This window comes from Suncus etruscus, chromosome X, assembly GCF_024139225.1.
Source record: "Suncus etruscus isolate mSunEtr1 chromosome X, mSunEtr1.pri.cur, whole genome shotgun sequence".
In the NCBI taxonomy this organism is placed as follows: domain Eukaryota; kingdom Metazoa; phylum Chordata; class Mammalia; order Eulipotyphla; family Soricidae; genus Suncus; species Suncus etruscus.
This window is the reverse complement of record NC_064868.1, coordinates 62,173,847-62,318,025: the sequence shown is the minus strand read 5'-3', so window position 1 is coordinate 62,318,025 and position 144,179 is coordinate 62,173,847. Positions and strand designations below refer to the sequence as shown.

The 144,179-nt window shown below is 41.6% G+C and overlaps 1 protein-coding gene, 4 non-coding genes and 2 pseudogenes across 5 annotated transcripts; 3 read left to right on the top strand and 4 right to left on the bottom strand.

Annotated features, from left to right (window-relative positions):
• Nucleotides 1-22,951: 22,951 nt before the first annotated feature.
• LOC125999983 (U1 spliceosomal RNA) lies at nucleotides 22,952-23,116 on the bottom strand. The gene has a single exon (XR_007492399.1). It is a non-coding gene; the product is annotated as a U1 spliceosomal RNA (small nuclear RNA).
• A 13,987-nt stretch (nucleotides 23,117-37,103) lies between these two features.
• On the bottom strand, nucleotides 37,104-140,399 carry TAF1 (TATA-box binding protein associated factor 1). The gene is made up of 38 exons (XM_049767136.1): nucleotides 140,254-140,399; nucleotides 139,614-139,728; nucleotides 139,365-139,481; nucleotides 135,301-135,420; nucleotides 133,386-133,627; nucleotides 128,508-128,726; nucleotides 127,665-127,883; nucleotides 126,775-126,982; nucleotides 123,523-123,699; nucleotides 122,942-123,069; nucleotides 122,741-122,848; nucleotides 122,306-122,479; nucleotides 121,526-121,699; nucleotides 120,999-121,103; nucleotides 110,896-111,096; nucleotides 110,413-110,554; nucleotides 109,133-109,263; nucleotides 106,200-106,280; nucleotides 89,362-89,511; nucleotides 89,052-89,171; nucleotides 85,127-85,302; nucleotides 84,216-84,394; nucleotides 77,312-77,525; nucleotides 76,713-76,878; nucleotides 72,433-72,644; nucleotides 69,677-69,785; nucleotides 68,716-68,814; nucleotides 68,283-68,460; nucleotides 65,888-65,955; nucleotides 64,156-64,278; nucleotides 59,613-59,705; nucleotides 59,302-59,386; nucleotides 53,781-53,848; nucleotides 53,397-53,513; nucleotides 47,824-47,949; nucleotides 42,759-42,912; nucleotides 41,130-41,307; nucleotides 37,104-37,464 (listed from the first exon to the last, which is right to left on the bottom strand). Exons 1-38 carry the CDS (start codon nucleotides 140,371-140,373, stop codon nucleotides 37,245-37,247), a joined length of 5,616 nt encoding a protein of 1,871 aa, XP_049623093.1. The 5' UTR covers nucleotides 140,374-140,399; the 3' UTR covers nucleotides 37,104-37,244.
• Nucleotides 40,160-40,350, top strand: LOC126000007 (U2 spliceosomal RNA). The gene has a single exon (XR_007492413.1). It is a non-coding gene; the product is annotated as a U2 spliceosomal RNA (small nuclear RNA).
• Nucleotides 60,479-60,640, bottom strand: LOC125999703 (U1 spliceosomal RNA). Its single transcript, XR_007492183.1, has one exon. It is a non-coding gene; the product is annotated as a U1 spliceosomal RNA (small nuclear RNA).
• LOC126000031 (uncharacterized) lies at nucleotides 98,048-98,175 on the bottom strand (annotated as a pseudogene).
• LOC126000371 (U6 spliceosomal RNA) lies at nucleotides 109,313-109,416 on the top strand. Its single transcript, XR_007492713.1, has one exon. It is a non-coding gene; the product is annotated as a U6 spliceosomal RNA (small nuclear RNA).
• A 3,057-nt stretch (nucleotides 140,400-143,456) lies between the features above and the next one.
• On the top strand, nucleotides 143,457-143,775 carry LOC125999317 (guanine nucleotide-binding protein G(I)/G(S)/G(O) subunit gamma-5-like; annotated as a pseudogene).
• The last annotated feature ends 404 nt before the right edge of the window (nucleotides 143,776-144,179 follow it).

The following is a 144,179-nucleotide window of genomic DNA, read 5'->3' as shown; positions in this document are numbered from 1 at the left end:
GCAAAAGGACTCCTGTATGCATTATATGTTGGGGCACTATGTAAGACCTGTATGCAAATAGGCCAGTGCTACAGCCAATTTCACCTTTTTTCACAATTTCCTAATAAGCCTGTAACCTATAAAGACTTGACTTTATAGGTCAAGTCTTTATAGGGGTCCTGTTTCTTATTCTGTTCCTCAAAAGGTGGTAAAATTGTTTACTCCTTCTATAATTATTGCTAATCAAAGTACTTGTGCAAAATTGGTTAATTGTTCAGGGCACAACAGTACATCTTTAGGATCTATAACTTATTCTAATTATGAGAAAGTTATCTCTAGTAAGGTCATGTTCATCTTCCCTTAGGATGGTTCTTTACTTGTGGGGAATATACTTATAATTATATTCTGAGAAATTTATCTGGGGAGTGCTGTATGTCCTGACTGCTACCTTGTTGGATAAGTATCAATTGGAAAAGGTGTATCAACATATAGGTACTCGCTTAATGCCTCTATCTGAACAATACTCGGATAAGGCGTCTTTCCTATCAGATACAGAAGCTGTTGCTATGATTTTGCCTCTTGTGGGTTTGTTATTTGCACCTATTAATTAAAGGCATTTACAGCATTTGGGATGTAATATGGCAAAGGCCCTGAATGCCACATCCATAGCCATAGCTTTATTAAATCAAGAACAGATGCAGATAAGACAGGTGGTTCACACTGCTATTATTTGCTATTGTTTCATCACCAAGGGTGTGAAAAAATGGAAGAAATTCATTTTTAATATTCATGTTTTAATATTTCTGACAACAGTCAAGAAATTCAGGATAAAGTTGATAAGCTAAAGCAACTGTCTGAAAGAATCAGACTGATCTTTGAAGAAGGTTGGAATCTGTTTAAGTGGCTAACAAGATGAAAGTGGCTCCAGCAATTGTTTCTAGCTGGAGTGCTTTTTTTTTGCTTTGCTCTCCTTTTTGGCCTGTGTTGTATTCCTCTTCTGTATAAAGCCATTTTGTATCGCAAATGCAACTTAGCCATTTCCCTTAATGAACAAAGATTGGCTTCACAAACTTAGACTGCTCTGAAAATTATAAAGGGGGAATATGTTGGGAGCTGCCTGGCCAGCCAGGGACATGCAGAAGGAGCTTCCCTAAGAAAGGGGTCTGGAATGCCAAATGGTGCAGAAGGACATAGCTCTAACTGCAGGTCATAGCTCTCTCTCTCTCTCTCTCTCTTCCTCCCCCTCTGTTCCTGCCCTTATTTGAAGAGCAGAACACTTCAGGAAGGTGTGTAGTGAATACATGATGGCTTTATATGGGATGAAAAAATGTACACATTCGTGGCTTATGTAATCCTAACATATGATCTTTATGTAACCACGTTATAAGATATATATGATCTTATATGATATATATGATCTTAAAACCACGTTATAAGATATATATGATCCTTATGTAACCACGTTATGACTTAAAAGATGAGTTTAGAACAAAATTCACGATCCTTTGCAGACCTCCTTTTTTCTTTTCTTTCAGCCAAATCACTGGTGCCCTTTCTCTCGCTACCTGCAGGACAGGCTTGCGAGAGGTTTGATCCCTGACATCTTCTATGGTCCTCTGAGCACTGCTAGAAGTAATTTCTGAATGCAGAGACAAGAGTAATCCCTGAGAACCGCCGGATGTGATACCAAAACCAAAAAATTGGAAGGAAAAGAAAAACCTCAGGGGGCCAGGGATGTGAGTCAGCAGTAAAGCAACGTATCATGTGTCTGAGGCCCTTGGTTCAACTTCCAGCACATCCAAGAAAAATACAAAAATCCCTTCCCAGGACTCTTGAGATGTGCCAGCCAGCTTGCCTCATGGTTCTATGGTACCCAATGATGGCACCAAACAGCAGTCAGGGGATCACTTGCTCCTGTAGGATTTCCACTGCAAGATCTCCACCAACTCATCTTGGGCTCTTCTTTGAGTACATCTTCACCATATCAAAATGTTGGTTTTCAAAAACACAACAAATCCTCAAAATCTATCCTCATCTGAATTTATTAGCTAATACAGCACATGGATCTCATTCATCCTTTTCTGTATAGCATGATGACTCTCAAGAGCACTTCCATAGCAGCCTTTTCCTATAAAAATATAGTTTGGGGCTGAAAAGAGAAAGGGTAAAGTATTTGCTTTGCACATGAACAACCAAAAAAGTAAAGTTGTTTTCAAGTAGAAGATTGCACAGAAGTGGGACAATGCCATTGTCCATGTACAAATTGAAGTGCAAAATATAATCTGAGGCAGATAATATCTTTGAAGGAGGATCCTGTAGAAGAAAAAAATAACAAGGGGGCCAGAGAGATAGCATAGCAGTAGGGCGTTTGCCTTGCATGAAGCCAACCCAGGATGGATGGTGATTCGAATCCCAGCATCCCATATGGTCCCCAAGCCTGCCAGGAGCAATTTCTGAAAGCAGAGTTAGGAGTAACCCGAGTGCCGTCGGATGTGACCCCAAAACCAAAAAAAAAAAAAAAAAACAGAAAACAAGGTGAATATCTATGAGGTAACTGACTTTTCTATCTTCTAAACAGTACTCTTTCCTAATTCTGGTTCTCACATGAACTACATCCTGTCCATCTGTACTGCTTTAGGACTCAAAGCCCTTCTATCTACCTACTCTATGCTTCCAGTCTCACAGATCTTCTGTCCACCTCCTCCAAGTAGCCTGGCTAAGCAACTGAGTATCTTGGTGAGTAGAGGGAGGGACACACAGATGTTTTTATAGTCCAGAGGTTGAGGGTTCAAAAACCTAACAAAACGTAACAACATTTATTGGCTCTTTTGTGAAGGATAGTTAAAATGAACTGAATTGAATGAGAACATTGAGTTAGGCCATTAATGAGAAGTAACGGTCTTGCTCAGAGAGAATATGGTCTCATTTCTTTGATTTCTTGAGACCACACTAGCCCTGGCACACACTGCTGTGAATCAATATGGCAGAACCACATTCATGAATCAGCTTTTGCATACCTAGCCTGATATAAGACCTTTTCTGTAATTAAATATCATCAAATCTTCTCCTCATGAAATATTCAACAGAAGGGGTCGGAGAGATAGCATGGAGGTAAGGTGTTTGCCTTTCATGCAGAAGGTCATCAGTTCGAATTCTGGCGTCCCATATGGTCTCCCATGCTTGCCAGGAGCAATTTCTGAGCATGGAGCCAGGAATAAACCCTGAGCACTGCTGGGTGTGACCCAAAAACAAAAAACAAAAAACAAAAAACAAAAAAAAAAGAATAAAAAAAATTTAAAAAAATTAAAAAAAAGAAATATTCTGGGGCCGGAGAGATAGCATGGAGGTAAGGCGTTTGCCTTTCATGCAGGAGGTCATCAGTTCGAATCCCGGCGCCCCATATGGTCCCCTGTGCCTGCCAGGAGCAATTTCTGAGCCTGGAGCCAGAAATAACTCCTGAGCACTGCCAGGTGTGACCCAAAAACTACAAAAAAAAAAAAATATTCTTCAACAGAAGCCACATGTTTGCAGTGTCTGTATTTTTGTTTTTGTTTTTTCGGGCCACACCTATTTGATGTTCAGGGGTTACTCCTGGCTAAGCACTCAGACATTGCCCCTGGCTTGGGAGGATCATATGGGATGCCGAGGAATCGAACCACGGTCCTTCTTTGGCTAGCGCTTGCAAGGCAGACACCTTACCTCTAGCGCCACCTCACCAGCCCCATGAATTTGTATTTTGTTTGCAGTGTCTGAATTTGTATTTTGAAAGAATTCAAAGTTAAAATCAGAGTTTCTCCAACTTAGGAAAGAGAAAAAAACCCAAACTCTAAAATTAATTTGATTGAATAATTTGAGTTTACAGACCAATCAAATTGATACTTCAAAAGGCCATCAAAGGAACCAGATAGATAGTAAAGCAGGCAAGGTGTTTTCCTTACATGGCTGATTGAATATGCTTGGACCCCTGGCACCACATATATTTCTCCAAGCCCTGCCAGGATTCATCTCTGAATACAGAACCAGGAGTAAGCCTGAATACCACTGGGTGTGCTCTTTTCCCTCACAGGAGTCAGAGAGATAGCACAGCAGTAGAGTGTTTGCCTTGTACATAGCCAATCCAGGTCAGACAGTGGTTCAAATCCCGGCATCCCATATGGTCTTCTGTGCCTGCCAGGAGCGATTTCTGAGTGCAGTCAGGAGTAACCCTTAAATGCCGTCAGGTGTGAGGCCGGGTGGTGGCGCTAAAGGTAAGGTGCCTGCCTTGCCTGCGCTAGCCTTGGACAGACCACGGTTCGATCCCCCGGTGTCCCATATGGTCTCTCAAGCCAGGAGCAACTTCTGAGCACATAGCCAGGAGTAACCCCTGAGCGTTACCGGGTGTGGCCCAAAAATCAAAAAAAAAAAAATGCCGTCAGGTGTGACCCCCCAAAAAAACAAAAACAAAAATAAATAAAAGATCATCACAAAGAAGAGGACAGAAGGAGGAGAGGAAGGAAAAGAAAAATGAAAAGGATTGAAGGAGTAATAGAATAAGGAGCAAAACAAAAAGGGAAAGAAAAAGTGAAGCAGGGCCCGGAGAGATAGCACAGCGGTGTTTGCCTTGCAAGCAGCCGATCCAGGACCAAAGGTGGTTGGTTCAAATCCCGGTGTCCCATATGGTCCCCCGTGCCTGCCAGGAGCTATTTCTGAGCAGACAGCCAGGAGTAACCCCTGAGCACCGCCGAGTGTGACCCAAAAACCAAAAACCAAAACAAAAAAAAAAAAGAAAAAGTGAAGCAGGGGCCAGGGCAGTGGCACAGCGGTAGGGTGTTTGCCTTGCATGTGGCTGACCTAGGACAGATCAAGGTTTGATCCTCTAGATTCCCATATGGTCACTCAAACCAGGAGCGATTTCTGAGCACACAGCCGGGAGTAACCCCTGAGTGTCACCAAGTGTGGCCCAAAAACAAAAACAAAGAAAGAAAAAAAAAGTGAAGCTGACAGGATTTTGACAAAGGGTTTTCATAACAACGCTAGAATGATACAGAAAAATATGAAGAGGAAAAAGGAAAGAACCAGCCAGCCACCATTACACCACGCTATGCATTAATTTTAAGACAGTTATATAGGGGACAGAGCTGTGGCGCAAATGGTAAGTGTCTTGAAAGTGCTAGCCTAGGATGCTGTTCAGTTCTTCGGTGTCCCATATGGTCCCCCATGCCAGGAGCAATTTCTGAGTGCATACCCTGAGCATCACCGGGTGTGGCCTAAAAACCAAAAGAATAAAATAAAATAAAAGAAAGAAAGAAAGAAAAAACTGTATATAGGGCAGGGAAGATGTTTTATCTCATACTTTACAGAAGAAGAAGGAGGAAGCTGTAAGTGGAAACAAAGGAGTGTAAACAATTGCCTTTGGCAGCAGTATCAGAGCCTCTGTGAAAGTGTGTGGCATGCTTCCAAGTACACAATAGGTCATTGGACAGAGCTGCTTCATGATTCTAAAAGGAGAGCACCATTATGTTTAAGAAATTCCACTTTGGGGGCCGGGCGGTGGCGCTGGAGGTAAGGTGCCTGCCTTGCCTGCGCTAGCCTAGGACGGACCGCGGTTCGATCCCCCGGTGTCCCATATGGTCCCCCAAGAAGCCAGGAGCAACTTATGAGCGCATAGCCAGGAGTAACCCCTGAGTGGCACAGGGTGTGGCCCAAAAACCAAAAAAAAAAAAAAAAAAGAAATTCCACTTTGGGGGGCCGGGTGGTGGCGCTAAAGGTAAGGTGCCTGCCTTGCCTGCGCTAGCCTTGGACGGACCGCGGTTCGATCCCCCGGTGTCCCATATGGTCCCCCAAGCCAGGAGCAACTTCTGAGCACATAGCCAGGAGTAACCCCTGAGCATTACCGGGTGTGGCCCAAAAATCAAAAAAAAAAAATTCCACTTTGAAGAATTTAGTCTGTATTGCCTTTATACAGTCTATTAATAATAAATATTCTTTTTTTTTTTTTTTTTTGGTTTTTGGGCCACACCCTGTGACGCTCAGGGGTTACTCCTGGCTATGCGCTCAGAAGTTGCTCCTGGCTTCTTGGGGGACCATATGGGACGCCGGGGGATCGAACCGCGGTCCATCCTAGGCTAGCGCAGGCAAGGCAGGCACCTTACCTCCAGCGCCACCGCCCGGCCCCAATAATAAATATTCTTTAAATAGATGTTTTCAATAGCACACGTACAAAAGTTTCACTGAAATATTGTTTTGCAAGAGCAAAAAAATGGCACTAACCTAAAAGGTCATCAGTTGGAAACTGGTTCCCACATACTGTATGGTACAGTTAAGCAATGATCCTATGCAAAAGCAACAAGCAGCAGTTCTCCATGGACTAATTTGGAAAGAGCTCCAAGATAAAATCAAGGTGTAAAACACTGCTATACAATATTACGATTAGAGAGATTTGTTATTTTTAGGCCATACTCGGGGTGCTCAGGCTTTACTCCTAGCGGTGTTTGTGGGGCCATATGAAATTTCTCGTATTGAACCTGAGTCAGACTTGTGTAAAACTCTCTGTACTGTTACTCAGGCCCTTGAATGCTTTTTTCTGTAGGATCCTCCCCAGTGGTACTCAAAGATCTGGGGCCACACCTTTGTTATTCAGCCATGCTGCCTGTGTATTGCTGACCCAGCATGGTGGTGCTGGGGGCCACCAGGACTATACTTGGCAATGCTCAAGTGACCATGAAGTGCTGGAAATCAATCTTGCAAATCATATACTCTTGTCCTTTGAAGTATCTCTCTGGCCTCTGTTTGTTGAGCCCCCCTTTCCCTTCTCTTTGCAGATATTACTGTTGTTATAATGGCAGGGGAGGAGTTTGTGTACACCTGCTGCTTGCACACTTGGTGTGGTGCTCACCGTGGGGCAGGAGGGATCTCCACATTTTAGTGGTTATGCTTGCACATGTGATCACCAGGGGGTTGTACTCTTTTAGTTGTAGTAGTTAGGCAGGAGTCACACACTTTATTTAGTTATTAGTTTTGTTGGGGGACCATACATGACAAGGCTCAATACTCAATACTCCAAATACTCCAAAGTCTAATTCAGGAATTACTCCTGGTGGGTCTCAGAGAATGCTGACAATCCCCAACCCTGTGTCATACATTTTAGTTGAGGCACTTACAGACACCTGCCTAAGGTGCTCCTGAGATTGCACTAGACTTCCTAGAGAGCAGAGCCCTCAACTTTGGTCAGCACATAGAAGCAGCAAATGACATTAAACTAATAGCCTCAAACTTGCATGAAGGCAACAGTTGGGTAACCAATCTGCAGACATACACTATCGACATTCCAGACTCCCTCCAGGAAGTAAGAATACAGTTTACTCCATGATGTGTTACCCCCTACTTAGGGGGACACGCACCAGACATGGCTTTTTGCCTTCCTGGGGCAGTGCCTTCCTCCCAAAGAATTAATTGCCAAAAGGCCCGCTCAGCGAAGTCAATCATTTGACCCTTTGCGTGGATTATTGGCGGTAATTCCAACATGGCTGTAACATTACATTTTTCTCTTTATTTGGCCACTATAGAAATCCAGCCTCAGCTTTCCTACAGACAAAGAAATGTCAGTACCAAAACCCGTCAAAAGTTCCCCGCTGACTAGTTTATTTGTGACTCGTATTTCTAGTAACCTGGCACCAGCAGCTTGTTTTTCTGAGTCTAGCTCTATGATGGTAAACAATTATTTCTGTCCCCCTAAAATCTATTTTCCGGCAACTACATAAACATCATAAAAATCTCTGTCTCTCTCCTCCTGGTTTCTTGAAAAACCAAAAACATTTCTAGCTCTTGTTTCACAGTCCTCTAGCAGGGGTCTTTCTCACCTATAGGATAGTCATTTGATATGTAGATTTTAGGTCTGTTTCCCCATTGTACTGCTCTCCTACTCTTTGTTCTCCCTGAAGACACCTCTGCTTATGAGAGCCTGTGATTATAAATGTCATTAGCTGAAAAGTAAATTTGTCTCTCGTCCCTTGGACGTGGGTCCCCATACAATTCATTTTGTGTGGTCTCATTTATTTCATTTTCATATTTCATATTCGTCCACCTTGTGTGCCTGCTTATTCCCAGTGAAAATTATTTAACCCACTAAGGTTTTGCTTAGGGTCGCTAACACATCTGCCGCGGTGATGTTAAGCACTTCAGGGTTGTACACACTGCCACTGTCAAACACTTACTGCCTCCTGGTGAAAGGGGAGATGTTCAACAGGATGACTTCGTTTACTCCCTATCTCTAGTCTTGTTGAATCCAGGTCAGGCAAGCACCCCACCCACTGCACTATTGCTCCAGCCCCTTGTCTCTGGTTTCGATAAGCTACAGATGCTCAGGATTTGAATGGTGCCTCAAGATATTTTAGTGGTAATTCCTAAAACCTGGAAGAAAAAGGGCTTCTGGGGCCCCAGATTGTATTTTGGGATGACACAGTGACCTCACAGGGGGAATAGCACCTGAATATGCAGTAACTGGCGTCTTATTGGCCAGCAGCATGTCTTGAATTTTGAATGTCCTCACTGATGAACACAAAGCTCATATTTCTCTGGATATGCTTCATAATTTCTCTGGTGCAGGGTTTTTTTCCCAGATGCTCTCAGATAGCCTTGCACATCATGGTGTTCTTAACCACCAGCACCACAGCTCACTCTCATAAGAGGACGTCTGTTGAGAGAAACCAACATCATTTTTAATATATTTGTCCATATCCTTTACTATCCTCATCTATCTGTAATGCCAGTTCATTTTATCTAGTCTATCTGGTAAGCATCCACATGAGTGGCTCATTAAAAAAGTCGAAACTTCTGGGCCCGGAGAGATAGCACAGCGGCGTTTGCCTTGCAAGCAGCCAATCCAGGACCAAAGGTGGTTGGTTCGAATCCTGGTGTCCCATATGGTCCCCCGTGCCTGCCAGGAGCTATTTCTGAGCAGACAGCCAGGAGTAACCCCTGAGCACTGCTGGGTGTGGCCCAAAAACCAAAAAAAAAAAAAAAAAACAAAAAAAAAAGAAAAAAAAAGAAACTTCCATTTCCTATTTTGCCTTTCCTCTAAGAACTTTGTTCTCTATTCCATTTCAGTCCCTGCCCCAGAACCACATCCCTTGCCTCATAATTGCCCAGAAAAAAACTTCCCCCCAAATATTTTGAATCATATCCAACATTGCTTAGGAGTGTTACTCTTGACCCCTGGTATAACTGAGAGACTTCACAGTGCTGAGGATTCAAACCAGGATCAGTTGCATGCAAGACAAGTGTCTTATACTCAGTACTATCTCTGTCGGCCCTTATTTCCCAAATCTTAACCCCCAATTCCACACAAAGTTAGAGAAGATGAGACCCGAGGATGTGGCTCAGTTTTAGTACACATACTTTACATGTGTGTGGTCTTCAGTTCAATCTTGCAGCACTAGCAGTCCTTCTATCTTGAGAAAACAGGAGCTACTTGAAAGAATTAGAGAAGGATGTAACCAGAGACATAAAGTATTGGGGTTAAGGCACCAGTCTTGCATGCGACTGACCCTGATTTGATCTCCAGCATTGTAAATGGTCTACCTGAGCACAACTGAGTGTGGCCCAGAAATGAAAAAGAAGAATTAGTGAGTAAATATTCAAAGATCAGCAGAGTCTCTAGTAGTTTGTGTTCCCATCACCAGCAAAGTAGAGAAAACTGTATAATTCTACAGATTTTGCCTCAATAGTGGGGCAAATTTAGCCAAACAATAAAAATATTCTTTGATCCTGGCTTTAAAAAGAAGTTTAAGGTATTCAGTAGGAAACATACCACCTAAGGGTGCTGGAGGACAGGACAGGAAAAAGGCAAAGACTCTTTGTGGAGGAAAGCACTCAACCAGGAGGAGGTGGTGGTGCTGAAAGGTGGCAAAGTGTTATGTATGAAACCCTATCAGCAACTTAGTATAACCCACAGTGCAAAATGTTGAGAAAGATAAAGTAAGTACTTCTCATAGAAGCAGACAAGTGGAATTGAGGCAAATGGGATGGAGGCAATTGGTGAATGAAAGTGGACACTGGTGAAGGGAATTGGTGATGAACCATTAAATGCATTTAATGGATTAAACATTAAATGAAACCCAAACATTAATAATTTTGCAATTTCATGGTGACTAATTTTTTTTAAAAATTTAAATGGGGCTGGAGTGAGAGTACAACTGGTAGAGTGCTTCCAATAAAGGAGTTTAATAGTGAAAAGATAAATAATAAAAGCCTCAAAAAGATCAAATTGATGCCAAGTAATTTCCAGAACAAATCATAAGCAACATGTATAGTAGTATAAATATATCTTACATCCATCAAGGTAAAATTCACAACATTTAGCATCCTTAAAATATATGCACTCAATGGCATAGTATTTGCTTAGTATGCGTGAGAACTTTGATTTAGTTCACAATACCACACGATCCTCTGGCCACCAGTAGAAACAACTCCCCCGTCAGAGCAAGTCTCTCTCTCAGAGCAAGTCTGTTTAAACCCTGGCAGCTGCAAACACGGACACACTCTACAACTGCTGCCATGCCAATGGCCCATCTTCAATAATTTTCCACTAATCTCTGCCAGAGATGCTTAGCCACCAGAAACTTCAAGTATGCCAGTTTTGTCAGAATCAGAATCAGGGTGTTTTGTCTCCCCCTATGCCTCTGTAGTTCCAGAAGTCCCAGCAGCTATGCCCATGAACCACTGCTGTCACAGTGATATGAGTGCATTGGCCCAGCTCCACAGATAATTGAAGTCCTGAGCTGCATGGCCACATCAGCAACACCCCCATAATTTTGTTTATGTATTTATTTTTGTTCCAACATAATTTTAATGCTGACTTTCCAGTAGGAATACACCAAATTAGATATGAAATTATCAGAGAAGTCCAACAAGCAACATTGGAATACTCAACTAGCAATAAACAGTTTAGTAAAACTTCAGACAATGATATAATGACCCCATTGCAAGATATGACAATTTTCACAAATTTTCTTTTGATGAAGTGGGTTTTTGTTCATTTATTTGTTTCTTTTTGCTTTGGGGCCACACTTGGTGTGCTCAGGTCTTACTCCTGGCTCTGCACTCAGGAATTATCCCTGGATGGATCAGGAAACCTTATGGGATACTGGGGATAAAACCTAGTTGGTCATATGCATAACAAGTGCCCTAATGAAGACTTGTTTCAATAATTCTATTACCATTTAGTTGTACTAAGCAATATTAAGCAAATTAGTTGTACCTGGCAAGAGGAGGGCTTTGCTGAGATTGGGAAAATGGGGACAACAGTGGAGGAAATGTTATACTGGTGGTGGGACTGGTGGTAGTACATTGAATGCCAGAAATAACTGTACTATGATCAATTCTATAAACCATAGTTTAAAATAAAAAATTAATATTAGGGCCCGGAGAGATAGCACAGCAGTGTTTGCCTTGCAAGCAGCCGATCCAGGACGTAAGGTGGTTGGTTCGAATCCCGGTGTCCCATATGTCCCCGTGCCTGCCAGGAGCTATTTCTGAGCAGACAGCCAGGAGTAACCCCTGAGCACTGCTGGGTGTGGCCCAAAAACCAAAAAAAAAATTAATATTAAAAAAAGAAACAACCGGGGCCAGCATGGTGGCGCTAGAGGTAAGGTGCCTGCCTTTCCTGTGCTAGCCTAGGACGGACCATGGTTCCGCGGTCCATTCCCCTGATGTCCCATATGGTCCCCCAAGCCAGGAGCGATTTCTGAGCACATAGCCAGGAGTAACCCCACGAGCGTTACCAGGTGTGGCCCAAAAACCAAAAAAAAAAAAAAAAAAAAAAAAGAAACAACCTCCCAACACTGAGTTAGTAACAACCTCTGAGCCCTGAGCTAGGAGTGAACAATAAGTGAGGCCCCAGGACATCCAAAACATATATATGTATATGTGTAAATACACATGTTGGATATACACATGATATACAAATGTTGGCTATAGGTATGTGTATATGTGTGTATAAACATATTCATATATCCAACAAGGTAAAATTATGATGCATGACACCCAAGAAAAACATCTAGCAAAATAATGGCTGATTGTTTTTTGTACCACATCCAGTGGTGTTCAGGGCTTTTTCCTGGCTCTGTGCTCAGGGATCACTCTTGTTAGTAGGGCATATGTCATCCCGGCATCCCATGTTGTCCCCCGAGCCTGCCAGGAGCGATTTCTGAGCATAGAGCCAGGAGTAACCCCTGAGTGCTGCCAGGTCTGACCCAAAAAACAGAACAAACAAACAAACAAAAAAAACCCTGCAAATAAAGTTGAAGAAAGACAAAAATAGCAACAAAATAGGAGTTAGTGACTTCAACATTGCTCTATCTATCTATCGAGAGGGCTCTAGCTCAACAACGAAATAATGGCTTTGAAGGAAGAAATGGAAGAAAAGGGCTTAGTGTACTATTGGGCTTTTCATCCCCCAAAAGCCCAATATATATTTTTCTCCAATGCACATGAGACATTTTCCATGATAGACCACAGGCTAGGTCACAAAACATACCTCCATAAAATCAAGAGGATAAAGATTGTACAATTACCTTCTCAGATCATGATACATTGAAAATAGAAGTGAATTCCAAATAGAAATGGAGAAATGGGCCCGGAGAGATAGCACAGCGGCGTTTGCCTTGCAAGCAGCCGATCCAGGACCAAAGGTGGTTGGTTCGAACCCCGGTGTCCCATATGGTCCCCGTGCCTGCCAGGAGCTATTTCTGAGCAGACAGCTAGGAGTAACCCCTGAGCACTGCTGGGTGTGGCCCAAAAACCAAAAAAAAAAAAAAAAAAGAAATGGAGAAATGACTTTAACACTTGGAAATTAAACAGCTCATTACTGAACAACCATTAGGTCAAAGAAGAAATCAAACAGGAACTCAAAGGATTACTGGAAACGAAAGAGAATGAAGACATGAGCCATCATAATTTGTGGGACACAGCAAAAGCAGTCTTAAGAGAAAAGATGTGCAAGCATTCATCAGCAAGGGTCCAGGACCAGAGAAGACAACACAGTGGTAGGGCATTTGCTTTGCACATGGCCAACCCAGGAAAACCTGGGTTCGATACATATAGGCCCCCAAGCCTGCCATGAGCTATTTCTGAGCACAGAGCCAGGAGTAACCACTGAGCACCACCGGGAATGGCCCAAAAACCAAAAAAAGGGGTCCACATAAATAATTTGACTGCACAGATTAAGAAATTGGAAAATGGGGGCCGGAGAGATAGCATGGAGGTAAGGCATTTGCCTTTCATGTAAAAGGACGGTGGTTTGAATCCCGGCATCCCATATGGTCCCCTGTGCCTGCTAGGGGCAATTTCTGAGCATAGAGCCAGGAGTAACCCCTGAGTGGTGCCGGGTGTGATCCAAAAACCAATAAACAAACAAACAAATTGGAAAATGACCCAAAAAATGAGGTGAAATAAGGCAAGAGAAAGGAAAAAATAAAACTGTTGGATGCCCTCCGTGATACTGTTCCCAAACCTCCTGGCAGATGAAACTCCTGTAGAGATATTGATTCCAGGGGACACCTTTGAGCAATTGTTTCAGGGATTTTCTTTGAGGCTGAGTGCTTTGGAAATGCCACCAACACCAGAGATGAAGGACAGCACAAAGAGAGGTGCCATCGCTCCCCCCCTATAATTAATGATTCCTAATTGGGCTTGACCTTGGGTCATCCCCCCTCCCAGAGAGAGCGCTGGTTAAAGGAGATAATACCTATCAACACTTGCTCCATGAGTCCTTCTAAGCCCTATTTTTTTGCTTAGTTTCTCTTCAGTGCCTCAGTACCCCACCCTGGGTTATGTCCTATTATCCATCAGATATACTATTTCCTCTTTTGGTCCTATATAAGCATTGGTAGAAGGGAATAAACTGTCACTTGTTTTCAGCCTGACCCGTTCTTCTCCTACCATGAGTTGGGGGGAATGTCCTTGGTCCCTGAATGCACTGGGAGAAGGAAGTTGACTCTTACTGAGCAACAGGACTGGCAGAAAAACTTAAAGTTAAAATTAATAAACTGAAAACAGAAAAATAATAAAAGATCAATGAAAGCAAATGTTGGTTCTTTGAAGAAAAATAAAAAGGTTAAAAAACATTAGCAAGACTCACAAAGGAGAGAGTGAGAACCTCAATTAACAAAACAAGAAATGAAGACGATTACAATCGACACTACAGAAATCCAAAGGATAATAAGAAACTACCTCGAGAATCTTTTTTTTTTTTGTGGGGGTGGGGATGTTGGGCTATACCCAGAGATGCTCAAGGTTCTCTCCTGGCTCTGTACTCAAAAATCACTCCTGGCAGGCCTTCCCTCAACTTTGAGAACCTTTATATCACAAAACAAGAAAACCTAGAAGAAATAGATAAATTTTTGGACTCCTATAATCTCCCAAATATGAACTGAGGTGATTTGGAAAACCTGAACAGATATAATATTATTGAGAAAATTAAAACGGTAAACAAGGGCCCGGAGAGATAGCACAGCGGCGTTTGCCTTGCAAGCAGCCGATCCAGGACCAAAGGTGGTTGGTTCGAATCCCGGTGTCCCATATGGTCCCCCGTGCCTGCCAGGAGCTATTTCTGAGCAGACAGCCAGGAGTAACCGCGGAGCACCGCCGGGTGTGACCCAAAAACCAAAAACCAAACAAAAAAAAAAAAGGTAATCAAAAATCTTACCCCCAAAAAAGCCCAGGCTCAGGTGAATTCACTAATGAATTCTTTCTTTTTTAGTGAATTCTTTCAAATCTTTAAAAAGGACCCGCTGCCAATTCTTTTCAAGTCCTTCCAAGAAATTAAGGAGAAACATTCCCAAACATTTCTATAAAGCTAATATCACTTTGATTCCTAAGTAGAGACACCACAAAAATTTACAGAATTAGAGCAGTAAGACAGGGCCAGAGCAATAGGTAATACATTTGCCTTACCAAATGGGTTCAATCCCTGGAGGCAAATATCTTTTTTTTTTTTTGGTTTTTGGGCCACACCTGGCGGTGCTCAGGGGTTACTCCTGGCTGTCTGCTCAGAAATAGCTCCTGGCAGGCACGGGGGACCATATGGGACACCGGGATTCGAACCAACCACCTTTGGTCCTGGATCGGCTGCTTGCAAGGCAAACGCCGCTGTGCTATCTCTCCGGGCCCCAGAGGCAAATATCTTTAATGAACACAAATACAAAGATCCTCAACAAAATACTAGCAAATAGATTCCTACGATTCAAGTAGGATTCATCCCAGGAATGCTAGGGTAGTATAAAGTACACAAATCCATTAATATAATACATATGTTCTAAAATAAAAAATAAAAATCATGTGATCATATCAATAAATGAAGAGAAAGCACTTGACAAGATCCAGCACCCAATCATAATTTAAAAACTCAACAAAATAGGAATTGAAGCAACCTTTCTCAATATAGCAAAAGCCATTTACCATGAGCCCACAGCAAACATTATACTCACTGGGGATAAGACCAGACACAAGACAAGGTTTTGGTTTTTTTGTTGTTTGTTGGTTTGGTTTGAGCAATGCCCAGGGGTTACTCCTGGCTCTGTGCTCAGAACTTGCTCATGGCAGGCACAAGGGACCATATGGGATGCCGAGATTTGAACCACCATATGTCCTGACTTGGCTGCATGCAAAGCAAACACCCTACTGCTGTGCTATCTCTCCATCCCCCAGACACAATTTTATCCACTCTTGCTACTTTTAATCAGTATAATACTGAAAGCTCTTGCCATAGCAATTCTGCAAGAAAAAGATATCAAGTGAATACAGATATATAAGGAAGCTCTCATTATTTACAGATGATATTTAGGAAGCTCTCATTATTTACAGATGATATTTAGAAAATCCTAAAGACTTTATGAAAAAGCTTCTAGAACAACAGAGTTTTGTTTTTGTTTTTTTCTGTTTTTGTTTTTGTTTTTTTGGTTTTTGGGTCACACCCAGCAGCACTCAGGGTTTAGTTACTCCTGGCTCTACGATCAGAAATTGCTCCTGGCAGGCTCGGGGGACCACATGGGATGCCGGGATTCAAACTACTGTCCTTTTGCATGCAAGGCAAACGCCTTATCTCCATGCTATCTCTCCAGCCCCAGAACAATAGATTTGTATAGTATAAAAGAAGGCTACAAAATATTCAATAATCTATGGCTTTCCTATATACAAGTAACAGAATAAAAAGCTTTGAAAAATTCAGTTCTCTCTCTTTTTGTTGTTACTGGGTTTTTTTTTTGGGGGGGGTGAGCCCCACTAAGTGACACTCAGGGCTTACTTCTGGCCTTGTGCTCAAAAATCGCTCCTGGCGGGCCCGGAGAGATAGTACAGCGGCGTTTGCCTTGCAAGCAGCCAATCCAGGACCAAAGGTGGTTGTTTCAAATCCCGGTGTCCCATATGGTCCCCCGTGCCCGCCAGGAGCTATTTCTGAGCAGACAGCCAGGAGAAACCCCTGAGCACCGCCGGGTGTGACCCAAAAACCAAAAAAAAAAAATCGCTCCTGGCTCGGGGGACCATATGGGACGCTGGAGATCAAACTCAGGTCCATCATGGATCATTCACATGCAAGGTAAATGCCTTACCTCTGTGCTATCGCTCTGGCTTCATTAATCACATTCTCAATTGTGTCTCGGGAAATCAAGTACCTTGAAATAAATTTAGCTAAATAGGCGAAAGATCTATGCAAATAAAACTACAAAACACTACTTCAAGAAATAAAAGAGCTGGGGGCCAGAGAGATAGCATGGAGGTAAGGCATTTGCCTTTCATGCAGAAGGTCGGTGGTTCGAATCCAGGCATCCCATATGGTCCCCTGAGCCCGCCAAGAGTGATTTCTGAGCATAGAGCCAGGAATAACCCCTGAGCTCTGCCGGGTGTGACCCAAAAACCAAAAATAAATAAATAAAAGAGAACACAAAATATGGAAATGCAGGTCTCCTGCTCATATATTGAGAGAATTAACATCACTAAAATATAATTACTCCCCAAAACATTGTACACATTTTTAAAAGTAATAGATCAAATACGCCTGAAATTTATATGGAACAATAAACCTCCATTAATATCTAAAGCAATCCGTAGGAAAAAGATAAAAGGCATCACTTTTCCCAACTTCAAATTATACTACAAAGTGGTACTAATTAAAACAGCATGGTATTGTAATAGACATACCCTCAAATCAATGGAACAGACTTTTAAAATTGTGAGACAGATCCTCATATATATTATCAATTAATCTTTGATAAAGGAGCAAGGAATACAAAGTGGAGTAATGAAAGCCTCTTCAACAAGTGATATGACCTCTTGATATGAACACCAAGAACGAAAGTAAAAAAGAAATGAATAAAGACCTTGCTATCAGACCTGATATTATAAGTTACATAGAGGAAAACATAGGAAGAACTCTCCACTGGAGACATTGAAGCTAAAGGCATCTTTAAGGATAAAACACCACTGATTAAACATGTGGAAGCAAAGAAAGTCAAGTGAGACTAAAAGCTTCTGTTCCTCAAATGAAAGAATGATGATGATAAAAAGGCACTCATGCAATGGGAGAAATATTCACCCAATATCCATCTGATAAGGCATTAAAGTCTAAGATATATAAAGCACTTATAAAGCTTGTTTTATTTTTGTGTTTGGGCCACACCCAGTGATGCTCAGGGGTTACTTTCTAGCTTTGCACTCAGGGATCACTCCTGGCAGGATGCTGGGGATTGAATCTGGGTCAGCCACTGCAAGGTAACTTCCCTACCCATTGTGCCCCAATTATAAAGCTTTTTGAGAAAACAATAAAAATAAAAAATGGGAAGAAATGAACAGAAATTTCTTCACAAAAGAAAAATAGATAATCAAAAAGCACATGAAAAATGTTGCACATCATTTATCATCAGGGAGAGGCAAATCAAAATAACAATAAGGTATTATCTCAAACCACAGAGACTGGCACATATCAAAAAGAACAACCAGTGCTGATGCAGATGCAGGGAGAAAGGAACTCTCATTTCTTGCTGGTGGAACTTTAGACTAGCCCAGCCTTTTTGAAAAACAATATGGACAACCCTCAAAGAAACTAGAAGTTGAGCTTCTATTCAACCCAGCAATACCACTACTGGAATATATCCTATAATTCAAAAAACACAATGCAGAAATGACATAAATATGTCATGTATGTGTCACAATATGTCAATTTATTTGTCACATAGCCATAATCTGGAAACAACCCAAGGTCCCAAGAACAGATGAATGGATAAAGAAACCATGGTAAGGGGCTGGGAAGGTGGCGCTAGAGGTAGGGTGTCTGCCCGGCATCCCATATAGTCCCCCCAAGCCAGGGGCGATTTCTGAGTGCATAATCCCTGAGCGTCAAACAGGTGTGGCCCAAAAACAAAAACAAAAAAAAGAAATCATGGTAAGAGACCAGAGTGATAGCACAGTGGGTAGGGCATTTGCCTTGCATGCAGCTGACCTGAATTAGATTCCCCAGATCCCATGTGGTCCCCAAACCTGCCAGGAGTAACAACTATACACTACCAGGTATGGCTCAAAAACAAACAAAAGAATCCATGGTACATCTATACAATGAATATTAAGCAGTTGTTAGGGAAAAATGAAACCATGTTATTTGCTTATATTTGGATAGACATGGAGAGTACCATGTTGAGTAAAATGAGTCAGAGGGAGAGGGTCAGATATAGAATGAACAAATTCACCTGAGGGATATAGAATATAGTATGAAAATACCACAGAAATGATGGGTGAAAAGTGAAGTTATGACAGAGAAGGGGACCACTATGACAGATATGTTTTCACTAGGACAGTGAAAAAGATAATTCTAGACAAGAACTGGGAACTGAAAAGAAGTAAAATAATATACATAATATCCTCTCAATAACAGTATTGCAAACAATGATATCTAAAAGAAAAAAGGGGGGAAAGAGGGAGAACAGAAGTATTTGCCATTGGGACCAGATTGACAGCATAATGGGTAGGTCATTTGCTTTGCATGCAGCCAACGCAAGTTTGATCCTTGGCATCCCATATAGTTTCCCGAGCCTGCCAGGCAAAATTTCTGAGCACAGAACCAGAAGTAACCTTTGTGCGCTGCCAGGTGTAGCCCCCCAAAACAAACAAAGTATTTGCCATAAGGGCAGGCTGGAGGCTGGGAAGAGAGATGTGAGGGTGACTAGGGAAATTAGTGGTGGGAAATGAATACTAGTAATGGAAAGGGTGTTGAAACCTTTTAGGATTGAAACTAAACTATCAACAAGTACTTAACTCTGTATCTCATGGTGATTAAATTTAAAAAAGTAGGGCCCGGAGAGATAGCACAGCGGCCTTTGCCTTGCAAGCAGCCGAGCCAGGACCAAAGGTGGTTGGTTCGAATCCCGGTGTCCCATATGGTCCCCCGTGCCTGCCAGGAGCTATTTCTGAGCAGACAGCCAGGAGTAACCCCTGAGCACCGCCGGGTGTGGCCCAAAAACCAAAAAAAAATAAAAAAATAAAAAAGTAAACCCTGAGCAACACTGGTGTAGCACCCCGATTTTTTTTATTAGGGGACCTCTTTTAAGCAGAAGCCTCATGCCCCAAGCCCAGTACCTTGGAGAGACATGAGTTTGGAAGCAAATGCCATACTGGAAATAGTTCACACATGGTTAATAAATAATAAAAAATAAATAAAATAAAATAAATAAAACTGGTTCAGGAACTCTAATACACAAGTGTTCTGCAACTAAGAAGCATATAGCTCAGTAGAGGAAAGCCGAAAACTCAAGAGTTTTTTCCTGAGACCTGGTGATCTTTATTAGGAACCGTCAGACCACTCCTTGGGTGGAGAACAAGAGGTCTAAAGCACCAATCCAAAAGGTGCTTCATCAATGATGTTTCTGACTAATGAGTAACAAGCATATACTGAATAGGGAGGGACTTGGTTAATTTAACAGAGGACCTTTTTGTGCTTTTTGTAAAGCAGCTATTAAAGCTATTAAAGCTGATTGTAATGATAATCTGGCTGGGTGAGTATTCTTTTTTGGATATTTTTCATCCAACATGCTTGATATTTTTTTTTAGCAGAGATAGCCTCCACCCCATGTACTTTTGAAAAATAATTAAATTTAAGAAGAGATTGCCTAGCCCTGAAGTGCCTGAAGGCATGAAAACCAGATTCCTTTGGGCTACTTTAGCTTTAGGAAATCTCTTAAATTTGGTATTTCCCCCAAAATACATTTCCAGGGTATCCCCACCTATCTCCCTCCAACAAGACCATCAATAGTGCAAGGTTATCCCTGTATCAACACTCAGATAACTTCTATGTATGCAGAGAACTCCTAAAAGATAGATTGGTCCTTTTTCTACTCTGAAGAAGCCTGAGATCTTATTTGAACACTTCTCTCCTCACATCTATGTTTCCTAAAACTATCTTGCTTCACTATTTCACTTTCTCCTGAACATTTTGTTCTGAGCCATTAGGACTGAATTTCCTTTCTTGCAGAGAGCAATTCTTTGTTCTATCCTGGATCTGTGGTTCCTCCAAAAGTTGGGTGGCAGGGATAACTCCCACGTCCCACACAGTGCACAACAAATGGATTTTAGGTGTAATTTGATGGCTGCTTTGTCGGTTTCTTTCTGGTGGAATCTAAGGGCTCATGCTATGTAGGTGCTCAGAGTAGAATTTACCTTCCCAAGGTAGGCATTTTCCTAAGCACTAGTAGTTGAGGTGTGTTGAATAGAAGTAGAAGCACTCTCAAGTCTACCTCGCACCTTCACTTTCCAAGCCACTTCTGTCCAACCATTCTCTTTTGGCCTGCAGATACTGTTTAGAATTACTCTGAATCTTATAATAGTTCCTTTAATGACATTTTTGTTTGTTTGGGGGCCACACCCACTGTGGTCAGGTTTATTCCTGCCTTTGCATTCAGGAATCACCAGTCCTGGAGAGCTCTGGGGTCTATATAGGGTGCTGGAGATCAAAACAGGGTTACGGCCAATGTGGCCCCATGCAAGGGAATTTGCCTTACTTTCTGTACTTCACCACACTTCTTTTTTTTACCTCCCAACTAGTACTCAAGATGACTGGGAGGGCTACAGCGGTAGTACAGCAAGTAATGCATTTACCTTCAGGCAGACAACCCAGAGTTGATCCCTAGCACTGCATGGGGCCTCCTGAGCCTGCCAGGAATGAGCATGGAATCAGGAGTAAGTCTTGAGCACCACCTGGTGTGGTCCCAAAATGAAACAAAAAATAGGTTTGGGAACCCCACCCAAGATTCCTGACCAGCCAAATCAGTTCAACTCAAGTACCTCTAAATGCAGTGCTGCCTGGGCCCTGCAGTATGGGGATACTCAGCAGTCAGGGGACAAAGGAAATTGGAACTGGGTAGGGTGAAGGTGCTATAACTGGTACACTTGTTCCCAGCTCCATCTTTACTGCTCTTTATTAATGGTTTCTGTATCTTGTGCTTCAGCACCTGGATTCATTCCTTGGCTTCTGCCATATGTCTGCTGGGTAATGATTTTTTGGGTTCAACTCATCAGTTGCGTGACATTTTTCATTAGGAAGGGCACACCCTGTGATGCTCAGGGGTTACTCTTGGCTCTGAAATCAGGAATTACTCCTAACAGAACCTGAGGGAATGTAAGATGCTGGGGGTTGCATCCTACTGGCTGTACTATCCCACTTCCCCTTGAGCACTTTAGATTTCTTCCATGTTAAAAGTCTTTCTGGGCTTTTGACTTCATTCAGTAATTTTGTCTTTAGCCTCTACTTCAGTGAATCTGTGGGAGCTAGAGTTGAGGGTCCGGTATTATGAATGCTTGGGTTGCAACCTAGGGCTCATTTTCACTAAGGCATATATAATAGAGACTTTGTAATACACAGCAACACTGTCTCCATGTGTTCACAATAGTCAGTACCTATCCCCAGTCCCATTTCTTCATTCCTTGATTTTGGAAAGCCTCGAGGCTCTCTTTTCTTCACCTCTGTCTGGAATGCTGGTGGTCCCCTCCCTGCCTGGTGTGGATAAGTGACTGGCTACAACTGCTGTCTGGAACTGTCCAGGCAAACCTCCAGCCTCCTTTCCAAGAAGTTTGTGGGTGGATATTCATAAGACTATGGGTGAATTTTTTTAAGTTTTTATTTAATTTATTTAAAGAGCATGTACCATATAGTTGACATAGTTGATAATACATTACAATAAGTGGGACCAAGTATTAAAAAAAGAGAAGCGAAATAAACAAAAGAAGTATAGCAACAAGCAAATATGTGAAAAATATTTTATCTTCAACAGGTCATTAAGTCATTGTCAGGAGATTTAATAAGCTCTTATTGCATATTCTGTTACTTCATTTGTTTCTGAAAATTAGGTGACTTTGTCATCTAAATTGGTGTGTCCATATGGGCATGAGAGTATCAAACAAAAAATGAGTTGTCGCGCAGCAAGCCCAGTCCAGGAATTCCAAGCACTATTGTTGATACCGTGGCTTTTGTTGAGTGTTTTTGGCTGCCAGGTCTTCCAGAAAAAGCAGAGGGAGGGTGTCCAAATTCACTCCTAAAAGTCCTGTTGAAATCAACCCAAATACCAGCATACCTGGAGTTTTGGTCAAATTGGTATCTTTGCAGAGAGTTGCAGAGGAGCGGTGAAGCAGGGCCATAGGCAAAGTGGAGATTGTGGGTGATATGTGCAGCATGCATGACTTCGGTTGGGCAGGGACTTGGCCCACCCTCTCCTGAGATTGCCAGTTTTCAGCTGTGTAGCCACTCACACATTTTTGTGGCTTTGGTTTACACCTCTTTCAAGAATAGAGTGAATCTATAAAAGCAAGATGCTTTTGTGGGCATTATGGGTTAATTTTTAGCTCTACCATTTCTTTTCACTAGCAGAAATACATACTTACAATTCTCCCTGCCCCTCTAGCCTTCGAGCTTGCCCTTGAATACTTTTGTTTCCCATGCCTGCTTCTTTTTCTTTTCCTTCAGGGGAGAGTACGCACATAGTCCCCCACTACCATAAATTACGTAATTGAATTTCCCACATTTGGGGAAATCACAGGGATCAGCAACGCCCGGAGTGCAATGGGTGAGCCTCACCCTGGGGAATCCACCTTCCTGATCATAAACTCGCCCCTGCTTGCTTCTTACTGTTTACATGCCTCTCATGAAAACTCTCCCAGAACTGTTACTGTTACTGTTGCACACTTCTTCTGTGGGGCAGCATGTGGTTTCTATTTCTTTGTCTTTTGGACCCAGTATGACCTCACAAAGGTACCCTTTCCTACTATCTTGACCCTGTCTCTCCACATTATTTTGAAGAGAGTGAATGAAATTTCCTTTGAAAAGGGACATTTATTCTCATAACATCCTATTTCTCCAGAAAACAAAAAAAATTCCTATGTGAGAGGTCCCCTTTCTGAGCACTGATGGGAAGACACTCTGCTTGTAACTGGAAGGTTTGGTTCAACTGCCCCTCTATGGCCAAACAACCAAGAGACACAGTAACATAGAAAAAGGGCTGTACTGGCAACAAGCTAGTGGTCTGGAGGCTTGGAAGATGGAGATTTTGTCCTCAACTTTGTGGCTGCACAATCATAAGAAAGGTTTTTTATATAACAGACAGAATGGGGGCAGAGCAATAGCACAGTGGTTAAGGCATTTGCCTTGCACACAGCTGACTCAGGTTCAAGCCACCACATTTTTTTTTTGGTTTTTGGGTCACACCCGGCGGTGCTCAGGGGTTACTCCTGGCTGTCTGCTCAGAAATAGCTCCTGGCAGGCACAGGGGACGATATGGGACACCGGGATTCGAACCAACCACCTTTGGTCCTGGATCGGCTGCTTGCAAGGCAAACGCCGCTGTGCTATCTCTCCGGGCCCCCAGCCACCACATTTGATGTTTCTCCAAGCCAGGAATAACCCGAGCACTGCTGGGTGTGGCCCCAAAACAAAAAACAGAGAAAGCACAGGGTAGAATATCTTTAGAAACAGTGAGCTACAGACCACTGATGGTCCAGGAATGCTAAATAAATTCCTTTCTTGGGGTGAAGCTATAGTACAGCAGGTTACACTATCCTTGCACTTGTTTGACTCAGGTTCAAACCTCACTCCCCATAAGATGCCCTGAACACTGCCAGAAGTAATACCTGAGCACCAGTGGGTGTGGCCCAAATAACCCCCCAATAAAAATCTCCCTAGGTTGATCCCCAAAGACACTCTATTATCTATAAACCTAAACCAAGAGATTGAGTAACCTAGGCTAAGAAAAACTGTCCCTGCCCACATAGTTGAATTTCTTTTTTGGATCATATCAGGTAGTACTCAGGGGTTACTCCTGCTGGCTTTGCACTCATAAATTATTCCCAGTGGTCTCAGGAAACCATATGGGAAGCTGGGATCAAACCCAGGTCGACCACGTGCAAGGCAAAAGTCCTACCGGCCCTACTATTATTCCAGCCCCACACAACTGACTTTCCTTTGGGCCAATTTCATGTTCAGTTCCATTAGTTATAAAAACAAAAATTTACAATAATTTCTTTTTCCTGTTTATACAGGAGGGGGATTTTTAGGAGGGGAATTGGGTCACACCTGGTGGTATCAGGACACTGCTAAGAAAGCCATGTGGCATCAGGAATCAAACCAGGGTCAGATGCATGTAAGTGTCCTGCCCACGCTACTTTTTCTTTGGCCCCATGTCCTATGTCGTTTTCAGAGATTGTTTCTTTTTTGTTTGGGAGCCACACCTGGCAATTCTAAAGGGTTAATTCCTGGCTTTGCACTCAGGAATTACTCCTTCTTGTTTGTTGTTGTTGTTGTTGTTGTTTTGGTTTTTGGGTCACTCAGGGGTTTCTCCTGGCTTTACGCTCAGAAATCACTCCTGGCAGGCTCGGGGGACCATATGGGATGCCGAAATTCGAACCACCGACCTTCTGCACGCAAGGCAAATGCCCTACCTCCATGCTATCTCTCCGGCCCCACTCGAAGTTTTGGGGTCACAAGCAGTAATGCACAGGGGTTACTCCTGACTCTATTCACTAATCATGTCTGGCTGTGCTTGGGTGACTATATCTGATGCTGGGGATCGAACCCTGGCAAGCTGCATACAAGACAAGCATCTTTCCTGATTTACTATCTCTCTGGCCCTTCAGTTCCTGGTAGTGCTCAGGGGAGTGTATGTGAGGCCCAGGATTAAATAAGGGCTGGCCATGTACAAGGCAAGCACGTACCAGCTGTACCATTGCTTCAGCTGATTTGTTCTAAAAATGTTATAATTCACAAAACATACTTTATAAACCTCTATGTATACGGAATTGTATGTCTTTTTTCTTTTATTTTTTTAGTTTGGTTATGGGCCACCCCCAGCTGTGCTCAGGGCTTACTAGTGGCTCTGCCCTCACTCCTGATGGACTCAGGGGACCATGTGGGATGCCAAGATCAAACCTGGGTCAGTTGCATGAATGGCAAGTGCCTTAACTCCAGCCTCATGTCTTTTCTCTTTTTAATCCTTCTTGTGCCAATTCAATATTGGATCATCCAAAGGAACCAAAGAAAGTGAAAGGGAGAGCCCCCTAAATTTCCCTTATATCAATGTTATCTGTCATATGAAAAGCACATGAAAATTTGGCTAGTGGGAAAAAAGGAGCTTTTAGGCTGGAGAGATATTACAGTGGGTAAGATGCTTGTCTCCTATACAGCTGACCCAGGTTTAATCCCCAGCAAAACATATGATCTCCTAGCACTGCCCGGAGTGATCCTTGAGCAGAGTCAGGAGAAAGCTGGACCAATAAACAACCCAAAAGAGGAGCTTTATTGTCAAAGAGAAGTTGGGAAACATGAGGAAAGGTAGCCTTATAGAAGAATGCTTCCACTTTCTCCACTTTTTGACCTATAGCAAGCCGATAGGTGGGGCGTCTGGAATGACCTTTTGAGAAATAGTAAAATATAAGAAACTGCCTAGCCTGATATAGCCCAAAGACATGAAGTCACCTCGCTTTGAAATGCAAATTCTGAAGTCATTGGAGACTTCAAGGCATCACCCAGATTTAGGAATATAAGTCCCATGAAGAAGTGGTGATGACCGGAGAGATAGCACAGCGGTGTTTGCCTTGCAAGCAGCCGACCAAGGACCAAAAGGTGGTTGGTTCGAATCCCGGTGTCCCATATGGTCCCCCGTGCCTGCCAGGAGCTATTTCTGAGCAGACAGCCAGGAGTAACCCCTGAGCACTGCCGGGTGTGGCCCAAAAACCAAAAAAAAAAAAAAAAAAAAGAAGTGGTGATGAGTTTATGACAGGACCACCAACAGTGCAAGGGTTTCCCTGTGACAATATCTGAATTAATTTTTTTTTTTTGGTTTTTGGGTCACACCCGGCAGTGCTCAGGGGTTATTCCTGGCTCCAGGCTCAGAAATTGCTCCTGGCAGGCACGGGGGACCATATGGGGTGCCGGGATTTGAACCGATGACCTCCTGCATGAAAGGCAAATGCCTTACCTCCATGCTATCTCTCCGGCCCCCTGAATTAATTTTTATGTATGTGGAGAACTCCAGGGCAAGATAGTTTGGAGGTATTGTATATAACCTTTTTTCAAAGCCATTTGAGGCGATTTCCACCCTTGAGCAGTCTTTTTTCTCTCTTGAACATGTAAGTCTCTCTCTGCTTTTTCAACTCTGGAGAATATGTTTTGCTTTTTCTCCCATCATATCTAAGTAAATAAATTTTAGTTTGCTTTGTTTTGGGGCAACACTCGGTGATGCTCAGGGGTTGGTTACACCTAACTCTGTGCTCAGGGATCACTTCTGATAGGCTCTGGAGACCATACGGGATATTGGGGATCAAGCCCAGTTTGGCTGCCTGCAAAGTAAGTGTCCTACTTGCAGTGCTCCAATCCCTTAATAAATTTCTGTCAATAAAACTATTTTGTAAAAATATCAAAATAAAACAAAAACCACTTTGTTTCACTATACCACTTGCTAAAATCCTTTTCCTAGAGGAAAGACAAGGGACCTGGAATATCTGTGCTGAGGTTAGGACTGACTTTCCAGCAGAGAGCAATTCCTCTCTCCAACCTGCGTCCACAGCTCTGAGAGAAATCGAGAGGCAGGGATCATCTCCATGCACAACTTGACGGCTTCCTCGTGGGAGTGGTGCGATGTGAGCATCTGTGCTCTTAGGAGCTCTGAATACAGTGGGATCAGAAGAGGGAGTTCCAGGTGAACTACTTAATTTACTTAGTTTAAATCACATCAACGGGTATACAATCAAAATAATGGGATGGTGGGAGGTGGTGGGAGATAATAGCAGATTGAAAAAAACCCAGACAGGCTCTCTACCTTCCCATCCTCACCTATGCCCAGACTGAAGGTAGAACGAGGTAGGGCTCATAAGCCCTGACAGACTGAAGAACAAGGCAGGGTACAAGGCAGGGTTCTTATGCCCAGTTTTTTAAACTATGTTTATTCTTTTTGGCCACACACAAGAGTTATTCAGGGGTGACTCTTGGCTCTGAATTCAGGAATTATTTCTGGAAGTGCTTGGGGGATAGATAGGATGCAGGGGATTGAACTCTAGTTGGTTGCATGCAGGGCAAGCACCTTAATCACTTTAATATTATTCTGGCCACATGTTTTTCTGTTTTGCATTGTTTTGGGGGGTCACACCTGGGGATGTTCAGGGCTTACTCCAGGCTCTGCATTCAGGAATTACACCTTACAGTGCTTGGGGGCCCATCGTCCATATATAAGACAAACTCCATATCACTGTACTTATCATTCCAGACCCTCCCGGACTTTTTTAAAAATTTTTTTGGTGGGAACACCTATCATTGCTTGGGGCTTATTGTTGGCTCTGTACTCAGGAATCACTCCTGGGGACTATATTGGGTGCTGGAAATAGAATGTGGGTCAGTCACATGTAAGGCAAGTGCCTTCCCCACTGTACCAAATCCCCTCCCTGAATTTATTTTAAATAGCAGTTGTCCAAAATTTAGGATAAATTTACAAAAGTGAGTTATGAAAATAGAAAGTTTTTAATGCATTTACCTTTTCTGTCCTTTATATATACTCTTTTTTTTTTGGTGCCCTCTCTGAGACATACTCTTCTGATAGAAAAACAAGCAAAAAATCCCTGCTACTTTAATGAGTTCAATGGTGATTCAATAATTTTCAAAAATATACTTGCCACTAAACTTTTTCTTTCCTTTCTCTTACATCTTTTTAGTTTTTCTTTCAATTTTCTATTTTTTTAATCATGTTGCTTTTGGTCTTCCTAAAACAAATGTATTATGATCAGTTATGTCAACTATGTGATGCATTTTCTTTAAATAAAAATATTATTAAAAAGTCCCTGCTACCCTCGCCATCTTCATGTCTCATTTATATTTCCTTTCTAGTGCTAATTCTCTAATTGTACTTATTTTCTTCCAGTTTTTCAATACAACATGCTCTTCCCCCTAAAGCATACATATTGGGCTGGAGCAATAGTACAATGAGTAGGGATCTTGCCTTGCATGTGGCAACCTAAGTACCATCTTCTGCATCCCATATGGTTCCCAATGTCTGCCAGCAGTGATCGCTGAACACAAAGCCAGGATTAAGTCCTGAGCACTGCTGGGGGTGACCCCAAAACCAAAAAAACCCCAATCCCTGTCATTATGACATATCATATATTCTAAAATATAACTTGTTTTTATTAGGGCTGGAGCAATAATACAGTAGGTAGGACACTTGCCTTGTATGCAACAGATCTGGTTCAATCTCCAGCATCCATATGGCTCCCTGAGCCCTGCCAGAAGTGATCCCTGAGTGCAGAACCAGGTTAAAGCCCTGACGACCAAGTGTGCTTCCAAAAAAAAAAAAAAAAAAGAAGAAGAAACACTTGGGTCACTTGCTAAATAGAAACCACTAGTATTTTTCTCTGACCCAAGAAGGATAAACTGGGACAGTAGGTTTGGGGGAAACAGGCCAGGCAGTACTCTGAAGGTCCCAAGTCCACTTTGTATAGCACTCAGCCAATCTGGCAGGTAGTTCAGTCCTAGGATCTGAGAACATGGGATCATCAAGACAACCCCAATAATGCTTATAGGACTATAGGGATAAACTGGTATTTGGAGCTTATTTTGGGGCCCAGTGCTTGCAAAGCTTGTATCTCTGACCACTGAGCAATCTCCCTGATCTCAGAAATTAGTGCTTCCCTTCCCTTCCCTTTGTCTCCCCACCTCTCCCCTCCCCTCTCCTTTCCTTTTTGAGGGGATAGTGGGCTACACCTATATTACTCCAAGACTATTCCTGGATCTGTGCTCAAGAATAATCCTGATGGTATTTAGGATACTATATAATATATGGTGCCAGGGATTTAAGTAAAGTCAGCAAGTTTCAAGCCAAATGGCTTACCCTGTATTATCACTTCAGATCCTCAGTGTTTTACTTTTTTAACAAGAACACTAGGAGTTTGATTTTTTCTTTTTTCTTTTTATTTTGGGGCCATACTTGGCAGAGCCTAGGGGTTACTGCTGGCTCTGCACTCAGGTATCACTCTTTCTGGGGTTTGGGAGGACATAAGAAGTACCAAGGATTAAACCTGAGTCAGCAGCATGCAAGCAAAGTGCCCTACCTGTCACCAGTTGTCTATTTTCAGTTATGAGGAAACATATTATTTATGAAAATACAGAATCATAGCACCTATACTGTATTATAATACTTAAGACCCTGGATTTGCAATAAAACCTTAAATGACCAATAGGGAAAGAAAGTGGCTTTTACATTCATATGGCACTGAGATTTGAAACACCAACTTGAGGTTACCTTCTTAGGCTCATTACTCCTACTGAAAGGCTTCCCACTATTTGTAGGATCTAATCTTATGAGGGCCTACAAAGGCCTGAAGAATGGTTTGCTCCGTAATATACTGCTAAATATACATCAAATATCCAAAACCAGAGGTAGTACAGTGGGTAAGGTGCTTGTCCATGCAGTCAAACCAGGTTTGAATCCAGTTCCTCAAGGAGTCATCCCTGCTCCAAGAGCAAGGAGTAAGCCCTGAGCACTGCTAAGTACTGACCAAAATACAACATAAAATAAAATAAAGGTATTTCTTCAGTCCAAGACTTATTCTACTACTCTTTGTGCTTCTCATAAAATTTCTTCAACTATAAAATGAGAAGAATGCCCATTTGATAGTTGGTTCAGGATTAACTAAAGTTGGGTAAGAAGAGCTCTCTGCGCAGTAATGAAAGCCATTACATAATAAAATCAGCCTTGTTTCTACTTTCTCACATTCACTTCTACAACCCACTTGCATCTGGTTTCTACACCCACCATTCTAAAGAAAGTTTTCACTAGGCTTACCAGTTGCCAAGTACAAATGACAAATCTCAGTCCTTGTCTGAATGCTTGGTTAGCAAACATTGTTAACCACTTCAAATTGGAAATTGTATTTCTTTAACTTCCCGGAAAACAGGAAGTCTTTGTTTCCTATTTATCTGCCTGTCTTTCATATACATATATGCATATTTTGAGGGTAGCATCCCAGTCAAGACTCAGGGAACTCAGAGACCACTCCCAGTTATACTCTGCCAACAGGGTATGACAGTGCAATGTGTGGGCCAAGAAGAGCTGAGGACCACCAACTTCACTATGCAGTGACAGGGACACAAGTCATGGCTTTGGACGGCATGACCAGTCCTTTGCTCTCCAGTCCTCAGTCAGTCTATGAAGTTTTTGTTGTTGTTGTTGTTGTTGCTGCCATATCCAGCTATACTTAGGATTACTCCTGGCAGTGCTCTCGGGACCAAAAGTGATGCTGGAGATCGAACCTGTGTTGGCTATGTGCAAGGTAAATGCCCTACCTGCACACTCTCTATGGTCTATCTGATAGTCTTTGAAATTATCTTTTGGTGGGACCAGAGCACTATGGATATGGCCCAAAACAAAAAAGAGCTACAGGGATTAGAGTGATAGTACAGCAGGTAGAGCATTTGCCTTATATATGGCCAACCAGGTTTGATCCCTGGTATCTCATATGGTCAAGCACTACCAGGGGTAACCCCATATCAATACGTATTGATATTGATACATATTGATTTATAACCAGTGACAGATCAAATATGCCAATCAAATTAACATATTTATATGCCAATGACAGTGCTCATGAAGGTTTTCCTTGAGCCTAAGCTCCATAACCTCATATTCCCTGCCTGCTATCACAATACTTGTTTTTTTTTCTTCATAGTGCTTCTTGTGTGTGTGTTTTGGTCACACCCAGCAGTGCTCAGGGGTTAATCCTGGCTCCATGCTCAGAAATTGCTCCTGGCAGGCACGGGGGACCATATGGAACGCCGGGATTCCAACCGATGACCTTCTGCATGAACGACAAACGCCTTACCTCCATGCTATCTCTCCGGCCCCCTTCATAGCGCTTCTTACTATTATTTGCTAATTTTCTACTTCTGCCACAAAATGATGAGCTCTTTGAGAGAAGGGATTATGCTTTCTTCACAACAGTATTAAGACCTGAATGCCTAACACATATGAGGTTCAATCAATATTTATGGACTAATTAAAATGTCATCAGATGATCAATCTCTTGTAGATTCTACCTAAATTCTCTCACATCTGTTACCATTGTTCTCACCTTATAACTAACCCATTCTTCTTCAGACCTATTTCCTACCACCCATATTCCAAAAGGTTACTAGCTGAAGTGCCTAAATCCTTCAACAGATTTCTACCGCCTTTATGACTGTCTAAATCCATTTTTGTTTTGTTTGGGGGCCACACATAGCAGTGCTCAGGGGTTATTCCTGGATATGCACTCAGGAATCACTCTGAGTAGTAACAGGGGGATCAAACTCAATTGACTGCATGCAAGGCAAGCATCTTCCCTGCTAACAGTCTAGGACTGTCTCAAGTCTTTAGCACATTAAAAAAGCTCTCCAGGGACAGCATGATGTGTGTAAGGCATTCGCCATGCATGTGGCTGACCCGGGTTTAACTTCTAGAATCTAGGATTGGAGAGAAATTTCTTCTCTGTCTCTAATCAGCTTCACTTCTTGTTTGTTTTGGGATCATACCCAGCAGTGCTCAAGTACTTGGCTCTGTACTTGGTAATCATTCCTTGTGGACTTGAGAGACTATATGGGATATCAGAGATTGAACCCAGTTGGCTGTGTAGAAGGCAAGTACCCTACTTGCTGTACTATCTCTCTGGGCTCTTTTTTTTTTTAACTTAAATTTTTTATTGAGTACCATGAACCAAAACCAACACTTTTACCAGTGTCTATTTCCCTCCAGCAATGTACCAAGTTTCCCTTCCACCTCCCTTTCTGCATCTAGGCAGGAGCTTTCCTCCTTTAGGCACTATGGTTTACAATACTGACAAGGCATGCAGATCATTTTATGCATACCCTCTGCCTCCTCCTCCTCCAGCCACTACTTCCTTCACCATCTATTCTCTTCCTGGTCTTGTTTTCCCACCTGCCCCAATTTTGGCTATTGTCAACAATGCTGCAATAAGCATAGGGCTGTGTCTTTTCTGTATTATTTTGGTGCCTTTGGGGGTTATATTTCAAGTAATAGAATGGCTGAGTATTATGAAAGCTCAATTACTAGTTGTATGAGAACTGCTTTCTAGAAAGGCTGGACCAACTTAAATTGAATGCAGTAAATGAGATTCCCTTCCCCCACCCCCAACCATGCCAACACTGGTTATTTTTGTTTTTGATGTGTGCCAGTCTCTCTGTTGTTAAGTGATAACTCATGTTTTCTTTATTTTTGGTTTTGGGGCCACCAATGATGCTCAGAATTACTCCTGGTGGTGCTTGGGGGAACCATACTGGATAACAGGGATCAAACCTGGGTCAGCAGTGTCTCTCTAGACCCCGAAGGCAGCTCAACATTTTTTTGTTTTGTTTCTGGGTCACACCCAGAGACACTCTGGGTGGTGCTTTTGGTTCTGTGTTCATAAATCACTCCTAGCAGGCTTGGGGGACCATATGGATGCCAGGATTCGAACCATCATTTGTCCTGGATCAGCTGGGTGCAAGGCAAATGTCCTACTGCTGTGCTATCTCTCCAGCAGCAGCTCAACTTCGTAAACTTATTGCCACATTCTCCTGGTTTTTAGTTTTTAGGCCACACCCAGCAATGCTTAGGCCCTAGTTCTGGCTCTGCACTTAGGAATCACTCTTGACAGGGCACTAAGAGCCAATATGGGGATACTGGGGACCAAATCCAGGTTGATACATGCAAGGCAAGCACCCTACCTACTCTCTGGCTCCTTTCATTTTTTCTTAACCCTGGTGCTGGCTACTCTAAAACTGCTTTTCACTAGTCATCAGGACTTCAAGGACCTCCTAATTCCCAAACTCAATGTCTCTTACTCAGACTTCATCTTATCTTCCCTCTGTGGCATATACATTGTTTTTTATGCACCCTAAAGTTCTTCCATTATTTGAAAGTAACAAATTATTCTTCAAATTTTCCTTCACTTTTGGTAACTCTTTACCAGTGGTAAGTGGTCTTTATCTTCTGACTCATGATTTGTGTATGACCTTAAGTCACAGTTTAAAATTTTAACTTTTTAATATAGCATACTGGAGAGCTACATGCCTTCAAGTGAACGTATCTATTTCTACTAACTCCCACTCTTAACCTTTTCAGTGAATGGCAGCAATAATTACTCAGTAACCTAAATCATAAATCTAGATTCTATATTTGGGTCAGCCCTAGTAGGACTCAGGAGCTATTTCCAGTTTGATCCTCAGCGTGGTGCTATGAAGTGCTAGGGACTGAACCCAAGTACACTTTCAGCCCTTAGTTATCTTCTCTGCCAACCTAGGTTTCATTCTTTTATATTTTTCATCTTTTGTTATTTTATCATTATCCATAGTCACCAAGAAGTACCCCCTCTTCTATCCCTACTACCAATGTCTAACATTAAAGTCTCCATTAATCTTTCATCTGGCACCACACGTCCATAGTCAATCTACAGCAGGAAAAATTTCTCCAAAATGAACATTTAAACCTGAGTCTTGTAATCACCATAATACATATCTATATTCTATCCATCCAGAATGACTTGTTTTCTGAACTATATAATCTATCTATCTATCTATCTATCTATCTATCTATCTATCTATCTATCTATCTATAATCCCATGTATTTTGTTCTTTCTGCCTAAAACATCCGACTACTCTCCTTCCCCTTTCCCTGTGACTCTCTGGTAAACTGCCCTATTCTTCACAATGTATCTTAAGAAATTACTTTATCGAGTGGAGAGATAATACAGATGTTTAGGTACTGGCCACATGGGTGGATGATTCATTTGATCCCAGCACTGCTTATGGTCTATAGAACACCATTTGCAATGATCTCTAAACATAGAATCAGAAATAACTAATCAGCACCACTGGGTATGCCCCTCAGCCCCAAAATATTGCTATTCTCTTTAACCACTGTGAATAATTATATATAATTGTATTAGTAAGAATATATGAGAAAAACTTTAATTTTTTATAAACCCTCCTCCCCAAATAAAGCTTTATAAAGCCTTCCCATTCTTATTCCATAAAGCTATAAAACACCTTTCTCTCAACATGGAACCCTATGCATATTTATCATAATAATCACTTTTATGGGTGATTTTGGGCCACACCTGGTGGTGCTCAGGGATTACTCCTGGCTGAGCTCAGAAATTACTCCTGGCAGGCTTGGGAAAAAGATGAATGAAACTGGGATGGCTGCATGTAAGGTAAATGCCCTAACCACTGTACTATCTATCGCTCTGGCCCCAAATAATCAGGTTTTATACACATACACACATATTTATATATGAAATTTTATACCTTAAATTTCCTAAACTCAAACAGTATAAGTATCTAGCAGAGTGATAAAGAAAGGTAGCTTGAAATTTGTCCTAAATTATCTTAATATATGCAAATATTCATATTCATTATGTATCATCATGCATTAATAAATCCATGACACTCAAAAAAAAGAAAGGTAGCTTAAATGTCAAATTAATGAATATCATGGCCCACCCTATCTCCCAAACCCAAATTATGAAATTGCATTCTACTCCTCCTTTGCCATCTCCAAAGATAAACTGATTATCTACTCCTTTGATTCTACCCCAAAAGTCTCTCAAAGTGAACCCACTACGTCTCATTTCTAGCATTACCCCCGTAAACTAAATTTGGTCCCCTTCAAACCATGTTCCACAACACTGATATAATAAAAAATTTTATTAGAAAATACATACTTATAAAAATAAAAACACAGGAATAAAATCCCCATTCAGTAGACATGCAACTACGTAGCCCTGCCGGCTTTCCTGATTATCACTATGAACAGATAAGTGTATGAATATCTTTTTAGACCATTTCCTAGTCACATACAAGCATATATACACATATGCCTAAGTACACAGTTTTGTCTTTTACAAAAATAGGATCATGCTATTACAAAGACTGTCCATTTCTTCATTTGCCTATTTTTCCAGGGAGGGGCCATACCTGGTGGTGCCCAGAGCTTAGTCCGGTTCTAAACTCAGGGATCACTCCTGGCAGGCTTGAGAGACCAACTGAGGTGCTGGGATCAAACTTGGGTTGGACACGTGCATAACAAACCCTACCAGTTGCACTATAGCTCTGCCCTCAATTTCTTCATATGCTATACAGAAGTCACTCTACAACTCAGTAAGATAAAATCCACACTGGTATAAAATTAATGTTTTTTATGATATACTAATTGTCCAACTTTTTGTTTCATTACCAACTACTCCAGCATTAAAATACTGGATTATAAATAACCTTTAATTTTTATGTAACAAGGCAGGTACAAGCATTTTGCCACTTCTACACTTCAGCCTTTTTAATTCATGTTATACTCTGGACTTTTCCATTTACCAAGTTCTTTCTAATTCTTCAAAATTCAGCTTAAAATTACCTTAAAGACATTGATTTTTTTCAAACATTATCATTCACCCCTTTATTTCGCCCTATACTTTATATCTAGCTTCTTTTTTTTTTTTTTTTTTTTTTTTTGGTTTTTGGGCCACACCCGTTTGACGCTCAGGGGTTACTCCTGGCTATGTGCTCAGAAATCGCCCCTGGCTTGGGGGGACCATATGGGACGCCGGGGGATCGAACCGCGGTCCTTCCTTGGCTAGCGCTTGCAAGGCAGGCACCTTACCTCCAGCGCCACCTACCCGGCCCCTATATCTAGCTTCTTAATTGTACTTATTTGATAGTACTTCGATAATTTTTAACATTTTTCTTTTTTTATTCTTTTTTTTCTTTTAAGTCAGTCAAATTGAGCAGTGGGGGGTTATATACCAACTTTTGTGATATGTTAATAAATTCTGATAAACCACTGCCATCGGACCAGCTGATTTTTAACATTTTTCAATTCCATTCCCCACCCCAGTCCAATGGTGAGTTCTTTGGACAAAACTGTGTCGTATTTACCTTTGCATCCATATGTTCTGATAGAGTGCTTATCATCGAGTAGATGCTCAATAACAAAGTTGTTGAGAATTTTATAATTTGAGAACATTTACTGAGTGCCTACTCTATACAAAACCAGATCCTGAGTATGAAAAGAAACAGAAGACAGTCTTTGCCTTAAAACATCATTTTCTTACTATTGTGTGTGTGCAGGGGGGGGGGGCAGACAGAACACACACACACACACACATATATATACATACACACACATATATATACATATACATGGCAACATATCATTTCTGACAAAGATTTAGTCCTTTGCCTCAAATAAATTTTGGAACAAGGCACCGACAAATGGCATAGTTCAATAGGTTTGTTTTCTACTGTGGCACAGCATCCACCAGAACACAGCAGAATTTTGTCACTTGCTCCAGCCTGCAAATTAGAAAACTGAGACAATACCATGCTTGGAGTGTTTCTAGTACAGAAAGAGGATATAAAGGCATTAGTCCTTTCATAATTTCTCCTCCATCCTCAGGGAAAAATAATAACAAGAATGTTAAAGTTAATGGAGTTAGAGGACACTGGAGGAGGAAATGGCTCTTTTTGTTAGTAGAAATGGGGAAGGAGCTGACTGGTTTTAAATCGAAAGATGATTAATATTGCCCACAGGAAGACCAGACGTGATAATAATTTACTTAGTATTTTAAAAGCTACGGTGCTTATCTGGTTATTTCAGAATCAGATGTTGTGTAAATATAAACAATTTTGGGAGAAGTGAATCACCTAGGCTGGAGAACAGGGAAGGCTGACCAAGGAGGCCCAAAGGCAGCCTCACTCATCAGAGTCCAACTCACTGTCCCCAGCAATGGAGTGGAAATCCTCGCTGTCCTCCTCGTCTTCTGACAGCTGAACCTGGCTTAGTACACTCGGCCCAGAGCGCTGCTCTTCCTCCTCATCGTCTTCCTCCTCTGATACCTCATACCCACCGATGCTGCTGAAGCTTGTGTCTTGGGTGTTCGACTTGGGATCAGGCTCTTCATAGCTCCCATAACTGAGAAGAGAAATATGTCATCTCTCAAGCTCAGGCACCATCTTCTAGTCCCATTCTTTTTTTTTTTTTTTTTTTGGTTTTTGGGCCACACCCAGTAACGCTCAGGGGTTACACCTGGCTATGTGCTCAGAAGTTGCTCCTGGCTTGGGGGACCATATGGGACACCGGGGGATCGAACCGCGGTCCGTCCAAGGTTAGCGCAGGCAAGGCAGGCACCTTACCTTTAGCGCCACCGCCCGGCCCTCTAGTCCCATTCTTGGTGCCACTAAGGGATCAGCCCATCTCACTCCCCTGGACACTATAATGACTGGTTCTGAACTGATATGCAGGACCCCAAGAGAGAATGATCCTGTCAAAAACTTCAACTCACCAACTTCAGCTATGTAAGATCTCGAATGGAAGAACTTTGTTAGACTTAAACAATATATTGCCAGTTTCTACCTGATTATAAATGCTCATTGTTTCACCCTACAATCACACTTTACTGATCTGTGTATTCAATTGGTCAATAAGCCTAAAGGTTTTACATCTTCAATTTGTCTCTCCTTTCAATCTTTTCTCTGCCTGCCTTGTCTTAGTCCTTTTGTCTCTAGCCTACACTACTAAAATCAGTCTTCATATTCCTCCAGTATTGCTTTCCCATCCAATTAATTCTTCACAGTTCTACCAGAGTGCTCTTTTTATTTATTCTTAATTTTACTTTAAAAAATTCATACAAATAATGCATGTTCACTGGTTTAAAAAAGATGATATATACCCTCCAACAGAAAAATTTACCAATAACTTCATCAGAGAAAATCTTTTGTTCTATGAGCTTCCAAATTTCCTTCTATGCACTTCACTTAGACATTCAAACATTTTTTATTTATAAAACTGAACTCTACAGGTATCTGTTTTTTGCACTTAAAATTAACATCTTTCTACATCAACAAACATAAAATTATCTATAGCATCATTGTATTTCACTGTAGTGCTGTAAGATGACAACAGTTTCTAAGATATTTAAGCTTTCTCTAATTTTCCTACTACTGGACACAATGCTATATAATTAAACATCCTTGTACAAACATAATGATAAATGTGATTTATTATTCCCATAAAATAATTTACTAGACATAAACTTTTGGGGCCAAAATGTGTAATTTTTTTTTCAAAATGTGTAATTTTGAAGTTTCTGAGTTATAATTCTAAATCACTATACCTTTCTCCTGTCTATTCCATTTTTATCAATTTAAATTGTCATCAGTTGTCTGAGGAAATTATCTTTCCATGTAACTTTTTCAACACTGGGAATTTGTTTGAATGACTGCCAATCTTCTAAGCAAAATTTACATTTTATTGTTTGATTGCATTTGGTTCTTAGGGAAATTATTTTTTCATATATAAATTAGCCATTTGCATTTCTTTGTGAATTGCTGCCCTTTTTTGGGAGGAAGAAACACAAAACAAGCTTTCTAAAATGTAGATCTTGGGCCAGAGCAATAGCACAGTGGGTAGGTTGTTTGTCTTGGATGTAGCCAACCAAGGTCCTGGCATCCCACAGGGTCCTTCGAGCCTGCCAGGAGTAATTTCTGAGTGTATAACCAGGAGTAACCCTTGAGTACTACTAGGTGTGGCCCAAAAAAAAAAACAAAAACAAATGAAAAAACCCAAACAAACCAAAATGTAGATCTGATCATACCAAGTCAATGCCTCCCCAACTTTTTGGCTATTCATGATCTGGTCCATATATATATATATATATATATATATATATATATATATATATATATATATATATGTTTTTGGGCCACACCCAGTGACGTTTGGCTATGTGCTCAAAAATCGCTCCTGACTTGGGGGACCATATGGGACACCGGGAATTGAACCAAGGTCTGTCCTGAATCAGCCACGTGCAAGGCAAATGCCCTACTGCTGCGCTATACCTCTGGCCCCGACCTTATTTATCTATTTCCCTAAACTGTCTCTATCATATGGATCTAGTCACACTGAGGTAGATGTTTTAGTCTCTATATGTTATTTTGCTTTCTGGGGTGCTTTTTTCCCCTTCATCTAACTCCTATTCTGATCGAGGTTGGCTTCCCTTTCCTTATCCCTTGAACCAACCCTCTAACTCACTCCTATCCAAGTCCCCCTAAATTTCAGTTATTTTATTGGCTGTATCTGGTGGTACTCAGGGCTAAATACTGGCTCTGCACTCAGAAGTAACTCCTGGTGCACTTGAGGTGATTTCTGATGGGGGTGCTGGTGAAAGAATCCAAGTTGGGTACATGCTAAGGCAAATGGCCTATCTGTTGTATTATCATTTTGGCCCCTTCCTTGTTGTTTATGACAGTACTTACTATGTTACACTGTGATCACCTGGACTTCCTACTGAACTTCTTGAAGGAAGGGACCACATCTTAGTTGCTTTTGTGCTTGTGATAAATATTACTGGATAAATACTCTGCTTTCTGGAAACCACTGCCTACATGTATCAAAGTACCTTAATTCCAACAAATCCAAAGACAATTCAAGTTTCTCTTCCTTTCATACCCCATCTAATATTTGTACTTTCTCTTTCCTAACACAGTCATATTCCCATGTATAATATACTATCTAATGTCTTTACTTCCTAAATGCAACTGACCTATTCTATATATAGGTCTTGAAGCAGCTCTTCCTCCCCATCCATTCCTTAAAAATCTCAGTTATGATCGCTTCTCGGCCTTTTGGCTAAGATCAAGTGTAGTATCTGTTCTTATCAGTTTAATATCTGATACGTCGTCTATCCGACGACAATATATTAAATGGATTTTTGGCACTAGGAACTGGAATAGGAGCTTGCTCCATCCATTCCATGCATCGACCTGGTATTGCAGTACCTCCAGGAATGGTGCACAAATAAAAAGAAAAAAAAAGAAAAAAAAATCTCAGTTATGAACTTTCTCATTGCACTAGAGTTATTCAATACATGAATGTGATACTTTCTTTTAAAAAAAATGATTATCGGAGCCAGAGAGATAGCATGGGGGTAGGGTGTTTGCCTTGCATGCAAAAGGACAGTGGTTCAAATCCCGGCATTCCATATGGTCCCCCAAGCCTGGCAGGAACAATGTCTGAGTGTAGAGCCAGGAGTAGCCCAAGTGTTGCTGGGTGTAATCCAAAAACCAAAAAAAATTATCTCCACTATCCCAAACACAAAAGCTATTTAAGGTCCTATATATATGTTATATTTCTGTGATTCTGAACATATTGTTCTATCTTTAAGGATCGCCTCAAATGCCACTATATCTACATAGTAGATTCATTACCATCCTATAAGGTCTAATTTCAAGTTTAAATGCTCCCTCATCTGTAAAACTTACTTTAATCACACCAAGTAGAGTCAGACACTCCTTCCTCAGTGTCAACTAAGTGTCAATTAAGGAACTTTGTCCTTAATTTATACAACAGTACCTATCACATTGCATTCATATCAGTCTCTTCAACTAGTGTGTAACCTCTTCAATGAAAGAATCTATTTTGCTTCTCTGTGTATCCCTAAGAGCCTACCACAGTACCTGGCTATATAGATGTTCAGGAAATCTTTGATGGATGAAAGTAATCTGATGTTGGGCCCTTTGACATCATAGGCAAGTGCAAGTACAAATGCTACAGCCCTATAGCATATTGCTGCTGATTACCTGATATTGCTATCCTCCAAACCATGGGAAGCCTCCCCACCGTCTCCCTCATAGGACATCATGCTTTCTTCGTTTTCCAAGCCCATCCTTGTGTTCTCTTGAAGCATACGAGGCTGCTTGGGTCTTATTCCACCAGATCCCACATCAGAGTCACTTCCACTTTCACTCAGTTGGATAGCTTGAAAAGAAACACATTCTTAAATAGGCTTGACAGAACTAACATCATTCGCCTGGTCTTCCAAAACCAGTTACTCCTACTCAGGCATTTTGTCTGGACCATTTACCTGGAAGGCCCTTCATTAAACTGATTAGAGTCAACACTAGAAAGATATTTCAGGTTGGTCATGCTCAGAGGTTACTCTTGCCTCTAAACTCAGTATTATTCCTGGCAGTACTCAGGGACTATATGGGATGCTAGGGATCAGCACCATGTCAGTGACAAGACATGCACACTATCTGCTGCACTTTATCTCTGGTTCCAAGATTTATAGTTTGGGTGCTGGATATAGTACAGTAAAAGTATGCTTGACTTGCATGTTTTTAAACCAGATTTAATCCCTGGCATTATATATGGTCTCCTGAATATGCCAGGTACTATCCCAGCCAAAATAAAGCCCAGAATACTGCTGGGTGTGGCCCTCCCCACAAAAAGATTCATAATTTGGAAACAAGTAATCATTTTCCCTTCCCATCTCAGCCTAACCTGTTTTTCTTTAAAAATATCTTTATTTTTCCCTATCACTGCCCCTAAATTTCCTTCTCTGTTGCTACATCTAATCTCTTTCTCATCTTTATCAAGTACTTGAATCAAACTTCTATTTAGGAATTGCCTTTTAACATGAAAGGGAGGAACTCAAGTAGTCTTCTTGGAAGCAGGGACTCACCCAGTGATTCTCAGTCAACTGGGCACTGGTTCAATGAAGGGTCTGAGGTTGTGATGCTGCTCTGACTCTGCAGTGCCAGGGACTGAAACAAGGCCAGCCACAGCAAAGCAAGCACCTTAATCCCTGTACTCTCTGCCCTAGCTTTCCCTTTTCCACTATTACCTTTCTTTTGTTTTTGTTTTTGGGTCATACCCAGCAGCGCTCAGGGGTTACTCCTGGCTATATGCTCAGAAATCACTCCTGGCAGGCTCGGGGGACCATATGGGATGCCAGGATTCGAACCACCATTCTTCTGCATGCAAGGCAAACGTCTTACATCCATGATATCTCTCCGGCCCCACTATTACCTTTCTTAGTTCCTATGCTGGATTTCTTGAATTCCTCTAGACATAAATAATCTGGTTATCCTATTAAATATTCTGAGACACATTAATGGAACTTAGATAAAAGAAAACTTTCTGGCAAATAACATTTGTTGTCAAAAGAGTTTCCTATCCATGGGGCTGAAGAGATAGGATGGAGGTAAGATGTTTGCCTTGCATGCAGAAGGATGGTGGTTCAAATACTGGCATCCCATATGGTTTCCCAAGCCAGCCAGGAGTAATTTCTCAGCTTAGAGCCAGAAGTCACCCCTGAGCACTGCCAGGTGTGACTCCAAAAACAAAAAAAAATTTCCTATCCAGCTAAATGAATGCTATGGCAAACTACACAGAATAAGATGTAGAAATATAGGAGCAAAACTCACCAAAAAAAGGATTATCTCCTTCTTCTTCACTTCCATTATCTTCCTCATCATCTTCTCCTTCTGACATAAGCAAATCCTCATATAGGACACTAGCCTGAGTTTGTTGCACAGTTCCTTCCTCATCTGCTAGATCACCACCTGCATCTTCACTTTCCTAAATGAGAATAGTTGAGGTCCAAGTTACAGCAGTCAATCTAGTAAGAAACCAGAAATCTCAATCTTCTCAAAAAATGGGGAAAGGAGATGAACAGAAACTTCCTCAAAGAAGAACTACTGATCCCTGATCAGGAGTCAGGAGTAAGGCCTTTGAGCACTACCAGTTGTGGCTCCAAAATGCATAAATGAATAAATAAATCATAAAATTATAGGATTTGGAGAGCTTATAGAGTGGGTAGGGTATTTATCTTGCGTATTTATCTTGCATGTAGCTGAAACAGCCACCCCCACCACCGCCCCTTCATTGTCCCCTGAGCTCTTAAGAATGATACCTGAGTGCAGAGCCATAAGTAAGAATTGAACAGAAATAAAAACCAGTGTGGGGTCCAATTAAAATTACATAAGAAATTTTGATTCACTGTTGAAGAATTTGAAAGTATAAAATAAGATCATTTGCAACCTCACCCCAGTGAAAACCATTTTCAGTAGTTATAAGAATATTTTTATAGGTCTGTTTCTAAGTATGCATAAAAATTAGGACAATAGCTGTATTTTTTATGATCTGATATATATTTTTTTGTATTTTTTGGGCCACATCCGGTGGTGCTCAGGAGTTACTCCTGGATCTGTGCTCAAAAATTGCTCCTGGCTTGGGGGGGACCAATTGGGATGCTGGAGATCAAACCCATGTCCATCTGGGTCAGCTGCATGCAAGGCAAATGCCATACCACTCTGCTACCACTCCGGCCCTGATCTGATATTAATTCAAATTGTGGACCTCTTTTCAAACAGTTTGTCCTCCATTGTTTCTCAAATAAGGATGCATTAGGATCATTTGGAGAATTTAGCATAACAGAAGTTTTAGTCTCTGCATTTTTAGTTAATGGGAGGTGAGAAGGCAAGAATTTGCATTTCTAGTTAGTTGATGCCAGTGCTATTGCTCAGGAGCAAAATTTTACAACTGTCCTATGGCTTTTGATATTTCTTAGCTGAAGACAATAGGGTCACTCTGTGGACCCCCAGGAAATTCCAAGAGGACCACAGGTGAAAAACATATAAGTGGATAGCATAATATTGGGGGAAACAAGGTCAAATGTTGACTATGATTAAAAAAATAGTCTTAATCTTAACGGGGGTGTAAGGAGGACAAATTTGGTGATGGGAATTCCCCTAATTCAAAGATAATATGTACCTAAAAATTTTTCTTTTGGTTTTTGGGCCACACCGGTGACACTCAGGGGTTACTCCTGGCTATGCACTCAGAAGTCACTCCTGGCTTGAGGGACCATATAGGATGCGGGGGGGGGGGGGATCGAACTGTGGCTCGTCCTAGGCTAGTGCTGGCGAGGCAGACACCTTACCTCTAGTGCCAACACGCCGACCCCGTACCTAAACTATTACTGTGAAAGATATGTAAGCCACTATGGTCAAATTAAAAATAAAAAAAAGAACTACATATGGTCAAAAGACATGACAAAATAACCCGCATCAGTAATCATCAGGGAAAAACTAATCAAAACAACAATGACAGATCATCTCACACCACAGAGACTGGCACACATCAAAAAGAACAATAAATAATGCTAATGTGGATGTGGAGAAAAAAGGTCTCTTTTTCACTGGTCTTGCCTTTTTGGAAAACAATATGGATATTCGTCAAAAAAAAAAAAACCCTAGATATTGGCCTACAAATATTTCTTCTGGGAATATAACTGAGGAGCCTCAAAACACAATACAGAAAAGGCACCTACTCACCTATGTTCATTTCAGCTATGTTCACAATAGCCAGAATCTGTAAACAACCCAAATGCTTGAAAACAGATGAGTGGATAAAGAAACCATGGTAGTTCTCCACAATGATACTAAGCAGATGTTAGGAAAATAAAGTCATGAAATTTACTTATACATGGATAGATATATATAGAAAGTATTATGCTGAATAAAAGGAGGGAGAGGGACAGACATTTGTGCACTCATTTGTGGGCTGTAAAAATAGTATGTAATAATACCCAAAGATCATAAAAGATGAGGGCAAGGAAGTTGGTACAATGCTTGCCACCAAGTGTGGGGGAGTACAGTTGGGGCAGAGAGACCACTAATATAGTGATAGTTGGAAAAGATCATTCGAGATAAGAAATGGGTCCTAAAAGAAAGTAAAGTGATATGTATAATACTCCTTTGATAACAATATTGAAAACCACAGTGTTTAAAAGGAATAAAGAAAGAAAAATGTATGCCAGAGAGGAAGGGTGGCTGGGTGGGTGGTGGAGGGTGGAAAGGAAACTGGGGAAATTGGTGGTGGGAAATATGTACTGGTGAAGGGACAGGTGTTGGACATTGTATGACTGAAGACCAATCATAAACAACTTTATTACTGTATCTCATGGTGATTCAATTAAAATATTACTTAAAAAACATTAAAAAAGAAACCAAAATCACTACCATTGACTCTCATTGTCTAGCAAGAAGCCAAATAGTATAATCCATTGGTTTTCTTTTTTTGTTTTTTGGGCCACACCCGTTTGACACTCAGGGGTTACTCCTGGCTATGCGCGCAGAAATCGCCCCTGGCTTGGGGGGACCATATGGGGCGCCGGGGGATGGGACGCCGGGGGATCAAACCGCGGTCCGTCCTACGCTAGCGCTTGCAAGGCAGACACCTTACCTCCAGCGCCACCTTCCCGGCCCCAATCCATTGGTTTTCTATAAGCATAGTTACTGTGGCTGAAAAGCCCTGGGCTTCCCATCCCCCTTATCATCATCATCACACTCTTCAATGTCTATATCAAAATCTTCCTCACCCAACCTACCTCTGCTCTGTTGCATCTAAGTAAGGAACACAAGCACCCCATTATTGAGGGATGCACTTAAAGAAGTTAACCTAGGGCTCTCATTCAAGTTGAATTCTCCACTCCAGTCAATCCCACAGCTAGTGGAAGCTCTATGTACAGCTTAGGGTATATTATTTCCCCCATTCATTCTCTGAAAATAATGAATAGGATTAAACAAAGAATAGAGATAGTACAGGGTTAAGATACTAGCCTTGCATGCAACTAAACCTGATTCAGTCTTCAGCATCACATATGGTCTGGTCTGGTCTACTGAGCATAAGCCAGTGATCACTCCAAGCAGAGCCAGTAATAGCCCCTGATATGACTAGGTGTGGCCCATACTCCTCCAGTTAACCAAACTAGTGAGAACTATATATACAACTCATGGCATATCATGTTTCCCCTCATTCATTTTTTAAAAATAGTGGATAGGGTTAATAAAAAAACAGACCAGAGCAATAACACAGTGGTAAGGTGTTTGCTTTGCATGCGGCCAATACAGGATGGACCCTGGTTCGAATGCCGGCATTCTATACGCTCCCCTGAGCCTGCCAGGAGTGACTTCTGAGTATGAAGCCAGGAGTAACCCGAGCGCCGCCGGTGTCAACCCACCCCCAAAAAAAGACCAGGGACAGAGAGAGAGAAAGCATGAGAGGGAAGGCAGTTGCTTCAGAAAGAGAGAGAGCATAAGAGGGAAGGCACTTGCTTTGATTGCAGCTGACTTTGATTTATAATCCTCTAATTATAGCCAGGAATAGTCCCTGAATGCTGTTCTGTGTGGTACAACCCCTCCCCAAGTCAACCCCAAAGGTAGTGAATCTGTATACACAGATCTATTTTGCCCCATTTATTCTTTGAAAATCATGAATAGAGTTTTAAAAAAAGACCAATGTTGGGCCCGGAGAGCTAGCACAGCGGCATTTGACTTGCAAGCAGCCAATCCAGGACCAAAGGTGGTTGGTTCGAATCCCGAGGTCCCATATGGTCCCCCGTGCCTGCCAGGAGCTATTTCTGAGCAGACAGCCAGGAGTAACCCCTGAGCACCGCTGGGTGTGGCCCCCCCCCAAAAAAAGACCGGTGTAGTTGCACAGAAGGTAAGGTACCTACCTGCCTTACAGTAGACTGCTATTTAATCACAATACTGTATATGGTTTACAGAGCACAGTCTGGAGTCATTCCTAAGGCAAGGAGCTACAAACACCTACAAGCAACCCCAGGTAGCCCAAATCATCCTCCTAAAAAAATCCTATGAAACAAATATGCCCTTGGATTTCTTTGGATTACTATGTAATCACAAGGAACTTCTTCATTTCTTCCTTTCTTCTTTTTATTTTGTACCCTGGGCCTCAAACAAGCATAGCAAATGCTCTACAGGTGAGCAACATCCCTAGTTCAACTTGTACTTTCAAATCCAAGCTTGCTTTGCTTGTACCTTTTTCCTGTAACTAATATAAAAACATTTTTTATATTCTCTAATAGAGACCTGATTATGATTAGCTAATAGGATTTTTGGGACCACACTCAGTGATGATGCTCAGGGGTTACTCCTGGTGACACTCAGGGCCCCATATGGAATGCCCTACCTGACACCCAGCGGATAGCATTTCTGGCTTCAGATCTTAAGTATCTTCTGGGGTCAGCGGTAAGGCCTTGCATGCAGCTGACCTGTGTTCATTCTCTGAGTCCCACTAAAGTTGATCCCTAAGCACAGAGCCAGGAAAATGCCTGAACACCGCCAGGTGTGGGCACCCCTCCCCCCAAAAAAGTATCTCCTGATACCTCTAGAAATCTAATTTAATAATTTTAATTTAAATTGTAACATAAATTCAGTGAAGTAGCAGAACAATTATTCTATACTCTGTTCTTTCTAGTCACATGCAGATATGCTGATTTCAACAGAAGTAGCGAACAGACAGAAGACAATGCCAATCATGTGGCATGCCATCATCCCAATATTGAAATATTTCTAAGTCTTCATTCCCAAGGTCAAGAGCTTCAATCATCTTTGACACTTCTATCATCACTACAACTTGCCCAAAGCATACTACCAATCTCACAAAAGAAAAAGAATATACTACCTGTATCACCGGTTTTTCTGGAGAGACAGCAGGAATATCTAGGACAGACATATTGCTCTCATCTTGAAATACAGAAGCATCACGAGACACACTGAGAGATGTGTTGGTATCATATAAATCAGGAGGCTGTAGCACAAATTACAAAAGTGAGCTTCTATTTAGGGAAACAGAGTAAGAAATACAGAGAACTTCCCTGAGAGCATTCACCACAGAAAAAGGTCATACTTAGCAATCTATTTAAAAAGAAAACAACATAAAGTTGTTACACAAACATGGGTTTGTGTAAATTTTAAACATGTTGCTCATTCTATAGAAGCAGCTGATACACATGAAATATACTTATATATGTATTAAAATACACAAATTCAGATACCTAAAGCAGAAAAGCAAAGCTAAGGAATGATCCTAAATCCCAACAAAATTTTGTGTCAATAATCTATTTTCTTCTAAGCACTCTTATTCTTGATCCAAGGGTTTGACTTCAATTCCAAGAGTGTAGAATGGGTTAACAGGGTAGGGGTTCATCAAAATATGCTGCTATGGGGCAAAATAACATAGTTAAAAATGCATGGGCTTTGGAATATGTTGCCCTGAGTTTGAATTCTGGCTCTATCATTTTCTGGTTGAGGACTGTTATTTTAATATAAAATATAAAGTCTAATGTCCTGGCGTTGAGGTGAGGCCTCCCTCAGTACGGCACGGCGCCAGTGGCCCCTTTGGCTGGTGGGTTTGAAGGCGCAGGATAATGTCAGAGAAATAATCACAAGCAGTCAAAGTTTTATGATGTCAGCTAGCTTTATTTCACAGCCCTAACTGCCATGTGCATTTCCTCACATGGCTTCTAAGCTAAGCCTTTTTCAAGCAGCCACTTCTCTGCTTCTTCTCTGGCTTTCTCTGCCTGTCTCCCTTTCAGCTGCTCTCCATGCTTTTTTTCCCCCAGGCAACATCTCTCACTTTTTTTTTTTTTGGTTTTTGGGCCACACCCAGCGGTGCTCAGGGGTTACTCCTGGCTGTCTGCTCAGAAATAGCTCCTGGCAGGCACGGGGGACCATATGGGACACCAGGATTAGAACCAACCACTTTAGGTCCTGGATTGGCTGCTTGCAAGGCAAACACCTCTGTGCTATCTCTCCCGGCCCTAGGCAACATCTTTTATCATTTTTATTCCAAACCAAAGACCCATCCCAGGTATAAGTGTGTGACATCCCAGTGAAATTAACATAGGATATTGGGGAAGGGGTTCTTTACAGAGGACTTAAATAAATCAGTTAATCTCTCTAAGCCTTCATTTCCTCAACTAGAAAAACATGAATAACTACCTTACAAGGGTGTCTGGAAAAATAAGAGATGTGGAAACTCCTTATTTCAATGCCCGGTACTCAATAAATTCAGTAAATGGAATACTAAAATACAGGACAGACTGGACTAATAAAGAACAAGCAGGAAATGTAGGAAACCATTATCCAAAAAACTGGCTGGAGAGCCCTAAATTCAATCCCTGGTGCCACAAAAAAAAAAAAAGACTTGGGGGCCAGAATGATAACACAGATTTGCCGTGCATGTGGTCGACCCGGGATGAACCTGGGTTCGATTTCTAGTATTTCATATGGTCCCAAGTCTGCCAGGAGTTATTTCTGAGTGAAGAGCCAGGTGTAGCCCAACAACCAAAACAAAATAAACAAAAAGTAAGCCCACTGACTCAGGGTAGAAATATGCAGCTTCTCACAGAGTGATGACTGCAGTTAGAGAAATAACTACATTGAGAACTCTCATAACAAAGTGAATGAATGAGGGAAGTAGAAAGACTGTCTAGAGTAAAGGCGGGGGTGGAATGGGGAGGAGGGAGATTCAGGACATTGGTGATGGGAATGTTGCACTGGTGAAGGGGGATGTTCTTTACATGACTGAAACCCAACTACAATCATATTTGTAATCCATGTGTTTAAATAAAGATATTAATAAAAAAATAAAGTATACCCCAACCAAAAAAGTTATATTAAAAATTTGAAAAAGAAAAGAATTATGCAGCTTCTAAAATTTCACGTATTCAAAGATTAATGAAATAAAATGGTCATATAAAATGAAGTAAAAAATCAAGACAAAATCTTATTGACAATTCTTGCTTTAAAAGTATGTTTAGGGGGCCGGCGAAGTGGCGCTAGAGGTAAGGTGTCTGCCTTGCAAGCTCTAGCCAAGGAAGGACTGCGGTGGTTCGATCCCCCGGTGTCCCATATGGTCCCCCCAAGCCAGAGGCAATTTCTGAGGGCTTAGCCAGGAGTAACCCCTGAGCATCGAACGGGTGTGGCCCCAAAAAAAAAAAGTATGTTTAGGACCGAAAATGTGGTGCAGTACAGAGTGTAAACCTGCATGTGGGACGTTCTGGGTTTGATACTTGGCACCACAAAAATAAATAAATCTGGGCCCGGAGAGATAGCACAGCGGTGTTTGCCTTGCAAGCAGCTGATCCAGGACCAAAGGTGGTTGGTTCGAATCCCGGTGTCCCATATGGTCCCCCGTGCCTACCAGGAGCTATTTCTGAGCAGACAGCCAGAAGTAACCCCTGAGCAATGCTGGGTGTGGCCCCAAAACTAAAATAAATAAATAAATAAATAAATAAATAAATCTGTCTATAAGTGGGCATGCACACACATGTGTCGTACATGTACAATTAAGAAACCAACATGGGGGCTAGAGAGATAGTACAGCGGTATTTGCCTTGCAAGCAGCCTTTCCAGGACCTAAGGTGGTTGGTTTGAATCCTGGCATCCCATAAGGTCCTCCTATGCCTGCCAGGAGCTATTTCTGAGCAGATAACCAGGAGTAACCCCTGAGCACCACCGGGTGTGGCCCAAAAACCTAAAAAAAAAAAAGAAACCTACTAGTGCCAAAAAGATAGCATAGTGGCAGGGCATTTGCCTAGCACATGGCTGACCCAGGACAGACCTGGGTTCAATTCCTGGCACCCCATATGGTCCCCCAAACTGCCAGGAGCAATTTCTGAGCACAGAACCAGGAGTAACCCCTGGGTGTGCCCCCCCCAAATAAAAACAAAAAAAAGAAGAAAAAAGAAACCTATCTTAAAGAAACTCATCAAAATGTTCAGACTTCCAAGGCCTCCTAAATAGTAGATGTGATCTAGGTCACTTACCTTCTTTGTATTTTCTAGTATTCCCTAAGAATATAACACTTTTATCAACAAAACTGCATGATATTTTGTGGTATCTTTAAAAAAAACAAGCAGAATGATTGAAAACGAGGGTTTTAGAGAAAGAGAGAAAAGCTATTCCAAATAATTACACAGCATATAAATTGGAACAGCAAAAAATAATTAAGAAATGAAAGACTAGGGGAAAACTAAAAGGTAAGCAATTTTAGATAAAATGTTAAGCTAAGAGGATAGAGCCATAGTACAACAGATACGGCACTTGTCTTGCACGTGGCTGTCCCAGATTCAATCCTTGGCATCCCACATGGTGCCCCTGAGGACCACCAGAAGTGATGCCTGACTGCAGAGCCAGGAGTAAGCCCTGAGCACAGCTGACTATGGCCCAAAAACCAAATAATTAAGCTGAATGTATAATGCAATTCACGCTAAGTGAAATAAAAAGACTCCTGCTGTGCTTCTATATAACAGGATTTTTTCCTTTTGTTTATAAACACCATTGTTAAAAAGTTATTCATGGTTGAGTTTCATTCTTACAATGTACACCACCATTCAACCATGAACATTTTCCACCACCAAATGTCTCCAGTTTCCCTCCCATCTTCCCCACTGCCTGCCTCTGAGGCAGGCATTTTATCCCTCTGTCTCCCCACCTTTTCTTCCATTTAGTACAACAGGAATTATGTTAGGACAGATTGATATTACACAAAGACTAGCAATAGCTGACTTTGAGAACAGTAAATAAATAAGGACAATCAGTTATGTATATTTTGCTCAGGTTAAAAATTAATAAACTAAGCTTGCTAATTTTTTTGTGTTTTTTGGGCCACACCTGGCAGTGCTCAGGGGTTATTCCTGGCTCCATGCTCAGAAATTGCTCCTGGCAGGCACGGGGGACCATATTGAATGCTGGGATTCGAACTGAAGATCTTCCGCATGAAAGGCAAACACCTTACCTCCATGCTATCTCTCCGGCCCCCTAAGCTTGCTATTTCATTCATTTATTTTAGTGCTACCAGAGCTTCACACACCAGGCAGGAAACTACCACTGAGCTACATCCTCAATATTTGGTTTAGTATTTTAAAATTCATATTAATGAGTAAAAGGTAAAGTAGAATAATAAAGAGATACCACTAACATATTATTCTTTACAAGCATTCCTTTAACCGAATGACAGCTCAAGAAGGAAAGCAGCTGCCAGCTTTACCTCAGCCACTTGTGTTCATGTGGGAGGAAAAGAGGAAAGAAGATGACTTTTGGGTATAATAAGGCTTTGAATAGAGCAAACTATGTGCCACTCAGTGGCTAGGCATCCTGGGCAGCAATGTAAAATACAGGCTCTAACTTGTGGGAATTGTGGGCCTATAAGCAAACAGGGTTGGGCAGGAGTAACTCCTGAGCACCTCAGGGTGTGACCCAAAAGCCAAAAATGAAAGAAAAGAAAGAAGAAAAAAGAAAGAAGGAAAGAAAGAAGGAAGGAAGGAAGGAAGGAAGGAAGGAAGGAAGGAAGGAAGGAAGGAAGGAAGGAAGGAAGGAAGGAAGGAAGGAAGAAAGAAAGAAAGAAAGAAAGAAAGAAAGAAAGAAAGAAAGAAAGAAAGAAAGAAAGAAAGAAAGAAAGAGAGAGAGAGAGAGAGAAAGAAAGAAAGAAAGAGAGAAAGAAAGAAAGAAAGAGAGAAAGAGAGAAAGAGAGAGAGAGAGAAAGAAAGAGAGAGAAAGAAAGAAAGAAAGAAAGAAAGAAAGAAAGAAAGAAAGAAAGAAAGAAAGAAAGAAAGAAAGAAAGAAAGAAAGAAAGAAAGAGATCCAAGAATGGAATATTATGCAGCTGTCTGAAAAAATGAAGCCATAAAATTTGCTTATGGATGGAAATGGAGATTATTATGCTGAGTGAAATGAGACAGAGGGAAAGGGATAAACACAGAATAATCTTACTCATTTATGGGATATAAAAATGATAGATAGTATGATAATAATATCCAGACAGACAATAGAAATAAGGGTCACAAGTCCAGGTTAGGGTAGAAAGTTTGCCACAAAGAGCACTGAGTGCAGTTAAGAGTAGTGAAGGGTTCTCCTAGATCAATGATAATTGGAACTGATCACTCTGGACAAGAACTCAATGCAGAAGGGGGAGAAAGTGACATGCAAAGCACCCCTTCTTTAACAATAATGCAAACCACAAGGTCAAAAAGGAAAAGAGAAAGAGAGAAGCAAATTGCCTTCCCTAGAGACAGGTGAGGGTGGAGGAAGGGAGGGAAACGGGAGACATTGATGTTGGGAAGGGTGAACTGGTGAAGGATGGTGTATTCTGTATAATTGAAACGCAACAACGAACATTTTGTAACCATGCTGCTAAATAAAACAATTAAAATTAAAAAACTGTCAGATCAGGTTCTTAGTCCCCAAACTCACCTGAGGTGTATAGGGCCCTGGGGTCATTGGGTCCAAGCTTTCCAATTCTGCTTCCTCCAAAGCTGCTTCTTTAGCTGTACAAATATCCTTTTCAAGTTGAGTCAAATGTTCATCATACTGAGAAATAAAGAAATTATCTGAATTCAGTCATCATGTGTTTCAGGCACTGGGGATTTTAAAATAAGAAAGCAAAATTCATTTCCACGGTGCTTCCAGTTATAGTCTTTTGAAAAAAAATAAAAACATTTAGCACTAGATAGGAAAATACAACAGGGAAGCAAATGATACAGGGTGGGAATTAGGATAAGATTTTCCATTTGAAAACAAGATAACAGGAATTCTAGAAAAGCTGGATCTCCAAAGATACTCCTTTTTACCACCTACCTCAGTTAATGTCTGGTAACAAACATTCACAATCTCTTGCGCAGTCTTAGTATACTGACTCTCAGGCCCTGTAAAATGAAAAAAAAAAAAAGAGAAAGAAAAAAAAAAAAAGAAAAGGCCATTATCTGCAGTCCTCAGTTCAGTTTTAACTTAAATTGTTGCTCTCCTTTTCGAGGTAACAAAATTCATACACAGACACTAAAATAATTTATTTGGATACCCATTATTCACTTTCAGTGATTATTAATATATGGTCAATCTTGTCTCATTCATACCCCAACTTTTATACTCTTCCCATGTTATTCTGAAGAAATTTCAGTATTCTAACATTTTACCAATAGGCATCTTTTAAGTTTCTTTGCAGCCATACCTGGCAGTGCTCAGAGCTCTCTCCTGGCACTACTCAAGCTACCATATGTGGTGCCAGAAATCAACCCTGAGTTGGCTAAATGCAAGGCAAATGCCCAACCCACTGTACTATCATTCTAGCCCCAGGATTCTTATACTTCAATAGTAAATACATGACCACAAACAGTTGTCAAAACCCACAAAATGAAAAACAAGGAGTAAACCCTAATGTAAACTATGAGCACTAAACTATAAATTTCAGTGATAATGTGCCCATGCATGTAAGTTTACTGAATATAACAAATATACTATTTTAGTGAAACATGTTGATAATGGCAGTATAAGCTATGCATGTGATAACAACATCACATGTGTTGCAAGTGGGTACAGGATATAGGAAAATTCTAAATTATTTATGCTCATTTTTTGATATTTGAGCTACTCTATAAAATTAGTCTATTTGGGTGTGGCCCAAAAAGCATGAAAAAAATCACAATGAGATATCAACTAACACCAGAGAGACTGGCACACATCAAAAAGAATAAGATCAACCAGTGCTGGCACAGATGCAGGGAGAAAGGGACTCTCAATCATTGCTGATGCAAATGTCAACTATACCAGATCTTTTGAAAAACAATATGGGCATTCCTTAGAAAATTAGAAGCTTAATTTCCATAAAATCCAGCAATACAGCTCCTGGAACATACCCTAGGAGCCTCAAAACAATGCAGAAAAGTAATCTGCACTCCTATGTTCATTGTGGCACTGTTCTCAAAAGCCAGAATCTGGAAACAATTCAAATGCCCAAGGACAGATGAGTGAATAAAGAAACTATGTACATGTACACCCATATTATGCAGCTATTAGGACATGTGAAATAATGAAATTTCCTGATAATACACAGATGGACATGGAGAATATTATGCTGAATAAAGTATAGAGGGAGAGGGACATAAAAACAAAACAAAACAAAAACAAACAAACAAAAATATAGTATGAGAATAACATCCAAAGGCAATAGAAATGGGGGAGAAGTGCAGTTAGGACAAAGAAAGAATCACTATAACAATAATAATTGAAAATGATCACTCTGGACAAGAAGTGGGTGTGGAAAGGTGGTAAAGTAATAGGCACTTTACCCTTTTGGTTACAGTATTGCAAATCACAGTGCCTAAAAGGAAAATTAAGGGAAATAAATAAGAAAAATATTTGCTATAGATGTAGGCTGGGAGGGTGGGAGACTGGGTTGGAATGGAAAGGAATATGGAGATATTGGTGGCGGAAAATGAACACAGATTAAAGGATGGCTAATGGAACACTGAATGAGTAAAACTCAACAATCAATACCTTTTACCTCTATGTCAATGATTCATAAAAATATTTCAAGATATTTGGGCTGGAGCGGTGGTGCAAGCATTAGGGCTTCTGCCTTGTACGCACTAACCTTGAACGACCCACTGTTCGATCCCCTGGCATCCCATATGGTCCCCCAAGCCAGGAGCGATTTCTGAGTGCATCGCCAGGAGTAACCCCTGAGCGTCACTGGGTGTGGCTCAAAAACCAAAAAAAAATATTTTTTAAGATATTATAAGTGTTCCTTCTAGGATTCCCTGCATCTCAATGCCACAGACATATTCTTTCCTTGACTTTTTGGCCTTTCATATCTGGAGAATCCCACAATCTCCTTGGTATTAGTATTCTTCCTCAGTAAAACACTTTTAAGTCCAAGTGTTGATCACAGTGCTATTTGGTGATAATAATAAATTAGGCAAACTGTAATAAAGAACATGTTCAAGGATATGGACTAATTTAGTGTATGATAAAGGTGGTATTTCAATGGCCAAAAAAAACATAAAATAAGCTATTAATACCTCAATCCCAGCATCCAATGGCCCCCTGAGCATAGCTGAGTGTGGCCCAAATAAATATTTTTTAATCCTTGAATTCTGGGGTCGTACCTTCTGCTGCTCAAGAGCCACTCCTAGTAGTTCTCGAGAAACCATAAGCAGTGTGAAGATTCAATCCAGGGTTTGCTGCATGCAAGGCATGTGCCTGAACCCCTGTACCATTTCCCTAGCCCCTAACAATTTTTAAAAGTCAGCATTTCAACTGGTAGAAAGAATAGGTATTCCATAAATATGATCAGGGGTCTCAAACTCAATTTACCTGGGGGCCACAGGAAGCAAAGTTGGGGTGATCATGAGTGCAAAGTCAGTAGTAAGCCTTGAACATTGAGGGGTGAGACCCAAACAACTAAAACAAAACGAAACAAAATTCCTCTAGGGCAGGGCCACAAAGTGTTGTACGGAGGGCTGCAAACGGCCCATGGCCGCGAGTTTGAGACCCCTGATGTAGACTCTTTAGCTAATTATTTGAATTGAAATTATGTTAGACATTCATCTCAATTTTTCTTAAATTCTCTCTTTAAAAAATTGAACTAGAGGGCCGGAGCGGTGGTGCAAGTGGTAGGGCATTTGTCTTGCATGAGCTAACCTAGGACGAACCATAGTTCGATCCTCCAGCAACCCATATGGTCCCCCAAGCCTGGAAAGATTTCTGAGTGCATAGCCAGGAGTAACCCCTGAGTGTCACTGGGTGTGTCCCAAAAAGAAAAAAAATTACACTAGAGGAGCCGGAGCAATAGCACAGTGGTAGTGTGTTTGCCTTGCACGAGGCTGACCCAGGACGGATCTCAGTTCGATTCCCGGTGTCCCATATGGTTCCCCAAGCCAGAGCGATTTCTGAGCTCATAGCCAGGAGTAACCCCTGAATGTCACTGCATGTGGCCCAAAAAGCAAAAAAAAAATTGCACTAGACAGTTCAGAGTAAAGTTCACAAGCAGTTGACACTGGTGCACCAGGGCTCTCAAACTCGCGGCCCGCAAACGGCCCTCCGTACAACATTTTGTGGCCCTGCCCTAGAGGAATCTTTTTTTGTTTTGTTTTGTTTTAGTTGTTTGGGTCACACCCCCCAATGTTCAAGGCTTACTACTGACTTTGCACTCAAGGATCACCCCGACTTTGCCTCCTGTGGCCCGCAGGTAAATTGAGTTTGAGACCCCTGTATGTGGTCTCTTGAGCAGAGCCAGGTGTAAACCTAAAGCATAGCTGAGTGTGGCCCCCAAATGCAAAAAAATACCCAAAATAAACAAAGCCAGCAATATTCAAATATTTGGGACCAAAGCAATAGTACAGTGAGTAAGGCATTTACCTTACAAGGGGCTAACTGGGATCAATCCCTGGCATATAGTCCCCAGGAGTCCTGCCAGGAGTGATCCTCAAGTACAGTCAGAATTAAGTCCTGAGCACTTCCAGGTGTGACCTCAAAAAATTAACTCAAATTACAATATATGGGACATAAAATCTTTAGAAGTTTACTCCTGTTTAGCCACTATTTACTCCCCCCAAAACACAAAAACAAATACGAAAGGGGGCTGGGGTGATAGCACAGTGGTAGGGTGTTTGCCTTGCAAGCTAACCTGGGATGGACCTAGGTTCAATCCCCAGCATCCCATACGGTCTCCTGGCCTTGCCAGGAATGATTCTGAGCACAGAGCCAAAAGTAACCCTTGAGCACCGTCAGATGTGGCCCCAAATCAAAAACAAACAAACAAAACCATAATGCCTGTTGTACCTCAACTGGATTGTGAATTACTTGAAGAGTATCTATGAACTTCCTATTTGAAGTGGCTAATGTAGAAATTTAGCATATAGTATTCAATCTATTGATTACATACTAGCAAAAATTCCATGCTATGAAAACTCTGACCTGGATTTCAATTACTGATCTACATGACACATTCCTCTACTTCCATCTAGCAGTGGTCCTCAAACTATGGCCCGCGGGCCACATATTGTATCTGTTTTGTTTCTTCATTGCAAAACAAGATATATGCAGTGTGCATAAGAATTCATTCATAAGTTTTGTTTTTACTATAGTCAGACCCTCCAATGGTCTGAGGGTCAGTGAACTGGCCCCCTGTTTAAAAAGTTTGAGGACCCCTACTAAGGTCTTTGAGAATTAATGAGTTTTCGGATCTAAAGAAGTTAATTTGAATTTTATTATTTCATATTTCAGTGTTTCCCAAAGTCTAAAAAGAAGGAAAAATAGGACCAGAGAGATAGCTCAAAGGGCTGAAGCACAAGTTTTGCATGTGGGAAGCCTAGGTTTGATCCCTGACATCAATCAATCCCTTAAGCACCAATGAGAGTAGCCCTATCCAAGCACCACCTGGTCTAATCCCAAATAAATTTTAAAAATGGTAACTGGGGGCCAGAGCAATAGCACAGCAGTAGGGCATTCGCCTTGCATGCAGCCAACCCAAGATGGACATGAGACGAGTTCAATCCCCGGCATCCCATATGGTCCCCCGAGCCTGCCAGGAGTGATTTCTGAGTGCAGAGCCAGGACCTCTAAGCACCATAGGGTGTGGCCCAAAAAATTAAAACAAAACAAATAAAAGCAGTACAGTGGTAAAGCACTGTATGTGGCCAACCCAGGTTCAATTTCTATCACCACATATGGTTTTCTGAGCCCACCAATAGTGAACACTAAATGCACCGACTGTCAGATGTGGCTCAAAAAAAAGCAAAAGCAAAAGGTACACTGAGTTTTTTTTTTTATTTTTGGGTCACACCTGTTTGACACTCAGGGGTTACTCCTGGCTATGAGCTCAGAAATTGCCCCTGGCTTGGGGGGACCATATGGGATGCCGGGGGATCGAACCTCGGTCCGTCCTACGCTAGCGCTTGCAAGGCTTACCTTACCTCTAGCGCCACCTTCCCGGCCCCGTACACTGAGTTTTTATCATAAACTTATTTTCAAACATTACACAACATATATACAATGTGCCTGCGTAAAAAAGCAAAATATGGGCTGGGGTAATAGCACAGCGAGTAGGGCTGCAGTTGACCTGAGTTCAATCCTCAGCATCCTATATGGTCCCCTAAACCTGATAGGAGTAATTTCTGAGCACAGAGCCAGGAGTAATCTCTGAGCACCACTGAGTGTGGCCCAATCCCCCCAAAGGGCAAAATAAACCACCTGAATGATTCTGCTGATTATCACTATCCAAGGATGTTTTTCTATCCACTAAAAATTTAATACTGCTAAATTGCTAAAATTTATTTATTTTTATGAACAGATTGAAGAGAAAAAACAGAGAAATACTCACCATTATACTTAACACTATTAGCCAAAATTAGATTGACATCATCTAGGAAGCTCTCACGACTCTGATATTTGTGCTTGGAGATATTCTGTGATCAAAAGAATCAGTGGTTCAATATAAATACTAAGTTATTTTATTCTAAAAATTCATAGCACACCAGGTACGGTGTTTGCCTTGCATTGGGCTGACCATGGTTCAATCCTCGGCATCCCATATATCCTACCGAGCTTGCCAGGAGTAATTTCTGAATGCGGAGGCACTGCCGGGTATAACCCAAAAACTAAAAAAAAAATATTTCAGATCAAACCACTTACCTTACGTATAGTCTCTAAATCCATTGGACTGACAATCACTTTGTAATAATCTGGAACAAATTTCTTATTAACTGGGTGATGAAATGGCCATGACTAGTAAAAAGAAAAGTAGGAGAAATTAAATGAAAGACATTGTTTATACCAGAGATTCTCAGTCTTTATTGGGTTAAAATTATTTCTAAAATTCTGAAAAAAGCCCAAGGAAACAAAACTTAATTTAAGGAGTTCACAGACTCTGTTACGATTTTTTATGCCATGATATGATAAGAAACCTATCTACACACAAAAAAATTCTTATTCCTGACTGCCTTTCTTAAGTATCATAGCAATGGAGCAAGAGATATAAAATAGTTCAGTGAGGAAGGTACCTACATTACACATGGTCAACCCAAATTCAATCCCTGGACCCACGCATGTATAATCCCCCAAGGACCATCAAGAGTGATCCCTGAGAATAGTCAGTGCAGCCCCAAAACAAACAAAAATTTCCAAAGAACCTAAGTATTATTACTAAAAATGACATTCATTTCCCACTACAATGTCTCCAATAGTTACTGTGCCTATGCAGGGGGATAAAGAAAAGGAGAAAAAAAAGCACAAAACAATCATTTTCCACATGTTTATTTATCGATTGACCGATTTTTTTGACGTCTTTATTTTGGTGTGGAGATTATGGTTGATGTCTCCAATATTATTTTATTTTATATTGTCTTGTCTTGCTCTTTTTGCACTGGAGCATGATTTGATTTCAGAACCGAGACTATTGTGTGGTGCCTGTCTTTATTGCTATAGTGCTCACTGGTTATTTAATTCGATATTTTTTTCTGTATTGTTGTGGTATTTCAATTACCTTTTTTTTTTCTTCAGGGGAGACTGCGAACGCAGTCCCCCACTACCACAAATTATGCAGTCGAGTTTCCCACATTTGGAGAAATCGCAGGGGTCAGCACATCCGGAGTGCAATGGGTGAGCCTCGCCCTGGGGAAACCACCTTCGTGAACATGGTATCTCCCCTGCCAGGTAAGTATCAATTACCTTTCTCACATCCTCTCTCAAACTAAGGTTGGAAGCCTCTAGAGGGACTCAGCCCATTTTCAGCATATTTGACTTTTGACTTCTTTTTTTTCCCTCTTATTTTGTACCCCATTCTATTGCTTTTCTTGCCTTCAAACAAAACCACATACCTCGATTTTTCTAGCTCTGCCTCTTAAATAGAAGGGGAAACGAGGGCTCCAGGACCAAACAGATATGTGATCACTAATAGTAAGCCAGACAAAGAGGGGTCCACCTACTCTAGCAGCCCGGGGGGTGATGGTGAGGTATATGGGTTGTAGAAAGGGAACTGGAATGGGAAGAGGACATAGTTGGTGATGGGTATTCCCCTGACTCAATGTTAATATGTACCTAAAATACTACTGTGAAAGATATGTAAGCCATTATGGAAAAAATGTGTTTTTTTTTTTTTTTTTTTTGGTTTTTGGGCCACACCCGGTGACGCTCAGGGGTTACTCCTGGCTATATGCGCTCAGAAGTCGCTCCTGGCTTGGGGGACCATATGGGGCGCCGGGGGATCGAACCGCGGTCCGTCTCCTAGGCTAGCGCAGGTAAGGCAGGCACCTTACCTCCAGCGCCACCGCCCGGCCCCGAAAAAATGTGTTTTTAATCAGAAAAAAAAGAGGGTAAGAATCTTGCCTTGATTGTGGGGTTGGAGAGATAGCATAGAGATAGGCCGTTTGCCTTGCATGCAGAAGGACGGTGGTTCGAATCCCAGTATTCCATATGGTCCCCCAAGCCTGCCAGGAGCAATTTATGAGCATAGAGCCAGGAGTAACCTCTGAGCACTGCCAGATGTGACCCAAAAACCAAAAAAAAAAAAAAAAAAAAAAAAAAGAATCTTGCCTTGCATATGGCTGACCTGGGTTCTAACTCTGGCACACCTTATGATACCTGAGCACTGCCAAGAGTGCTGAGGACAAGACCAGAAATAAGCCTAAACACAGCTGGATGTAGCTCTAAACCAAAACATTTTCTTTTCTTTTTTTTTTTGGTTTTTTTTTTTTTTGGTTTTTTGGGCCACACCCGGCGGTACTCAGGGGTTTCTCCTGGCTGTCTGCTTAGAAATAGCTCCTGGCAGGCACGGGGGACCCTATGGGACACCGGGATTCGAACCAACCACCTTAGGTCCTGGATCGGCTGCTTGCAAGGCAAACACCGCTGTGCTATCTCTCCGGGCCCACCAAAACATTTTCTAAAAGTCTTAAATTCTTATAAGAAAATTAAATGTATTTCTTTCTTCTCTTTTTCCTTCTTTTCTTTTTATTAATTTTTTAATACATTTGCTCTCACTTATTTGGAAACAAATGTGTTATGATCAACTATGTGATACATGCTCTTTAAAATAAATTAAAAATTTTAAATGAGGAAAATTTTATGATATAATACTTTGGCAATGATTTCATAAGTATATTACAAACCACAGGTCACAACAGAAAATTTAAATAAATGGGATTACCATATTTAAATTTTTGTGCAGCAAAGGACTTTTAGCAGAGTAAAAAAATGAGAGAAAACATTTGCAAATATTATATTTGTAAGGATCTTGTAGATAAAATACACAAAGAATTAAAATTCAACAACAAAAAACATCCTGTTCAAAAATGGGAAAATAATTCACATTTTTCCCCTTGTGTTCTCTAAGAAATGTCTGTTTATTTTCTCTTCCCCTCTTTGATAGGGTTTTTGAAAAAAAATTTGTTCATTTTGTGAGTATTTTATATATCCTGGATATCAAGCCTTCAAAAAAAATGACATACATAACCAATCAGAGACCTGTCATAAAATTCAATTGAAACTAGATACCAAACACTGAATAATTATCAAACTTTTAGTCAAGAAGGTTCTTTGTATCCAAAATATCCCATTCAATGGAATCTTCATGTCTTTCTAGGTCTATTCAAGATTATTTCAATACTAAATGTCCACTAATAGTAAGAAAGAATGTCTCTATATCTAGTTTCCTGGCTCTGTTTTTTCATTAAATAACATTTATTTATTTATTTGGTTTTTGGGCCACACCTGGCAGTGCTCAGTGGTTACTCCTAGCTCTGTGCTCATAAATAGCTCCTGGCAGGTTCAGGGTACCATATGGGATGCTGAGGATCAAATCCAGGTCTGTCCTGGGTCAGCCAAGTGCAAGGCAAATGCCCTACCACTGTGTCATCACGCCAGTGCCTGGCCCTATTTTTTTTTTACTATTTTTGGTTAAATATCTTTAAGCTAATCAATTTTAATTTAATCACCTCAAAATAGTTACAAACTTGTTCATAATTGAGTTTCAGTCATATAATGTTCCAACACGCATCCATTAAAAAGTACACATTTCCTACGACCAATTACCCCAGTTTCCCTCCCACACTCCACATGCCTCTATGGCAGACATTTTTCTTCTCAAGCTCTCTTTCCCTATCATTTTTCCTTTTGGGCATTGTGGTTTTCAATTACTGAAGGGGAATCATGCATATCACTTTTCCCCCTTCCACCACCCAATTCTTGTCCAGAGTGATCATTTCCGACTATCATTGTCATAGTGGTCCCTTCTCTGACCTAACCTAATCCTAGTTTAGAAGTCCAATGTGCTATCCATTGCGCTACAGAGCCTGGTTAACCTAATCCTAGTTTAAAATTTATTTTATTTTATTTTATTTTGATTTTTGGGTCACACCCAGCAGCGCTCAGGGGTTACTTCTCGCTCTATGCTCAGAAATTGCTCCTGGCAGGCTCAGGGGACCATATGGGATGACAGGATTCGAACCACTGTCCTTCTTTATGCAAGATAAAGTTGGGGCCAGAGCAGTGGCGCAAGAAGTAGGGTGTTTGCCTTGCACGCGCTAACCTAGAACAGACCGCAGTTCAATCCCCTGACGTCCCATGTGGTCCCCCAAGCCAGGAGCGATTTCTGAGCACATAGCCAAGAGTAACCACTGAGCATCACAGGGTGTAGCCCAAAAAGAAAAAAAAACAATAAGATAAAGTTAAAAAGTTGTTTATAGTTGAGTTTCAGTCACATAATGCTCAACACCCATCCTTTCACCAATAGTCATTTCCCATCACCAATTTCCCAAGTTTCCCTCCTATCACTGCCTCTACCAAGCCTTTGCCTGCCTATGGCACACTTTTCTTCTCTCTTTTTTACTTTCTGATCTTTATTTTCAATGTTAATTAAATCACAGCCTATTAAATCATAACCAATGGCCAGAGAGAATACAGTGGGTAGGGTGTTTGTCTTGCAAGTGGCTGACCTGGGTTTCATTCTTGGCATCCCATATGATCTCTGAGCACTATAAATATTAATTCCTGAAAACAAAGCCAGGAGTAATCCCTGAGCATTGCCGTTCGACACAACATCCCCCCCCCAAATTATATAACCTGTCTGAAATGACAGCAAACACTACTTCACAAACACACACAACTACACACACACTGTGGTCCATTTATTTCTCTGGTACTAACTTCACCATATTTATTTAGCACAAAGACAACTTACATCTGGAACCGCCATCATTTTCTGGGTGACAATGTTGTCTAGAATGAAAGAAAATGCCACTTGGTCATCATCATCCAACAAGGGGTTGATAGCCTTCTCTAAACGAGCCAGTTTATCTTCTTTCTGAAATAAAAGAGAAGTGGGATCAGGTATATAGTTTAGTGGTAGAGTGAATGTTTCAACCTTATTAGGACCTGAGTTTAACTACTGTCACTCCCTTTCAAAATAATAAAAAAGCAGAGGTTTCCCTGAGAAATTATTACCACAGAAAAGTTAAAGATAATTCAAGGTTCAACTATTTATTATCCCTGCTCCATAAAATATAACTGACCTGTCAACTTGTTTCTGGTAAAATATCCAAATAAAAACTTTTACCATTTTTTGTGTCATACCCAGGAGTGCTCAGGAATCTCCTGGTTTTGCTCAGGTGACCATATTGGGTGTCAGAAGATTAAACACAGGCCAGCAACATGCAAGGCAAATGCACTTTCTGCTATACTATCACTTAGGTCCCAGATAAAGACTTTTATTTTGGTTTTGGTTTTTGGGCTATACCCAGCAGCTCTCAGGTGTTATTCCTGGCTCTGAACTCAGAAATAATTCCTGGCAGGCTTGGGAATGGGGATTGAACCCGAGTAAGTTCCGGTTTGGCCGCATGCAAGGAAAATACCCTACCCACCCTGGCCTCCAGACTTTTAATTCTAACCTTTCTGATGGGTATGTTGTACTATCTTATATAATTAACTCTGTATTTCTCTAAGGATCAAGTTGAGATTAGTTATTCAGTTATACCCTGTTAGGAATGTCTACATTGGGGCAGAAGAAAGTACAGCAGGTAGTAATTTTGGCTTGTACACAGATGACCTGGGTTTGATTCTTGTCACCTCATATGGTCCCCTGTGAGCAGAACCAGCAGCAAACCCTGAGCACCTCTGGGTGTGCCCCCAAATCAGAAATATCTATACCAACATTAATATCATCACATTTGTTTTGTAAGTTTGCAAGGCACCAATTATTTTTGTCAAAGAGATAAATGGAATATAGATTATCTTTCAGTAATTAAAATACAGGAACCATTCTGATACCTTAACAATGAAAACATACTATGCATAGAAGAGGCTCTGTTTTGTTCCCTGACACCACACCGTCCACTGATGACTACGAGAGTGACTCCAGAGCACTGAACCAGAAAACCTCAAGCAAACAATGGAGGTAGTCCAAAAACAAGAAAAAATAAATTAATTCAAATTCCAGGACTGAGGAGATATCTCAGAGAACCAGAGCACATGTCTAGCATGCACAAGGTTCCAGGTTCAATATTCAGAAACTTGCGCTTCAAGCGCTGCTAGGTGTGTAACTCTGATGGCTCCTAGCACCACTGGAGACCCAAAAATAAATTAAAATTCCTCCCAGCCAATACACAATCTCTTTAGCTCCAGCTGACTTCCTGTGATTTCACTTCCTTTATGCATTTCTAAAGAGTAATGTGAGTTCTAGATTTTAATCCCAGCCCTATGAAATAGTCATGATGTCCAGGCTTAATTTCTTCTAATGGCCTTAGTTTGATCAGTAACAAAAGGAAGGGATGGGCTATGTGATTTATATAGTCCCTTTCAGATACTAACAAACCTGCTGCTCCCAACTCTACTCCTCGTTCTATTACATTCCTACTGCCTCAACTCTACTTGATATATCAAATTCCATTGACTTTATATGGTTTTAAATGCCATACCTCTTTGAGTTTTTCATCACAGAGATCCAGCATGGATTGAGAGATCTGGGTCAGTGAATGTTTTGGGCCTAGATCATAGAGAAACAACAAGATGAAACCATTAAATACTGGAAGCAAAAGCTAGCAATACATATCCAGACTGTTACACATTTACCTGGAAACCCAAGTTATGCAAGAAACTTGTTTCCTGGGGCTAGAGAGGTAGCATGGAGGTAGGGCTTTTGCCTTGCATGCAGAAGGATGGTGTTTTGAATCCCGGCATCCCATAATGGTCCCTAGAGCCTGCCACTAGTGATTTCTGAGTGTAGAGCCAGGAGTAACCCCTGAGCGCTGCCAGGTGTGACCCAAACTCCCACCCCCCAAAAAAACCTTGCTTCCTATAAGGCTAAACAGATATAGCACAAAACTGGAAATAGTACAGAGGGTAAGGTGCTTGCCTTAAATACAGTCAATCTATGGGGCTGAAGCAATAGCACAGTGGTAGAGTGTTTACCTTGAACGTGCCAAGCCCAGATGGACCCCAGTTCGATTCCCAGCATCTCATATAGTCCCTGAGCCTGCCAGGAGCGACTTCTAAGCGAAAAATCAGGAGTAACCCCTGAACGCTATCGGGAGTGACCGCCCCCCCCCTCCGAAAACAAAACAATACAGCCAATCTAAGTTCAATTTCCAGCATTATACATGGTCCCTCAAGTACCAGCAGAAGTAATTCTCAGTGCAAAGCCAAGAGTAACTCCTAAGCATTGTCAGGCAAATGTGATTCTCCCCACCTCCCCCAATAAAACCTAGCAATTTCATCAATATTTTCCAATATCTAACACATAGCAGACATAAAATATGAATAATTTTTAACTATTGTTATTTTCCTATGTACATTACTCCATTAAAAAGTATTAATACTGGGGCCAGAGTGATAGCACAGTGGTAGGGCATTTGCTTTGCATGTGGCTGAACCAGGACAGACCTTGGTTCAATCTCAGCATCCCATATGGTCCCCCCAAGCCAGGAGCGATTTCTGAGTGCACAGCCAGGAGTAGCCCGAGTGTCATGGGGTGTGGCCCAAAAACAAAAATAATGTATTCATACTTAAAGTGTTCATTTTTGCAATGTGTATGACATTTGGGCCTAACAAATTTATTCTTTCCTTATATATGTTTGGCACTTTTCTAGGCCCTGGCTCAGCAAATTGAAACCATAAGATGTAGTGTCACTAGGTAAGGAAGTAGTGGTAGAATAAAAAATATGATGATACATGACAAAAAATTCATTGTGCTGGGAGTGCACAGTGGATAAAAAAAATCTGTTGTTTGGGACCTTGAGTAAGTCTTCATAAAGAGCCGTAATAATTTGGTTTGGAAATATGAATGATACTTTATCTCTGAAAGGGAAGAAAGGGCATCTTAGACAGACAGCAAGATTAGAAAGGCATGAAAGAATGGCATATGACACTGAGTGAAATATAATGTTCAATGTGGCAGGAATCTGAAGCAGAAACAGGAATTATTCACTAGAATTAAGATCTGGACCACAACTTGTAAAAGTTCTTAAAATCTGGGGTCGCAGTGATGGCACAAGCGAGAGGGCATCTGCCTTGCACGAGCTAACATAGGATGGACCGCGGATCAACCTCCCGGCATCCCATATGGTAACCCAAGCCAGGAGCAATTTCTGAGCGCATAGCCAGAAGTAACCCCTGAGCGTCACTGGGTGCAGCCCAAAAACCAAAAACCAATAAAAAAGTTCTTAAAATCTAAGTACTACTGTTAACCAAAATTTACAGATGAGAACCTGAGATTATGTGAGGTTAAATAACTTGTTGAATATAGTTCAATTAGTATGCAGAAATCATGATTTTTTTCTATCTGTACACTTAATTTCTACACTTAAAAAATTAATGTACTCAAGGATACAGCTGGAAAACAGAAAACTTCATCTTTTTCATGAAAAAGCTTTTCCTCATTATATTTCCATATTTTGAGCAAAGCATATATATAACAATCCCTATGAGATTGTAGACAAAAAAAGATGTCACACACAAAAAACATGATCACAAGAATCTATTTTGCACAGGTCCTATCCATAATAAACGTTTTTCCATTTACCTAGGTACCTTTATTCTATTATGTCCCATGCAATTGTCTCATTTCAACAAACTGAATACAAATTCTACAGAGGATACATAAAAAGTAAGCAGTAATAAAAAGAACCAAATACTCAATGACTAAAATGTATACTAACACATTTTCATAGTGTGTCATCTTGCAGGCAAACAGTAATACATTACACATTACACGTTCTTTCAATGTACTCTAGTCTGAATTTGGGACTATTACAGGATATGTAAGGCTCTGCAACATATCCTTTGCATTCAAGGAACAGATCAGATGGTTCTTACCATTGTAGGTTGCACTATTTTTCACAATTAGTTCCAAATGCTCTCTAAACTCTTCCCGAGATGGATAGAGGCGTTTCCGCACATTTTCTCGAAGTGTTTGTAAATCCATTGGCCTGGTGATGATTTTATAGTAGTCCTTTACAACCTTTGCATTGACTGGTGTATGAAAAGGGTATGTCTGTGCAAACAAAAGGAAGCACTATTCATGCCAGAATCAAATTTTGAAGATTCTCTCATACATTTTTCATAAATACCTAACAATTAACCCAAAATAATCCTTTCTAGATGGAACAGGTCTGTTTCCTCTACTATGCTATTAAAAAAAATCCCAAATGAGGAGATCTGGGTATTCAAGACTTTATTACCTACAATCTGAAATCCCAAAATAAATTACTATTTAATGTATTTAAGACATGACTGCAAATGAACTCACATTTGGAAGATCTCTCATGTCATTGATGATAGATTCCAAAATGGACGACAGTGTCACCATGGGGTCTGTCCGACGCCGGTGGATGGATTTATGAGGTCTCTAAGTAGAAATAAAAAATCTGAATGCTTCTTAAAATTAAAAAAAGTACTGGGCTGTGACTATAACTCAGCAACAGAATGCAACCATGTGTGTTGTGCAGCTCTGGGTCTAATCCTCAGCATCTCAATCAATCAATTAGAAAAAGAACTTTTTTTTGGTTTTTGGGTCACACCTGGCAAGCACGCAGGAGTTACTCCTGGCTCTGTGCTCAGAAATCACTCCTGGCAGGCTCAGGGTACCATATAGGATGCCAGGATTCGAACCACATTGGTCCTGGTTCAGCCACGTGCAAGGCAAATGCCCCACCACTGTGCTATCTCTCCGGCCCCTAGAAAAAGCACTTTTTAAAGCCCAGGTGGCTGATAAAATACATGCTTTGCATGTGGATGTCCTAGATTTTTTCCCTGTTATATAGCAAAGTCCCCCAAACTCTACCTTGAGTGGCCCCTGAGCACTGCTGAATATCCCCATTGTAAAGAAATTTTATAATACTTTGTGAACAGAAAATTTTCTAATAAACAACACACAATTTTCAGAGTAAGATCAAATGGAGCCTTTAATGCTATACTGGAATCATAGTTAAGGTCTAGGTTTTTATTTTCTTTTTTATCTGGGCATACTTAGTTGTGTGCTATTCCTGGCAGAAACCACATCTTAAACTGTGAGTCATAATCTTATATAGTGTTGTATTAACTGCAAGATGGGAGTGGCCATAAAGATCTTAATTAGTTCTAAAATAATTTGTTTAACGAAAGGGGTTTTTAGTGGAAAAAGTTTAAAAAACTTAGAGGATTGGGGGGATCTGGAGGACTCATTGGCAATACAATCTGGTTAGAAAAAAGCAATGCAGATAGATACTCACATTCAAATAGTCACAGTGGACAGTGGTTCCAACTCGTCGTTTCTTCTTGGGAGGAAGCTGTTGTTTAGGGAACTTGAGAACCAGAGATTTTCTACGAACCTCATCTGCACTGGAATCAATTAACAGACATAGAATGCAATTTGTTTCTAGTTACCAAGGGCGGAAGGCAACTGCAATGACAAATCTAAAGCATGAGTCTGAGAAGGAAAAAAAAGCAGCCAAAGGCAAGCAGCACACATCCCCATTCAGAGGGTTAGTCTACGTCTACATCTGAGATACATACTCAGCTCTCTACACTTCTAGAAAAGGCCATTTTCTCTGTTGAATAAAATCCTCTCTCTCCCCTTCCTCATAATCTCTAAAAAAGCCATTTTATTAAATTGTCATAGAATTGCCAAATTAATAAAGAACTGGACAATAAAAAAAACCTAAAGGGTTGGGGCCGGAGAGATAGCATGGAGGTATCTTCTGCATGCCTTTCATCCCGGCATCCCATATGGTCCCCTGTGCCTGCCAGGGGCAATTTCTGAGCCTAGAGACAGGAGTAACCCCTGAGCACTGCCAGGTGTGGCCCAAAAACAAACAAACAAACAAAAAACAAATAAAGAACTAGACAAGCCACAATTTCACCTGAGTTTCACATTTGGAACTTATGAGAAACAGGCTACAGAAATTTCAACATTATATCTTACAGTTAATGGTCTAGGAAAGTTAACTTATTTACAATGAAAGGGAGCAAGGGATGTGGCTCAAGAATATGTGCCTTGCATGAGAGGCTCTTAACTTGATGTTTGGTAATGCATGGCTGTTAGAACACCACCCATCCTGAAGTCGTCTCCAAAACTGAAAAAATAAAAACATGAAAAAAGTAGAAACTGTATTGTACTGCATAATTGTCAAATTTTATGCCAAAATTTTTGCTAGAAAGGTAGGTTGTGACCATTATATGAAAATTTTAAAATTTTGGTTTTGGGTCACACCCAACAAAGATTTGGAATTACTCCTGGCTCTGCATTCAAGGATTATATTCCTTGTGGTATTAGGGGACCAATGATATGCAAAGGTGCAAGACAAGTGTTTTGTATTATCTCTCTGGTACTATCTTTCTAGTCCCTATATGAAACAAATTTGCATCAGCGTTACTTAAAAATCATTATTAGGAGGGCTGGAGAGATATAGAAGTAGGTAAGGTGCTTGCCTTAAATATAGCCAACCCTATATGGAGCAAGGAAAGCCTCTTCAAGTGGTGTTGGCACAACTATCATAACAATGTGAATGAATGAGGGCAGTAGAAAGCCATTCTAGAGTATAGGTGGGGGTGGGGTGGGGAGGAGAAAGATTTGGGACACTGGTGATGGGAATGTTGCACAGGTAATTGGGGTGTTCTTTACGTGACTAAAACCCAACTATAATCATATTTGTAATCAAGGTGTTTAAATTAAAAAATTAATTAAAAAATGTAGCCAACCAAGGTTGGATCCCAGCATCTAAGATGGTCCCCCAATCCTCCCAGGGGTTATACCAGGCGTTCAGAGTAAGAAGTAAGCACCAAGCATCACAAGGTGTGCCCCATCCAAAACAAAAACAAAAATATCATTGGGGCCAGAGATATAGTACTGAGCACTGATGGACATGACCCAAAACTAAGAAAAAATCACTTATTACTAAACTATCTTTAATAAGCTATTAGGATGCACAGAATATTCCTATACTTTAAAAATGTGACCCTACATATACTTCTAAAATGTGGAGAAGATGGGGCCAGAGTGTTATCACATAGAGTAGGGTACTTGTCTTGCATGCTGATAAACCAGGTTTGATTTCCAGCACAACATAAAACCCCCCCAAGCCCCACCAGGATTGACCCCTTGGCACAAAACTAGGAGTAAGCACAAATGGGTGTGGCGCCAAAACAAAAAAAATATTTTTAAATATGGAGATGATTATGTGGTGAAATATAAAAATTAAAAACTGGCTTGAAATGAACTAATCTTGGATTTTTCTCAACAAAAAGGTCCATCCACCTTCTCCTTTTCCACTGTAGGAGATTCAAGATGCATATTATTTTTCTAATGTGCTCTTTTTGCTGTGTTCTATTTTGTCTTTAATGTAATCTATTTTATTATTTTGTAAATAACTGAGTAGATGTAGAAGTCAGAGTTTGATGTCAGATGAATGGAGCTGGGTCCACAGAGATAGCACAGTGGATATAGTACTTGCCTTGAGTGAACAACTCCCATATTTAATACCAGGCACCCCATATGGTCTCCAGAGCACTGCCAGGAGTAATTTATGAATGCAGAGCCAGGAGCAACCCCTGGTTGTGCACTGCTGGTTGTGACCCAAATTCCAAAAAGGGGGGAGAGGGAGCTGGAGTGACAGTATAGCAAGTAAAGTGTATGCCTTGCATGAGGCTGACCTGGGTTTAATCCCTGACACCCTATAGAGTCTCTAATGTGATGCCAGGAGTTAGCCCCAGAGAACAAAGACAGGAGTAAGTTCTGAGCACAAATGGGTCTATCTCAAAAATCAATAAAATAAGAAAAAAAGAAGTCAGAAAGCAGCAAGGAGCTGCTGAACAGTTTTTACAAAATGTTAATTTCTGGCAACAATTGCTGAGGGAAATTCATTAATGTTAACCTCTCAAGTTCTATGTCAGAGAATAAACACATCACATTCACCTCTACCACACATCAACATCAACAAACCTGTTGGACAGTTATCACCCATGTCATTTTCTGCCTGCTTCTACTTACCTCTCAATGAGCTGTTTTCCCAACACAATCTTGGTCCCTTCAACCTTGATAAGTTCTTCATTATCATTATGAATGACTGTTTTTTCCAACTCCTCCTCCTGCTCCTCTGTCATGGCAACAGGGTTGGATGGTGGAGCATTTGTTTGATAATAGAGGGGGCAGAATTTGTTTGTCCTCATGTGCCCAATGGCACCACAAGCTCCACATTTTAGCTGCAGAGGTAAAGTATCAATATGTCAAAGGTAAGTAGTCCACATGATGGTAGCATTGAGGAATCCATACAGTATAAAGAAATGGTTAATGTTTTGCATGTGGGAGGCCTGAATTTAATTTGTTAGTACTGCAGCACTACTGGGAACCACTGAGCACCACTTGCTGCGACCCACAAAATAAACAACAGAAGTTAATAAAGAGAAATAGATATGAAGTAGGAGAGAAATGAAGAACTTAAGAATTTTTGAAACTCAGAATTTTCACTCTACTTGTTACATACCTTTCAACTAAAAGTCATCAAAAAAGTATGTATATAGAAATTATATATTAAAGGCTAGAGAGATAGTATATTCCTTGCATGAAGCCAACCCCAAATTGGATTCACAGTACTGCATACGGTTCCATGAGCACTGCCAGGGGTTACTCCTGAGCAGAGCCAGAAGAAAAGACTCTGAGCACCATCACGTGTGGTCCAGAAGCCCCCCCAATAAAAACAGATACAATAAGGGGACTAGAGACTTTCAGAACACTTGTACGTGTATGAGATAATGATTATTCTAGACACTATCTCATATTGTCAAGCATGATTCCAGTGCTGGGGATGGAGAGATAGCGCAGTGGTAGAGTGTTTGCCTTGCATTCAGCCGACACAGGATGGTGGTTTGATTCCCGGCATCCCATATGGTCCCCCAAGCCTGCCAAGTGTGATTTCTGAGCACAGATTCAGAAGTAAACCCTGAGCATTGGCTCGGTGTGGCCCAACCCCACCCCTCAAATTAAATAGATCCCCAATGCCACAAAATATAAAAACCTCTACTACACTACAACCAATTATGCAACTACATCACACACACCATTACCAGAGATGCAATTCCCAAGTAACACTACTATAGAACCTATAAAATAAATGTAGCCATGAAGATAGTTCAAAGGGCTGGAGTGCATGCCTTGAATATATCAAGCCCTGAGTTTGGCCAAATAAGGCCCAAACTAGACAAGTACAGCTAGGAATGTCTAGGGGATTCCCTCAGCACTGCTTGGAGGTCCCACAAATTTTTTTTGGGGGTCACACCCGGCAGTGCTCAGGGGCTATTCCTGGCTCCATGCTCAGAAATTGCTCCTGGCAGGCACGGGGGACCATATGGGACGCCGAGATTCGAACCGATGACCTTCTGCATGAAAGGCAAACGCCTTACCTCCATGCTATCTCTCCGGCCCCATCCCACAAATTTTTTTAGCTTTCAGATGATACTCAGGACTTTTCAGGATTTACTCCTGGATCTCTGCACAGGGATTATTCCTAGCAGGCCCAAGGGAACTACATCAGGTGACATGGATTGAACCAAGTCTGTAGCATACAAGGCAAATGCATTACCTGCTTTTGATACAAACCATACACACACACACACACTTTTGTTTCTGGGTTACACCTGTGGCTCTGCACTCAGGGAACCACTCCTCTGAGAGGGCTCAGGGGTTCGTATATGATTCTGGAGATCAAACTGGATCAGAAGCATATAAGATAAGTACCTTGCCTACTGTACTATCTCTCCAGCCCTTCAGAAAAAATGTAAAGAGAAAGTAAAGTTCAGAGACTGACAATTCTTTTTGTTTTGTTTTTGGGCCACAGCCAGTGATGCTTGGGTTACACTGGCTCTGCACTCAGGACTGAACAGTTCTTTAAAAAAATCAAGTAGTACAGTGTACAGGGCATTTGACTTGCTCATAACTACCTGCATTTCTTCCCTGGCATTCCATGAGTACAAGAGTGCAGAGCCAGGAATACACCTGTCAGGGCCAGAATGATAGCACAGCAGTAGGGCATTTGCCTTGTATGCTGCCAACCCAGAACAGACCTGAGTTTGATTCCCAGCACTCTATATGGTCCCTCAAGCCTGCCAGGTATGATTTCTGAGTGCATAGCCAGGAGGAACCCCTGAGCACCACTATATTCCCCTGAATGCAACTGGGTCTGGCCCAAAAATAAAAAAAAATCTGTCAGAGGCAGAGTGAAAGCATAGTGGGTAGGGCATTTGCCTTGCACACAGCCTATCCAGTTTCAATTCCTGGCATGCATATATATATATATATATATATATATATATATATATATATATATATATCTGTAAGGAGGTAAGATGGAGGTAGGAGAAAAAATAAATATATTGGTGAAAGGAAGTTGACATTAGTGATAGGAAATGTGTTGAAAAATTATATACCTGAAACTCACCTTGTAAATCAGTATCTAAATAAATATTAAAGCATTTCAAATATCAAGTAAAAAGTAAATAAGAAAGGAAAGGGTTTTTTTTGTTTTGTTTTTGGATTTTGGGTCACACCCAGTAACACTCAGTGGCTATTGGAGACTGTTTGGCATAACTAAAAGCCCTTTATACTAAAATCAAAATGGAGTCTCTGAGAGTCTGAGCAAAAGTGCCTACGTGACAATTAGCAGGCTGCCAGCCTGAGCAGCTAGCAAAATGTGGCCTTTGCCCTTGGACCTAAAGAAAAGGGGAGTCATTGCATTCCTCAAAGCTAGGGGAGTCAGCCACAGGCACCAAGATGTTCCCATAAAGATAGAGGCTGATGGGGCCGGGCGGTGGCGCTAAAGGTAAGGTGCCTGCCTTGCCTGCGCTAGCCTTGGACGGACCGCGGTTCGATCCCCCGGTGTCCCATATGGTCCCCCAAGCCAGGAGCAACTTCTGAGCACATAGCCAGGAGTAACCCCTGAGCGTTACTGGGTGTGACCCAAAAACCAAAAAAAACCAAAACAAACAAACAAACAAACAAAAAAAAGATAGAGGCTGGTGGGCCTGGGCAGAGATTAGATCTTATACTTTGTTGCTCTAAGACGGTATGGGCCTCATGATTGATGAATGCCAGCTTCATGATGTACAGCCTTGTTAATTTTGAAAAAACATGATGTGCCTGTGGAAAGTTACAATTATTCCAAGAATGCCTTGCCCCTTTCTCTTTGTTTGGCCTGACTATAAAAGGCTGTCCCCCTCCCCAAATAAACGGACTCTTGATCGGAACATTTCGCCTTGAGTCTCCTTGTCTTCCCAAAACCCTCTTTTCTTTCAGACTGGAATCCACTTCGTAAATCGTGAATAACTGTTGTGGTCCCCAGCCTCTCCTGCAGGTCGGGATTGAGGTCCCTGGGGGGCCGCAAGTGGCTACTCCTTGGTATGTGCTCAGAAATTGCTCCTGGATTGGGGGACCATATATTATAGTATTTAATGTAACAACATTATGAGACAGGTAGCATTTTATAGAAGAGAGGATAGGCCTGGAAAGGTAAAGTTCTTGAGGCATTAAATGGCGAAATCAGAACCTGAATCCAAGTCTTCTATTTCCAAGTCCATGGCTCTTTCCACTGTACCACAGATGCCCCATTTTATGATACAATTACATTGACTTCACAGCTACCCAAAGTATATAGAACAACGTGTATTGTATGCTTTTCTCTATTGCTTCTGTAATTTTTTGGAGTACTACTGGGAATTGAGCCCAGTACCTCACACATGCAAAGCAAGTGCCCCACTACTTACTACATTCCAAGCCCTGCTGCTCCTTTATACAATTTTAAAATATGTATGATACACTTACGTAGATAGATACACATAAATGTATGTGTCTATGTCTCTCAAGTATGCCAAACCTGCCTGAACTTCTACAAAAATTGCTGATGAATATAAAACACCACCAACTAATGGTACCATTATTAGGTCTGGTGTTGTTAGTACCAGTCACACAAGCATTGATTACTCCCAAGTAACTACATCAATTCAAACTAATTTTCCTTTGTTTGGGGGACATACTCCTGACTCTGTGCTTAGAGATAACTCCTAAAGGACTCAGAACTATATGGGATGCCAGGGTTCAAACATAGGTTGGCTACATGTAAAGCAAGTGCCATACCCACTGTACTATTACTCCAGCCCTCATCAAACGAGATATTGAAACTTTTTGTTCTCATTCCCAGCAAGGAAGGATGTTAAAAGTTAAGGGAAAGCATGAGTCCTTTCCTTGCTTTGTGATTTATGTTCATGCTACATTACACTTACTTTTAGGTCAGGGCGCTCCTTCATTTTCTTAGGCTTCTTCTCAGGAGGACCCTTAAGCTTCTCTTTTTCCTGATTTCGCTTAAGCCTCCTCAGTTGTTCTTGAATCCTCCGCCGTTCTTTTCTCATCTCTTCTCGATGTTGTTCATCAAAAAGGGCAAATTTACGACTAAAGCAGATAAATTATCACAGAATTGTAAGCAAACCAAAAAGAAAAAAACTCTTCTAACATCTCAGAACTAAAGAAATCCATCTAGATTAAAATAAAGGGACAAACTGGCATTCCCAATTCCCACATGTATCAGTCTTCCATTTGGTATGGCACTTCTCAATATAATAAGTAGCATATAACTTCTAAAATTTTGCTGATAACAACCAATCAAAATACAAAGAATCCAATGGAGCAAAAATAGTCTTATTATCTTTGGAATTTGAAATTCCCCCTGTTCAAATCTAGAGGCAGCAAAGTTTCCATTTAACACAGACTTCCAGGGACAAAGCTATAGAATCCTATCTTTAAAACTCAAGGATCCAAAAAAACCCTTAAGGATCCTTCTATCTCCATTCCCCACCAGTATTAACAAGCTACTTAACAGGCTTACATGAATTCCTCATCTTTTGTGGTCCGTATGCGTACATAGGCATCAATGACAGCTGGCTTTCGGACTGTCTCACAGCGAACATACTCTTTCCCCTCTTCATCTCGAAACGTGCGATAAATCTTGAGACAACGGCCAGTGGCAGAAGAGTTAAGACTAGTCACAGAAGCTGTGTCATCATCTCTGTGATTGTTTACTGTAGATGCCGAGCCTGCTGCTGCAAGATAAAGATCTTCACATATTTCCCCTACCACCAAATGATCCTTTTCTTTTCTTTTCTTCTTTATTTTGGCCACACTCAGCGGCGCTCAAGGGTTACTCCTGGCTCTGTGCTTAGAAATCACTCCTGGCAGTCTCAGGGGACCATATGGAATGCCGGGAATCAAATCCGGCTCTGTCCCGGGTTGGCTGTGTGCAAGACAAACACCCTACCGCTGTATATCATTCTGATCCCAGACAAATGATCCTTTTGTTAAGGTTAAGTTGAGACTTCAAAGGCCAACAGCTATAATTCTAACAGATCTATAGTTAGGAAAACACTAACAAAGCACTGATTTGCTCTTTAATATCTTCATTTTATCCATGTTATTGTTCAATTTTTTATTTAAAATTTTTTAATTTTATCTATTTCTGGTTTGGTGCCATATCCAATAGCAGTGCTAGGGAAGTAGGGTCACTCCCAGGGTGTGATATATGGTTCTAGGTATATAACTCAGGCCTGCTGTCACATTTTTATAAAAAAATTATTAAAAAGAGGAGCCAGAGCAAAAGTACAGTGTGTAGGGTACTTGCTTTAAACATGGCTAACTAGGGTTTTTAATCCCAGGTACCCCAAATAGTCCCCTGAGCCCAGCAAGAGATTCCTGCACATAGAGCCAGAAATAAGCCCTGACCATTGACAGATGTGACCCCAAAACAAAGTACAGTGCATTTTAAAACCTTCCTTTGTATAAAGTCAATCCTGGTTTGATGCCCTGTACCATATGTGGTCCCCCAAGCAGTGAGGTCACTCCTGAGCAGAGCCAGTATAGCTTCTGAGAACAGTCAGTTATGGCCCAATCCCCACCCTTATAAATCTCAGAAAACTACTTTATATAGGGGAAAGAAAAGTACTAGATGTGAAATGTGTTGATTCTTCTGAACAACAAAAAGAGCAGCAGGGCCATTCAGGCAAAAAGTAGATGATAAGATCACTGAGTACAGAAGTTGAAATAAACCCTAAGCACAGCTGGTGTGGCTTCAAAATGAATTAATAATATTAATAAATTTAAATGGCCTTAGTAGGTAGAGCACTACCTAAGCCTTGCATTCAGCTAACCATGGTTCACTTTCCAGCACGGCATCTGCTTCCCCAAGTACCAGCAGGAGTGATTCCTGTGCAGAGGCAGGAGTAAACCCTGCACAGAGCCCTCAAAACAAACCCAAAATATAAAGAAACATTTATTAGGCAGAGTGATAATACAGCAAGTAGGGCATTTGCCTTGCACACAGCTGACCCAGGTTCTATTCCCAGGGTCTATGCATATGGTACCCAGAGCCTGCCAGGAATGATTTCTGAATGCAAAGCCAGGAGTGGCTCCACTAAACAAAATTAAACAAACAAAAATAAAGAAACAGGCTACTATCTTCTCGGCAGAAAAACGGTCTGCTCTTCTACCAAGCTTCAAAGCAAAATGGCCGTTGATATTTCCCACGTAGTCAGTGTGGCTGAAACCTCTGTGGCATTTTCAAAAAGCAGTAAGGGGAAGGGAGTTACAGATTCCCCTTTCTGCATGAACTACAACAGTCAAACACCATCCCCTATACCCTCCAACAGAAGCAACCCAGCTCTGCAACTGAGATCAAATAATATAAGCAGCTAAATCCTCTAAGGAGAGATTGAACTCCAGGGCTTTTAAAAATTCTGGGATTTTTTTTTGTGAAATGGGTTTAGATTATGCCCCCTTGCACCCAACACACCACCATCAAAAAAAGGCAGACGTGTCCACTGCTGACATCTTCCCAGAAGGAAAAAAATGACCCAGCTCTTCCACAAAATTCCAAACAAAAATAATGGCCATTGATACTTCCAGGGAGTTTGGAACTGGCTGTTACCTCTGTAGCATTTGCAGAAAGGGGAGGGAGGCAGCAGCCAAATGCCACTCCCTACACCTTCCAACAGAAATGGCCTAATTTGGGGCTGAAGAGATAGCATGGAGGTAAGGCATTTGCCTTTCATGCAGAAGGTCATTGGTTCGAATCCCGGCATCCCATATAGTCCCCCGAGCCTGCCAGGGGCGATTTCTGAGCGTGGAGCCAGTAGTAACCACTGAGCGCTGCCGGGTGTGACCCAAAAATCAAAAAAGAAAGAAAAAGAAATGGCCTAATTCTACAATTTAACCTTATAAAACATTCAAGCCACCAAATTTGTTTTAGATCTATAAATCCTGGACTGCAACACCTCAATATCTTATAGTACTATTAATAGAGTCACAGGAAATCTTATGAAAAAATTACATACTACCAACCTCAGTGACCCTAAGCAGTAACACAGTCTCAATTAGCATCAACCATAGCCCAGTAAATTTTTAGACAGTGACTTTAGTTACATTATGGAGAGATAAAATAATCATTTCAAATTGACCTGTGTTGATTTAAGTTTTAATAATTTCATTTGCCTTTGTGTTGTAACAAGTATTATGAAGCAAGTGTTTGTGCCTGCATGGAGACTATGGCGGTGGGAGGGAGATTAGGGGACACCAGTGAAGGGAGGTCATACACCATAGTGGTAGGTTGCTGTTTGAATATTTAGCATCTTTTTTTCTTTTTAGCAGTTTATTTATTTATTTATTGGTTTGGGGGGCCACAGCTGGCAATGATCAGGGATTACTCCTGGCTTTGTGCTCAGAAATCACTCCTGGCAAGCTCGGGAGGCCATATGGAATGCCAGGAATCGAACTGGGTCTGTCCCAGGTCGGCCGCATGCAGGAAAATCCCTTATCGCTGTGCTATCTCTCCAGCCCCAAATATTTAGCATCTGAAATGACTGTATTATGAACAAGTTGGTAAAGCACATGTTATAATAAAAACTAGGAAAAAATAAGTGAATAATGATCACAAGTTAATAAAACTATACAAGGGGGACTGGAGAGATAGCCTTTCATGCAGACGGTCATTGATTTGAATCCCGGCATCCCATATGGTCCCCTGAGCCTGCCAGGATCGATTTCTGAGCATAGAGCCAGGAGTAACTCCTGAGCACTGCCGGGTGTGACCCAAAAACCAAAATAAACAAACAAACAAACAAACTATACAAGGGCCAGAACAACAATATAGTGAGTAGGGTGCTTGCCTTGCATGTGGCTGACTCGGGTTCAGTTCCTGGCATATGATACCCCAACCATTACCAGGAGTATCATATTTTTCGCTCTATAAGTTGCCCTGGATCATAAGACACACATAGTTTTTAGATGCTGTCCTCCCCTGAACTCAGGCTTCAGCTGCAGGTGGCATTTGCTCCATAAGACACACTTTGGGGGGAAGAGTGCATCTTATGGTTTGAAAAATAGGGTGATTCCTAATTGCAAGCTAGGAGTAACTCTTGAGGAGTAACCCTTGAGCATTGCCAGGTATGGCTCACCACAACAAAATATAAAAAAACACAAAGGAGGTAGAGGAGAGAACTCAAGAGGGTTCAGGCCGCATGCCTAGCATGAATGAAGCTCCAAGTTTAACTTCTAGCATGTCATGCCTCCATCACTCAGAATTGTTGACACAGTCCTGAAGGACTCTGAACACTGCCAAAGTGGAGCCAGTACTGTCTGACCCTCATAACCAAGCCTAGAATCCAGATATCTCAAGGTATAATTAATTCTCTAGGTCCTCTAAGCCCTACTTGGAAAATACACCCTACCCTCCAAGATTTCATACTCAGTCTCTCAGTAAATACATTTTTCTTTACTTTTCTTTCTTTTTTTTAAGCTTTCTTGGGCCACACCCAGTGACATTCAGAGATTACTCCTAGTTATGCCCTCAAAAATCGCTCCTCGCTTGGGGGACCATATGAGATGCCGGGAGATCAAACCGTGGTCCGCCCTAGGTTAGCACATGCAAGGCAAACGCCCTACCATCTGCACCACTGCTCCAGCCCCAAAATACATTTTTCTTTTTTTCTTTTTTTTTTTTTTTGGTTTTTGGGCCACACCCTGTGACGCTCAGGGGTTACTCCTGGCTATGTGCTCAGAAGTTGCTCCTAGCTTCTTGGGGGACCATATGGGATGCCGGGGGATCGAACCGCGGTCCGTCCTAGGCTAGCGCAGGCAAGGCAGGCACCTTACCTCCAGCGCCACCGCCCGGCCCCCAAAATACATTTTTCAATTGTCTGTTTAACTTCTATACAAGAAAATTACAAAGAAACCAGAAATTCCATACAATATACATTCCCTTCTTTCTACTTGTGAAATATGCGAATCAAACCACCATATTTATAACAACCCAGAGTAGAATCTTTAGACTTCTCTTGATTTTCTTAATGCAATTATTTTTATTTTGTTTTTGGGTTACACCCAATGGCACTCAGAGGTTGCTCCTAGCTCTGTGTTCAGAAATTGCTCCTGGAAGACATTAGGGACCATGTGGATGTCAGGATTCAAACTATCGTCCATCCTGGATCAGCTGCATGCAAGGCAAATGCCCTACCACTGTGCTATCTCTCCCATTGATGGACATAGAAACTATTATGTTGAGTAAAATAGGTCAGAGAGAGAGAGAGATAGACACAGCACAGTCTCACTCATGTATGGGGTTTAAGAAAAATTAAGGGCCTGGAGAGATAGCACAGTGGCGTTTGCCTTGCAAGCAGCCGATCCAGAACCAAAGGTGGTTGGTTTGAATCCCGGTGTCCCATATGGTCCCCTGTGCCTGCCAGGAGCTATTTCTGAGCAGCCAGCCAGGAGTAACCCCTGAGCAATGCCGGGTGTGGCCCAAAAACCAAAAAAAAAAAGAAAGAAAAATTAAAAACATTATAGTATGTTGCTGCGGTGGCGCTAGAGGTAAGGTGTCTGCCTTGCCAGCGCTAGCCTAGGACAGACAACGGTTCGATCCCCCCGCGTCCCATATGGTCCCCCAAGCCAGGAGCGATTTCTGAGCGCATAGCCAGGAGTAACCCCTGAGCGTTACCGGGTGTGACCCAAAAACCAAAAAAAAAAAAAAAATGGAGCCGGAGAGATAGCACAGCGGTATTTGCCTTGCAAGCAGCCGATCCAGGACCAAAGGTGGTTGGTTCGAATCCCGGTGTCCCATATGGTCCTGCCTGCCAGGAGCTATTTCTGAGCAGAGAGTCAGGAGTAACCCTTGAGCACCGCCGGGTGTGGCCCAAAAACCAAAAATAAAAAACATTATAGTAGTAATACAGAGACAATAGAAATGAGAGCTGACCAAGGTTATTCTTTTCCATTCCCATCATATTTTGGTGGGCCTATGCAAACAATTGCCACTCTAACACCATTTTTACTGTGCTCCTTTTATCTCTTAAAATTTGAGGTTAACTTAAGCTAATATGCATGTACATGTAAAAAATATGCATGTACATGTAAAAAATACTATGCCTCTAATGATCAAGGAGTTATGTAAGTTTTATGGCTTTATATTGCCTTGTGTGCTGTTAAGAAATATTATAATGTGTTATATTCTGGGGACTTGAGGGACAAAGTAATTGTACATGGATTCTGTTTTATTTATCTTAATGTTCTTTGGCTGAAAATTCAAAGTTAAGATATCAGCAAGGGGACTTCTTCTGAGAATTATGTTATGGGTGATTGTCCTTCCACTGTAACTTTACCTTGTCCTCTTTCTTTGCATCTTTGTTCTCATAATTAAAAATAAAAAATTAATAAAAAAAGAAAAGAAATGAGAGCTGGAAGGACTGGCCCACAATATGAAGCTTACCACAATGAATAGTGAGTTCAGTGGAGAAACAACTACACTGACAACTATCATGACAATGGTAGTGAGAGAAATACAATGCCTGCCTCAAATGCAGGTAAAGTGTGGGAGAGGAGGGAGTTGGGGGCGGCATTGGTGGTGGGAATGTTGCACTGGTGAAGGAAGGCGTTCTTTTTTATAACTAAAACCCAACTACAAACATGTTTGCAATCATGGTGCTTAAATAAATATATATTAAAAATAATTTTTTGGTTCTTTGGCCCACACCCAGTGGTGTTTAGGACTCTTTCCTGAGGGGCTTAAGGGACTCTATGAGATGTCAGGAATAAAAATATAGTTTGCCACAGGCAAGTCAAGCTCTGGTCCTGCTTCTGTAATTTTTGATTAGTGATTTTAATTGTTTTAGTGTTTAATATTCAACAATCTTCTAAAAAGGCATGAACCTTATAATAAAAGGCATGTTGATCAATAACAACACCCCTTCTAATGCAATTTATCCATATATTCTGTATTGTAACTTATTTTCACCATCATTAAAGCTGCAGCCTGTTGCTAGGCATTTCTTATCTATACTGTAAAAGCACACAAATGGCAGTCTCAGAGATGACCAGGGTCACAGCCAGTGGTATTGAGGAGTATGTGATTTTGAATCCAGAGCCTCACATCTACAAGGCATGTGCCATGTATATACATGGGAACCACAGCTCTGGGCCCTGTATTATCCTCAAAGATGAATGTGCAAAATGTTCACTTGACATAGATCATTAATAGGCTTGATCAGTCTTGATGCAGACAGGTGTAGTAATAGACTGGAAACAGCTCTTTGTGTTTTCTCCGACATTCCTAGAATTGCTGGCAAAATATATCTCATCTACAGAATTTCCTACATACATCCCTACTTCTCCTTCTATTTCTGCCTAGTTTAGACTGAGTTATTTACACTTTCAATCCTTATATTTTTTGTTTATGAAGCCACTATCCTTACCCAATAACATTCTCTGTAGTTCTTTCCGCTCTTGCTCTTCCCGTTCACGTGATAACTGAGAGCTGGTTTTCTTATTCTGTAACATGTTCTCAATATTCTTTCCCATTTCTTCAAAGTCACTGTCTTCAGCCGAGCTGCTGTCTGTGTCAGTTGACAAAACTTCAGTTGATGACAAAACCCTAAAAAAAAGAGAAAAACAATGTTAAAATGAGGAGAAATAAATACGTGTTGAAAGAGCTGAAGAAATGGAGTTTTAGAGCAGAAAATTGGGAGATAAACCTTAAAATACTCAAAATTAACTTAGAAATGGCACTTAATAGAAAAGGTTTACAAGACTCGCGAGTTAAGTGGGCTTAGAACATGCTTTGCATGAAGAAGGCTCACATTGATCCTTGATACCACATGGATCCCTGAGCACTGCTAAGAACAACTCCCAAGCTCAGAGGTGGGAGTGCTTCCAAGCACCAGTAGATGTGGCACAACTTTCCACACCAAAAAAAAAAAAAAAAAAAGAAAGAAAGAAAAGCTTTTCAGGGTGTTATATACATTTAGGCAACAAATACAAAAGTGAAATATGAAAGTTACTTTCAAACTCCTGGAAAATGCCTGAGGAACAAATCTGCACTTTTTTTTTTTTTGGTTTTTGGGCCACACCCGGTAATGCACAGGGGTTACTCCTGGCTATGTGCTCAGAAGTTGCTCCTGGCTTGGGGGACCATATGGGATGCCGGGGGATCGAACCGCGGTCCGTCCAAGGCTAGCGCAGGCAAGGCAGGCACCTTACCTTTAGCGCCACCGCCCGGACCCAAATCTGCACATTTAATAGGCATTACCATCTCTTCATTAAGTCTTCAAATGAAAAAGAAACCCTGTCACCTATTGCTTGAATTATTGGTAGCACTAAGTCATACTTGTTCTGAAGATCGAAGATACGTTGACATTCCTCTTTATAACGCTCTTGATGCTCAGCCACAGAAAATCTTGATCCACGGGCAAATTTACTCATGGGACCCTCACCAGAGCGAGCCTGTTCTGTTGACATTGTGCGTACCACATCGATTACTTCCCAACGGGACAACTTTTTTATCTACAAAAGAGACAGGCATATAATCACAAACCACTTGGGGGTTTCAAAGGACAAAACAAGATATACACAAGAGTAAAACAAAAATCTATCATCTAGTGGAGAAAAACTGACATTTTCATAGAAATAAGCACCCAAGACTACAAAAGTAAAGCAGCACAAAGCCCACAATACCTTGTGAGTGAAGACTACAATCTTGCAGACCCAATCAGTTGTAACCCATTATATAAGCTCTCTGAAATGGAGTTCAGAATGGAAATGTTCAGTGAGTGCAAGGAAATAATTGAACAGTTTGAATCCAGCTGAGTTATGCAAGAGCAAGAGGGGCAGCCATAAGCAGTGGTTAAGATTGGGTTTAAAAAAGCTCCACAATGGGCACAGCAGTAGGGTGTTGGCCTTGAACACAGCCGACCCAGGATGAAAAGTGGTTTGATTCTCAGCATCCTATATAGTCCCCCAAGCCAGCCAGGAGCGATTTCCGAGTGCAGAGCCAGAAGAAACCCCTGAGTGCTGCCAGGTGTGACCCAAAGACCAAAAAGAATAAAAATATAAATTAAAAGCTTCATGTAGAATAGAACCTCTAGTACATGAACCCAGACACAGCTGCCTGTCAATTGTGGGCAGAGTTTGGGGGAAAAGCCTCAGTTTGAATCCACCTGACATATGTGAGACCAGCGCAAGGCTCTCGCTGCACATTTCTTACAATGAAGAAGCTGCACCACAATCTTAATAACAGTCCCATACAACAAAGTCCACAGTGGGAAAACTATGCAGAACCCCATCACACCTTATGACAGAAGATGCTAGTTCTGGAGACCCAAACAACACCTGCCACATACATAACATCTCTGATCAGGACTTTAGAGGGGAAATGTTAATGATGTTGAAAGAACTTAAAGAATCAATGGAACAGAGAGCCCACAGACTCAAGAGGATATCAGTAGAAATGAGAAAACTTCAAACAGAAATGTCAGGGCTGAAAAACATGGTAGATGAAATGAGAGATTACAAAAGCAGTCTCATTCACAATTAAACCTCAGAAAATCAACTACCTCTGAATCAACTTGACTAAAAAGGGTGAAAGACCAAAGAAAGAAAAGAGGACACAGTAAATGGAAATATAATCCCATGTTCATGAATAACAAGGATTAGCATCACTAAAATGGCAATACTCCACAAAGCATTGTACAAATTCAATGCATTTCCTATAAAAAACCTTTGACGCTGTTCAAAGAAATAAATCAAACACTACTGAAATTCATACAGAATAAACCTCTATAATCAGCTAAAGCAATCCTTGGGGAAAAATGGGAGACATAAACTTCCCCAACTTCAAACTATACTACAAACTGGTAGTTATTAAAACAGCATGATATTGGAATAAAGACAGATTTTCAGATCAGTGGTATAGAACTAAATATCCTGAGCCAGATCCTCAGGCATATAATTTTTGATAAAGTAGCAAAACCTGTGAAGTGGAGCAAGTTAAGCTTCAACAAGTAGTGCTTGGAAAACTGGTCAGCTATGTGCAAGAAACTGAACTCATACCTCTTTCTAACACCATGCATAAAGAGCAAATCAAAACGGATTAATGACTTTGATAATAGACCTGAAACCATTAGGTACAAAGGAAAATTTAGCATGACACTGAAGCTAAAGGTATATTTTAAAGATGAAATACCACTGATCAAGCACAGATAAACAAATAGGACTATATTAAATTATGAAGCTTAAAAAGAAAGGGAGGAAGGAAAATTGGGACATTGGTGATGGGAATGTTTTACTGGTGAAGGGGGTGTTCTTTACATGACTGAAGACCAACTACAATCGTATTTGTAATCAAAGTGTTTAAATAAAGATATTAATATAAAAAAATTAAGAAGCTTACATACCTCAAAGGAAATAATCAGGATACAAAGAACAACCAAGGATTGGGAGAAATTATCCACCCAAAACACTTCTGAAAAGAGGTTAATATCTAAGATATATAAGGTACTGGTAGAGTTTAACAAGAAAAAACATCCAACCCCATCAAAAAATGGTGAGAATAAACAGAAATTTCCTCAAATAAATACAGATAGCCAAAAGGTACATAAAAATGCTCCACATTATTATTCACCAGAGAGATCAAATCAAAAAGAAAGAGATATCACCTCAGATCAGAGAGCGGGACACATCAAGAACAAGAACAATGCTGGCACAGATGTATAGAAAAAGGCACTCTTATTCATTGCTGATGGGACTGTAGATTGGTCCAGTCTTTTTGGAAAGAGACCTTCCTCAAAAAACTAGAAATTGAACTTCCATTAGACTTAGCAATACTTCTGCTAGGAATATATACTAGGAACCCAAAAACACAATGCTGAAAAGGCATCTGCACTCCTATATTGACATAGCAGCATTATTCACTATAGACAGAATCTGGAGAAAGCCCAAGCACCTGAGAACATATGAGAGGATAAAGAAGCCATGGCACATCTATATAATGGAATACTATGCAGCTGTTGAAAAAATGACATCATGATATTTGCTTATAAAGGGATAGACATGGAACAAATCATGCCAAGTGAAATGAGTCAGAGAGAGGACAATCAATGAATGAGCACACTCTCCTGCGGGATATTAAAAAAAACAGTATGAGAATAATACCCAAAGACATAGAAATGTTGGGTTGGAAGTGTAGTTTAGAAGAAGGACCACTGGGACTGGTGAGATGGCACTAGAGGTAAGGTGTCTGCCTTGCAAGCGCTAGCCAAGGAAGGACCGCTGTTCGATCCCCCGGCGTCCCATATGGTCCCCCAATCCAGAGGCGATTTCTGAGTGCTTAGTCAGGAGTAACCCCTGAGCATCAAACGAGTATGGCCCAAAAAAAAAAAAAAAAGAAGGACCACTATGACAATAGTAGTTGGAAATGATCACTCTGGATGGGAATTGGGAATTAAAAGGAAGTAAAGTGATATATATGATATCCTTTCCAATAACAGTACTGCAAACCATAGTGCCTAAAAGGATAAAAGGGAAAAAGAAGAAATGTGTTTGCCATAGGTGTAGGCTGGGAGTGGGACAACAGGAAATTAACTGGGGAACTGGTGATGGGAAATCAACACTGGTAAAAGGATGGGTGTTGGAACATTAAATGATCAAACTCAACTATTAACAACTTTTTAACTATTTCACTGTGCTTTAATAATAAAAAAAATACAAATTTCATCTAGAGGTTAAATGGAAAGCTTTTGGAAAATGAGCTACTATTGAAGAACCAGTCAACCACAATCCACATCACAAAATACCAGACAATCCTAAAATCTTTTTGGGGGGGAAAGGTGGTGCTTTGTGCCATACCTGGCAATGCTCAGGGGTTACTCCTAACTCTGCACTCTAAAAGTACTCCTGGGCCAGAGAGATAGCACAGCGGTAAGGCATTTGCCTTCCATACAGCTAATCTAGGATAGACAGCCATTCGAATCCCGGCATCACATGTGGTCCCTCGTGCCTGCCAGGAGAGGCTTCTGAGCACAGAGCCAGGAGTAATCTCTGAATGCCGCCGGGTGTGACCCAAAAACCCCCACAAATGGTGCTCAGGTGACTATATGTGATGCCAGGGATTAATCTGAATCTGCTGAATACAAGGTAAGTGCCTATATGCTGTATTATTGTTTTGGTCCCCACTCTTTATACATTTCTCCTAGATTTTCCCTCTATACAAAGCTTCTTAGAACCTCTAAGGTTTTTTTTTTCTCTTTCCTATCTACCTCTTCCTCAGGCACACCAAATTTTCGTAGAAGTTGCTTCGCGTTTTTCAGTGAAAGGCGACGAAGGTCTGCATCAGTTCCTGTCACTGTCTTCTTCACTGGCTGAGGCTCTTTATCATCCTACCTCAAAAAAAAAGATAAGAATCCTAGTAAACATAACTTTTTATAACAGATATATATATATACATATATATAATTCAAAGTCAACTGTTCTTTAGATCCTCCACCACATTCATCCCTACTCCTTAATCACCTAATCACTTAATCAAAACCCTTGATTTTCAAATTCTAGATAATCAGAAAGTCTCACCTTCTGTTGGGTTGGTTTGTTTGGAATCTTCACATAGGAGAAACCTTCACCACAACCAGTGGGATCTGCCACACCAGTCACCTCCAAGAGACATTTGCCCTTCATGGCAGCAATGAAGGCCCTTGTAGTATTCCAAGGAGCAGTACGGACCTGAAGTGTAAAAAATTATTATAGGGCTGTGGAAAACATTGATTGTTTCATACTTACAAGGCTTAAATGGTTCCAATGATTAATGTGTTGCTTCCCCCACTTTTGCTATGCCAAGGATCAAACCCAAGTCTACATACTTATAAGGCATACTTTCTTTTTTTTTCTTTTTAAAACATAAAAGGGTCACATGCATCTCTTTTGTATATCTCAGATGTATTCCCTTACATCTATAACTCTTTTCAAATATCCTCATATAGTGACAATTTTGCCCACTAGATTAGTTATTTGATTGTTTGATTTTCCCCCTGTGAGATCTGTTTTATAAGCAATACTGGTAGAAGAATAACTCTGTATAGATTTCACGTTTATACCAAGTTACGGGAAATGTTGGACTTTATTCGTTGGCCCCCAGATGCACCAACAATATCTTGTGGCATTGCTTCTCTGTTGCATAGGCACATTAAAATGGGAAAATAATACATATGCAAACAAGTTCTTATCTAATAGAGATGGGAACACAAATTTGGTAATGTAATTAGGCCTTTTACCCTGAAAGTTGGCATAATGATTTGGCTCAGGTCTCAGAAGAATGGGCATCGCCCACACACACCTGATCTATGGAAACAACCACAATTGTCTTTAACATTCCCAGGATCCATGAGTAAGCCCTTTAAACAGCTGGTGTAACCCAAAAGCCAAAAAATAAATGAGTAAACACAATTAGCTAGAAATTGGACAATTTTCCTAGATATTGCCTCTACCAGAGAAGACCTACCACTGCTTTGGCATTGACTTACTCCAAAGAGTACTCCCAACACCCAGGCGACTCAGCAACAGTCTGCATGCAGGGCAGATCGCTCTGCATTTAATGATATGCTGAAACTAGAGGATGCTCCACATCAGCCTGACATCGACGAAAGAAATGCACAGAATCCAGTCTTTAAATATAAAAGTCTGATACCAACTATAGCTAAAGTGTGCAAGTTTCACTGGGACCTTGAGAATGACTGGAGTTGGATAGACTGGTATGCCTGGAAACCAGAGTCTGTCTTATGCCAATAAACTTCTGGGGTGAGGCCTTTTTGTAATCAGGTCAAGGTCTTTTTTTCCATTTTCTCCATTTTTCTGAACCTATGCAAACATTGGCGATTGCCACTATTACACCTTTACTATATATATATATATATATATATATATATATATATATATATATATATATATATATATATATATTACTCTTATCCTTTAAGGAAAAAAAACACAACTTACTGAACTTAAAAACAAATTACTGGGCTGGAGAGATAGCATGGAGGTAAAGCGTTTGCCTTTCATGCAAGAGGTCATCGGTTCAAATCCCAGCGTCCCATATGGTCCCCTGTGCCTGCCAGGAGCAATTTCTGAGCATGGAGCCAGGAGTAACCCCTGAGCACTGCCGGGTGTGACCCAAAAACCACAAAAAAAAAAAAACAAATTACTGTAGTAGAGTGCCTGTCGCGAATGCAGGTAGGGGATGGGAAGGGGGAGGGGGTAATGTTGCACTGGTGAAGGGGGGTGTTCTGGTTATGACTGTAACCCAAATATGATCATGTTACTTAAATAAAAAATATATTTAATAAAAAAAAGTCACATACCCAGCCAGGTAATATACAATTTGATGTTTTCTTAAAACTATCCACAAGGGGGCTGGAGTGATAGCACAGCAGTAGGGTGTTTGCCTTAGACCTGGTGTGGACCCGGGACGGACCCACATTAAATCCCCGGCATACCATATGGTCCTCTAAGCCTGCCAGGAGCAATTTCTGAGTGCAGAGCCAGAAGTAACGTGAGTGCCACCGTATGTGACCAAAAACAAAGCAAAAAAAAATATCCACAAGGGAACCAGGAGATAGTACAACAGTCACATTCACCTGACCAGACTAATTTCCAGTATTATATGGTACCCTCAACATTTCCCGGTGCAACCCTGGGGCCTCAGCACCACTGGCATACCCAGTTATCTCTAGCACTGCAAGACCCAAGTAGAGAGTATCTTCAGGTCTTTGTGCTAAACTGCTGGCCCAGTTGGCCATGCATCCCTGGTTGAGCAACTGGATATCCTTGGCACTACTTGGGAGAGCCCCTCATCACAAAATCGAAAACCAAAATCAATAGATTAGGACTGGGGAAATACTACAGCAGGTAGGGTGCTTAACTTGCACACAGCTGACCCAGGAACAACATCCCCTCCCCGAAAGATCGATGGGTTACAAAACTGTCCAATATTCAGTTTGTTTCTTTAAATTACAATTATTTGGAGGGGGATGAGGTGGGTCAAACACAGAGCGCATATGGAGGCTTCACCAAACAGTGCTCAGAGGACCATGCACTGTTGATAATCTAACTAGGGCCTCCCACATACAGAGCATGCATTCAGTTCATTGAGATTTCTCTTTAAATCATTTTTTAATTCTCCCTGCTTCCTTTCTCTTAGTTGTTTTTGTGATGACTAGAGATTCCATATGTGACTGTAGGACTTGCATATTTAGCTATGGTACTTATTGGGCAAGGGTTATACTCCTTTAGTATATGCTCACCAGAGAGGTTAATCCCTTTTTCAGTCATGGTACGATAGATATTCTAGTAGTGCTTGAAAGGGATTGCTGCAGTGCTCACAAATAATTTGTACTTCCTAAACTTATCAGGCTGCAGCATGGTTGAAAAAGTCTTTGGCACACCAGGATAACTGATAGCAGAACTATTAGGAACAGCAGAGTCACTCAACTGTGCCGAGCGCAGATGGTTGTAGCAGCCAATGAACTTTCAGCCTTAAGTTGCATTCTAAACCTCTGAGTTATATCCCAAGTGTCACTGTTCATTTTTTTTTTTGGGGGGGGCACATCTGGTGACACTCAGGAGTTACTCCTGGCTATGAGCTCAGAAATCGCCCGACTTGGGGGACCATATGGGATGCCGGGGGATCGAACCGTGGTCCGTCCTAGCTGCTGGTGTCTGCATGCAAGGCAAACACCCTACCACTTGTACCACCACTCCGGTTACGCCACTGTTCTTATGTATGGTACTTAAGTCATGGTTTTAAGTAGAAGTCAACAACATCTCATCCAGAATAAAAATGTGTGAAATATTGTTATCACCTTCATATCCATATTACTTGTGTTTTAGTTAAAGTGCTTTGTGTGGAGCCAGAGTGATAATAGAGGGTAGAGTATCAAGAGGCTGACCCAGGTTCAATCCCAGGCATCTCATATGGTCCCCCAAGCCTGCCAGGAGTAATTTCAGAGTGCAAAGCCATGAGTAATCCCTGAGTGCTGCTATATGTGGCCCAACTCCTTCCCCCCCAAAAAAAACTTCTTTCTGATTTGTGTGTCTGTGTGTGTACTTGGGCCAGACCTAGAAAAAAATCCAATTTTTTTCTTTCCTAACCCTGGAAAAAATTTAAAAAATTTCTTTCCTGGGACCAGAATAGTTACTAACCCCACAAAATAAGCAGGGTATCAAGACAAAGGTACATAAACCAATCAAGAGTATACACTAGGGGTTAAAGGTATAACCCACAGCGCTGGAGTAAATACTTTCCATATTTAAGGCCCCAAGTTCAATCCCTGGTATGTATTGCCCCCAGCACTGCCACTTACAAAACTAAAATATCAGGATCTTATTTCTATTAAAAGAGTAGGGTTGCTTTTGTGCAACAGGTTTGCTGCCAGATGTTATGAAAACCACACAGCTAAATGCAAGCCAAAATGGGAAAATACTTCATGTCAACACCATCATCATTGGACACATGCAATTCCACCAGCACTGGTCATCTGATCTATAAATATGGCAGCATTGACAAGAGAATTATCAAAAATTTTGAGGAGGCCATCAAGATGGGAGAGGGCTCCTTCAAATATGCCTGTGTCTTAGATATGCTAAAAGTTGACTGTGAGTTCGCCATTGGTGCATCACCCTGTGGAAGTTTGAGACCAGCATGTACTATGTGACCATCATTGATGCTCCAGGACAGATACTTTATCAAAAATTCATAGGCACCTCTCAGGTGCTGCTGGTGTGGGTGAATTTTGAGGCTGTATTTCCAAGAACAGGCAGATCTGTGAGCATGCCCTTCTGACTTACACACTAGGTATGAAAAAGCTCATTGTTGGTGCTTAAAAAAATGGATTCCACTGAGCCAGCCTATAGTCAGAAAAGATATATGAGTTAATTGTTAAGGAAGAGAGTAACTACATTAAGAAAATTGGCTATAATCCTATACAGTAACATTTGTGCTTATTTCTGGTTGAAATGGTGACAATATACTGGAGCCAAATAATAATATGCCATAGTTCAAGGGATGAAAAGTCTCCCATAAAGATGGTAGTGCCAGTGGAACCACTGCTTGAAGCTCTGGATTGCATCCTGCCACCCACTCATTCAATCGACAGACTGGATGTCCCTCCAGGATGTGTTCAGGACTGGAGGTACTGGAACTGTTCTTGTGGGCCAGGTTGAGACTGATGATCTCAAACCTGGCATGGTAGTCACATTTACTACAGTCAATGTTACAACTGAAGTCAATTCTGTTGAAATGCACCTTGAAGCTCTTAGTGAAGCTCTTCTGGGGGACAACGTGGGTTTCAATATCAAAAACATGTCTATTAAAGATATTTTTCATGTCAATGTGGCTGGTGATAGCAAAATTAACTCTCCAATGGAAGTAGAAGACTTCACCGAAACTCAGGTGATTATCCTCAACCATCCAAGTCAAATCAATGCTGATTATGCACCTGTGCTGGTTTGTCACACATTGCTTGCAAGTTCAGTGAGCTGAAGGATATTGATTGTTGTTCTGGGAAAAAGCTGGAAGATAGGCGCAAGGTCTTAAAATCTGGTGATGCTGCCTTTGTTCACATGGTATGCCATTGTTTTTTTTTGGTTTTTGATTTTTTTTTTTTTTGGTTTTTGGGCCACACCCGGCATTGCTCAGGGGTTACTCCTGGCTGTCAGAAATAGCTGTCAGTGCTCATGTTTACTCCTGGCTCTGCTCAGAAATAGCTCCTGGCAGGCACGGGGGACCATATGGGACACTGGGATTTGAACCAACCACCTTTGGTCCTGGATCGGCTGCTTGCAAGGCAAACACCGCTGTGCTATCTCTCCGGGCCTGGTATGCCATTGTTGACATGGCAAGCCCATGTGTATTGAAAGCTTATAAGACTACCTTCCCCTGCGTCGTTTGGTCCTGGATAGGCTGCTTGCAAGGCAAACACCGCTGTGCTATCTCTCCGGGCCCGGTATGCCATTGTTGACATGGCAAGCCCATGTATATTGAAAGCTTATAAGACTACCTTCCCCTGCGTCGTTTTGCTATTCATGATATGAGGCAGACTGTTGCAGTAAACAAGGAGCTGGAGAAGCACAGAAGTAGGGCATGCAGCTGACCCAGGATGAACCCAGGTTCAATCCCCAGCATCCTATATGGTCCCCCACATCTGCCAGGAGCAATTTCTGAGCAGAGCCAGGAGTAAACATGAGCACTGACAGATATGGGGGCCCCCAAAACTAAAAAAATAAACAATGAACAACGGGGCCAGAGAGATAGCACAGTGAAAGGGTGTTTGCCTTGCATGCAGCCAGTCCAGGACGAACAGTGGTTTGAATCCTGGCATCCGATATGGCTCCACATTTAGATTCGATCCCATATGCTCCCCCCCCCCCCCGAGCCAGGAGTAACCCCTGAGCGCCACCGGGTGTGACCCAAAAAACAAACAAACAAAAACCAATGGACACGAAGATAGCTGGAGCTGGCAAGATTATAAAGTCATCCCAGAAGGCTCAGAAAGCTGAATGAATATTATCCCAGGTACCTGACATCCCATTCTTTGTAAGTGGTTGAAGAACAGTTCCTGAACTATTTGACTCAATTGGCTAGAGTGGTTAATGATAACAATGCACTAAAAAGTCTTCAGAAGGAAAAGAAAATGTCTTGTGGGCCATTTCTGTGTGTCAGTTTAAGTTGTTAGTTTTTAAAAATCAGTACTATTTTTTTTTGTTTTTTTTCGGGGGCCACACCCAGTGGCACTCAGGGGTTTACTCCTGGCTCTGCACTCAGAAATCACTCCTGGCTGGGGGTGGGGGGATATGGGATGCCAGGGATTGAATCTAAATCCGTCTTGAGTCAGCTGCATGCAAGGCAAACGCCTTACCACTGTGCTACCACTCTGGCCCCTAAAATCAGTACTTTTCTTTTTTTTTTTTTTTTTTTTTTGTGGTTTTTTTGGGTCACTCCCGGCAGTGCTCAGGGGTTACTCCTGGCTCCATGCTCAGAAATTGCTCCTGGCAGGCACGGGGGACCATATGGGACGCTGGGATTCGAACCGATGACCTCTTGCATGAAAGGCAAACGCCTTACCTCCATGCTATCTCTCCAGCCCCTAAAATCAGTACTTTTCAATGGAAACAACTTGACCAAAAATCTGTCATAGAATTTCAAGAGCCATTGGGGGGAGGGCGGAGAGATAGCACAGTGGTAGGGCGTTTGCCTTGTAAGTAGTTAATCCAGGACAGACTATGGTTCAAATCCCTGCATCCCATATAGTCCCCCAAGACTGCCAGAAGTGATTCCTGAGCGCCACCAGGTGTGACCCAAAAACAAAAACAAAAAAAGAATTCGAGAACCATTAAAGCAAGTTTAATGAGATAAAAACAAATAGAATACTAGGGTTGGAGAGATACTATGGTGGGGTAAGGTGCTTCTCTTTCACATAGCCAACCTGACTTTGATGCCTAGCACCTGACACTGTCTCCTGAATATGGCCAAGAGTGGCTTGAGCACAGATCCATGAGTAAGCCCTTTAAACAGCTGGTGTAACCCAAAAGCCAAAAAATAAATGAGTAAACACAATTAGCTAGAAATTGGACAATTTTCCTAGATATTGCCAAGAATAGCCTCCAACCAGAGTTAGAAAGGGCTCCTGAACACAGCCCAATGTGGTTCTCTACAAAAAATGATATAAGAAAATTACCAATTTGCTTTTTAAGATTCGATCTTGGTGCACGCCTTCCACATGTGATAGTTGTCGGTGTAGTTATTTCTCTAACTGCGCTCACCACTCTTTGTGGTGAGCTTCATGTCATGAGCTGGACCTTCCAGTCCTCCTCTATTTTGTCTCTGAGACTTATTGAAAAATGTCTTTTTTCTTAAAACCCATTGATGTGGGAGATTATTCTCCATCTATCTCTCTCCCTCTGACTTATTTCACTCAGAATAATAGATTCCATGTAAATCCATGTATAGGAAAATTTCATGACTTCATCTCTCTTGACGGCTGCATAATATTCCATTGTGTATATGTACCTGTTTCTTTAGCCATTTATCTGTTGAAGGGCATCTGGGTTGTTTCTAGAGTCTAGCTATTGTAAATAGCACTGCAATGAACATCAGTGTGAGGAAGGGATTTTTGTATTGTATTTTTGTGTTCCTAGGGTATATCTGTAGAAGTGGTATAACTGGAACATATTTCCAGTTTTTGGAGGAATCTCCTTATTGCTTTCCATAAAGGTTGGACTAGATGGCATTCCCACCAGCAGTGAATAAGAGTACCTTTCTGGGCCGGAGAGATAGCATGGAGGTAAGGCATTTGCCTTTCATGCAGGAGGTAATTGGTTCGAATCCCAGTGCCCCATATGGTTCCCCCGTGCCTGCCAGGAGAATTTCTGAGCCTGGAGCCAGGAATAACCCCTGAGCACTGCCGGGTGTGACCAAAAAAACAAAAAAAAAAAGTTCCTTTCTCTGCACAACCCCACCAGCACTGCTTATTGCCATTCTTTATGATGTGCGCCAATCTCTGTGGCAAAAGATGGTATCTCATAGTTGTTTTGATTTGCATCTCCCTGATGATTAGTGATGTGGAGCATTTTTTCATGTGCTTTTGGCCATTTGTATTTCTTCTTTGTCAAAGTGTCTATTCATTTCTTCTCCCAGTTTTTTGATAGGATTAGATGTTTTTTGCTTTTAGAGTTCTGTCAGTATATTTTGTATTTGTATATTTTGGATATTAGCCCCTAATCTGATGGGTACTGGGTGAATAGTTTCTCCCACTCAATGGGTGTCTCTTGTATCCTGGGCACTATTTCCTGTGAGGTGCAGAAGCTTCTAAGCTTAATATGTTTATCTCTGCTTTGACTTGTTTGGAGAATACTGTTTCCTCCTTAAAGATACATTTACTCTCAAAGTCATGTAGTGTTTTTGCCTACATGTTGTTCTATATAGCTTATGGTTTCAGGTCTGATATCAAGGTGTTTAATCCATTTGGATTTTACCTTCGTCCACAGTGTTAGCTGGGGGTCTGAGTTCGCTTTTTTGCAAGTGGCTAACCAGTTGTGCCAACAACACTTTCCTTACTCCATTTAGGATTTCTTGCCCCTTTATCAAAAATTAGATGATTATATGTCTGGGGAATAATCTCTGAGTACTCAAGCCTATTTCACTGATCTGAGGGTTTGTCTTTGTTCCAATACCACGCTGTTTTAATAACTATTGCTTTATTTATTTTTTTGTGTGTGCACCGTTCCTGGAGGTACTGCAATACCAGGTCGATGCGTGGAATGGACGGAGCAAGCTCCTATTCCAGTTCCTAGTGCCAAAAATCCATTTAATATGTTGTCGTTGGATAGACGACATATCGAATGTGTGCTGAGTGCCACTGGGTGTGACCCAAACCCCCCCAAATGAAATTACTCTTGAGATGCCAGAGATCGAACCTGGGTTAACCTTTTATTTTTATTTATAAAATTTATTTATATTTATTTTATTTATTTATTTTAATTTCTGGCTCATTCTTGTCCATGCTCAGGGCACTCCAGTGCCAGTGCCAGTGTCTGGAGTGCCAGGATTCAGGATTAGCTATAGGCAGGGCAAAAGTCCTACCTGCTGTACTGTTGGTCTGGTCCCAACTATTTTTCTTTAAAAACGTATTAAATGAAGGGCTGGCACTGGCACTGGAGTGCCCTGGCACTCCATGAAGTTCCCTGATCATGGACAAGAATGAGCCAGAAGTAAATTCTGAGCTCTGGGTGTAATCCATAAAATAAAAATAAAGTAAAATATTAAAAAGGAAAGCAAGAGAGAAAGATCATGGAGAGGAAGACAGAAAAAGTGTGGGAGAAAAGTGAAACCCATAAAGTAAAGGAAGAGAATACCCAAAGCTTACAGACGGGCAACTACAAAAAGACATGTCTAAAATTTTTTAAACAAATTTTCTAGCAATGGACATTCATTTGAGGGGGGGGTTTGGGGCCACACCTAGTGACACTCAAGGGTTACTCTTGGCTATATTCTCAGAAATCACTCCTGGCTTGGAGGACCATATGGGATGCCGGGGGATTGAACCACCAGCTGGTCCGTCCTAGGCTAGCACTGGCAATGCAGATGCCTTACCAATCTATGCCATCACTCCAGCCCTGCAATAGACATTCATATTCAAAAAAAGAACCTTATACCATACAGCCTATATAAAAATTAATTCAAAATACCGTATTTTCCAACATATAAGACGACTTTTGAAACAAAAAAATAGTCAACCGAAAATCGGGGGTCGTCTTATGTTTCAATATGCTGCTAAACAAAAACTGTCTGAATATTGCCACAAAACGAATTTTCCAACTCGATCCTGTACCAATCACTGCAAGGCTGCTCGGACCGCCTCTCTAACTCAGCCAATCCAAGCAGGCTTTTTATGCATGCAAATTAGACAATGTTCTGGACCCGAATCTACACTGTAAAAAGCCTGCTCAGATTGGCCAGAGTCAGAGAGGAAGTCTATTACAGTATAACCTTTGAACCTTTGCTTGTTGTGATTAGCTCACTGTGGTACATACAGTTGCAGCACAGGAACATTCTGTCTGATACAGCGAATATAGGCCTAAACCTATGTTTTAACTGCAAAATTAGGGGGTCGTCTTATACGCCGGCAAATACAGTAGCTCATAAGAGTATACATGGATATAAATACAATAAAACATAAAAGAAAACCTAAGAATCTTTGTGACCCTGGTTTCACATTTTTTCTAATACCAAAACCAGAAATATCAGAAAATTTGATAAACTGAACTTCTTTTTCAATGATACTGCTAAAACAAAAGACAAGCTACAGCTGAATGAAAAAAACTTTGAAAATAACATATTTGAAAAAAAATAGCTCAAAAAAAAGAAAAAGAAAAAAAGAAAATAGCTCAGACCTAGAATAAAGAACTCCCAAAACTCAGCAATAAGGGCCAGAGAGACAGCAGAGTTAAGGTGATTGCCTTACATGTGGAAGACGTTGGATCCATTCCCCTAGCCCTAGTTTTTTTTTTGTAATATTGAGGGGCTTGGGGCCCAGAGCAATAGCACACCAAGTAGAATGTTTGCCTTGCATGTGGCGAACCAGGTTTGAGCCCCACAATCCCATATGGTCCCCTGAGCCTGTCAGGAATACTTCCTAAGTGCAGAGCCTGGAGTAACCCCTGAGCAGCACCAGATGTGGCCCAAAATTCAAACAAATAAATTAAATTAAAAATAAAGGGGCCAGAGCATTGGTGCAAGTGGTAAAGCCATTTGCCTTGCACGCGGCTAACATAGGACAGACTGTGGTTGGACCCCCTGGTGTCCCATATGGTCAGTCCCCCAATCCAGGAGCGATTTCTGAGTGCATAGCCAGGAGTAACCCCTGAGTGCCACCGGTTGTGGCCCAAAAACCAAAAATAATAAAAAAATAAAAATACAACACTTAATATAAGAAGATATTTATATGATAAAAATTAAGATGGCAAATTAAAGTCATATGATAAAAATTAAGATGGCAAATTAAAGTCACAGTAAGAGACCACTTCAATCCATTAACAAAACCAAATTTCAAAATCATTAAAAAAGAGGAAGAATGTAGAGAAAACCACAGAGGGAGGAGGGAAGGGGTAGATAATAGAGAGGTTAAGTGTCTTGTATGTGATTAACTGATTCAATCCATGGCGCTAAATATTATCCCCTAGCTGATACAGCTCCCAAAACCAGACAAACAAGATTATATGTATTCTACAAATTGTACTAAGAAAAAAATTAACATGCAAAATAAGGCCAGAGCAATAGTACAGGGGGTAAGGTGTTTGCCTGGCATGTGGCCTACCGGGATTTGATCCCTCCTAATACAGGTAGTCCCCTGCCCTCTCCTTCTGAGCACACCTTGGTGTTGCCCCCCCCCAAAAAAAAAAACTAAACTCAAAAAGGACCATGTGCAAAATAAGGACATTTGACATTTATCTTTTAAGTATATACAAAAAGGGTCTCAAAATGGATACTAAACTTTAGAACTAAAAGTATAAACTTCTTAGAAGAAAACATAGGAGGAATGCTTCATGAAACTGGTTTGGCAATGATTTCTGTGCCAAACGTAGAGGCAGGGGCTGGAGGGACAGAATAGAGAGTAAGGTGCTTGCCTTGCAGGTGGCAAATTTGGGTTCAATCCCCTGTATCACAATGGTCTCCTGGGCCCGGAGAGATAGCACAGTAGCACAGTGGTGTTTGCCTTGCAAGCAGCCGATCCAGGACCAAAGGTGGTCGGTTCTAATCCCAGTGTCCCATATGGTCCCCTGTGCCTGCCAGGAGCTATTTCTGAGCAGACAGCCAGGAATAACCCCTGAGCACCGCCGGGTGTGGCCCAAAAAAAACCAAAAAAACAAAAAACAAAAACAAAAAAAAACAAAAAAAACCACAATGGTCTCCTAAGCACAAAGTCAGGAATAATCACTAAGCAGAGACAGGTTTAGCACAAATAAAAAAGCAACAAAAATTAAAATTAAATTAACTGGAACTATGTCAAAATAAAATAAAAATACATCAAAGGACACAAAGTAAAACTTATTATATAGATAAGAGGGTAATATCCAGTATAAAGAACTCCTGTGATTAAAAAAAAGAACCAACTCAATTAAAACATGAGCAGAGAATTTAAATTAACTCTTCTCTTTTTTTTTTTTTTTTTTTTTTTTTTTTTTTTGTGGTTTTTGGGTCACACCCGGCAGTGCTCAGGGGTTACTTCTGGCTCCATGCTCAGAAATTGCTCCTGGCAGGCACGGGGGACCATATGGGACGCTGGGATTCGAACCGATGACCTCTTGCATGAAAGGCAAACGCCTTACCTCCATGCTATCTCTCCAGCCCCAAATTAACTCTTCTCAAAAGACAAATAGCCAATTAGCACATGGAAAGATTTTGAACATCACTAATCATTAAAGAAATGCAAATCAAAATAATAGCAGTATGTCATTTCAGATCCATTAGAATAGAAATAATCAAAAAAATCAATAAAGGGGTGGCTAGCACTGTGGATAGGGCATTTGTCTTACACACAGCCAACCTAATTTCTATTCCTAATATCCCATATGGTCCCCTAAGCAAAACCAGGAATGATTCCTGAGTGTAAAGCCAGTAATAACCACTTAGCATCACTGTATATGACCTAAAAACCAACCAAAAAGCCAATAAGAATTGCCTGGGGCTGAAGCAATAGCACAGCACACAGCAGACCTGGGTTTGATCCCCGACATCCCATATAGTCTCCCATATGGTCCCCCGAGCATGCCAGGAGTAATTTCTGAGCACAAAGCCAGAAGTAACTGGAGTCACTGGGTGTTCTCTCCCCCAAAAAATAAAGAATTGCCAGCCAGGAGTGGAGAAACTGGAAATCATAACATTTGCAGAAATGTAAAATAATGGAAATGCTTTGAAAAACAGAATGGAGAGTCCTCAAAAATTCTAAAAATAATGTCAACCACATGTACTGCAGAAGTAAAGAACTTGCCTTACGTGTGTGGGTTTGACACTTGAAATCAAAATACCAACCTCCTTTAAAAAACTAAGCTTAAAAAAACTAAGCTAAAATTAGAGCAAGCACATGATCCAGTAATTTCATTTTGGGTATATATGCGAAAGAACTGAAAGTAGAACCTTGAGAAGAGTTATTTGCACAATTCTCAAGAACCAAGAGACAGAAACAACTCAGAATATCTGTCAGTGGATAAATGGATAAACAAAGTTATGGATCACTTAACAACAGAATTTCTGAGAAAAAGCAACATTAGATAATTTTGTCTTTGGGTAAATGTCATAGACTACACTTAGACAAACCTGGACTGAATAGCCTTCCCCACACCTAGGCATAATAGTATGTGGTCTTCTGCTGGCCAAACTGTTACGCAGCATATAATGAATACTAATAAATACATCTGTAATAAAGAAGAACTTTCAGATACATGCTATAACAAGGATGAACACTGAAAATATTATGATAGAAGCACCAAATCTTTCACAGAGAAACAGTTTGTGATTACACTTAAGGTAAGTACCTAGAGTAATAAAATTCACAGACTAAAAGCAGAATGGTACAAGTGGGGCTGAAGAGATATTATAGTGGGGAGGGTGCTTGCCTTGAACAGACGACCAAGGTTTGATTCCCGGCATCCCATATTGTTCCTGAGCCCAACAAAAGTGATCCTTGAATGCAGTCAGGAGTAAGCCACACCACCAAGTGTGCCCTGCCCCCAGCCCCTCTTCACACAGTAGAAGCTGAAAACAAAATAGTGTTTGTCACAGGGGCTGGGAAGAAGGAAATGAAGTTATTGTTTAATGGACAACAAAGTTTCAGTTTTTTAAAATGAAAAGAATTCCAGGGCCCGGAGAGATAGCACAGTGGCGTTTGCCTTGCAAGCAGCCAATCCAGGACCAAAGGGGTTGGTTCGAATCCCGGTGTCCCATTATAGTCCCCCGTGCCTGCCAGGAGCTATTTCTGAGCAGACAGCCAAGAATAACCCCTGAGCACCGCCAGGTGTGCCCCCCCAAAAAAAATAGGAATTCCAGAGATAGGTTATACAACAATATTAGTGTACTTAACTGTAGGGCTGTCTTGACAGTGGACAGGGCACTTGCCTTGCATGAAGCTGACTCAGGTTCAATCCCCAGAACCACGTATGGCCTTCAATTCATGCCAGGAGTAATCCTTGAATGCAGAACCAGGGCTATGCCCAAAGTATCATTGTGTGTGGTACCCCTAAAAAATTATGCCTGAACTATACAATTTAAGATTGTGTAGGATTTGAAAGAAGTTCAAAGAGCTAGAGTACATGCCTCATATACTAAAAGGCCCATAAATTTGATCCACATCACTGCTGAGTCCAAATACTAAACAGATAGGCTTATACAGGAAAGCCAAATATAATCAGAGTGAGCACAACCAGGGAGATAAACATTAAAAATATTGAGGGGCTGGCAACTGTAACCATGACCACAAACATAGCTGCCATGTTCACACCAGGCCAGCTACATGGATTCACTCACAAGAGATGTAAACCACACCATGGGTATATCGGCCATGCAGCCAAATGCTGACAATCTCAGGAGGAGAGGATAGGTCAAACTCCCACCCTGTGGAAGTCACACCTGCTGTATCCATCACCCATAATCACTGCATTGCCTATGCCCTGCCTGCTACCACTCCTCTACGATTCACTTCTGAGACACTAAATCTGAACAAACTTCAGGTATGCCAATATTTGGACTGCCACCACCAGAGCTTTTTTTCCCACCAGAGCTTTTTTGAAGTCAGTGCAGGCACCTCCACATTCCCCACATCCTCCTTCTTCTGGGAGGACTAGCAGCAGAGAACACATACACCCCAAAAAAACCCCACAGTATCAGTAAGAGTGCTTTGAATTCCTGGACAACTTTATTTGTTTAATGCTGTCATCCCCATAGGAACACACTAATTTAGATGTCAATGTGTAGCTGAGGTGACTTAATGTTTGGAAACAAATGAAATAACAGAATGGACAGAGAGCAACAAGAGCTTATTAAGCCTTCTATCTTTGTATTAATGATTTCATTGGAGACATAGTTATTTTCACAAATTTGCTTGCCACATTTCTTTTTTCTGTTTTAAAATTTTCTCTCTTCTCTTTTTCTTTTTGTTTGTTTGTTTAGTTTTTGGTTTGGTGGCCACACCTGGTAGTGCTCAGGGGTTACTCCTGGCTCTGAACTCAGGAATCACTCCTGGCAGGCTCGGTTTGGGGGGGGGCACATAGGATGCCGGAAAATGAACCAAGGTTGGCTGCATGAATGGCAAGCGTCCCAACCACTGTGCCATCACTCTGGCCCCCCTCTTACTTTTTCTTTCTATTCTTTCTTAATAATTTTTTTTGTTTTGTTTTTGTTTTTGGGCCACACCCGGTGACGCTCAGGGGTTACTCCTGGCTATGCGCTCAGAAGTCGCTCCTGGCTTGGGGGACCATATGGGATGCCGGGGGATCGAACCGCGGTCCTTCCAAGGCTAGCGCAGGTAAGGCAGGCACCTTACCTCCAGCGCCACCGCCCGGCCCCCTTTCTTAATAATTTGCTCTCACCTATATGAAACAAAGTATTATGGTCAACTATGTGATGCATTTTCTTTAAATAAAGTTAAAAATTAAGAGGGAATAGGGGCCAGAGCGATAGCACAGCAGATTTGCGTCAGACATGGCCAACCTGGGTTAAATCCCTGGCATCCCATATGGTTCCCTGAGCCTGCAAGAGTAATTCCTGAGTACAGAGCCAGAAGTAACTCCTAAGCGCTGCTGGGTGTCCCAAAACAAAAAAATAAAATATTAAGAGGGACATGAGCATGTATAGCATGTAGGGTGTTTGTCTTGCACACAAATGACCTAGGTTCAAGCACTAGTACACCATGTGATCCCCTTAGTCTGCCAGGAGTGATTCCTGAACAGAGTCAGTAGTAAGCCCTGAGCACCACTGGATGTGACCCAAAAACAAAGAAATAATTTTAAAAGTATTAAAAAGATTTAAACAGTTCATTTAATGAAACATATATAACCACAGTTCCAAAATAATGTTTATGATATATTTTATTCATCTAAAATTTTAAAATATGCAAACTAATTTATAGCAATCAAAAACAGAAAAGTAGTTATTTCCAGGGAACATGAAGGGAATAAGAGGAGGCAAGAGAAAATGACTTCAAATGGGCATTTGATCCCTGGAATTCCATTTCTCCAAGCAACATCAGGAGTAATTTCTGAGTGCAGAGATAGGAATAACCCAAGTACTGTTGGGTGTGACCCAAAAACTGAAAAAAAAAAAAAATAAAAAGAGGTATTTGGAGATGAGGGCTGGACAAATAAACAGTACAGTGGGTAAGGTGCTTGCCTTGCATGTGGACATGGGTTCAATCCCCAACATCCCATACATCCCTTGAACACTGCCACTGCCAGGAATAAGTCCTGAGTGCAGAGCCAGGAGCAACACCTGAGCATCACATTATGTGGCCCAGAAACAAACAAAAAATATTTGGAGGTAACAGATACACTCAAATCCTCTTGACATGAGGATTTCACATATAAATACATCAAAATATAACAAAGAATATACTTAAAACACACAGTTTATGACACAGTAATCACATCTCCATAAGCTACTTTCTAAAAAAGAATGGCAATTACTCATAAAATAACTATAAAGCCTTGGGACTAAAGAAATAGTACATGAGGTAAGGCACTTGCCTAGACGTGGCTTACAGCTTACCTGGGTTCTATTCCTGGAATCCCATATAGTCCCCCCAAGTACTGCAGGAATAATTCCTGAGAACATAGCCAGTGTGGCCCCTCTCCACCCAAATATAAAGCCTTACCTCATCATCTATCTTCATCTGGAAATCTTCCTCATTTTCTTCTTCTGGAGCAAAAAAGGACTTTTCACCATAGCCGGCATCCTACAAGGCAAATCCATAAAAGAGTGAATAAGTATGAATATACAAAGCATAAATTCAGTAGAATACCAAATACAAAGAAATCAAAGCACATTCTACATAGAGAATGAATTCTGTACAATTTTCACTTCATCCATCCCCACTCTACATCCTTGGGTTATTACAAAATATGCCACATTTCAAAGGACCAGAACAATAACACAGTGGGGAGGGCATTTGCAGTGTACAGGGCCAACCCAGGTTCAATCCCCAGCTTCCTATCTGGTCCCCTAAAACCTGCCAGGAGTGATTCCTGAGCATAAAGCCAAGAGTACCGCCGGGTGTGGTCCCTCACAAAGGCCACATGTCAAGGAATGGTCTCATTCATCTATGGGTTTTGAGGAAAATAAAAGATATTTGTGTAATGATTCTCAGAGACAAAATAGAGGAAGACGGGAAGGTTCAGCTCACGACATGAAGCTCACCATAGAGCGTGATGGGTGCAGTCACAGAAATAATTACACTGCGAACCATCATAACAAAATGTGACTAAATGAGGGAAGTAGAAAGCCTGTCTAGAGTACAGGCCGGTGTGGGTTGGGAAGGAGGGACACTTGGGACATTGGTGACGGGATTGTTGCACTGGTGAAGGAGTTTTTTTTATATTAAAAATATTTTTTGATGAAATAAATGCCTTAGCAGTGGCACTTTTAGCACACAGAGTGGTAACATAAAAAATTATTGTTTACAAAACAGTGATCACCCCCCCTTAAATTTATAAGGCAAGTGACTTGAAAACATAAAAAAAATAAAGGAGCAAAAAATACAAATTACGGGCCGGAGAGATAGCATGGAGGTAGGATATTTGCCTTGCATGCAGAAGGGCGGTGGTTCGAATCCCAGCATCCCATGTGGTCCCCCGAGCCTGCCAGGAGCGAGTTTTGTGTATAGAGCCAGGAGTAACCCCTGAGCACTGCTGGGTGTGACCCAAAAACAAACAAAAAAAATCAATAGTGCAAACCACAGTCTAGGGGTAGAAGGGAGGAAAAGGAGAGAGACAAAATGCCAGCCCGAGAAACAGGAGGGGATGGATAGAGAGAGGTAAATAGGGGACACTGGTGGTGGTAAAGGTGCACTGGTGAAGGGTGGTGTACATTCTATGACTGAAACCCAACTATGAACAATTCTGTAACCATGGTGCTTAAATAAAGCAAAGCAAAACAAAATAAACATTATTGCCATATGACCTTTTCCCACAAAATATAAAGTTGCTCAGCCCAGCATCCACCACTTCAGTCTGGGGTCAACATGGCAGGACGACACATAGTCGCAACCTCAGATCGGTGGCTGGAGGGTCTACAGAAATGGTACTACAGGGGCCAATGCAATAGCATTGGTAGAGCGTTTGCCTTCCATGCTGCTGATCCAAGACAGACCTCAATTCAATTCCCCGTGTCCCATATGGTCCCCAAGCCAGGAGCAATTTCTGAGAGCATAGCCAGGAGTAACCCCTGAACATCACAGGGCGTGGCCCATAAACCAAAATCCAAAAAAAAAAAAAGGAAGTAATGGTACTACAATATTGCGAGGTTCAACAAACTGGGGCTGATGTGTATGACATGTTCTACGAGGACAATAACATAAAAGAAGCCATAAGGTGGGGCCGGGCGGTGGCGCTAGAGGTAAGGTGCCTGCCTTGCCTGCGCTAGCCTTGGACAGACCGCGGTTGGATCCCCTGGTGTCCCATATGGTCCCCCAAGCCAGGAGCGACTTCTGAGCGCATAGCCAGGAGTAACCCCTGAGCGTTACTGGGTGTGGCCCAAAAACCAAAAAAAAAAGAAGCCATAAGGTGGCTCCCTGAGAACCTTTACAATGACAGAATGTTCCGCATCAAGAGAGCCTGGACCTGAGTTTCCAGGCACAGATCCTGCCCAAGCAACGGTGAACAAAATATGAGGAAAATAAATTCTACCTTGAGCCATAACTGAAAGATGTTATTCGGGAAAGAAAAGAGAGAAGAACGGGCAAAAAATAATCTTGGGAAACAGGAGTGATTTCTGAGAGCATAGCCAGGAGTAACCCCTGAGCACCTCCAGATGTGGCCCAAAAACCAAACAATAAAAAATTAAAGAAAGAAAAGAAATAATATTGGAATCTGGATGCAGTTGGCCTCAGCGTATTTTGGCAAAGTTGGACAAAGCTGAAATGTACAATTTTTGAGATTATTTGAGCTGCAAATGTATGACTTTAAATATCTATTGTAATTAAAAATATATAATCAAGTTGCTCACCCAAATGGACGAGCAAACATATTCAAAACAATATGCACTCAGTGCCCTTATTAAGCCACCCCACTAATTTCTAGATAAACTGTAGTTCTTCCACAAACCTAATGTACACAGAATATTCCATATAGTTTGACTTTTTGTTCTCTTTTGTTTGGGGGACCTCACCTGGCAATTCTCAGAAACAAGAGAACCATATGGTGCTGAGGATCAAATTCAGGCCTCCCACATGCAAAGCATGTGCACTAATCATTTGAATTAATGCTCCACCCATCAGAATTTCTAAATAATCAACAGCAATCCAATAACAATCATTTCAATTTTCTTTTTGGGTTTTTTTCTTTTGTTCACACCCAGCAATGTTCACAGTGACTGGCTCTGTACTCAGAAATCAGTCCTGGTGATACATAGGGGGACTGTATGAGATGCCGGAAATCAAACGTGGGTCGACAGCATGCAAGGCAAGTGTCCTACCTGCTGTACTATCTCTTCAGCCCCCACAATCACTTGTAAACCCATGACAAAATTCATCTCCTGAATCTTTCTGAAAATAACTCAAGAGGCATAGTTCTGAAGAGGGAGGATGTTTACTTTTAGACGCTGTTCTGCAGCTATCATGCTATAATAAGCACAGCATTGCTCTGGAGACACCATAGCTCTGATTTCCTCTTCAGTTGGTAAGCGAAAATCAGATTTCAGCACCCACCAGTTTGAATCCATTCCTAAAAAAGACAAGAGGAAGTAAAAAAAACTCATTCAGAACTAAATCAGGTACTCAGTTCAGCATCACATATACTAAAATTGGAATACAGAGAAGACTGGCATGGCCCCTGCACAAGAATGATACACAAATTCATGAAGCGTTCCATAATGATAAAAAAAGCTAAGTCAGGTAATTGTCCTCGAAGAAAACAAGTCTAGTCATAATTATTCTGACTGGACAAGAATTCTCCTAGTGCTGGTTTTCCTACATCAAACATACCCAAAAATCTCAGTAAATTTCCTGGCATGTAAAATAAAAAACCAATCACGCAGTTCGCTGCTACATGGATAGAACTGGAAGATATATTAAATAAAATAAGTCAGAAGAAGGATAAATACAGGATGATAACTCATATATGTGGTACTTAGAATAACTGCATGAACAAATGTAATGGTTTAAATGAGGATTGTTGAGGACATCTAGGTCCCAGAGTATAGTGAAAAGGAAAGAAATTGAGTGGAGGAGAAAGACAAATATGAATTGACAGGGAACAGTGTCCAAGGAGACTCAAGTGTTCTGGTGGTGTTAAGAAAGGACAGAACTGGGGCCAGAGAGATAGCACAGCGGTAAGGCGTTTGACTTCACGTGGCCAACATAGAATGGATCCCGGTTTAAGGCTTGATTCCTGGCATCCCATATAGTCCCCTAAGTCTTCCAGGAGCAATTTCTGAGCACAGAGCCAAGAGTGGGCCCAAAAACAAAAACAAAAAAAATGAAAGGATAGAACTAAATATCCAAGCCACAGAGTCAACAACAATGAAATCACAAGGCCCAAACCTTAACAACCAAAATTTAAAATGTGCCTGATAATATGACAGGTTGGGGCAGGGAGGTGGTAGCATGGGGTGGATTATGGGAACTTTGGTAGAGGGAGGTTAACATTGGTGGTAGGATTGGTGCTGAAATGTATACCTAAAACCAACTATGAATAAATTTGTAAATTACAATGGTTTAATTAAAAAAATTAGGTAATCAGCCTGCAACTTTAGATTTGCTTGCTACCTTCTCCCTTTGATGGCTACCAATTTCTATTTTATTAGCTATATGCTGATCGTAATTCCTTAGAAAGAGGCACAGAGAAAACAAATTTTAAGTCACAATGGACAACCTGTACGTTTGAAGTCAGCACAGAGCTTTAATCTCTTCCGGATACTGCTTTCAGAATGGGAAGGAAAGGCTTTTTTTATATCTTCCATTCGTATCCGTCGTGGCCGATCTTTACTCTTCCAGAAGAGACGATAAATAAAAACCTATGGAACAAATCAAATGATTTTATTATTTACTATTTATTTATTTTTGCTTTTTTGGGCCACACCCGGTGACGCTCAGAGAATACTCCTGGCTATGCACTCAGAAAATGCTCCTGGCTTGGGGGACCGTATGGAATGCCGAGGGATTGAACTGCAGCCCGTCCTAGGTTAGTGCATGCAAGGCAAACACCATACCACTTGCACCATGGCTCCGTCCCCCATCAAATGGTATTCTATTTAGCAAGACAAAACCCATCACCACATCACCATCCCTTACTTAATCCCTATATGCTTTGGTCTGTCCTAATATGCCCCCAATCCACTTAGTCTTTAATTCTTACCTGAAGAAAGTCTCGAATATGTGTATTCGCCCTTTTGGAGTTGGGGCCAGGAACTTCAAACAAGGGGCACTGCTGACCAACCACAAAAATATCCACTAATTCCCGAATATAGTAACCTTGCCTTGTTCGAATGATAAGAAAGTCAGTTTCTGGCATCTTATGAAGATAAATTGGGGCACGAAAAAGGTTGTTCTCAAATGCCTAACAAAAGTGAAAACAGAAAACATTATGTAGAGGGAGGAAGGGAGGGGGGAAAAAAGAAAACATTATGTACAGAGAAACCCTGGGAAAGTTAGTCAACTAATGAGAAAGGAAACTAGGAGCTTGTCTACAATCCATACAATCAAAGATCTATCCAATACAGGATAGTTTCCATCTTTAAGAGTCAATAGCTGGACTCTGAGAACTTCAAGGGAAATCTTTGCTGTGCCTGTCTGTGTTTCTTGAACCCCTGAAGCTCTCCTCAGAGGCCTAGGGAGCACACCCCCCCAGAAAACTGCATTCTGAAGCTGCCCAGTGAGAGAGTGAGTAATGTCTGGTTGTGGGGGTCGCCAAACAGTAAGCTGAGCCCTCTGGCCTACAGAGGCTCTGCCCTGCTGTGCCTTTGATCACTCTGAGGACTTCAAGGGAAATCTTTGCTGTGCCTGTCTGTGTTTCTTGAATACCTGAAGCTCTCCTCAGAGACCTAGGGAGCACATCCACAAAAAACTGTCAACTAGAGGCAGCAGAAGAGCGCAGCTGCTCCGCTTCCCTTCATGGCCACACACTCTTTCTAACCAATGAACCCCACCACAAAACGCAGAAAAAAAATCACACTATAAGCGTGACAATGGGGAAACCTCGCAGGCAAACACCATACACAGAGAATGAAGACGATAGCGCAGATGACCTAAAAAATTCCAACTATCTGATTAACCTCTCGGATAAGGAACTTAGAATAGAAATATGGAAGATGTTTGTAGAACTCAAAGAAAGCATAGATCGATCTGAAGAGAACACAAAGACAGAAATCAGAAAACTCCAAACTGAAATAACAGATCTGAAAAACACAGTAGCTGAAATGAAAAACTCAGTGGATGGCCTCTCCAGCAGGGTAACAGCAGCTGAGGACAGAATCGGCATACTAGAAGATGAGATGCAGAAAAACGCAACACAGAAGAAATTGAAAAAGAACCTTAAGACAAATGAACAGGCAATGGAAAAAGTACTTAAGGAATGTGAACAGGTGAAAATGAAAGTCTTTGATAAACTCAATAGAAACAACATAAGAATCATTAGAGTCCCAGAGGCCCAGGTAGGAGATCTCCAGGAAGAATCAACTGTCAAAGACATCATCAAAGAGATACTCCCAGAGTTAAAGACTACATGCAATCAAATACTGCATGCCCAAAGAGTACCAGCGAAAGGAGATCCAAAGAAAAACAGTCCAAGACACATCCTTGTTACAATGACAAATCCCACAGATAGAGATAGAATACTGAAAGCAGCAAGATCAAAAAGGGAAATTACATTCAAAGGAGCATCCCTAAGACTTACAGCAGACATGTCACAAGAAACTCTCAAGGACAGAAGACAGTGGTGGGATATTGTGACAAGACTGAAGGAAATGAATGCCGCACCGAGAATACTGCATACAGCCCGAATCACATTCAGGTTTAAAGGAAGGATACATAGCTTCATGGATAAACAACAGCTCAGAAACTAAACAGATGAAAAACTAGCCTTAAAGGAAAAACTGACAGGTCTACTTTAAGACAAGAGAGACCAACAAACACAGCAAACTTATCTACAAAGATGACATTAAATCCTATGACAATCATCTCCCTCAATGTCAATGGACTAAATTAACCAATTAAAAGACAGAGTGGCAAAATGGGTCAAAAAGATGAATCCAACCTTCTGCTGCCTACAAGAAACAAACCTGAATAGTCAGAATAAACATAGACTCAAAATCAAAGGCTGGAGGAAAATCATCCAAGCAAACAACACCCTTAAAAAAACTGGGGTGGCCATATTAATATCTGATGACACCAACTTTATACTCAGAAAAGTGGTAAGGGACAAAGATGGACACGATGTACTAATCAAGGGATACATGCAACAGGAAAAAATCAGACTATTAAACATATATGCACCCAATGAGTGACCAGCAAATTATCTAATACAATTACTGACAAATCTGAAAGAAGACATCAATAATAACACAATAATTGTGGGAGATCTCAACATGGCCATATCAACACTTGATAGGTCAACCAGACTGAAACCCAACAAAAACATACTCGCCCTGAAAAGAGTAATGGAAGAAAGAGGACTAGTATATATATATAGGACACTCCACCCCAAAAAACCTGGATACACATTCTTCTCCAATGTACATGGGTCATTCTCCAGGATAGACTACATGCTGACACATAAAGCATACCTCTATAAAATCAAGAGAATAGAAATCTTGCAGGCTACCTTTGCTGACCACAATGCTCTGAAATTAGATGTGAACTACAAAGGCACACAAAAGAAAAACTTTAACAATTGGAAATTAAACAGCCTGCTACTGAACAACCAGTGGGTACAAGATGAAATCAAAGAGGAAATCAAAACTTTCCTGGAAACAAATGATAATGAAGACACAAACTGCCAGAATCTATGGGACACAGCAAAAGCGGTCCTGAGAGGAAAATTTATTGCTTTACAAGCACACATCAGGAAGAACGAAGGGGCATACCTGAATAACTTAATAACACAGCTCATAAAATTAGAAAATGACCAACAAAAGGAACCAAAAATAGGGAGACAGAAGGAAATAACAAAGCTGAAAGCAGAAATCAATGAAGTGGAAAACCAAAAAACATTCAGAAAGATCAACGAAAGAGAAGTTGATTCTTTGAAAAAATAAACAAGATTGATAGACCATTGGCAAAGCTCACAAAGAAAGAGAGAGAAACCTGATAACCCGTATTTGAAATGAAAAGGGGGAAGATCACGACAGATTTTGCAGAGATCCAAAGGGTAATCAGAGACTACTTTGAGAAACTTTATGCTACTAAACACGAGAACCTAGAAGAAATGGAAAAATTCTTGGACACTTATAACCTTCCGCAGTTAAGTAAGGAGGATGTAACATATCTAAACACCCCCATCACCATTGAGGAAATTGAAACTGTAATCAAACATCTGCCCAAAAAGAAAAGCCCAGGCCCAAATCAATTTACTAATGAATTCTTTCAAACCTTTCAAGAGGAGCTACTACCAATCCTAGCCAGGCTCTTCCATGAAATTGAAAAAAACGGGAACACTCCCAAACAGCTTTTATGAAGCCAAATCACCTTGATACCAAAACCAGACAGAGATGCTGCCAAAAAAGAAAATTACAGACCAATATCCCTGATGAATGCAGATGCAAAGATCTTCAACAAAATCCTGGCAAACAGGATCCAATGCATCATCAAGAAGATCATATACCATGACCAAGTAGATTTCATCCCAGGAATGCAAGGATGGTTTAAAATCCATAAATCTATAAACATCATATACAACATCAACAACTAGAAAAAATAAAAATCACATGATCATATCAATAGATGCAGAGAAAGCATTTTTCTTTTTTTTATTGTAAGAATTTATTCAAGAGACAAAATTGATTAACATAATGAGGTAAACTAACATAACATAATATAGTGACATAACATAACATATAATATAATTGATATAATAATAATGCATGTAAGTCAAAGAAAGTTTCTGATTAAAAATATTTTTTCCATAATGGCTTACATATCTTTCACAGTAGTATTTTAGATACATATTAACATTGAGTCAGGGGAATACCCATCACCAACTATGTCCTCCCCCCATTCCAGTTCCTTTTCTACAACCCATATACCCCACCATCACCCCCCGAGCTGCTAGAGTAGGTGGACCCCTCTTTGTCTGGCTTACTATTAGTGATCACATATCTGTTTGGTCCTGGAACCCTCCCTTGTTTCCCCCTCTATTTAAGAGACAGAGCTAGAAAAATCGAAGTATGTGGTTTTGTTTGAAGGCAAGAAAAGTAATAAAATGGGGTACAAAATAAGAGGAAAAAAAAAGAAGTCAAAAGTCAAATATGCTGAAAATGGGCTGAGTCTCTCTAGAGGCTTCCAACCTCAGTTTGAGAGAGGATGTGAAAAAGGTAATTGAAATACCACAGCAATACAGAAAAAATTATCGAATTAAATAACCGGTAAGCACTGCAGCAATAAAGACAGGCACCACACAATAGTCTCGGTTCTGAAATCAATTCATGCTTGAGTGCAGAAAGAGAAAGACAAGACAAAATAAAATAAAATAATATTGGAGACATCAACCATAATCTCCACACCAAAATAAAGACATCAAAAAAATCGATCAATCGATAAATAAATATGTGGAAAAATGATTGTTTTGTGCTATTTTTTTTCTCCTTTTCTTTCTCCCCCTGCATAGGCACAGTAACTACTGGGGTTATTGTAGAGGGAATTCCCTTGACCTGGGAGACACAGGGTTTCTCCACCCCTGAAGTATACTGTCATGGGACAGAGAAAGCATTTGATAAGGTCCAACACCCATTCTTGATAAAAACTCTCAGCAAGATGAGAATGGAAGGAACCTTTCTCAATCTAGTTAAAGCCATCTACCACAAGCCAATGGCAAATATTATCCTCAATGGAGAAAAACTAAAATCCTTTCCTCTAAATTCTGGTACAAGACAAGGCTGTCCGCTCTCACCATTCCTCTTCAACATAGTACTGGAAGTGCTTGCTATAGGAATCAGGCAAGAAAAAGATATCAAGGGAATCAAGATAGGAAAGGAAGAAGTCAAGCTCTTGATGTTTGCAGATGACATGATACTCTACTTAGAAAACCCTAAAGACTCTACCAAAAAGCTTCTAGAAACAATAGACTCATATAGCAAGGTGGCAGGCTACAAAATTAACACACAGAAATCAATGGCCTTTTTATACACCAATAATGATAGGGAAGAGATGGACGTCAAGAAGGCAATCCCGGGGCCGGAGAGATAGCATGGAGGTAAGGCGTTTGCCTTTCATGCAGGAGGTCATCAGTTCGAATCCCGGCGCCCCATATGGTCCCCTGTGCCTGCCAGGAGCAATTTCTGAGCCTGGAGCCAGGAATAACCCCTGAGCACTGCCAGGTGTGACCCAAAAACCAAAAAAAAAAAAAAAAAGAAGGCAATCCCATTCACATTAATGCCACACAAACTCAAATACCTTGGAGTCAACTTGACCAAAGATGTGAAGGACCTATACAAAGAAAACTATAAAGCCCTGCTCCAAGAAATAAGAGAGGACACACCGAAGTGGAAACACATATCCTGATCATGGGTTGGCAGGATTAACATCATTAAAATGGCAATACTCCCCAAAGCATTATACAGATTTAATGAAATCCCTCTAAAAATACCCATGACATTCTTCAAAGAAGTGGATCAAACACTTATGAAGTTCATCTGGAACAATAAACACCCTTGAATAGCTAAAACACTCCTAGGGAAAAGGAAAATGGGAGGCATTACTTTCCCCAACTTTAAACTGTACTACAAAGTAATATTTATCAAAACAGCATGGCATTGGAATAAAGACAGACCCTCAGATCAGTGGAATAGGCTTGAGTTCTCAGACAATGTTCCCCAGACATACAATCATCTCATCTTTGACAAAGGAGTAAGAAATCCTAAGTGGAGCAGGGAAAACCTCTTCAACAAGTGGTGCTGGCAGAACTCGTTAGCCACTTGCAAAAAAGCGAACATAGATCCCCAGTTAACATCATGTATGAAGGTAAAATTCAAATGGATTAAAGATATCAGACCTGATACCATAAGGTATATAGAACAACATGTCGGTAAAGCACTCCATGACATTGAGACTAAAGGCATCTTCAAGGAGGAAACTGCACTTTCCAAACAAGTGGAAGCAGAGATCAACAGATGGGAATACATTAAGCTGAGAAGTTTCTGCACCTCAAAAGAAATAGTGCCCAGGTTACAAGAGCCACCCACCGAGTGGGAGAAACTATTCACCCAACACTCATCAGATAAGGGGCTAATATCCAAAATATACAGGGCACTGACAGAACTTTACAAGAAAAAACATGTAATTCCATCAAAAAATGGGGAGAAAAAATGAACAGACACTTTGATAAAAAAAGAAATACAAATGGCCAAAAGGCACATGAAAAAATGCTCCTCGTCACTAATCATCAGGGAGATGCAAATCAAAACAACGATGAGATACCATCTCACACCACAGAGATTGGCATACATAACAAAGAATGAGAACAATCAGTGCTGGCGGGGATGTGGAGAGAAAGGAACTCATCCACTGCTGGTGGGAATGCCATCTAGTCCAACCTCTATGGAAAGCAAAATGGAGATTCCTCCAAAATCTGGAAATTGAGCTCCCATTCGACCCAGCTATTCCACTCCTAGGGATATACCCTAAGAACACAAGAATACAACACAAAAATCCCTTCCTCACACCTATATTTATTGCAGCACTATTCACAATAGCCAGGATCTGAAAACAACCAAGATGCCCTTCCACAGACGAATGGCTAAAGAAACTGTGGTACATATACACAATGGAATATTATGCAGCCGTCAGGAGAGATGAAGTCATGAAATTTTCCTATACATGGATGTACATAGAATCTATCATGCTGAGTTAAATAAGTCAGAGGGAGAGAGAGAGATGCAGAATAGTCTCACTCATCTATGGGTTTTAAGAAAAATAAAAGTCATTTTTGCAACAATCCTCAGAGGCAATGAGAGGAGGGCTGGAGCTTCTAGCTCACTTCATGAAGTTCACCACAAAGAGTGGTGAGTGCAGTTATAGAAATAACTACACAGAGAGCTACCATAATCATGTGAATGAATGAGGGAACTGGAAAGCCTGACTGGAGTACAGGTGGGAGTGGGGTGGGATTGAGGAAGATTTGGGACATTGGTGGTGGGAATGTTGCACTGGTGAAGGGGGGTGCTCTTTACATGACTGAAACCTAGTCACAATCATATTTGTAAACAAGAAATTTAAATAAAGAAAAAAATATTTAAAAAAAGAGTCAATAGTTGAGGGCCGGTGAGGTAGCACTAGAGGTAAGGTGTCTGCCTTGCAAGCGCTAGCCAAGGAAGGACCACGGTTCAATTCCCCGGCGTCCCATATGGTCCCCCCAAGCCAGGGGCAAATTCTGAGTGCTTAGCCAGGAGTAAGCCCTGAGCATCAAACGGGTGTGGCCCCACCCCCCCAAAAAAAGAAAGAGTCAATAGTTGGGGTCGGAGAGATAGCACAGTGGTGGAATATTTGCCTTACATGCGTCCAACCTGGGAGGAACCCGGTTCAATTCCCAGCCTGCCAGGGGAGATTTCTGAGTGCAGAGCCAGGAGTAACCCCTGAGCGCCGCCAGGTATGGTGCAGAAACAAATCAATCAATAAAGTTAAAAAAAAGAGTCAATAGGGGCCAAAGCAGTGGTGCAAGTGGTACAGCATTTGCCTTGCATGTGCTAACATAGGACAGACAGTGGTTCAATCTCCTGACGTCCCATATGGTCTCCCAAGCCAGGAGCAACTTCTGAGTGCATAGCCAGGAGCAACAGCTGAGCATCACCGGGTGTGGCCCAAAAGCAAAAGCAAAAAAAAGAGTCAATAGTGAAGGTGATGCTGGGAGATAGCTCAATGGGCTTTGCACAAAAAAAAAAACATTTGTCCAGGGATTTAGGGTTTTTTTCGGGGTGGGGGAGTAGGGCACATCCAGTAGTGCTCAAGGATTACTCCAGAATCTGTGCTCAAAATTACTCCTGGCAAACTCAGGACACGGTATGGAATACTGGAGATCAAACCCAGGTCTGCAGTGTGCCACGCAAATGCTCTAACCTGCTGCACTATTATTCCATCCCCTGGAGATCCAGGTTTAATCCCTAGTACCAAGAGTTCCCCTGAGCAATTTCAAGAGGGATTCCCAAGCACTGGAATAACCACTGAACAACACTAGATGTGGCCCCAAGTCATAAATATAGCAGTTATGGCACTTGTCTTACATGCAACTGACCTAGATTTAATCCCCAGCATCCCAGATGGTCTCCAAAAACCTCCAGAAATAATTCTGAAGTGCATTGTTGGATGTGGCCACAAACAAGCAAGCAAACCCAAAGTAAAACAAAAAAAATTTTTTTATCGGGCCCGGAGAGATAGCACAGCGGCGTTTGCCTTGCAAGCAGTCGATCCAGGACCAAAGGTGGTTGGTTCAAATCCCGGTGTCCCATAGGGTCCCCCGTGCCTGCCAGGAGCTATTTCTGAGCAGACAGCCAGGAGAAACCCCTGAGCACTGCCGGGTGTGGCCCAAAAACAAAAAAAAATGTTTTTATCCCACCAAGCCAGAGAGATAACGCATTTGCTTTCCTTTGTGACCAACTCCAACACTAACACGTGGTTCTCCAACATCACGGAGAATCACAGGACCAGGAATAGCACCTGAGCATGGCTAGGTTTTGTATAAAAAACTACAGGATTCAGACTGAGATGACACTAGCTCTGCTATGAGTTATTTTATAATTTAATATCTCTAACTTAATTTTCCTCATCTGTGAATATTTAAAATACTTCGATTGCCCTTCTCCAGGTAGTTAGTGCTGAGTATGGGGAGTGTGTGCTCCGGTCTAGGAACACACATTTATTATTAAAAAAAAAACTCAAAAAAGCTCTGAAAGAGGCCAGAGAGATAGCATGGAGACAGGGCATTTGCCTTGCATGCTGAAAGACGGTGGTTCTAATCCCAACAACCCATATGGTCCACCAAGCCTGCAACGAGCGATTTCTGAGCGTAGAGTCAGGAGTAACCCCTGAGCTCTGCCTGGTGTGATTCAAAATACAAAAAACAAAAACAAACAAACAAACAAAAAGCTCTGAAATAAACCTAAAAAATTTTTTTAACAAAAAAATCCACGTCTCCGGGGCCGGGCGGTGGCGCTGGAGGTAAGGTGCCTGCCTTGCCTGCGTTAGCCTAGGACGGACCGCGGTTCGATCCCCCGGCGTCCCATATGGTCCCCCAAGAAGCCAGGAGCAACTTCTGAGCGCATAGCCAGGAGTAACCCCTGAGCGTCACAGGGTGTGGCCCAAAAACCAAAAAAAAAAAAAAAAAAATCCACGTCTCCCCGTGCCAGAGACTTTTTTTATATTTTTCTTTTCTTTTTTCTTTTTTCTTTTTTTTTTTTTTTTTTGGTTTTTGGGCCACACCCGGCAGTGCTCAGGGGTTACTCCTGGCTGTCTGCTCAGAAATAGCTCCTGGCAGGCACGGGGGACCCTATGGGACACCGGGATTCGAATCAACCACCTTTGGTCTTGGATCGGCTGCTTGCAAGGCAAACGCCACTGTGCTATCTCTCCGGGCCCACCAATATATTTTTTTTAAAAAACTATTTTAGTATCAGGGATACAGATCAAAGGGCTAAAGTGAATGCAAAGTGCTAAGGTTCTATTCCCCCACACCTCATGGATTCTTGAACACTGCCAAGTGTATATACCTAGTGGTCCCCAGCTGGGAAATGTTGGCCCACCTCCAAAAATTTAAAAAAATTATTAAAATGAGTGCCTACATTAGAGTTTACCAAAGATTTTTAAATCGAGTTAAGAATAACACAATTGAGGCCTGAGATAGTATAGGGGTTATGGCTCTTGTTGTATATGCTTGCATGTGGCAAACCCCGGTTCAAACCCTGGTACCACATAATTATCCCTTAAGGTAGGAGTAGGAGTAATTTCTGAGCATAGAGCCAGGAATAAACCCTGAACACTGCCAGATATGACCAGAAAACCTGAAAAAGAAAACAATTTAGAACTAAAGTTTCCTCCAACTTTAAAATGATTTTGAAAATGTTTAGGAATTATCATCATCTGTGATATTACTCTCCCTCATATCAATGTACAAATAAATCTATGATTCTTGACTAGAATTGATTTCCTGTATTAGAATTATAGCAGGAAGGCGTGAAGAGATAATACAAAGGGTAAGGCACTAGGTGTGGTCCAAAAGCCAAAAAAAGAAAAATAATTTAACAGAAAGTAATTTCTCACCTGCAGTAATTGCCCAGGATGAAGAGAGCCCAGGAAAGGAGATGTGTGGCAGTAAACAGTTTCTCCATACTTACAATCTGGGGCTCCTGGATCTTTTCCAGGTTTCTATAAGAAATGTAGAACTAGTTACTATCAAAATCAATAAATCATTATGGGCCACGGAATAGTGGTAGACCAAGTGATAGACCACATGTCTTGCATGTGTGAAGCCCTGGATTAAATCTTCAGCAGCCAGATATCCACTAGCACTCATTAAGATGGTCTACCCCCAGCATCACTAAGTATACTTAGCTCTAGTCCCCATCCTAGCTAGCACTGCCAGGTGATACCCTAGGTCCCTTAGCATTACAACCACACGTCAAAATAATCTACAAGCATAACATTTTAGTAATATTCCTAACTATAAAGATATCATATCATTCCTTTCTCTCAAAGATTTATAGTATAAAAAGGACAAATCATTGTTCATTGTCACTAGATACTTAACTATAGCTGCATTAACAAAGATTTTCTATGCAGAAACTCACCCTCTTATAATAATTTTTTATCTTTGTTGCCATCCCAACTTGCATCATTAATGGACCATTCTCTTCACTGTATTCTGCAAGAATAAGGTCTCCATCTTTCCCAGTGAGGTCCTGAGGTGTGCGCATAAAGAACATCTCTCCACCGCCTGAAGCTTGTCTCTCTTGTTCTCTCATCTACACAGAATAAAAAGAATAGTCTGCATCCTTTGAGGGGACAGATCTATAAACAGTGAAGTGGTCCATCTTGAGACAATCATAACAAAATTTTTCTTTTCCCTTTATTTCATTGAAAACATTTTCAAACACACAAAAAAGGTGCAAGAATGGGGCCGGAGAGATAGCATGGAGGTAAAGCATTTGCCTTGCATGCGGAAGGATGGTGGTTCGAATCCCAGCATCCCATATGGTTCCCCAAGCCCGCCGGGAGTGATTTCTGAGCATAGAGCCAGGAGGAACCCCTGAGCGCTGCCAGGTGTGACCCAAAAATCTCCCCCCAAAAAGTTGCAATAATAGTTCTATGAACATTATCCTACCACCTATATTATTTGTATTTTGCCTTCCTTATCTTTCTATAAATTTTACGGAACCATTCTTCAAAGTTAGCAATCATGATACTTCACTTCTACTTCTGCAGGTCTCTAATAAAAAGGACACACCCAAAGAACTATAGAAACATTCTCTTGTATCTGATAAACTGTATTTCCCTCATATCTAATCTAACCAACTCCCCCATTTGTAGTCCAATGTCTTTGTTTTCCCCAAGAAGACACTTAATCATACCTTAGCCTTCTTTTTAATGTGCTTTAATAAGGGCTGGACTGAGTGAGGACCTGGTTGAGACAGTGCCCCAAAAGAATACTTTTTCAGAGGTGGACGATGGAACTGTCGAAGTTTGATAGGTCCCATGTGGGTGGGAAAGAAGGGTTGCCGTAATTCCACAGCAGGAATCGAATGCTAAGATAGGAAATAAAAGGGTAAGTTAAATGGTAAATTCTCCATCTTAGTATAAAATGTTGGTTTCCATCTACCGCAGGAAAAAATTTCTGGAGCAAAGTGGATAGGGCATTTGCCTTGTACACAGCCAGCCCAGGTTTGATTCCCAGCCCCATATATGGTTCCCCCAAGTCCTATCAGGTTCCCTGATCACAAAGTGAGGACTAAACCCTGAGCATCACTGGGTGTGGCCCAAAAACAATACAAAAAGCCATTTTTTACCTGGATAATATTTCCTCCAAAGGTGCCCCGAAGACCCTGTTGCTTAGGGTAGTAATACTCATCATTGGAGAGATTCCATGGATCTTTCACTTCTGGTTGAGACATGTTCTATTAATAAATCATCAAATAAGCCTTAGTCAGATTTCCTGTCTCTTATCTTGCTATATTTATCAGTATCAAGTCCCTTTTCCCTTCATAGACCTGTTGTGGCTCCTCCTTGATGACTCCTGTTTTCCCTAATAGAATCCGACTCTTTTTCAAAGATGACTCCTTCTTACTTTCCTTAGAGGGAGAATTAGAAGTGGCTTCTTCCTTCTCATCAGGGATTTCTGCAGATCAAACAAAAGCCAGTCCGGAGTTACTATCACTAAAGATGTACCCTTCTTACTTCCATCTTTGAAGTTCCTAACCAGATACCTCATCCCACTCCAGACCCTTCTGGTATGGGATTCATACTAAATAAATTGGGCCAGATATGTGGCTCAGTGATACCATGAAGACCTTGAAAATGCCTGAGACCTCACACATGCTACTGTCCAATATTCCTAAATTGTGAATTTTCCCTAAACAATACCCAAATACTAAAATGTGATACCACAACTTTCTTTTCTTGGGGGGGGGGTGGGGGATGGAACCACAAATTTCTTGATTAAAATGACTACCACAAAGTTTCTAGTTGACTTTTCCAACCCTTTATATTTCTTTTCTGGTCTCCTTCACCATTAGCAGCAAGCTATCAATTATGGATAAAGAACTCTGGCACATGTCAATCTCAACCATACCCAAAATGAGGTTTTCATCATTGGGATCAAGTGTCAAAATAGGAGGCTCCAACAGTCGTGGCATGGCCTGGGCATCCCAAATGATATTGTCCTCCCAGCGTCCGTATACTAGTTCCTCATTGTCAATGGGAAAAATGGAATACCAAGGCTTGTCATCATCCAAAGTGGCTGTAAAACCTATTCAAAAGAGGGAATAAGAACAACAGAAAAAGAAGAACTCAATAACAGAAAAACATCCTTTCAATCATGATTCCAGAAAAAGAAAAAGCAGCAAAATAAGCAGTTACTCATTGATTACTGAAAAGCAATCTTGTAAACAGTGTTTTTCTTTCTTTTGTATGTTTGCTAAGCACTCAAGGTTTAGCAGTGATGGCTAACCTTTTTGAGCCCGAGTGCCCAAACTGCCGCACAAAACCAAAGAATGTCCTCAAAAGTGCCAGCACGTCAATTAAACCTTAATAACAAGATTTTAGTATCTAAAAACTATGCCATACGTGCCACATATCTTAATTCAGACCTTCCTGTGTGCCAGCTGCAAGGCCTTCGCGTGCCACTGCTGGCATACGTGCCATAGGTTCGACATTGCGGGTTTATAGTGTCAGGGAAACTGTAAACAATTATCACAGAAAAGTGTCCTATATACAACTAACTGCACCTGTGTTTTTGTGAGAAGAGTCTGTAAAGTTGAAGAGTATTTTTTTTGTTTTGTTTTTGGGCCACACCTGGCGTTGCTCAGGGGTTACTCCTGGCTGCCTGCTCAGAAATAGCTCCTGGCAGGCACGGGGGACTATATGAGACACCGGGATTTGAACCAACCACCTTTGGTCCTGGATCGGCTGCTTGCAAGGCAAACACCACTGTGCTATCTCTCTGGGCCCTGAAGAGTATTTTTTCACTTTAAAATTGCAATAGGATGGGACCAGAGAGATAGCACAGTGGTAGGGTATGGTTTGCCTTGCAAGCAGCTGACCCAGCACCAATAGTGGTGTGAAGCCCAGCATCCCATATGGTCTCCCGAGCCTGCCAGGAGCAATTTCTGAGCACAGAGCCAGAAATAACTCCTGAGTGCAGCTGCGTGTGGCCCAAAGACCAAAAAAGCAAACAGGAGATAGCAGAGTGGTTAAAGCACATTCTTAGTAAGAACCAACCAAATTCAATTTCTAGCACCACATGGTTCCCCCATGCATTGTCATGGTGGTCCAAGTATTCCAAGCACTGCAGGATCTGAGTTGCACAATACTCTCAGGCCCTTGCGCTGAACTGAAGGCCCAGTTACCCAAGAATCACCGAAATAAAAAAACAGTGATCTCCAGTGTGAGCTCCAGAAATGTGTTTATAAGCACACCTAAGTGTACAAGCACTATAACCAAGTATGCAACCCCTAGCAAGTACTGCAACTAAAGTATATACACACAAGTGTGTACCTGAGAATATTGTAACTTGGAAAATACATAAAAATATAAATACTAAGGTATTGAGCTGAGTAGACAGCTGAAAAGGATAGAGGGCTTTCTTGCATGTATGAGGGCCACAAACAGGACCACTCTGCCAGCACTACCAGAGCACCAAATCATTGTGCTGAGTATTTCCAGGAGTAAACCCTGAGCACCCAAGCATCACTAAGGAAGGTCTTTTAAATAAAGTAAATCTGTAATTTTAAAGTAACCAATGTGAATTTCTATTTCCTTTTAGTTGGCTTCTTTGCTTATATGGTGTCTTTTATAATTTTCAGAAAATAAGATGATCAAGTATACCAAGTCTTACCGTTTTCCATATAAAATTAGTTACCTGGGAGACTGAAGCAGGGAGGTATGCAGGTAGAGTGCTTACCTTGCACACAGCCAACCTGGATTTGATCCTTGGCATCCCATATGATCCCCCAATCCCCACCAGGATTGATTCCTGAATACAAATCTAGGGCCCGGGAAACCATATAGGATGCTGAAAATCAAACCCAGGCAAGTCACATGCAAGGCAACTCACTGAGGCCACTCTTACTGGTTTTTCTAGCTGTTACTTTTTGTACTATCACTCTGGCTCACCATATCTTTTCAACCATTCTACAATAACAAAGACAAAGAAACTTTTAGAAACAAAAGTAAACTATAAAAATAAAGCAATTACCTTTCAATAAAATGTTTACCTTCAAATTAATTTTTGGGCATCAGAGCAATAACAAGCAGGTAAGCCCTTTGCCTGGCATGAGACTGACCGATTCAATTCCCGAGCTTGTCAGGGGTAATATCTGAGCACAGAGCCAGAAGAAACCACTGAGTGCTGCTGCTGTGGACCAAACCCCCCACCCCCCCCCCCAAAAAAAAAAGAAAAAAGGAAGAGAAGTGAGGGTAAAAGGTTTTATTTTTGTTTGTTTTTTTGGGCCACAGCTGGCAGTGCTCAGGGCTATCTGCTCAGGAATAGCTCCTGGCAAACACGGAGGACCATATGGGACACCAGGATTCAAACCAACCACCTTAGGTCCTGGATCGACTGCTGGCAAGGCAAACGCCACTGTGCTATCTCTCTGGCCCAGAGGGTAAAAGATTTTTAAGGGGCCGGTGAGGTGGCGCTAGAGGTAAGGTGTCTGCCTTGCAAGCGCTAGCCAAGGAAGGACCGTTGTTCGATCCCCCGGCGTCCCATATGGTCCCCACAAGCCAGGGGCAATTTCTGAGCACTTAGCCAGGAGTAACTCCTGAGCATCAAACAGGTGTGGCCTCAAAAAAAAACAAAAAAAAGTTTTTTTAAAAAGCTAATTATAGGGGGCCGGAGAGATAGCATGGAGGTTAGGCGTTTGCCCTGCATGCAGAAGGTCAGTGGTTCAAATCCCGGCATCCCATATGGTCCCCTGAGCCTGCCAGGGGTGATTTCTGAGCATAGAGCCAGAAGTAACCCCTGAGCACTGCCGGGTGTGACCCCAAAAAAACAAAAACAAAAAATAAGCTTATTTTAGACTGGGGTACAGAGTGGTAGCACAGAAATAGGTTGTTTGCCTTGCACGCAGCTGACCCAGGACAGATGCAGGTTTGATCCCCAACATCCCATATGGTCCCCCAAGCCAGGAGCGATTTCTGAGCAAAGCCAGGAGTAACCCCTGAGCCACTGAGTGTGCCTCCCCCCCAAAATAAAAAAATAAAAGCTTATTACAAACTAAAATCAGAGCTCAGACCCAAAGTATTTCATTGTGCCTCAACAGTTCAACATACTGGGAATGCTATGAAGGGTAGTGTGCAGAAAACAGATGGCATAAAAACACACCTTGCTGAACATTGTAAGCCATGGCATTCCTAGTCATGCTGGAAGGAAGCCAGCCTGCAAGGCTTGCACGCTGAGGTTTTGTCCCCTTGTGCTTAACATCCTCCCCATCCCAGATGATATCATCTTCCCAATGCAACTGTGTCACCATCAGGAAGTTTTCATCAGCCAAAAGATCCGTGCCACTGCGTTCTTCAAGCTTCTTAAATTCCTATAAAAGAAAGAACAAATCCCAAGTCATTAGTCAAAATCCCTACTCAAAAAATCCACATCAAACCTGTGACTTGAGGGGCCGGAGAGATAGCATGGAGGTAAGGTGTTTGCCTTGCATGCAGAAGGACGGTGGTTCGAATCCAGGCATCCCATATGGTCCCCCAAGCCTGCCAGGAATGATTTCTGAGCATAGAGTTAGGAGTAACCCCTAAGTGCTGTTGATGTGACCCAAAAACAAAAAAAAACCAAAACTATGATTTGAGAGCAGAATCTGACAATGGTGAAGTATCTGGGTTCCTCCTCCAACTCATTTCATAAACAGGATCTTTGCAATGGGGCCTAGTTTCTAAAGCAATATCTTATCAAGCAAAAGGCTTATTAAAACACCTTAACCAAAAAAAAAAATGAAACGGGGCCAGAGAGATAGCACAGCGGTAGCGCATTTGCCTTGCAAGCTCTGACTCAGGACCAATGGTGGTTCGAATCCCGGCATCCATATGGTCCCCTGTGCATGTCAGGAGTGATTTCTGAGCACAGAGCCAGGAGTAACCCCTGAGCGTCACCAGGTGTGGCTCAAAGACAAAAAAAATCTTAATATTCTACCAAACTGAGTCCCAGTGGAAGAGTGAAGTTGATATGCCATGGACATAATTTATTTTTTACTTACCACTGTTGCTTACCTCTATCTTTCTACTTTTTGTCACAGGTTCATGTTCATCTGTTCTTAGTTTGAAGCCATAGTCAAACCCACTGCCATCTTCAGGGACACCCAGCATATCATACCACAGTCGAGCAGGGCCATAACGCCACTCAGCCACTCTTGGTTTGGTATCTGTCACTTTATCTATATCTCCAGTTGATTGGGAAAACTTGGACTCCAAGGGAGCCATCATTGTGATCTACAAGAGAACAAAGAACTAGAAAAGGAGGAAGATGTTCTGCCCTTTCCCCCAACCCTGATGTCCTAAGGGCATAGGAAATTAACAAGCAGAAGGGAAACCCAAAGGTGCCATAAGGATGATTCTCAAATAGGACTAAAGTTAGAATGTAAATAGTGGAGATACAGCATGGTATACTGCCTATCACTCAAATCTCTCTAACCTCTCTACTTACCAGCGTATTTTTTTTTGGTTTTTGGGTCACACCCAGCGGTGCTCAGGGGTTACTCCTGGCTGTCTGCTCAGAAATAGCTCCTGGCAGGCATGGGGGATTCGAACCAACCACCTTTGGTCCTGGATCGGCTGCTTGCAAGGCAAACGCCGCTGTGCTATCTCTCCGGGCCCTTACCAGTGTATTTGTATTACCAGCTGGCTTCTAATACTTTATTTTACATGTATTTTACATTATATACGTTATAACAGGAAAAGGAAAGTTCCTGGTAGTAAATTCATAATTACCCAATGCTACTCAACATGAACTCTGCCTACTAAGGTGTTATTTACAATTGAAACAAAATAAGAAAAGTAAAAGAGAGAGAAGTCATGTTTTCATCATAGGTCTTAATATCTTTTCTTTTTGCCTACTTCATCATCAGAAAGACACTGCTCTGGAGGTGGTGGTGGAGCATAGTCATAATTCCAGAAAGACTTCTGGTCAACTTCTAGGTCTACTGAGCTTTCCACATCCTGGCACTGTTCTTCCTGTATCAGCTCACGGTGCTTCCTTTTCCTCTTTCTCCGAGCACTCCGCCAAACTGATGGAACATTCTTCCCTGGTCCAAAAAGTCGGAGAAAGCGCAATACCTAGAAACACAGACCATGTCAGAGATAACTATGTCAGAGAGGAAAACAGTAAAATTGTGTCTGGAAACCCAAATAAAGGTTCTGTTCAACTGTAAGGAAAACCCAAAGAATCCTAAACTCAAAGTATAATATTTAGGGGCTGGAGAGATAGCACAGAGGTAGGGCATTTGCCTTGCACGCAAGATGACAGTGGTTCGAATCCCAGCATCCCATAAGGTCCCCTGAGCCTGCCAAGAGCGACTTCTGAGCATAGAGCCAGGAGTAACCCCTCAGCGCTGCCGGGTGTGACCCAAAACAAACAAAAAAAGTATAATATTTAGTGGCCAGCTAGATAATACAGGGGTTAAAGCACTTACCATGCACACATGGTTTTATTCTTAGCAGCACATATGCTTCCTCAAGCACCAACAGGAGTACCTCCTGAGTACAGAGTCAGGAGTAGCCCTAGATGCCACTATATTTGACAACAAAACCCAAAAACAGGGGCCAGTGAGGTGGCACTAGAGGTAAGATGTCTGCCTTGCAACCACTAGCCAAGAAAGTTCCGCAGTTCTATCCCCCAGCATCCCATATGGTCCCCCCAAGCCAGGGGCAATTTCTGAGCGCTTAGCCAGGAGTAAACCCTGAGCATCAAACGAGTGTGGCCCAAAAAAACAAACAAAAAAAAAACCCAAAAACAAATTACTGCATTTACCAATTTTGAGAGCGAAATTCTAATTTATAACACCAAGAAATAGAATAAATTTCCCTTGATAATTTGGACTACTTGGTTTTAGTCAACAAGGACAATTTCTTCACTAAGGTTTTTGTGTGTGTGTGTGTGTGTGTGTGTGTGTGTGTGTGTGTGTGTGTGGTTTTTGGGTCACACCAGCAGTGCTCAGGGTTTATTCCTGGCTCCAGGCTCAGAAATTGCTCCTGGCAGGCACAGGGGACCATATGGGATGCCGGGATTCGAACCGATGACCTCCTGCATGAAAAGCAAACGCCTTACCTCCATGCTATCTCTCCGGCCCCAACAAGGACAATTTCTAATGATAAATATAAATTTTGTGTATACAATTCAAATAAAAATACCTGTAATACCATAGCACTAATGAAACAATCCTTTGTTTTAATCTAGACCTCAAAGGAGTCTTCAATAATAAGATGCCAATGGTAAGAGCTATCAAATAAAATCTGAATAAATGGGACTACATTAAACCAAAAGTTTCTATATATGGGCTAAAACTAAGCTGACTAAAACTAAAACAAAAATTTTCCACTCAACACATCAGATAAAGGAATATACATCTCTAGGACATATAAAGTATTTACAAAGGTTAATCACAAAAACTAAAAACTCTGTCAAAAATGGGGAGAAGAGGAGCCGGAGAGATAGCACAGTGGCATTTGCCTTGCAAGCAGCTGATCCATGACCTAAGGTGATTGGTTCGAATCCCGGTGGTCCCCTGCATCTGCCAGGAGCTATTTCTTTTTTTTTTTTTTTTTTTTTTTTTGGTTTTCGGGTCACACCCGGCAGTGCTCAGGGGTTACTCCTGGCTGTCTGCTCAGAAATAGCTCCTGGCAGGCACGGGGGACCATATGGGACACCGGGATTCGAACCAACCACCTTTGATCCTGGATCGGCTGCTTGCAAGGCAAACACCACTGTGCTATCTCTCCGGGCCCTCCAGGAGCTATTTCTGAGCAGACAGCCAGGAGTAACCCCTAAGCATCACCGGGTGTGGCCCAAAAACCAAAAAAAAAAAAATGGGGAGAAGAAATGAACTGGTACCACACTGAGGAAGACCAACAAATAGCCAAGAGGCACATGCTCATTATCATTTATCATTAGGGAAATCCAAATCAAGACAACAATGATATAATCATATACCAGTGAGGATGGCACATATCAAAAATAGTGGGAACAATTTGTGTTGGCGGGATGTGGTGAAAAAGGAATTCTCATCCACTGCTAATGGGAATATTGCCTGGTACAACCCCTATGAAAAAATCTGAAGGAATCTCAGTACACTCAAACTCAAACTGCCATATGACCCAGCAATCCTACTGTTGGGTATCTATCCCCAGAACAAGAAAAACTCATCCAAAAGGATCTAACCACACCATATTCTTTGCAGCACTTATTACAATAGCTAAGAGATGGAATTAACCTAGATGTCCAACAATAGATGAGTGGATCATGAAGATATGGTACATACATACATACAATGTAATACTGTGTAGCTCTAAGAAATAATACCATCATGCAATTCGCAGCAACATGAATAGAAATGGAATATGTTAAATGAAGTAAGCCAGGAGGAATACAGGATATCACTTATATGTGGTATTTAGAAGAACTGCATGAAGAAATGCAATGTTTTAAAAATAGGGGTTGTTGAGAACACCCTAGGCCCAAGAATATAGTGAGAAGGAAAGAAATAGTAGAAGAGAAACACAAATATGAAATGATAGGAGACAAGGAATAAGGGATCTCAGGTACAATGTTGAGTTAAGAAATGACAGAACTGGGCCCGGAGAGATAGCACAGCGGTGTTTGCCTTGCAAGCAGCCGATCCAGGACCAAAGGTGATTGGTTCGAATCCCGGTGTCCCACATGGTCCCCCGTGCCTGCCAGGAGCTATTTCTGAGCAGACAGCCAGGAGTAACCCCTGAGCACCGCCAGGTGTGACCCAAAAACCAAAAAAAAAAAAAGAAATTACAGAACTGTCCAAGCCAGAATAAACAATAAAATCATGAGACCCAAAATTCAATAGCCAAAAGTTAAAAGACATCTATTATGATGGCACTCTGGGGCAAGGGTGGTGGAATGGGATGGACTCTGGGAATATTGGTAGAGGGAGGTTGACACTGATGGTGGGAATGGTCCTGAAATCCAACTATAAGTAAATTTGTAAATTACAATGATTTAAATTTACAAAAACCTGGAAGGGGCAGATCAATAATAGCATAGTGGGTAGGGCACTTGCCTTGTACACAGCCAACCCAGGTTCGATCCCCAGCATTCCAAATAGTCTCTGAGCCCATCAGGAGTGATTCTTGAGCACAGAGTCTGGAGTAACCCAAGCACCACCAGTGAGGCTCCCCTCCAAAAAAGGGGGAAAAGGGTTAGAATCCTTTCATGGTTTGGGAAGATACCTACTGAACATAATTCCCAATATTCAGCATCTTTTGTTTTTGTGCCACATCCAGTGGTGCTGGGAATACTTTTATTTTTTTGCTCAGAAATTTGAAATGTTCTCTATGCAAAAAAAAAAATGGGGGTAGGGGAAACTGACACTACTAACAAATGTAGAAATTAAAAGCATATTCTCTCACTTTATTTTTTGTTTTTTGTTTGTTTGTTTGTTTTTTGAGTCACACCTGGCAGTACTCAGGGGTTACTCCTGGCTCTACGCTCAGAGATCGCTCAGGACAGGCTCGGGGGACCATATGGGATGCCGGGATTCAAACCACAGTCCTTCTGCTTGCAAGGCAATACCTTACTTCCATGCTATCTCTCCGGCCCCTCTCACTTTATTTTAAAATAGCAAAATTATAATTTCCCCTTTTCTCAATTTTTTTTAAATTTATTTAAACACTATGGTCATGAGGTTGTTCATAATACATCTGTCTTTTTTTCAGTTACAAAGTTGTTCATGATTGAGTTTCAGTAACATGGTGTATAACACACTTCACTAGTGCACATTTCCTGCCACCAATGTCCCCAGTTTCTCTCCAGTCCTTTCCACCCTCCCCACTGGCTGCCTCTGGAGAAAATATCTTCTCTCTCTTCATTTACCTTTAGACACTGTGGGTTTGCAATATTGTTAGTGAAGGGTATCATGCATAAAACTATCTCCTTTCAGCTCCCAGTGTTTCTCCAGAGTGATCATTTTCAATTATCATTGTCATACAAGTCCCTTCTCTGTCGTAAATGTACTCCACTGCTATTTAAGGCAAGCTTCCAAACATGGACTGGTCCTCCTAATCCTCATCTCCTTTGTTTCTGGAAATTATTATCCGGGACTACTTCTGCTTCGGTGTTTGAGGGATCACACACTGCAGGAAATCAAATTTGAAATGTGTGCGCTCCAATCCTCCCTGGCACTATACTTAGCACATGACCTTGTGTACCTCTGGGTATAGCCCTGGAGAAGCTATACCCATTGCTGGGTGTGATCCTGGTGTGAGACCTGAGTTTTAAACTATCTGACACAGTTGACCCAGGATTACTGCAAGGTATCTTTTTTTTTTTTTTTTTTTTTTTTGGTTTTTGGGTCACACCCGGCAGAAATTGCTCCTGGCAGGCTCGGGGGACCATATGGGATGCCGGGATTTGAACCACCGACCTTCTGCATGCAAAGCAAACACCTTACCTCCATGCTATCTCTCCAGCCCCCTGCTAGGCATCCTGAATATTGCTCAGAAACCCTATCTACTCCATACCCCATCCTCCTTCTCCAGCAGAAAAAATTAAGAAAGTATGGGGTCAGGACAATAGTACAGCAGTTAGGGTATGTTCCTTGCATGTGGCCAACCTGGGTTTGATCCCTGGCATATTTTATTATCCCCTAGCACTTCCAAGAGTGATTCTCTAAGCGCAGAGCCAGGAATTAGTCCCAAGCACCGCCAGATGTGGAACAAAAAAATTAAAAAAGAAAAAGAAAAAAGTACCTTCCCAGGGCGAAATTCTGGGAAAAGTTCTGTAACACTTGGCAACAGTTTGGTGGCATCATGCTGCATTATCCCAGCTAATGGTAAATTCAGCTTTCCATCTTCAGATTCTTTCTGTGATTCTTCCTGTGGTCCCATGTCAGATTCTGAGTCAGAAGAACTACTGAACTCCATTTTCTCTGAGGCCAAAGAGGAAGGGGCAATGATGGAGGGCAAGATGATACCCTCTGCATCCTCAGACACTGGAACAAGGAAGAGAAACCCCTTTGGCATGTAAGTGTTGTTTATTTCCTCAAATTCAACCAATATCCACTCTAAGCCATATGAATAGTTCGATAGCAGGGAGTATAGTTTCAAACATCCATTACTAGAATGCCACCCAGAGAACTCATTTCAATTATCTCCCACCATCCCAACTCACCTTGAACCTGGTACCCTAGGGTTGTGTTAAGAGAAAACAGACATTACTACATTTGTTACTTTCTATAATTAGTTTAAAGAAGTATAACCAGTAACAAAATATGTAACACTTCTCAGTCAGTCATGATTTATAACATCCAGTTCAAGAAGTCTTAAGTTGGAGAATTTTAAATCCACAATATTACAATGTAATTACTTAGCCTAAAATAAGATCTAACATGTAAAGTCAACATAAATTTATTCCATGTACTAAAGAGGAAATGGCTTAAAACTAAGATAGAAATACAGAGTAACATAATCCTCAAAATGCAGAAGATCAAAGATACTACTCTTCACAGATCTAGCTAGCACAGGGTTACTGGATAAAGAAAAGGCTAGATGATTGTGGAAGGTCTTGCCAAAACTGGCTCCATATATTTTAACCATATACATATAAAGAAAAGTTTTGGGGCCATACCCAGTGGTACTCAGGGCTTACTTCTGGCTCTGCACTAATCAATCACTTCTAGCAGTACTCAAGGGACTATGCGGAGTACTAGGGATCAAACCCAGGTCAGATGCATGCAAGGTAAATGCCTTACCCCACCGTACTATTGTTCTGGTCTTAGCCATTTATTTTAAAGTCATCTAAATAGGTAGTTTCCAACTCTTCACAGATCAGCTGCATCAGAAATTTCTTAAGAGACTTTCTGAGTTCCTGCCATCTATCCTAAATCTTCTGAATCAGACACCCCAGGGTAAAAATAAGTTGCCTTTTTTGTTTTCTGGGTCACACCCGGCAGTGCTCAGGGGTTACTCCTGGCTCTGTGCTCAGAAGTCACTCCTGGCAGGCACAGGGAACATATGGGATGCCAGGATTCGAACCACCATCCTTACGCCTTACCTCCATTCTATCTCTCCGGCCCCCAAAAATAACTTTTATTTATCTTGCATGCATCTTCAATTACTATTGCTAAAAAACTCTTCCAATTAAAAAAAAGTTTAAATTTGTTTGAATCACTTTTACGTTTTTTTGGGCCACATCCAGTGACGATCAGGTGTTACTTCTGGCTATGCACTCAGAAATCGCTCCTGGCTTGGGGGACCGAACCACAGTCCATCCTAGGTTAGCTGTATGCAAGGCAAATGCCCTACCACTGTGCCACTGCTCTGGCCCCAGAATCACTTCTTTTTTTTTTTTTTAGGTTTTCTTGGGCCATACCCGGCTGTACTCAGGGGTTACTCCTGCCTGTCTGCTCAGAAATAACTCCTGGCAGGCCCAGGGAACCATATGGGATGCCGGGATTCAAACCAACCACCTTAGGTCCTGGATCGGCTGCTTGCAAGGCAAACGCCGCTGTGCTATCTCTCCGCCCCCCACTTGAATCACTTCTAATCACAAATTTTATCTTTCCCTAGCCAGCTAAATTTTTATAGTCCCAAATGTATACATGACAAAAGCCTGAACATATGGATGAAACTTGTTCCTGAGACTAAGTAGACAGATTCTACTAACCACTCATAATAGCATCCTGATCCTTATCTTTCTTCATTGGTCCTGGAGGTGGAGGTGGAGGAGGCATCAATTTACAATCAATGTCTTCACAATCAGCATCATAGTCATCTTCACTATAACCTAACAAAATCAAGGTTGTTTCAATGCCAAGAATGTTATACAGCTGCCTTGAGATCCCTTATCACTCAATAATATAAAGCACCACATAAGACACTTACACAGACCCCTTAAGAATACAAAGGAGGATGCTGGAGAGATAGCACAGCGGTAGGGCATTTGCCTTGCACATAACCAACCCAGGATGGATGGTGGTTTGAATCCCAGCATCCCATATGGTCCCCCGAGCTAGCCAGGAGCTCAGCAATTTCTGAGTGCAGAGCCAGGAGTAACCCCTGAGCACCACTAGGTGTGACCCAAAAAACAAAACAAAACAAAAAAAGAATACAAAGGAAGTGGGGCAAGAGAAAATAGCAGTTAAGTTGCTTGCCATGTATATGATTCCTTGAGCACCACAGGAGTGATTCCTGAGTACAGAGCCAGAAGTAACTCCTAAGCATCACTGGATATGGTCCTCATATCCAGGGGAGAGAAGTGGACACTGATGAAGGTTTCGGTGACAGAACACTGCAAATCTGAAGCTTAAATCATGAATAGCTTTATAAACCTGTAATTCAGTGATTCAGGTTTTTTTTTATATTTTTGAGCCACACCAAGCAGTATTAATGAGTTACTCCTGACTGCTCTCAGAAGTTAATCCTGGCAGGCTCAGGGGATCATATCAGCTGCCGAAAATCGAATTGAGTCAGTCCAAAGTTGGCCTCATGCAAGGCAAATGCCCTACCCACTGTGCTATCACTCCAGGCTCAGTGACTCAGTTTTGTGTTTGATGTGGGGATTGGGCCATACACAGGCTCGAGGGACCATATGGAATTCCAGGGACCAAACCCGGGTCAATCCCGGGTCAACTGCATGAAAGACAAAAACTCTACCGCTGTGCTATCGCTCCGGCCCCCCAGTGATTTAGTTATTAAAACAATACACAGGAGGTGGATCCAGAACAATAGTGGTTAGGGCATCTGCTTTGCATGTGGCCAATCCAAGTCAGCACCACATATAGTTCCTAGAGCACCACCAAGAGTGATTATTTTTTAAACTTTTATTTTAATAAACTGTTTATTATTAAATCACCATGAAAGTCACAAAGTTGTTCATGACTGTTTCAGTCATACAATTTTCCAATACTGAAGCCAGAGAAATAACACAGTGGAAGGGTGTTTGCCTTGCATGCGACCAACCCCGATGGACCTGGTATTCCCAACATCCTATATGGTCCCCTGAGCCTGCCAGGAGCGATTTCTGAGCACAGGGCCAGGAGTAACTCCTGAGCGCTGGCAGGTATGACCCAAAAACAAAAAGAAAAAAGAAAACAAAATGAGGTAAGATAATTCAAAGGGCCAAGAAATGGGACCAGAGTGCTAGTACACCTTTTGCCTCGCATGTGCACGAGCCAGGTTCAATTCCCAACATCCTATATGATCCCCAGAGCACTGTTCAGTACAAAACTAGGAATAACTATTAATCATCGCTAGATGTGCTGCTACCCACGGAAAAAAAGAGCAAAGGGTATGCTTCCCATATAGGAGGCCCAGCTTATAGTCTGTCACCACACTATACCCTAAGCACTGCCAGGAATAAATTCCAAGCACAGCTGATTATGGCTCCCAAACCAAAAAATAAATTTTAAAATAACTTTTTTATTTTGGGTCTATACCCACTGGTGCTCAGGGGACCATATGTGGCCCTGGCAATCAAAACCAAGTTGGATGCATACAAGACAAATGCCCTATCCACCGTACCATCACTCTGGCTCTTCAAAAGTAGTAAACCTTGGGGCCAGAGCAGTATAACAGAGGTAGGGAGTTTGGCTTGCATGTGGCCTACTGGGAAAAGACCCAGTTCCATCCCTGGCATCCCATATGATCCCCCGAGCTTGCCAGGAGCAACACCTGCGCGCCACCAGGTGTGACCCAAAAACAAAAAGTAATAAACCTTTAAAAACTAATTTCGGGTGGGGGGGCCTGGAGAGATAGCACAGCGGAAAGGCATTTGCCTTGCATGCAAAAGGACGGTGGTTCGAATCCGGGCATCCCATATGGTCCCCCAAGACTCCTGGGGGTGATTTCTGAGCGTAGAGCCAGGAGTGACCCTGAGCACTGCTAGATTTAACCAAAATAAATAAATAAATAAAATGAAAATAACCTAATTTCTATCAATTAAATAAATTGAAAAAGGAAATTAGAAGAAAAAAAAATTTTTTTTTTGGTTTTTGGGCCACACCGGTAACGCTCAGGGGTTACTCCTGGCTATGCGCTCAGAAGTTGCTCCTGGCTTGGGGGACCATATGGGACGCCAGGGGATAGAACCGCGGTCCATCCAAGGCTAGCGCAGGCAAGGCAGGCACCTTACCTCTAGCGCCACCGCCTGGCCCCTAAGAAGAAAATATTTTTAAAAGGAATTAAATTTTTGCTTTTTTTGCTACAACTTGAATAGAAATAGAGGCTATCATGTTAAGCAAAGTAAATGCAAGGACAAGTGCCATATAATCTCACTTATATGTGAGACATAAAGAAATACAGCATGGAATGAAAAACTTTTGAATTCGGACTATAGGACTGAGGCAACTAGTCTGGAATGATAGTACAGCAGGTACAATTTGCCTTGCATGTGGCCAACCAGGGTTCAACTACCAGCACCCCATAGGGTTCCCCAGAACTCTACTAGGAGTGATCCCTGAGCACAAAGCTAGGAGTAAGCCCTGAGTACCTCTGGGAGTGGCTCAAAAGAACAAAAAATTTAACTAAGGTTACTAGTTGAGGGTTAAGGATACAGGTTGGGCCCGGAGAGATAGCACAGCGGCATTTGCCTTGCAAGCAGCGGATCCAGGACCAAAGGTGGTTGGTTCAAATCCTGGTGTCCCATATGGTCCCCCGAGCCTGCCAGGAGCTATTTCTGAGCAGACAGCCAGGAGTAACCCCTGAGCACCGCCGGGTGTGGCCCAAAAACCAAAAAAAAAAAAAAAAAAAAAAAAGGATGCAGGTTGTTGAGAGATGGAAATGAATAGAGGCTGACTAGAAGTGACATAACAAGAGTGGTGAATGGTTTTAGTTAGTTGTGGTGGAGGTACAATAAATCTGCTATCAAATGCATAAATATTAACACTATCAATCATGTTATTCCAGTAATTATAATAGAATCAAAAAATTGTTTTGGTTTTTGAGCCACACCCAGCAGTGCTCAGGGCTTACTCCAGGTTCTGCACTCAGAAATCACTCCTGGTGGGCTGGGCGGACCATGTGGGATGTCTGTCAAATTCAAATCTGGCTCAGCCACATGCAAGGCAAGTAAGTACTTTACCCATTGTGCTATCACCCCAGCCCAGAATCAATTTTTGTTTTGTTTTGTTTTGTTTTTTGTTTGTTTTTGGGCCATACCCAGCGTTGCTCAGGGGTTACTCCTGGCTGTCTGCTCAGAAATAGCTCCTGACAAGCACGGGGGACCATATGGGACACCGGGATTCGAACCAACCACCTTAGGTCCTGGATCGGCTGTTTGCAAGGCAAACACCGCTATGCTATCTCTCCGGGCCCCAGAATCAATTTTTTAACTTAAAAGCTGGGCCAGAGAGCTAGTACAAGAGGCAAGATGCTGGTCTTGCATGCTGTCTACCCAAGTTACAATACCAGAACGTAGGGGCCGGCGAGGTGGCGCTTGAGGTAAGGTATCTGCCTTGCAAGCGCTAGCCAAGGAAAGATCGTGACCGCAGTTCGATCCCCCAGCATCCCATATGGTCCCCCCCAAGCCAGGGGCAATTTCTGAGTGCTTAGCCAGGAGTAACCCCTGAGCATCAAACAGGTGTGGCCTGAAACCCCCCCCAAAAAAAAAACAAGAACGTAACACATGTAGTCCCTCCATCCCAGTACTAACAGACGTGCTCCTGAATGCAGAACCTTGAACATGGTAGCTGTATGCACTCCCCAGAAACAAAACAGAATAAAAAGAATTACCTAAGTGGTAAAGGGGCTGTAGGCTCCCCATTGCCTGCTGGTATCTTCGGCTTTCATCCTCAGCTACCTCATTGATGTCAGAATAATCCACAGCGTCTTCTGTACTCCTGACCCAACCTATAAAGAAAACCAGAGCAGGGAGGAGAGGATACCAGCAAGTTAACTCCAAGAACCTGGTATTGTCAGATAACTCCCAGTGAAAAATACATGCCTCTGTGTCAGAGTTCCTCCCCAGGACCCAGACTTCACCTTCATCAGTGATCAGAACACCATCATTCCCGGGCAATTCTTCATTAGCCGTCAGTTCAGTGATCAGGTTGCCCAGTCCCAAAGCCCCCAAACCTGCCAAGTGCTTTTTACACTCCTGAAAAAGTGAAAACACCAGAGATGAAGACAAACTAAGTTTTTCATGCCACAAATTTTACTCTTTGCGTTCATAACAAAGGTGGAAATCTCTGGAAGAAATGCCTGCAGAGTTCCAAGCATGGTAAATAAGCACCTACACTCCCAACTGAGGTATTTGTTCAAAATCTCCTGGCTTCCCAATCACTCAAGGAAAAGGTCAGTAGTTCAAGAGAGAAAAGTGAAAGTAACTGGAGTCATTGGGATAAGAAGCGAAAGCTTTCTTTGCTCTTCGGTTTGTGTACAGATTGCAGTCCAGAGCTAAGGCTGCAAAGCCACTCGGGCCAATAACCTAATTATATCAGCTTCAATAAGCTCTACCGATTTTGAAAAGTTTGGCTAGCATAAGCTCCTGTCAATCTTACGCCTGGACCACACCAGAGCCAGTGCCCTCACTCGCGTCCCCAGAAGGGCGCCCCTTCTACGACCCTCCAACTACCTAGGGCCACACCGCTCCCCAGCCCTCTCCCCCCAGACCGCCCCTCACATCATCCAAGACGTTTTCCCCCTCCAGCTGTCCGGCTCCATTGATATTGCCGAAAAGGAAACCGGTTAAAGAAAATGGACCGCCTCCAGTGGAATCATCCTCGCTGTCTGTGTCGGACATAATGGCCCCAGCGTGTCGTAGCTTGTCAGGTAGCAACTGCCGAAAAAGTCGCACAGACCGGAAGTTACAAAGGTTTAGTCGCACAAAAGTGACATACGGGGATGGCGCGCGGCTCCTCCCCGCCCACCGGAAGCGGATGAAGAAAAACAAAAGCGCAAAATCGGCGAGGAAAAATATTGTCACCGCTTTACTGACGACTTTTGATTGGACCATTTATGGTCAGCACACGTAGACAATGATTGGTTAAAGACAACTCGTGGCCCGCCCCTTTCTTCTCCGGTAGCCCGGAAAAATGGTTTCCGAGATCATCTGTCACCAATCAGAAGGCAGTAGCTAAGTCACGTGGGGCTGGAACCCGCAAGTGACCACGCCCAGAACGCGAAGGTAAATATTTAAAACCTGGGAACGGAGGGGCCCGGAGAGATAGCACAGCGGCGTTTGCCTTGCAAGCAGCCGATCCAGGACCAAAGGTGGCTGGTTCGAATCCCGGTGTCTCATATGGTCCCCCGTGCCTGTCAGGAGCTGTTTCTGAGCAGACAGCCTGGAGGAACCCCTGAGCAATGCCGGGTGTGGCCCAAAAACCAAAAGGAAAAAAAAAACCTGGGAACTGGGTTTATTTTGAGTGGGAGCCAAACCTGGTGATGATCAGGGCTCAGGCCTGGTTCTGCACTCAGGAATCACTCCTGGCGCTGCTCCAGGGACCAGGGGGGTTCCAGGGATTGAACCCGGTTTGGCCACACGTGCCATATCCCCCTCCCTTACCCCGGGGCTGATAGTGTAAGTGGTCCCCTCTGTGTCTAGCTTGTTCTAACTGGATATCGATTCTGTTGTCTTTGGCTTTGGATTTGCTGTTTAAGTCCGCTCATTTTTATTACTACTTAGTGATCATAAAACTGTTTAGTCTTGGTACCCTCCATTATTTCCCCCTCAATTTGAGAGATGGAACAAGATGTTTCAAGTTATGTGGTTCTGTTTGAAGAAAAGAAAAGAAATAAAATGGGGTAAAATCAAATAAGTCGAAAATGGGTGGAGTCCTTAGAGGCTCTCAACATCAGTTTGAGGGAAGAAAGGGAAAAAGGAAGAGAAACACCACAACAATACAAAAAGAAAAATCAAGCAAAAAATCCAATGAGCACTACAGCAATAAAGACAAGCACCACATAATAACCACGGTCCTGAAATAAAAACAAAACAGAGCGCAAAAATGTAAACAACAACAATAACAAAACCAAAAATAAATAAATGAATAAAATTTATTTTTTGCTGCTTCTTTTTTTATTTTCTACATAGGCACAGTAAATATTGGGGAAAGTACATATTGGGGAAATTAGAAAGGGAATTCCCTTGGCCTAAGAAATACAGGTTTTCTCCACCCTTGAAGTATACTGTCATGGGAATAACTACAGACTCCTATGCTTTCTACTACCACACTGCTGCTGTGTCCCAAAGACATATTGGCAGTAATAGCACTGTGCTAATGTTCATTTTGCAAACCAGCTGTTTTATATTAACATTTACCATAAGCCAGATCCCTTCCCCAATCTTATTTCAGTAAATGTGAAATTAAGTAGAAGATGAACTGAGGAGTGACCAAGCTTATCTTTCGTTTAGCTAACCAGGATTGGAATCCATGATACCATATATTGACCCCTAAGCACTGCCAAGAGTCACCATTGAGCACTGCCAGATGTGGCAAAAAATACCCTGAAAAAAGTGAACACACTTTTCTTCACCTATATTCACTATTTACATTTTGCCAGTTCTTGTTCTGAACCATTTGAAAATGGGTTAAAGATAAACATAGGGGGCCGGGCGGTGGCGCTAAAGGTAAGGTGCCTGCCTTACCTGTGCTAGCCTAGGATGGACCGTGTTTCGATCCCCCGGCATCCCATATGGTACCCCAAGCCAGGAGCGACTTCTGAGTGCATAGCCAGGAGTAACCCCTGAGCATCACCGGGTGTGGCCCAAAAACCAAAAAAAAAAAAAAAAAAAAGATAAACATAGGGCCAGATCAATAGTACAGCCTATACAATGCTTACCCATCATGCTGCCTTCCTGGTTTTGATCCTATATGGTCCCCTGGTTCCATCAGGTGTAGCTCCTGAGTGCAGAGCCAGGAGTGAGCCAGACATTGAGCATGCCGGGTGAGGTCCAAAAAACTACCAAGACAATCTATGTGGTCATATATTAAGATTTTTTTCTTTCAATTATGTGTATATTCTATTCTCATCACTTTTGGAGCAATGGTTATAGTAACTATTGATGATTATTGTCTGGAATGATTCTGTTAGGAATGTTGTGTTAAGATGGTGACTTTTTTCTCATATGCTCATTGCAGTACTATTTACAAAAGACAGATTCTGGAAACAACCCAAGTGCCCGAGAACAGATGAGTGGCAAAAGAAACTGTGCTACATGTACATGGTGGAATACTATGCAACTGGAAAAATGAAATCATAACATTTGCATATGCAAATGGATATAAAAAGGAAAAGACACATTTGCAAATGCAAATGGATATAAAGAGTATTATGCTAGGTAAAAGAGTCATAGAGAGAGGGATAGATATAGAATAATCTCATTCATTTGTGTGATATAAGAAAAATATGGGGCTGGAGAGATAGCATGGAGGTAGGGCATTTGCCTTGCATACAGAAGGACGGTGGTTTGAATCCTGGCATACCATATAATCCCCCGAACCTGCCAGGAGCGATTTCTGAGCATAGAGCCAGGAGTAACCCCTGAGCGCTGCTGGGTGTGACAAAAAAGAAAGAAAAGACAGCATGGTAATAATTTCCAAAGACAATAGAGATGATAGCCAGGAAAACCAGTCCATGCTAGAAAGCTTGCCACAAAGAGCGGTGAATGCACTTAAGATAAAGAAGGGTCCGATATTGACAAGGATAGTTGGAACTGATCACTCTGGACAAGAACTGGGTGTTGAAAGGGTATAAAGTGATATGCATGGAACTCCTTCATTAACAAACTGACCTCAGCCTGGCTCTCACATGTCCTATGTCTGGTTCGGAACTCCTTCATTAACAATAATGCAAACTGACTTCAGCCTGGCTCTCACATGTCCTATGTCTGGTTCCTCCAATGTTGCCACTATGAAGAAAGTGGTTCAGCAGCTCCAGCTGGAGGCCCAGCTCAACCACGTAAAGGTTTCCCAGGCTGCTGCAGATTTAAAACAGTTCTGTCTGCAGAATGCTCAACATTACCCTTTGTTGAGTGGAGTGTCTTTTTGTTTGTTTGTTTGTTTGTTTGTTGTTTTTTTTGTTTTGGTTTTTGGGTCACACCCGGCCAACACTCTACCTCCATGCTATCTCTTCGGCCCCTGAGTCTCGAGTGTCTTAAAGTATTAATCCCTTCAGACCCCAGAAAGTTTGTTCCTTTTTGTAGATAAAATAAATCTTTGGAAGGTTTTCTAAACCACTTTTCATGTGGTGACTATTCAATGGAATTAAATTCAAAGCACCTACACAAAAACTTACCCATAATATGTGTCAGAATATAAACTTACACTTGTCAAGTAGTGGTTTAATCTACCTCTCTGAATTTTTATGAATTTCTATTTCACATGGATAATTATTTTATATAGAGAAGCTTACAATAAAATAGTTGGTAAAGAGTTTTTAAAAAACAATAGTAGGGGCCATAGCAGTGGTGCAAGTGGTAAGGCATCTGCCTTGCCCGCGCTAACCTAGGATGGACCGCAAGCCAGAATCGATTTCTGAGTACATAGCCAGGAGTAACCCTTGAGTGTCACTGGGTGTGGCCTAAAAACTAAACCAGACAAAACAATA

Excerpts from the sequence above, each read along its gene's own strand:
- TAF1 (XM_049767136.1), bottom strand. The coding sequence starts at position 140,373 with ATGTCCGACACAGACAGCGAGGATGATTCCACTGGAGGCGGTCCATTT. Across the intron at positions 59,706-64,155 it reads AAATGATGGCGGTTCCAGAT|TCATGGCCATTTCATCACCC; the intron begins GTAAGTTGTCTT and ends TCTTTTTACTAG. Across the intron at positions 53,514-53,780 it reads GTTACCAGACATTAACTGAG|TATGATGAACATTTGACTCA; the intron begins GTAGGTGGTAAA and ends TTTATTTCTCAG.